The 106,880-nt window shown below is 40.2% G+C and overlaps 4 protein-coding genes across 12 annotated transcripts; 1 reads left to right on the top strand and 3 right to left on the bottom strand.

Annotated features, from left to right (window-relative positions):
- Positions 1–15,695: 15,695 nt before the first annotated feature.
- Positions 15,696–17,911, top strand: LOC118882720 (general transcription factor IIF subunit 2-like). Its single transcript, XM_036828913.1, has 2 exons — positions 15,696–15,786; positions 16,880–17,911. The coding sequence occupies exon 2, from the start codon at positions 16,969–16,971 to the stop codon at positions 17,740–17,742; it is 774 nt and encodes a 257-aa protein (XP_036684808.1). The 5' UTR covers positions 15,696–15,786; positions 16,880–16,968; the 3' UTR covers positions 17,743–17,911.
- Positions 17,912–31,283: 13,372 nt separating this feature from the next.
- LOC118884959 (putative zinc finger protein 56) lies at positions 31,284–50,551 on the bottom strand. 4 transcript variants are annotated; one of them, XR_005017415.1, is made up of 5 exons: positions 50,485–50,546; positions 49,671–49,853; positions 49,402–49,454; positions 39,570–39,696; positions 31,284–31,387 (listed from the first exon to the last, which is right to left on the bottom strand). XR_005017415.1 is itself a non-coding variant. In XM_036833173.1 (5 exons), the coding sequence occupies exons 3-5, from the start codon at positions 49,414–49,416 to the stop codon at positions 36,714–36,716; spliced, it is 498 nt and encodes a 165-aa protein (XP_036689068.1). In that variant the 5' UTR covers positions 49,417–49,454; positions 49,671–49,853; positions 50,485–50,546; the 3' UTR covers positions 35,934–36,713. The 4 variants fall into 4 exon arrangements, 3 of the variants coding, with proteins under 3 accessions (XP_036689068.1, XP_036689078.1, XP_036689085.1); XM_036833173.1 differs by lacking the exon at positions 31,284–31,387 and adding an exon at positions 35,934–37,069; XM_036833183.1 differs by lacking the exon at positions 31,284–31,387 and adding an exon at positions 35,934–37,069 and having other exon boundaries at positions 49,671–49,860; positions 50,485–50,544.
- Positions 50,552–62,039: 11,488 nt separating this feature from the next.
- On the bottom strand, positions 62,040–68,570 carry LOC118903406 (zinc finger protein 684-like). Of its 3 annotated transcripts, none has more exons than XM_036868470.1 (3): positions 68,376–68,570; positions 67,577–67,672; positions 62,040–63,165 (listed from the first exon to the last, which is right to left on the bottom strand). In XM_036868470.1, exons 1-3 carry the CDS (start codon positions 68,518–68,520, stop codon positions 62,240–62,242), a joined length of 1,167 nt encoding a protein of 388 aa, XP_036724365.1. In that variant the 5' UTR covers positions 68,521–68,570; the 3' UTR covers positions 62,040–62,239. The 3 variants fall into 3 exon arrangements, with proteins under 3 accessions (XP_036724365.1, XP_036724386.1, XP_036724375.1); XM_036868491.1 differs by having other exon boundaries at positions 67,577–67,764; positions 68,376–68,395; XM_036868480.1 differs by lacking the exon at positions 67,577–67,672.
- An 11,221-nt stretch (positions 68,571–79,791) lies between these two features.
- Positions 79,792–92,733, bottom strand: ZNF684 (zinc finger protein 684). Of its 4 annotated transcripts, XM_036836532.1 has the most exons (5): positions 92,608–92,733; positions 91,141–91,178; positions 85,923–86,049; positions 85,502–85,597; positions 79,792–81,356 (listed from the first exon to the last, which is right to left on the bottom strand). In XM_036836532.1, exons 2-5 carry the CDS (start codon positions 91,153–91,155, stop codon positions 80,452–80,454), a joined length of 1,143 nt encoding a protein of 380 aa, XP_036692427.1. In that variant the 5' UTR covers positions 91,156–91,178; positions 92,608–92,733; the 3' UTR covers positions 79,792–80,451. The 4 variants fall into 4 exon arrangements, with proteins under 4 accessions (XP_036692427.1, XP_036692435.1, XP_036692455.1 ...); XM_036836540.1 differs by lacking the exon at positions 85,502–85,597; XM_036836560.1 differs by lacking the exon at positions 85,923–86,049.
- Positions 92,734–106,880: the final 14,147 nt, after the last annotated feature.

Raw genomic sequence — 106,880 nt, 5'->3', positions numbered from 1 at the left:
TAACAACGAACCGCAGGGTTAATATAATGATGTCTTTCTCTAGTAGGGGGCCTGGGTTAATTACCTTAGTAGTTTTAGGTGGGGCCGGGTAGAAGACAGCTGAAATCTGTAAGTCCCTTTCTAATCCTGTTCCCCACGGGGCAGCAAACCCAAACCACCAGGGGCTTACCTGCCAGTCCCAGGGCCATTTTATAACGTATTCCCGCACAATGGGTAGATCCTGTGATAAGGGCAAAAGCGAGTTATTGTCAAGGGCAAAAGCGAGTTATTGTCCTGACCAACAGCTGGCAATGGTCCTTCAGTCCTTCGGCGGTCAGCAGTTGAACTCAGATGGTGTTGACCAGTTGCCTCTGGGTTAACATGGCTTGGGCACTGGAATGATTGCTCCTGGGTTGTTAAGTTATCGTTCGTAGGACTTGAGTTAGCCTCCTGGTCCACATGTTGAGAGCGGGGTTCCCGTCTCAATTGTTGCTTTAAGTAGTCAATTAGCCTGGCAGCAGTGGGCTTGTAAGGTAGGTGGAAATGCTAGTGTATGTCATTTTTATCGGCCCATTCCTGAACTTCATGGCCAGGAAAATGAGATCTTTGGTTGCTATCGATGTCCATGGGGAATCCCATATGTCACACACAGCTGTTCTAGACCCGGAACAGGTTTTTTTTTTTTGCATCGTTCAAAGACTTGGGTAGGCTTTTTATAATGTCCTCCACCTGTTGTAACACATTGTGGACTGAACATAGCTGTTGTCCCATCACACTATATGGTTGCTCCGCCCCCTTCCACAGCTGGGACCAGAAGTCCAAGGGTACTCTCGTTATTTTGCCGTTGCCACAGGCCTTTACCAAACCCTTCTGAGTAACTGGCCATGTCCAATTCACAAGCCTGTCCCTGAGTTAATATCCCTAAAGCCTGTGTCTGTAGTTGTTTAGGGGTGGTGGGTCAGGGTTATGCTTGTATTTTGTAGATAATCCAGGTCCTGTGTTTTGTCTGTATTCACCAGCCATCCCTGTGAAGTCAGATGAGTCACAAGCATGGGGCTGCTACTTTTAAACTGGAAAGAGACTCTGAGGTTAACAGAGTATCATCAACATAATGGAAGAAAAAGACATCTCTCATGGTAGTCAGCTGCCACAGGGCCCCACGTGCTAGTGGACGGCCACCAGCATCATCCCCCCAATGTTCCATTCCCCATCCTACTTCCCGACATCCCGGCACTCACGGGTTTCATCAGCTTCCTGACTGGTTCACCAATTGTTGGGCTACGCCCCACAGGCCTGTAAGGCTTGTAATTGTTTAGCCTTGAGATGGAAGAAGAGCCTGGAGACAGCGACAGAGACATCAATAGATTATTGGAGGGGAATCTTACACGTCCGAAGCAAAAAGTCCTGGAGCAACAACCCACTATGGCAGGCACGCAGGCAGGGCATGGCAACAACCTTCGCTACTCAGGAAAGAGGGAGGCTACCATTTACAGGGGGAATTGATGTCAGGTTGGCTCATCAGTTACCAGGGAAACCAGCGGCTGGAGCAAGGGACAAGCAGGTAGGCAGTTACTGATTAAGCCCTACTATTAAGTGGATTGGATAGTCACGTGAACAGGGACTGGTTGAGCAGGGGATGTACAGAGAGCAAGAGAACAGCCATCTTGAGGGAATTCCCTGGCGGTCCAGTGGTTAGGACTCTGTGCTTTCACTGCCAAGGGCACAGGTTCAATCCCCAGTAGGGGAACTAAAATCCCCCAAGCCGTGCAGTGCAGCCAAAAAAAAAAAGAGAGAGAACAGCCATCTTGAGTGGCCTGATCATACACTCTCCTACACCAAGATGCAAAGATAAGCCTTAGATGGTTTATCTTAGACCCAAGATTGAAAGGTAAATATAAAGTTTTTTTTTTTAAGGGATAAGGCATAGTAGTTTTTTGTTTGTTTTTTAATATTTATTTATTTGGTTGCACGGGGTCTTAGTTGCAGCAGGCAGGCTCCTTAGTTGCGGCTCATGGGGTCCTTGGTGGTGGCTTGCGGCTCCTTAGTTGCAGCACGTGGGCTCCACATTTGTGGCATGTGAACTCTTAGTTGCGGCATGCATGTGGAATCTAGTTCCCTGACCAGGGATTGAACCTTGGCCCCCTGCCTTGGAGCACAGAGTCCTATCCACTGCGTCACCAGTGAAGTCCCTAAAATGTAAAGTTAATAAGAGAAAAATGTAGGGACTTCCCTGGCGGTCCAGTGGTTAAGACTCCAAGCTCCCAATGCAGGGGGCATGGGTTCAATCCCTGGTCAGGGAACTAAGATCCTGCATGCTGAGCGGTGCAGCCATAAATAAATAAATAAATAAAAGAAAAATGTAAAAGAAATAGTTTTGTGAACTAAGGACAAGGAAGAACTTTTAATATTTCAAAAGCACAAATCATACATTACAAACTGTGTAATGTGATTACATTAAAAGTAAGGATTTCTATTTAATGAATGGCATTATGGACAGAAGTGAATAACCAGATTACAGAATAGTGATTTACAATGTCAAAAATGGCAAGGAATTAATAGCTAGAATGTAAAAGGAAGTTCTACAAGTCGACAATAAAAAGAAAACAATGGAAAATGGGCAAAGGAAATGAACAGGCAAACTCCAAAAGTTAATAAGTATATGAAAATAGCCCCAGAATCATTATAATCAGAGAAATACAAATTAAAGCCATAATGAGATATTACTTTATACTTATGATTGATGGGCAAAAATTAGAAAACTGGATAATGCCAAGTGATGACAAGGACATGGAGGTACAATAGGTGTAGCCATTTTGGAAGGAAGCTGACATTACCTGGTCTAATTATGTGCAGACCCTATGACCTATACATGTGTATGTCGATCTATTAAAAGGACATGTACAAGGGATATTCATCGTAGCATTATTTGCGGTGAAGGGTGGCAGGCAGAATAATGAAGCCCCTGAAGATGCCCACACCCTAATGCCCAGAACATGTGAATATGTTAATTTACATGGCAAAAGGGACTTTGCAGATATGACTAAATTTAGGGCTTTGAGACAGGGAGATTATCCTGCATTATGTGAGTGGGCCCAATCTAATGATCTTGGTCTTTAAAAGTGGAAAACTTCCCAGCCGTGGTCAAAGGGAGATGTAATGCAGAAGGATGGGCAGAGAGATGCAGTGTGACAGAAATTAAAGACCTGAACATATGGAGAGTTAATCATACCCTGTTCATGGATTGGAGGGCACAATATTGTTAAATTGTCAGTTCTTTCCAAATTTCCCTTTAGACTCAATGCACTTTCAGTAAAAATCCCAGCAGGCTTCTTGAAGAAATTGGCATGCTGATACTAAAATTTATTTGGAAATGCAAAGAACATTGAATAGCTAAAGCAATGTTGAAAAGGAAGAACCAAGTTGAAAGACTTATATTACCTGATTGCAAGACTGACTATAAAGTAACAATGGTATTGGCATAAGGATAGATCAGTGGAACAGAACACTGCAGAAATAATTATTTTGACAAAGGTGCCATGTCATTCATATCTTTTCAACAAGTGGTGCTGCACACTACTGGATATTTCAGTGTGAAAAATAGGAACCCGCGACCCGTACTTCACATCATACACAAAATAACTCAAAATGGATCATAGCCCTAAATAAAAAAAGTTAAATTTAAAACTTCTAACAAAAATATAGGAAAAAATTCTTCGACACATTATGGTAGGCAAGTGATTGCCTAGAAACATACATAAGCACTAGCCTAAAATAAAAATAAAAGATAAATTGGATTTCATCAAAGTTTAAAATTCTTCTTCTCTGAAAGATACCATGACTCATAGATGATGACTTAATAAGACAATTAAAAATGGGCAAAAGACTTAAAACAGATGTGGTCACAGAAGGAAAGACATACAATGGCCAATTTGATGGAAAATATAAAATAGTGTAATCACTTTGGAAAACAGTTTGCAATTTCTTAAAAATTTCTCATACACTACCCCAAGACCCAGCAATTCCACTTCTAGCTGTTTATCAGGAAAAATGAAAGCCTATGTCCACCCAAAGACAAAAATGCTCATGGCAGTTTTATTCATAATAGCCCAAATTGGAAACAATACAAATGTCTAATGCATCTGTCAGGGGTCGATCAAAATATAGAACCACACAGTAATTTGAACAAGGAAATTTTATTTTTTTTACAACGGTGTGTTAGTTTCTGCTTTATAACAAAGTGAATCAGCTATACATATGCATATGTCTCCTCCCTCTTGCGTCTCCCTCCCACCCTCCCTATCCACCCTTCTAGGTGGTGACAAAGCACCGAGCTGATCTCCCTGTGCTATGCAGCTGCTTCCCATTAGCTATCTATTTTACATTTGGTAGTGTATATATGTCCATGCCACTCTCTCACTTCGTCCCAGCTTACCCTTCCCACTCCCTGTGTCCTCAAGTCCATTCTCTACATCTGCGTCTTTATTCCTGTCCTGCCCCTACGTTCTTAAGAACCATCTTTTTTTTAGATTCCATATATATGTGTTAGCATACGGTATTTGTTTTTCTATTTCTGACTTACTTCACTCTGTATGACAGACTCTAGGTCCATCCACCTCACTACAAATAACTCAATTTCATTTCTTTTTATGGCTGAGTAATATTCCATTTTATATATGTACCACATCTTCTTTATCCATACATCTGCCGATGGACACTTAGGTTGCTTCCATGTCCTGGCTATTGTAAATAGAGCTGCAATGAACATTGTGGTACATGACTCTTTTTGAATTATAGTTTTTCTCAGGGTATATGCCCAGTAGTGGGATTGCTGGGTCATATGGTAGTTCTATTTTTAGTTTTTTAAGGACCCTCCATACTGTTCTCCATAGTGGCTGTATCAATTTACATTCCCACCAACAGTGCAAGAGGGTTCCCTTTTCTCCACACCCTCTCCAGCATTTATTGTTTGTAGACTTTTGATGATGGCCATTCTGACTGGTGTGAGGTGATACCTCATTGTAGTTTTGATTTGCATTTCTCTAATGATTAGTGATGTTGAGCGTCCTTTCATGTGTTTGTGTGGCAATCTGTTATATCGTCTTTGAGAAATGTCTGTTAGGTGTTCTGCCCATTTTTGATTGGGTTGTTTGTTTTTTTGATATGGAGCTGCAATGAGCTGCTTGTAAATTTTGGAGATTTAATCCCTTGTCAGTTGCTTCATTGGCAAACGATTTTCTCCCATTCTGAGGGTCGTCTCTTCGTCTTGTTTTATGTTTCCTTTGCTGTGCAAAAGTTTTGAAGTTTCATTAGGTCCCATTTGTTTATTTTTGTTTTTATTTCCATTTCTCTAGAGGTGGGTCAAAAAGGATCTTGCTGTGATTTATGTCATAGAGTGTTCTGCCTATGTTTTCCTTTAATTAAGAGTTTTATAGTGTCTGGCCTTATATTTAGGTCTTTAATCCATTTTGAGTTTATTTTTGTGTATGGTATTAGGGAGTGTTCTAATTTCATTCTTTTACATGTAGCTGTCCAGTGAACAAGGAAATTTTAATGTTAAAAATTATCAACTCTACCACTGTAGAAGGTTTAAAGAGAAATCTACAGAATATTCTAAAGCTGAGGGAGTGTCCAAGGAAAGAACAAATTGGAAGGGGCCCTCTCCTTCAGTCAGGAATTCAAACCTTGTTGAAAAATTTGTAATGCTATGTGAGGTGTGCCGGGAGCCCAAGCCAGGCCTGGTCCATAGCCTCCAGGCAATTAGGAAACATCCCTCTGGGGTACTGGCTGGAAGGGAGCACCTTGGGAGAGTCTGAGTCAGGAACCTACTTGCAGGCTGAGTGATGAAGTCCTAGGATGTGTGTGCCCATGTCTGGAGGGTCACTGGAAACAGCCTTCCAGGGAGCTGGTGGTGGAGGCTGGCAGGTTGGTGCACAGGGAAATCAGAGGCCTGCTCATCAGCAGGATGGTGCCCGAGGTGCACAGAGTCCGCCATGGGAAGCTCCAGCGAGGTGGACACGGGGCTAGGCCTGGAGCTGTGAGCTCATAGCATGTCTGGACACACAGCTGGGACATAACATTAATGGATGCTCCCACGGACATGCCTCTGGCAGCAGTGCACGTAGAGGTAGAGAAGCAAACAGAAGCACACTGGATCCCGGAAAAGTTTCTTCTTCCTGCAGTGTCCCTCCACAGCTCCATCTACTGACACAGCTTAATATTGTACTCACTGCAAAGGAGAAACGCGAAAAGGGAGCTCTCCAACTATCCCAGAGCAGGTATTGACGGGTAGGTTTGGAGTTGACAGGCAGCAAATTGACAACTGTTGCAACAGGTGCAATAGAAAAGTAATTTGTGGAAGATTAGTGTAATGGGATACCACTCAGCACTAAATAGAATGAACTACTGATATAGGCAACAGCACAGACGTATGGCAAAAACGGCACGTTGAACGAAAGAAACCAGACACAAGAGTAAATACTGTCATATGAAATTCTAGACCACATCAGACTCATTTATAGGGAAAAATGTCAATCAGTGTTGCCTGAGGATTTGGGGTGGATGGTATTGACTGCAAAGGATCACAGAGGAATTTGGGGGAGATGATAGAAACATTCTAAATGTATCTGGATTGCGGTAGTGGTTACATAGGTGTATGTATTTATCAAAATGCATCCAAATGTACCCTTAAAATAGATGTTTTGTTCTGATCACCACAGTGAGTTTAATGAGCACTCATCATCTCATATAGATACAAAAATAAAAGAAAAAGAAAAAAATATTCTTTCCCCGTGATGAGAACTCAGGATTTGCTCTTGTAACAACTTTTATATGTAACATACACCAGTGTTGATTATATTAATCATGTTGAGGATGCATTTTATTTTATGTAAATTATACCTCAGTAGTGTCTATTTTTAAAACATCATCTATAAATCAGATACCTGTGCTTGTGTAGGATGTAGAACACCATTGCCTTCCAAACCCTGCTACCTTGTAAATTCCAGGATAAAGGCCTTTTGAGAAAATCACAGCTTTGATCCAAACACTGGAAACCTCCCTCTTCTTGCAGGAGGTGGATTCTCAGAGCGGAAAAGCCTTAGAGGTCATAGAGGATTATTCTGGATTATTCCTGGGAAACAGACGAGATGGTGGGCCTGGAAGGAAGTTGCCCAGGAAAGTCCAATCATGTTCTCTCTGGGGGATAAGCCCCTGCATTCTTCTCTAGCTCAGCCACCACTGGTCCTGCATCTTTCATGGTTTGGTCATAAGCACAGGTGATGTGAGGGGACAATGACAAAGGGAGATGCCCTTCAAGACTGGCCAGCCCACCAGGCAGGGATAAGGGATGCAGGAGGAGCAACTTGCCTAAAGAAAAGGAACTCACTAAAGATCCTGACAGCGTCTGAAAGTGGGAGGCATCATGGATTGACATATAACAGTAACAACTGTGAATGGTAACACTAACAATTATGAGAACAAATTGTAAAGGAGTTGCAGAAGTCTGGCATGCAGCTCCTTTATAAATGAGGCCTAATGATGGGTAGTGACCCAGTAGCTAATGTTTGCTGGTGCTGGTGGTCGAGTGGAGAGCCCACAGTCTTGATTTGTATGTGTGTAGTTGCCTCAAAACTCCACAAATCTGTAAAATATAGGCTGGTTATAAAAGTCTTCACCTCAGCAAAACCAAAAGAAATCTTGTGAGTTTGAGAATTTCAATTCCTAGGTCTCAGGCATATCAATGGCCCAGAGGGGGTTTACTGAACTTGCCTTATGAATATATGTGTACAATGAACTATTTCTCCTCCTAACAAGAACACTTAACGTGAATAATGGAAGATTGACTAGAGCACCTTTTAACTCAGTGCTCCTAGTGCTGGGCACCCATCCCAGTGAGCTCCCACATGGCATCAAAATTGGGCATGACCCCAATGTTCATAGCAGCACTATTCACAAATAGCCAAGACACGGAAACAACCTAAATGTCCATCGACAAATGAATGGATAAAGAAGATGTGGTACATATATACAATGGAATAGTACTCAGCCATAAAAAAGAATGAAATAATGCCACTTGTAGCAACATGGATGGACCTAAAGATTATCATACTAAGTGAAGTAAGAAAGACAAATACCATATGATATCACTTATATGTGGAATTTAAAATATGACACAAATGAACTTATCTATGAGACAGAAACAGACTCACAGACATAGAGAACAGACATGTGGTTGCCAAGGGGGAGGAGAGGTGGGGGAGGGATGGAGTGGGAGTTGGGGGTTAGCAGATGCAAACTAGTATATATAGAATGGATAAATAACAAGGTCCTACTGTATAGCACAGGGAACTATATACAATATCCTGAGATAAACCATAATGGAAAAGAACATAAAAAAGAATGTATATATATGTATAACTGAATCACTTTGCTGTACAGCGGAAATTAACACTACATTGTAAATCAACTATACTTCAATAAAAAAAGAAAGAAAAAAGTGAGCATGTGTAAGGATGGTCGTTTTGGAATTGTCTGCCATGGTGGAGAGTTAGAGGTAATCTAGGTATCCATTTGTCTGGGGAAATGGATGAGTATAACATGGAGGAGACACTCAGCGGGATACAGTGCAGAAGTTAGAAGCACAGATGACATACACACACATAGATAGATCTTAGAAATAGAGTGCTGGGTGAAAAGGCAGTAAACAGAATAAAGTCTAGCATATAATACCATGTATGAAAATTAAAAGTACAGCTCACAGGGACTTCCCTGGCAGTCCAGTGGTTAAGACTTTGCCTTCCAATGCAGGGGGTATGGTTTTGATTCCTAGTTGGGGAGCTAAGATCCTACATGCCTATAGCCAAATACCCAAGACAAAACAGAAGCAATATTGTAACAAATTCAACAAAGACTTTAAAAAATGGTCTGCATCAAAAAAATCTTTAAAGAAAAAGTACAGCTCACAAAATAATACCACATATTTTGCAAGAATACATACACGTCAAAATATTTTGAGAGTTTTTTTTTTTTTAATAAGGGGTGTAGAAGTGAGAAATGGGCATAAAAGGGAGTATCTAAATGAACAAGAAAGGGACCTTGCACAGGCTGATGATAAAAGCATGTTATGAACCGTGGCCAAATGGACCTCAACTGATCGACATGTTATAGAAGCAAACCGAGAGCTCCAAACCAAGAGTTTTGGATTGTATAAAAGGGCCAGGAGAACAGAATGTCTCAGGAGAATTCCACTCACACCATCCTCAGGCCAAAGCTGCCTCGTGCTACCAAGCTGATCTCTGTACAGGGTTATGGCGACTGGGAACTGTTAGCGCAGGACAGTGTGTGTCTGCGTGTGTATCAGTGTCCATGACATCGGTGTTGAGATGAACATGGGTTAGAATTCAGAGTCCACTTGCAGTTTTCCCTAAGATTTACTCCCTGTGGAGTCTCTTATATAAAAATAATACGATCTCCATTTATATTTGATGTAAGGAATGGGAATGGAGACATACGCTAAACTCAGGCAGCAAGATAACCAAGACATGGGAGTAGCTGAGAACTCCATCTTGAGAAAGAGACCCTTACCTGAGGGAGGTGCCCCTCCAGGTTGTATGCCTGCTGGTCATCATCCAGTATCCCCCATGTCCACCAGGTCACCAGGATGCTGCGTACCACATTCCCAGGAGTTCTGGGACGGGCAAGGTGCCCCACTGGTAGGGACACAAGGCCCCATGATGGAGAGTGGGAATCATCAGGCCTGGTGAGGGCTGGTTGGGGCAGATGTCCTAGCAGGAGCAGGGGTGGCTTATCTGGGCCCAAGGCCCATGCAGGTTGGGGAAGAAGCAGGGTGTGGAGGAGGGGCAGGGGTCAAGGGAGGAGTGTGGGAGAAGAGGGGAGCAAGGCGGAAGGGGCGGCGAATGAAAGGGAGAGGGAGAGGAGGAAGGCAGGTGGTAGGAGGAGCAGGGCGACAGGCCAGGGTAGAGGTGACCCAGGCAGGGAGGTGGGAAGGGGCAAAACTGGTAAGAGGAGGGAGACAGTCTGGGCATGTGGTAGGAAGAGGACCAGTTTGGTCTGAGTAGCTGGTGACTGAGGCAGGCACAGGGTGAAGAGACAGGGAAGTCTTAGGGACAAGAGGCAGGACAGGAGGAAGGAAGTGAGCTGAAAGCTGAGCTGGGGCAAGGGGAGAAGGATGATGAAGAGGAGGTTGAACAGGAATGAGACGGGGCAGCTTCTTCTTCATGGCTCTCCGCTGAGAAGTGATGGGCTCAGTGTTCTGCATTCTTTCTTTGCTTGATGCCATTATGACTCAGATTCCATCAACAGAGAGTCCAAAATTCTCTGACATTTTGACTTGGAAGATACCTTTGAGATCCATGAGTACAGCTTTCTCCATCTTATAAATTAAGAAACAAAGGCCCAGAGGGTTGTCCGAAGTCACCCAACAGTTAGTTAGGGGCATAGTTTGGGTAGAATCCAATCCAGAGCTCATAAAAACAATCCCAGGCTGACCAGGGAGTGGGTCAAAGTGCAGGGCTCTCCAGCGTGTGGAGGGGCCCCCCCTGGTCATTAGGGCCCACCCTGGATAGAGGCAATGGAGGTGCCCACTCTCCATCCTTGAAAGGCACCTTCTATCCCTGTCTAGCCGTCGTCAGAACCTGCAAGAAGCCTCTTATCTTCCCACCATTGAAAAGCCCGCTGCATATGCACAGAAAAGGACTGAACGTGAAGGAAACACTAATGCTGACCGGTTCACCAAGCAATAACTGAGCTCAAACGGCACTAGGGTATGGGCACTGGGGGAAGAAGGACCTGGAGCAGGGGGATGGGGACAGGTCAAGGAGAATTTAGAGCCTCCCTCTAGTCATTGCATTAGACGCTCCCACACGTTTCTCACTGTTTGTCTCATTAGACGTTCACCAGACAGGGATGTTACCTCCATTTTAAGGAAGAAGAAACTATGCCCAGAGAGGCAAAGACACTTGCCCAGGGCACACAGCCTTGAGTAACAATACCAAGACCAGAATCCTGGCACCTGGTTCTGTGCTCTTTCCATTAAACGACTACACTGGGAAGTGGGATGGGAGCACAAGGGGACAAGCCCCCGCACCAGAATGAGAATTTGGTTGAGTTTAGAATTTTAGGTTCTACGTTATTTTCTCTCAGAAATTTGAAGCTATTGCTTCACTGTACTTTTAGAATGAGTATTGTAAATTTTCATCTGAACTCTGAAGTCAACATGATGCATACTCCATTGATAGGGAATCTGTTTTCTTTGTGCTTTTAAGATTTTTTTCTTAATCCCTGGTTTCTGAAATTTCATTACAATATCCCTTTTTCAGTTTATTCTGCCAAGTCCTTGGTGAGGTCTTTCCATTTGAGGGTTTCATCAGTTCTGGGAAATCCCTTTGAGAATTGCTTAAGAGGTCTCTCTTCTCCAGTATCATCTTCTCTTCTTCTGGAATTCTCATTTGATGGATGTTGAAACTTCTGGACCTGTCTCTTAACTTTCCTTTAAAACATTTTATGTCTTTGTGTTTGGAGGGTATCTTTTGAAAGAATTCCTCAGCTTAATCTTCCAGCTGACTGATCTCATCTTCACCTGCATCCATGGTGCTATAGGGCCTCTTCTAGTGAATATTTTATTTCAGATTAAGTTTTTGATCTCCAAGCTCTTTAGCTGATTAATGTCTATGATGCTATAACCTCTTTCATCTCTGAGAATACTAATTTTTCTGAAGTCCTATTCTGCTTGCTCTGTTTCCTTGGGCTCTTCTGTCTCTGTTGTGTCTCTCTCGTCTATGATTTTAGAATTCATCAAATGTTTAGGATTCTTGTGCACTCATTTTTGTCACTGACATGTCCTGTTAACTAACCTAGTTATGGTTTTCAGGGATTCCTAACAGTTTCTGGTCCACTGGAAGAAACGTTTGTTGGTTACTAGCATTGTAATAGATTTATTAAAATATTTTTTCTTTCTTTTCTATGATTCAGGGCAGAAGAGGGAGGCTATAGTATTATTAAGCCTCCCACCTGGGACCAGAAGTTCTGCTTTATCAGTGTATTCTGTGCTATTACCTTATGTATGTATGTATATGTCTGTGCATGCACCTTTCCCTGAACTCTTAATAGGCTGTATTAATTAGCATTCTCCAGAGAAACAGAACCAATAGGAGATATAGATAGATATGGATATAGATAGATATAGATTATATAAATTTATGTTAATTATATTATAATAATATATTAGTGATAATATATTATTATAGTATATGTATAGTCATAATATATTATATATTTAGATAACATTTATAACATGTTTAATTAAAATAATATATTAATGTGATACTTACTATATAGGAATTTATTATAAGGAGTTGGTTCATACAATTATGGAGGCTGGCAAATCCAAAAACTGCAGTGTGGGCCCACAGGCTGGAGACCCAGGCGAGCTGATGTTCTAGTTTGAGTCTGGAGGCCATTTGCTGGAGAATTCTCTCTTGCCTGGAGGAGGCCAGTCTTCTGTTCCATTCAGACCTTCAGCTGATAAGTCAAGACCCATTCACACTACGGAGGGCAATCTGCTTTAACAAAAGTCCACCTATTTAAATGCTAACCTCACCCCAAAACACCCTCACAGAATAATGTCCTTGTTGATTGTTAGGACCTTTATATATAATCCAGTTATTAATCCTTTGTCGGTTTTAGATGTTGCACCTATTTCTTTACAGTCTGTCATTTGCCTTTTAGTTTATGGAATCTTCTGTAAAGACATTGTCATTTTTGTGTAGTTAGGCTTGCCTAAGTCTTACTTCATGATTTGTGTTTACCTCAGGAAAACCTGACAACCACTAGGTTACAACAAAAATGTTCTCCTTTGGTTCCCCTAAAATGTTTACATTTAGCTCTTTAAGGCAGTAGAAGTAGAGGTTAAGAACCTGGATGCTGAAAGAGACTGCTTGGGTTGGAATCATGGCTCCCATTATGAGTATGCTGAAATAAAATTAGTTTCATATGAATTTTGCCTATTTAATCAACAAATATCTTTTAAGCACATATTTGATGCCAGACACTGTTTATATAATACAGCAGTAAACAAAACAAAAACCCTTACCATTATGGAACTGACACTCTAGTGGATAACAAGCTAACATTTACTGAGCCCTCACTACGTCACTCACTTTACTAAATCATTTAATCCTCATAACAACCTTATAAGGTAGGTACTACTATTATTCCCATTTTTCCGATGAGGAAGAGGAGGCATGGAGAGGTTGGTTAAGTGACACCTCCCCACCCCCACCCCAAGGCCACACAACCAGTAAGTGGCAGGGTCAGGGTTTGAACTTGGGCGTCCCATCTCCAGAGCATGCGCTTCAAGCCCTCACTACACTATGCTGTCTTCTTCCGTTGTCCAGAGGCGACATCTGTGAGGGTTAGGCTCTAGTTTCATACGGCCAAATGGTTTTCCAAAAAGGCAATGCCAGTTTAGGATTCCATCAATCCTTCACTCATGCTACCACTTTTTATTTAGCAACTCCTACGCTGGCATTCAGTGAGGGACAAGACAGACATGATCTGTTGTCACAAAGTGATTACCATATAATGGGGACACAAATAAACAAAAGGTCCTTAGGAAACATGTGCCCAGTGCTGACAGAGGAGACACTGTCAAGCACTAGGAGCGTACCTGTGTCAGACTTGGTGGTTCACGAAAGAGAGAGCAACCTTCTCAGGTGAGCTTGTAAGAAGGATGGCGTCGCGCGGGTCACGTGGCCGGGGAGGAGCCTATGCGTGAGTAGGGGCTGGGAAGAAGAATTAGCTGCGCCAGTGGGGTGGGGTTATTATGGTAGCAAGGTCGGTGAAAGGAAATAATAACGAAGACCTGGTGGCGAGAGAGAGCAATGGAGGTTTAATTGAGTTTACAAGCTCCTTACAAGCGGAGTTTTAGGGAGTTTCTGCAAGAGATGACGCTGAGCAGCAGTCCCTTCTAGAAAGGCTTGGTAAGCCACCGGAAAGAGAATGGACTTCATTCTATGAAAGGTGGGGAGGCTCCGAAGGCTATTAAGAAAGAGAAAGACATTTCTTTATTTAAAATTTATTTATTTATTTATTTTTGGCTGTGTTGCGTCTTTGTTGCTGCGCGCGGCGAGCGGGGGCTGCTCTTCGTTGCGGAGCGCGGGCTTCTCATTGCAGTGGCTTCTCGTTACAGAGCACGGGCTCCAGGCGTGCGGGCTTCAGTAGTTGTGGCGCACGGGCTTTTAGTTGCTCCGCGGCATGTGGGATCTTCCTGGACCAGGGCTCAGAACCGCTGTCCCCTGCCTTGGCAGGCGGATTGTTAAGCACTGCGCCACCAGGGAAGCCAGAGAAAGACATATTTAGAATCATGTTTTAGGGACTTCCCTGGCGTTCCAGTGGTTAAGAATCCGCCTTCCAAGGCAGGGGACGTGGGTTCGATCCCTGGTCAGGGAACTAAGATCCCACATGCCACAGGGCAACTAAGCCCACGCGCTGCAACTATTGAGCCTGTACGCTCTAGAGCCCACGCGCCACAACTAGAGAGAAGCCTGCACACTGCAACGAAAGATCCCTCATGCGGCAACGAAGATCCCGTGTGCCTCAACTAAGACCCGATGCAACCAAAATAAAATTAAAAAAAAAAAAAACCACCAGAAACATGTTTTAGAAACGCTACTTTGACTCCAGCATGTGGAATACAGTGACCGAGGAAGCAAATTCAGTGAAGAAGCGATTGCACTGAATCAGGAGAGAAAAGTTGTAGAGTGGCCTCAACTGGGCCAGGGCATAGGGATAGTGTGGGCAATTTGAGATGAATTAAGGAGGTAGAATGGGCAGAACTTGCTGGCTCACTGGAGCGAGATATGGGGAGAAGTAAGCTTAACACTCAAGTTTCTGGTTTAGGAAACAGGGTGGATGGGGAATACTGGAAGAGCAGGTTTGTTTCGGGGCAGAAGGCATGAGAAGGTAATGGGTCCTGGTTTTGACCTATTAGGAATCGTGTGCATTGCAGGACATCAGTTGGCATTTGGGTGGTCTGCCAGAAGCTCAGGAGAGAGATCTGAACTATGGTTGCCCTTCTGAGAGGGTTCTGCAGAAATATAATCTTCAAAAGGTGTGTAGAGTGAGAAGGGACAGCACCTGGGACCAAGGAACAGCAGTTATGGCCCAAGACACACTGAGGTGCCCACAGAGGAGACTGGAAATGGCAGTTCGAGAGGCAGGAGGAAACCCAGGAGCAGGGGGCATCATGGAACCCACGGGAAGAGAATTTTTTAAGATGAAGGGAGCAATCAGGAGGGGAAATAAGGGCTTTCTGCATTTAGCCAGAAGATGGTGAGAGCAATTTTAATTCAAAGTGGCTGGTCAGGGACTAGGAATAACTCCTCAGAGTACCTGCATCTCCAGCCTTTCTAAAGATGCTGAAGCAAGCTGCCTTCCCTCGAACCCACCCTACACTGGAGAATTAAGGAAGATGGGTTCAGTGGAGGAAATAATCCATTAAGCTATCCACCCTTCAGTGGAGGAAATAATCCATTAAGCTATCCACCCTCATGGGTATGCTTTAGGAGATTTGGGGAAAAACCCATAAGTGAATCAAGGTGATTGGCTTTCCAGGGTGATTGTAACCCAATCCCATCAAGGAACTCCCTAAAGGTGGCAATAAATAGAGCTGTGTGGAGGGAGTGGGTTCTTCCTTCCAGGGGGAGGCAGCCTGGGGCCTGAGTGAGCCCTGCTCATCAGGGAGCACCCTTCCTTGTAAGCCTTGCTCAGCACAGCTTTCTGCCTGCTCTGGTGAGTCTCAGCCTTGTAGAAGGGGCTTCCTTCCCGGCTTCCTTTTGTAAAATTATGCTCACTCTTTGCTCTCTATGCCTTAGGCATGAGGGCACCCAGAGAGGTTATCTTAAGAAATACAGCCTCTCAGCTCCTGCTGGTTTAAATGGATTTGGATTTGAATTGGAAGGTTTCCCCACTTAGGTCAGAGAGAATATGGCAGAGCAGAGGTTGTTGAAGCTACAGTGGTGGTGTTTGATCCACGGTGGGCTTTAGGAGCTGTGAGGCAGGATTGCTCTGCCTGCAAGTCAGATGCAGATGCCTGCGCTCTGGACCTCAAAATATAGGCCTGGGGAAAAAAAAGAAGAAGAAGAAGAAACAAAATATAGGCCTGGAACCTGCTAAGCTCTGTGGCCTCGATGTCTCTGCCAACAGCTGGTGTCAGGGTCTCTCCCTGTGCTCAGGCCAGGTTGGCAGGGAGGACGTGCCCCCAAGCCAAGGCCCTCCATGCCTCTTATTTTGTGTGGAGGCAGGAGGGCAAAGCAGGATATCTGAATTCTGGGCGGTGGGACCTGGGCGGGGTGCGGGGTGTGGTGTCCACCTCCACTCCATTTTTTCACAACAAACAAACCAATCAAATAAGACCTTTCTTTCCTTCAAAAAAATAAAATAAAATTATTAAATGCCTACAGCACTGAAAGCCACAAACTCTACCCTCATGGCGCTTACAGTCTAGTGGGGAAGAGATACGATAAAATAATAAATATATAAAATATAAATTATCCAGGACATTTCACATTGACTGGTGCTCTGGAGAAAAATAAAGCAGGGGAGGACAGGGGGAAACAGGGTTGTAGGGAAGGCGTTTAGGAGATGGCTGTGTTTTAGAAAACTCTTCACATCAGTAGATAGGAGCTCCTGTAATTTTAATTGCTGAAGTACTTCATTTTCAGGATGTGCCACACTTATTTATCAAACTCCCCACTTTTATGATGGTTTCCCACCTTCCCTTATTATGAATCGTTTGACAATTGTTGTATAGCACTCTTTAGATTCTAAGACTCTATCTTTTAACATTTCTGAAGTCAGCATGTGCTTTATATTTCCTCGCTAGGTTCCTGGATTCCAGCAGCTGGTTTTGGTGTCCTGCTTCCCTCTTCATCCCTAGCTGGCCCACCCTCTGCACCCTCAGCTCAGGTGCACATGGCCTCCAGAGGCAGCAGACCCAAGCCCCAGAGCATTCCACTCAGCTTGGAGGGAATCCAACAGAACCAGCGGGTATGGCTGGTGAAGCTTCCTAAATACCTGTCACAGCAGTGGTCCGAAGCTTCTGGAAGCGGTGAAGTAGGGAAGCTGCAGATTGCCAAAAATCAAGGGAAGTCTGAAATCTCATTTATTTTGAATAAGGAACTTACAGACATTCGAGGTACAGATGGACAACCTGCCCCGGTCATCGCTCCCAGGGAGCATCAGCTTGTCTTGCAGGGGGTCAGAGGGCAGGTCCTCACAGCGCTGATTGAGCGTGCACCGGATCAGCTCTCCCTGGAAGGAACGGTGGTACATCGGGGAGAATGCAGACCTGCTCTGAATGAAAACTACATGAGGCTGAAGAGAAGGCAAATAGAGGAGTCTTCCAAACCTGCCAGAACCGTACAGAAACTGGAGAAGGTAGTCACGACCAATTATAAACCTGTTGCCAATCATCAGTACAACATTGAATATGAGAAGAAAAAGAAAGAAAATGGAAAGAGAGTGAAGGCTGATAAAGATCAAGTTTTAACCTTGCTATTTGCTGCCTTTGAGAAACACCAGTATTATAACATAAAGGACTTGGTTGGCATCACTATGCAACCTGTGGTGTACCTGAAGGAAATCTTGAATGAAATCGGTGTTCGGAATGTAAAAGGGCCCCACAAAAACACATGGGAGCTAAAAGCAGAGTACCGGTATTATCTGGCAGCGGCCAAGAGTGAGTGAGACAGCCCTTTGTCAAGAAGCGCCAATATGAGTGTGACAATCTTCCGACGCTAAAAGTGATGTGAGGCTGTGCTATTATTGCTAAGAGTTAGGGCGGTTAAATATCTTTTTAAGTATTCATATTTAGATTGTAAAACAGGGAAATAAAAAAAGATGTAAACTGAGAAAATGTCTTCTTTGCTGCATCCCCAGAGAGCTCAGCTCCTCTCAGTCTAAAGAGAAGTGTTGGGTTTCCCTGGTGGTGCAGTGGTTGAGAATTTGCCTGCTGATGCAGGGAACACGGGTTCGTGCCGTGGTCTGGGAAGATCCCACATGCCGCAGAGCAACTAGGCCTGTGAGCCACAACTACTGAGCCTGCGCGTCTGGAGCCTGTGCTCCACAACAAGAGAGGCCGCGACAGTGAGAGGCCCGCGCACCGCGATGAAGAGTGGCCCCCGCTCGCCGCAACTAGAGAAAGCCCTCGCACAGAAACAAAGACCCAACACAGCCAAATAAATAAATAAATAGTAATTAAAAGGTGCTAATAATTAAAAAAAAAGAAAAAAAGAGAGAAGTGTCATCAGAAACTGGACAGGGGTGGGGCCAGGGGTGGGCCTGGGGTGGAGGGTAAGGTTGGCTGGGGTAGGGGTGGAGGCAAGCAAATTCTGCATTCTAAAATTACCGAAGAATACAGTTGTTTTTGAAATGTTTAAAACATATGGTCCTTTAATATGCAGAAACATCAATGAAAAAATATTTAGAGTAAGAGAGTGAGATAATTAAAACTGGCAGTTGGCAGGTAGAGGAGGATGGCCTCCGACTGATGGAGTGGAAACAGGCTGTATTACAGATCCTTTCCTTACTTCAAGGGAGTTGTGAGTTGTATCTTAAATTTGGATCCCTGATCGTTGCCTGAAACATCTTTTAAAGAGATTCCACTCTGGCAGCAAGCACTGAAATGAAAATTGACAAGAATAATGGCAACAATGACAATAATAATGGCTAACATTTATGCACTTGGTGTAAGCTAGGTGCTGTGCTTAGGACTTGATGTCATTTTTTAGATAATTTTTCTCTTTCAGCAGCTCCACGAGGGAGATGTGGAGTCTCTCTTCTGCTCTCCCACCCCATCCTTCAAAGGCTGCTGAGGGATGTGGGGTTGAGGAAGGGTTTTTATTTTTTATTTTTATTTATTTTGGCTGTGCTGGGTCTTAGTTAGACGTGGAAGTCTGGAGGCCAGAGGAGGTCTGTTTCACTGCGTTGTTCAGGGTGCTCTGCTGCACGGGGACCAGTCTCATTCCTGGAATGTGCCGCGACAAGGGGTACAAATGTTTCCTCTGGGCCAGGAGCTAGAGAGGGAGTTGGCATGCTGTTATCTAGGGTCCAACAGGGCTGTCTGGAGGGGTGGAGAGACCTTGGTCGATGTAGGCTGAGAAGTGGCATCTGATGCCAGGGTTGCGGAAGGAATCATAAGCAGACACCTAGAGCAGAGGTGCCTTCCTCTGCATCAGGCTTACTGAAGGAGAGCTGTGTCAGTGATGGGAAACCTCCGAATAACCAGCTCAGCACCTGTGAGAGCACTGACCTTCTTCATCTACCAGAGCCAACCAGAGTGCCAGCTTACACCAGAGGGCTTGAAATCAGATCTCAAGAGTACCAGTTCACATACTACTTTCCTTTCTCCTCCATCCTTACACATTGGCGGGTCCCAAACAGTGGTTAGTGAATAGGGGAGGAGACAGCAGGAAGCGAGGAGGGAGCAGAGTGATGAAGCTGTTCCCACGTGGGGAAGGTGAGAGGGCTCCACACTGAGCCATGTCTGGGCGTTCTTATCACTGTATCAAGACCGTTTGGGACCTAAAGTGACTGTAGGGCTATTTATTTCCTAGAGAAGAAAAGGGCGGGTCTGCCAGAGTCTCTTCCAGGGAAGGAGGTTACTCCATAAATGAATATTATAGAGATGGTAAGAAGCAAAAAGAAAATTAGTTTGATTAAGTCTTGAATGTTGCTTATTCAACTGGTAGGGGGAGTAACTCTAGTCAGGGGAGTAACGTGAAGGCAGTCAATGTTGTGTGACTTTATTCCAACAACAATCAGCTGCTGAGTACAGGCCCAGAGTCAGAGTTGGGGTTTTCAAGGGTTGGAGGTTTTCTAGGTTAGTATGATGGGTGGAGGGAGGGGAGAGAGTTGAAGCTGTTTACAAAGATTTATAATGATGGAAAGGTGGAAAGTGGAGACAGGAGGGGAGAGACAGATAGTGGAAAGTAAACGGCATCAAGTCCTGGGAGACCCCAGTGGGGTTGAAGAATTACTGGAGTGTAGGTACCAGAGAACCTGAACTGGAAAGACGGGAGGTGGTGGTCAGTGATGTTAAGTAACTTCTGTGAAGTCATAAAGCCACCAAGAGGGGAAATGGTGGCCTTCCGTCACTTAGACTGGTAGTCCCCAACTCACGCTCATTGTTTCTGTTCTATTACGAACGCTTGGAATAAATCTGACCTTTCCAGCTTCATAACATTCCCTCCTGGAAACTATGGTGTCAGCTTGAATGAATACTATATTTTCTACCACCAATTTTCTCCTTGTTTTCTATAGTTTTTCTAGGAAATAGCTTTTAGGTCCTCCCATACTCTCCCTTCCCATTTATGCTGAGCTAGGTCTCCATCTGTCACATACTTTCTAAATAATGTCTCTGCCTGAAACAACCAGTTTTGTTTATTCCACACCTGGTATAAAACCTTAAGTGATTCCTTATTCACTGCTTCAAGTCATAGATGTCTACCTAATTTTCTAGGCCATCCACACTTTCTCCTGCTATTACTGAGAGCCTTCCATGAATCTGAGTTCCAGTTACTCATAGAAGATGAATAAAGGGAATCATGCTCTATGTGATCTCATCGATGTCCTCAAAAGTAACAATTCTTATTGAAGTTCCAGAATGCTCTGAGTGATACATATAGTGCTGGCCAACCTGGGCTAGCTCCCAGAGAGGACACGCATTTCCAGTCCAACACAGAGGGGCACAAGGAGGAGGAATGAGCAGACCAACCTTTCCCATCAGATCGCCTGGCATAGGACTTGCACTCAATGCATTCTCCTTAAATGAGTGAATGGCTTTCAATGCACAAACATTTACTAAATCTATCCATCCAATTAGACTGCTAAGGACAATTCATGGTTGAATTTAAGTCAATTTGAATAGGTAAGTGAAGTTCTGGAAATTTTAAAAGCAATTGAGGAAAGTGGCTTCAAGGACTTCATGGCTATAGAAGGTTAACAGTATTTGGAATGAAATGAATATCAAGATCATACAAATTCATTTTGAGGATTGCAATTCACTTAACTAGAACAATATGACTAAATTAAGCAAAGCGTGGCTCTGTATCCCAAATGTAGAGAGGCGCTAACAATTATATTCAGAACTGGTAGAGAAGCAATTATACTCCAATAAAGATGTTAAAAAAAAAAAAAAGAAGAAAGAACTGGTAGAGAGGGAGATTGAGAGACAGGGAGAGAGGGCCAGCTACCTGGTACTACCAAAGCTACCTGCTTTGTACTAAATTCCTCTACTTATACCATTAAAAAAAGAACTTATTTTATATATAAAATAGATAAACAACAAGGACCTACTGTGTAGCGCAGGGTAATAACTTAAAATGGAAAAGAATCTGAAAATGAATATATATATTATATAATCATACAAGTAATTATATATATAATCACTTTGCTGTACACCTGAAACTAACAAAACATTGTAAATTAACTGTACTTCAATTTAAGAAAAGAACTTATTCATGCTTATTTATTTTTGTCTCCACTGAGAGTCTTTTAAATAAGTCATAGTCATACTTTTTTTTATTGAGGTATAATTGACATATAACATTATATTAATTTTAGGTATACAACATAATGATTCAATATTTGTATATACTGTAATGTGGTTATCACGATAAGTCTAGTTAACATCTGTCACCATACATAGTTACAAAAATAGTTTTTTCTTGTGATGAGAACTTTTAAGATTTACTGTCTTAGTAACTTTCAAATGTGCAATATAATATTATTAACTATAGTTACCATGCTGTACATTATATCTCCATGACTTATTTACTTTATGACTGGAAGTTGTGCCTTTTGATTCCCTTCACGCATTTCCCCCCCTACCCCTCTGGCAATTACCAATCTGTTCTCTATGGTATGAACCTGTTGTTGTTGTTGTTGTTTTTAATATTCCACACATAAGTGAGACCATAACGTATCTTTCTCTGTCTGACTTATTTCAATTAGCAAAATGCCCTCAAGATCCATCCATATTGTCACAAACAACAAGATTTCCTTCTCTTATGGCTGAATAATATTCCCTTGTGTGTGTGTGTGCACGTGTGCGCATGCATGCATCACATTTTCTTTATCCATTTATCTATGGATGGACATTTAGGTTGTTTCCATATCTTGGTTATTATAAGTAATGCTGCAATAAACATGGGGGTGCAGATATCTTTCTGAGTTAGTGTTTTCCTTTTCCTCAGATAAATACCTAGAAGTGGAATTGCTGGATCATATGATAGTTCTATTTTTAACTTTTTGAGGAAACTCCATACTGTTTTCCACTGTGGCTGTACCAGTTAAGCCATGGTCATCCTTGATGCTTGAGTGAAAGAACTTGCAGTCAGAATTCTGGATGGTGAAGGGACTACACACAAGAAGCCCATCAAGGATTACCAAGAACTACACTCTTTAGAGATTATTTAGCAGCAGGATGGCCCTGGCCTAAGAGATGTTACTCCTTTCCAATTCTGAAGCTCAGCATGAAGGCAAAGGGCAGATGAGAAATAGATCAAAAGTTAAGATGACAGTCGTAGTAACTTGAGGGTAACATTTCCAAGATTTGGGGAATAGGGACAATGGGAGAGGAGAAAAGTAACTCCCTAAGTGAAACCTGATAGCCATTCTAGGACTTAGGCATTAATTTAACAAAGCTTAACACAAACCAAAACTTTAACGAAAATAACTATTTCCTATTTAAGAGGAAATTTTAAGTTGGGAGAAAGGCTTGATAAAGAAGTTGATTTAGCTGCTTATGGGTGAATTTGCCAAGGATGCTTTGGTGTTCCAGATGGCCCAGCTTAGCTGGAGGAACCAGAGGAGGTAAGGGGAATGGTTTGTCTTTATCCTCCATAACCTACCCATGTGGACTGATCATATTAGTTGCTTAATAGTAGATTATTAAAATAAAGGCTTAAGCTGAAAGGCTATATTGTACAGCACATGGAATACAGCCAATATATATATTTTTTAATTTACTTATTTTTTGTTTATTTATTTTTGGCTGCGTTGGGTCTTCATTGTGGCGTGTGGGCTTTCTCTAGTTGCAGGGAGCAGGGGCTACTCTTCGTTGTGATGCGTGGGCTTCTCATGGCGGTGGCTTCTCTTGTTGCGGAGCACGGGCTCGAGGCACGCAGGCTCAGTAGTTGTGGCACACGGGCTCAGTAGTTGTGGCTCGTGGGCTCTAGAGCGCAGGCTCAGTTGTGGCGCACAGGCGTAGTTGCTCCACGGCATATGGGATCTTCCCGGACCAGGGCTCGAACCCGTGTCCCCTGCATTGGCAGGAGGATTCTTAACCACTGCACCACCAGGGAAGCCCGTATATAGCCAATATTTTATAATAACTTTAAATAGAGTATAATCTATAAAAATATCGAATCTATTTTGTACACCTGAAACTAACATAATATTGTAAATCAACTATACTTCAATTAAAAATAATAATAAAGCTAAATAACTCTCCTAAAGGGACTTCCCTGGTGGTCCAGTGGTAAAGAATCCACCTTCCAATGCAGGGAACGCGGGTTCCATCCCTGGTTGGGGAACTAAGATCCCACATGCCATGGGGCAACTAAGCCCGCACGCCACAACTACTGAGCTCATGCACCTCAACTAGAGAGCCTGTGTGCCGCAAACTACAGAGTCCACGCTCCCTGGAGCCCGCACGCCACAACTAGAAAGAATCCCGCACACCACAACGAAGAGCCCCCTCCCTGCAACAAAAGATCCCACATGCCACAAGGAAGATCCCGTGTGTCACAACTAAGACCCGACACAGCCAAAAAACAAAACAAAACAAAACAAAAACCAAAAAACCAAAAAACCCCAAAAGTCTCCTAAAAATAAATTTAAAAAAATAAAATAAAGGCTTATTTGTTAGGGTGCAGTGAACCCTCCAAAACAGTGATTCCCCTCTATCTCTGCCCCCAAATTTCTCACCTTTAGTCCCAGATGAGTGTGCTGGCAAAGCACTTGGTGAGGAGGCTTCTCCTGACCATGGCTTGTCTCCTGAAGGGACCTCATCCTTAGATGTTTGTTGATTTCAGGGAAGCCAAGGTGTTAAGTGTCTTAAAATGTCATCAAAATAGGATGGACAGGGACTTCCCTGGTGGTGCAGTGGTTAAGAATCCGCCTGCCAATGCAGGGGACACGGGTTTGAGCCGTGGTCTGGGAAGATCCTGTATGCCACAGAGCAACTAAGCCCATGTGTCACAACTACTGAGCCTGTGCTCTAGAGCCCAAGAGCCACAACTACTGAGTCCTCAGGCCACAATTACTGAAGCCCGCTCACCTAGAGCCCGTGCTCTGCAACAAGAGAAGCCACTGCAAGGAGAAGCCCACGCACTGCAACGAAGAGTAGCCCCAGCTCGCCACAACTAGAGAAAGCCTGCGCATAGCAATGAAGACCCAACGCAGCCAAAAATAAACAAATAAAATAAATAAATTAAAAATAAAAACAGGATGGACAGCACAGTAGCCCTGCCCTGACAACTGCTCAATCTTTTTTTATCTCTTTGCCCCTCCTCAGCCTGTTTTCAGAAGTAGATACCTGCTCCTTATTTAATGCTATGGAATGTCTCTGAAAAAGTATCAGAGCCCCATCTTAAGGTTTCTGTAGAGAATCTGGGAGTGGGTGCTGGGAGCTTATTGGTTCACTCACTCATATGTACCATGTCAAAAAAGGGGGCTTATTTATTATAGGACCAACAGCTTCTTACTTATAGAGCAAAGTGTTCCAGTACCAGAAACATTTTTCAGTGAGGAATTGCTGATAAGTGCAAATTTATTTTTATACTCTTTAAACAGTACTTGTGGAACATATTCATTGGCCCTAAGGGCGATCAGAGATTGCTTTGACAACTCGAATTGTGAAGCCCTCTTCCTGTGTGGTTCCTTTACTTCCCTTGATCATGACCCCAGTAAACTCTGTCAGCATCACTACTTTAACAGGATGTTCCAGACCCCATCTTAGTTGCCACGACCAAGATTCTGAATCAGCCAGCCTCTAGGAAGGCCAGATTCCATTTAGAAAAGGAGTATAAAGCAGCAGTTCCAAAACCTGGAACTTAGATGCTCAGTCAGGCCTTCTCACAGAAATGCTGAATCTCAGCCTCCTGGGGTGGAACCCAAGATAACTATATTTTTAACAAGCTGCAGTTGATTCTGATGCCCAGGCACATTTGGGAACCACTGATACAGATTCAGATTAGGCTATAAATTGCATATTTATGCCACTCCATATGACTAATTACAGTAAATAGGCTGATGCCAGAGACAGCACAAATTATTTCAGTGACAGACTGAATTTACGCTGATGCGTCTAATTTAATCATCTTTGTGCTAAGGATAATTTAACCGTTATCCTACTTGACTATAGGAATTTCTCAATCTGTTTATTTTTTTATATATAATACACTCATACCAGATTCCCCTTATCAAGTTGTATATTCCCACAGCAAACCATGTTTAACGCTGTTTGAAGCTTTAGAAATAACATCATTTAAAAGCCGAGTTGTGACTGCTTGTCCCCATAAGTTTTCATTTATGGTCATCACCCATCTCATCATGGATGATGTCAGAGAGCCCTTTGTTAATATTTCCGTGGGCAGCCAATGTGCATTTTCAAGTCTCCTGAATTTTACGCCCTACTTCGATCAATTTATTGGTAGAAATTTCTGTATTCAGTAGGTTCAGCACACTAGTAAAATGCCACCTAAGATTTTGTTTCTTTTTTTAACTTTATGCAAACATCCCATAGAGCAGTAATTCTCCAAATTTGGTATACGTAATAATCACCTATAAGGGAAGGAGGAGCCTTTACAAATGCAAATCCTTGGTCCCCACACCTGTAGACTGATTAAGAAGATGTGGTCGAGGCCCAGGAATCTGCATTTTAACAAGTGCCCCCCCCCGCAAGATAATTATGTACACTGAAGTTTTTGTGCACTAAATACTAAGGTATTATTTACACTGTAGTACTCACCTTGAGTAATTCCGATATAGGTGATCTGCAAACCACACTGTGAGAAACAAGGATACTCACATAAGAAATGGGAAAGTGGAAAGTTTCACCTATCTCAAGACAAGATTTTAGACAATGCATAGGACATCATCACCCAGGAAAAGCAGCATTGTGGACCTACTTCCATGATTACTTGCATTCTTGGCAGAATCTTGTACCACTGGACAAGTCATGGTATGAACACAACTCTTCGTGAGGTTTTTTTTCAGTCTCATTATGGGTCCAGGATATTCCATAGATATAATTCTTTTCAACTTTTTTTTATTGCTTCTTCATAAACAGAACCTTAAGGTGATTGCTTCTATATCTTGTAACATTAAAACACTTGACAGATAATATTTTCACTTAAGTTTCACTTAGGCTATTGGTATGGTTTATTTCTTAAGTGCAACGTCATTATGAGTTTTAAAGTTCTAGGTGAACTTTTTTCCCCCCACGATTGTCATATTTGTAATAGGTGTCTCTGCTGCATGTCTGTAACTTACAGTTTTGACCATCCTTATTATCACATCGATTATAGAGGATTTCTCTTCCACGTAGATTCTACTAAAGGTGAATATTTCCTTTCTGACTGAAGTCCGTATCACACTTGTTCATATCAATTTTTCTCTTGTGTGGATTCTCAGATGAATGTGAAGTGTTGAAGCCTGAGAGGAGCCTTACACTCATCACATTTATAGGGTCTCTCTCCCCGTGGGCTCTCTTATGAATGCCAAGTTTCACACTCAGAAAAATTCTTGAGTGTGGTACCACACGTACCACACTGATATATTCCTCTCCCGAATGGGAATGGGGTGTATACTGGAGAAGAGTGGAGCACCTGGTGAAGCCCTTACTGTGCTCTTCATGTGGATCTAGTTTCTCTCCCATGTGGACCCTGATGACCTCTAAGATCAGCAGCTCTGTAATAACTCTCACCACCTTTACCTCCTTTATAGGGTTTCTCTCCTGCATAGATGCTTTCAGGATTGCAGATGTTTTTGTACTGGCTGATACCCTCAACCCACTCAGCACATTTGAAAAGTCCTTCTACTGTGTGAACTCCAAGATTGTTAGAAGTTTTTATTTTAGCTCATCTAAAAAGGGTGTGTGCTGGACTTCCCTGGTGGCACAGTGGTTGAGAACCTGCCTGCCAATGCAGCGGACATGGGTTTGAGCCCTGGTCCGGGAAGATCCCACATGCTGCAGAGCAACTAAGCCCGTGCGCCACAACTATTGAGCCCATGTGCCACAACTACTGAAGCCCGTGCGCCTAGAGCCCATGCTCCACAAGAGAGGCCACTGCAATGAGAAGCCCTCACACCACAACGTAGAGTAGCCCCACTCGCTGCAACTAGAGAAAAGCCCATGTGCAGCAACGAAGACCCAATGCAGCCAAAAATAAATAAACAAATATGAATCTCATGCAAATAAATAAATAAATAAATAAAAAGGGTGTGTGGTAGGAAGCTTCTGATATGGCTCCCATGATATTCATGCCTCTGGGTAATCACAGCCTTGGATAATTCCTTCCTCTTGAGTTCAGGCTGGACCTAACAACTTGCTTCTAACAAATAGAATAAGAAAAACTAACAATATTAATTTCCCTTTCATTTTCTTAAACTGAAATGATATGGTAATGGTGATGGGGATGCTACTTCTGTGATCAGGTTACAAATGACTGTGACTCTGTCTTGCTGGTCATCTCTTTCTTGCTCTTCTTGCATGTTTGCCTTCATGGAGAGAGCTACCTGTCAAGGGACTAAGGGCAGTCTGCAGCCAACAGCCAGTAAGGAACTGAGGCACACAATCCAACAGCCTCAAGTAACTGAGTCCTGCTAATAACCATGCTTGGAAGTGGATCCTTCCCCTGTTGAACCTTCATTTGGGACTGCTGCCCCAGCCAACACCTGACTGAAGCCTTGTGAGAGACTGAAACAGATGACCCAGTGAAGCTCTGCCTGGACCCCTGACCCACAGAAACTGAGATAATAAATGTATGTTGTCTTAAGCCACTAAGTTTTGGGGTAATTTGTTACAGAGCAATAGATAAATAATACAGCGTGTAGTGATATCTCATTGGGGGTTTTATTTATTTATTATTTATTTATTTATTTTTGGCTGTGTCAGGTCGTAGTTGCAGCACACGGGATCTTTCGTTGCAGTGCGTGGGCTTCTCTCTAGTTGTGGCGCTTGGGCTCCAGAGCTTGCAGGCTCAGTAGTTGTTGTGCACAGGCTTAATTGCCCCCCAGCATGTGGGATCTTAGTTCCCTAACCAGGTATTGAACCCACGTCCCCTGAACTGGAAGGCAGATTCTTAACCACTGGACCACCAGGGAAGTCCCTCTCAGTGTGGTTTTAATTTGCATTTCCCTAATGACTAATAATGTCGAGCATCTCTTCAGGTACTTATTTACCATCTGTGTACCTTCTCTGGTGGACTATCCATTCATATATTTTTTTAAAATTGGGTTGTTTGCTTTCTTATTGTTGAATTTTGAGAGATTTTTAAAAGATATATTCTGGCATATTCCTTTGTCATACAAGTGTTTTCTCCTAGTCTGTGGTTTGTCTTTTTATTCCCTTAACAGTGTCCTTCACAGAGCAAAAGTTTTAAATTTCGATGAAATCAATTTTTTTCTTTCATGGATTGTGCTTTTGCTATCTTATCAAAGAACTCTGCTTAACTAGAAGTCATGAACATTTTCTCTTATATTTTCTTCTAAGAGTTTTACAATCTTATGTTTTACATTTAGATCTCTGATCCATTTTTTTGAAAAACAGCTTTATTAAGGTATAATTCACATACCATACAATTCACCCATTTAATGTGTAAATTAAATATTTTTTAGTATATTCAGAGTTGTGCAACCATCACCACACCTAATTTTAGGACATTTTTATCCACCGCCCCCCTAAAACAAAACCCACACCCATTAGCAACAAATCCCCTTTTCCACTTTCTACCTTTAGCCCCAAGCAACCATTAATCTATGTTCCATCTCTTCAATCTCGCTTATTTTAAGCATTTTATATAACTTGAATCATACAATATGTGATATTTTGTGACTTCTTTCACTTAGCATATTTTCAAGGTCCATTCATGTCGTAACATGCATCAGTACTTCATTTCTTATTATAGCTGAATAATAGTCCACTGTATGAATATACTATATTTTATTTACCCATTCACCAGTTGATGGACATTTAACAGTTTCAGCTTTTTGGTTATTATGAACACTGCTGCTATGAACATTTGTGCACACATTTTTGTGTGGACAAATGTTTTCGTTTCTCTTGGGTGTAGGAATAGAACTGCTGGGTCTTTTGGCAACTCTATGTTTAACTTTTTGGGGAATTGCCAAATTGTTTTCCAAAGTGGTTGCACCATTTTACAATTCCACCAGTAATATATGACAGTTCCAACCATCACTGCTTGTTACTGTCTTTTTGATTAGTGACATGCTAGCAAATGTGAAGTGGTATCTCACTGTGGTCTAGCTATGATCCATTTTGAGTTAATTTTTTACAGTGTAAATTGTAGATCAAGGTTCATATTTTTGCATATAGACATCCAGTTCTAGCACCATTCATTGAAGGCTTTCCTTTCTCTACTGAATTGCTATTGCACCTTGGTCAAAAATCAGTTCATCATATTTGTGAGTCTATTTCTGGGATTTCTATTCTGTCTCATTATTCTATGTTATCCTTTTGCCCAGATTACACTGCCTTGACTGCTGTAGATTTATAGTATGTCTTAAAATCAGGTATGAGTCCTCCAGACTTTGTTCTTCTTTTTCAAAATTGTCTTGGCTAGTCTAGTTCCTTTACCTTTCTATATAAATTTTTGTTTGGGATTGCATTAAATCTATAGGTCAATTTGGGCAGAACTGCCATCTTAACTATATTGTGTCTTCTAATCCATATGCCTGATATGTCTCTTCACTTTAGTTCTTTTTTCACCTCTTTCCTTAGCACATAAAACCTCACATAATTTGTTATATTTATACTTAAGCATTTCTTTCTCCTTTGGAACCAATACAAATGGTACTGTTTTTTAAATTTGTGTTTCCAGTTGTTCATTGCTAATATATAGAAATACAATGGATTTTTGTATATTGATCTTGTATCCTGCAACCTTGCTAAACTTTTTAGTTCTAAGAGCTTTTTAATAGATTCTTTGGGATATTTTACATAGACAATCATATCATCTGTGAATAGTTTTACTTCTTCCTTTTCAACTAGAATGCCTTTAGTTTTCTGCAGACTTACTACATTTGCTTAGACTTCCACAGCAATATTCAATAGGAGTAATGACAGTAGACATTCCTGCATTAATTTGGAAAGCATTCCATTTTTCACCATTAAGTATGATGTTAGCTGTAGTTTTATTGCAGATGACCTTTACCAGACTGAAGAAGTTCCCTTCTATTCCTAGTTTGCTGAATTTTAATTATGAATGAATGTTCATTTTTTAAAGTGCTTTTTTTCTGGACCTATTTATATGATCATGTAGTTTTTCTTAAATCTGTTAATGTGGAGAATTACATTGATTTTCAAGTGTTGAAATCAGTCTTGTACTCCTGGAATGAACACCATTTGGTTATCTTTTTTATATATTGCTGAATTTCACTTGCTAATATTTTGTTGACGAATTTTTGCTTCTATGTATGGAGGGCAGAGATATCGGTTTGTAGTTTTCTTGGATCTTTGTCTCGTTTCGATATGAGGTTACTGCTGGCTTTATTAAAATGAGCTAGGAAGTATTACCTCTTTATCTTCTGGAAGAGATTGTGAAAAATTGTTGCTGTTTCTTCCTTAAATGTTTAGTAGAATTCACCAGTGAAATCATCTGGACCTAGAGTTTTCTTTTTTGGAAGCCATGAATTAGATTTCTTTAATAGGTATAGGACTATCCACTTTATTTCTCCTTGAATGAGTTTTGGTAATTTGTGTCTTTCAAGAAATTGGTCCATTTCATTTAAGTTGCTGCATATATGTGCACAGAGTTGTTCATGGTATTTCCTTATTATACTTTTAACATTTGTAGGGAGACTAGTGATGTCCCCTCCTTCATTCTTTATGTCAGGACTTTGTGTCTTCCCTCTTTTTATCTTGGTCAGTCTGGCTAGATATTTATCAACTTTACTGATTTTTTTTTTTTAAGAATCAGCTTTTGGTTCCATTGATTTTCTCTATTTTTCTGTTTTCGATTTTATTAATTTCTGCTCTTATCTTTATTATCCCCTTCTGCTTGCTTCGAGTGTATTTCGCTCTTCTTTTTCTAGGTTATTTAGTGAATTACCCACTTTGGAGGCTCCAGAGCCATAGTAACAAATCCTGATTAAAATAGGCCAAAGAAAAAAAAAAAAAAGAGGAAATCAGACAAATCTATAGATGCAAAAATTACATATAAAACATTTTATTAAGATAATTAATCATAAAATAATAGAGAAACCAATATTATAATATCAATAAATGCCAAAATGACATTGGATCTCATTAAGCATTATTTTAAAAATAGGTAGAATGTTCAAATCAAAACTACATTAAGGGGCTTCCCTGGTTGCGCAGTGGTTAAGAATCCACCTGTCAATGCAGGGAACATGGGTTCAAGCCCTGGTCTGGGAAGATCCCACATGCTGCGGAACAACTAAGCACATGTGCCACAACTACTGAGCCCGCGTGCCACAACTACTGAAGCCTGTGCACCTAGAGCCCATGCTCTGCAACAAGAGAAGCCACTACAATAAGAAGCCTGCGCACCGCAATGGAGAGTAGCCTCCGCTCGTCGCAACTAGAGAAAGCCCACATGCAGCAACGAAGACCCAATGCAGCCAAAAATAAATAAATAAATTAATTAATTAATTTTAAAAAACTACATTAAGAATACGAAAAGAAAAAAAGTACAGGAAATCCTCACTCTCACTCCTGTCCCCCCAGACAATTATTTTATTAGTCCCTTGTTTATCTTTCCAGTGTGACATTATGCAAATATAAGCAAATATGGATATATATTCTCATTCTCCTTCTTACATAAAATTCATTATATATATATATTTCTATAAAATATATATATACACACATACACATTGTTCTTCACCTTGCATTTTTCATTTAATAATATATCTTGGAGGTATTTCCATTTCAACAAGGAAATTTTCCTTACTTTTTATTACAGCTGCATACCATTCCACTGTGTGGATATAGTTTATTAAACCAGTTCTCTGTTGGTGGACATTTGTGTTGTTTTCTATTTTTTACTATTGGAAACAATGCCAAATATTTGCGAAGCATATGTACAAGTGTATCTGTGGGATAGAGTCTCAGAAATAGAATATCTGGATCTAAAGGCAAATGTATCTACAGTGTTGGTAGATATTGTCAAATTCTTCTCCGTAGGAGTTGTTCCATTTTGCAAGCCCCACGGCAATGTATGAAAATGCCTACTTCTGTATGCCTCATTAACAACAGTTGTTTTTTTTTTTAATTTTCAATTTTTTGCTAATCCCATAGGTGAGAAATGGTATCTCAGCATGGTTTTGATGTGTATTTCTCATATTATGAGAAAAGTCTGTCATCCTTCCATTCCATACATTTAAGGGCCATTTGTATTATGTCTGAACAGTCTCTTCACATTTTTTTTGTGTGCTTTTTCTTCTTAATTAATTAATTAAATTTTGGCTGCATTGGGTCTTTGTTGCTGTGTGGGGGCTTTCTCTAGTTGTGGCGAGTGGGGACTACTCTTCGTTAAGGTTCACGGGCTTCTCATTGCAGTGGCTTCTCTTGTGGTGGAGCACGGGCTCTAGGTACATGGGCTTTAGTAGTTGTGGCCCGCAGGCTCTAGAGTGCAGGATCAGTAGTTGTGGCGCACGGGTTTAGTTGCTCTGCAGCATGTGGGATCTTCCTGGACCAGGGCTCAAACCCGTGTCCCCTGCATTGGCAGGCGGATTCTTAACCACTGCACCACCAGGGAAGTCCCTGTGCTTTTTCTTCTTGATTTCTAAGAGCTCTTGATAAATAGGCAGATGAATCTCTTTGTCTGTGATATGGATTGGAAATATTTTCACCAGTTGTTATCTTTTATCCAGTTTGTATTCTTCTTCAGGGAATTGGTGAGGGAAAGCCTTCCTCTTTCCTAAAGCCCTCCCTCAATGTCTCTTTCCCACTCAGTACTCACTCATTCATTCATTCATTCATTCATGAGGATTCAACAGAACATGGATGAAGGCAGAGCCTGGGGGGAAAAAAGAACCATTTCATGATCTTATATACCCCACTGAGTTGACACTCCATGATTAAACCAGTTACACTTACTTTTGTTTCATAATGTTTTCATATTTTACAATAGGCATGTATCATTTTGTAATTAGAAGAGTTAATACTGTTGTCAGTAGGGACTGGGAAGCATTAGAGACTGCTTGCAAAATCCTGAAAAACATAAAATAGAAAATAAAAATCATCCATTGACACTATTAATATATTAGTATATTTCTTTCCAGTTTTTTCCTCTATGTATGTGTCTTTATATCTGCTATATTATGCAAATTTTCCTAAGTCATTAAAAATGATTCAAAAACATCACTTTTCTTGTTGGAGAATAGTGCATCATAGGGATATACTATGATACATTATGACATCCTCTGGATTGTAAAGTAATCCTTTCCTTCTTTTAAAAAATGTAGAAATAACACATGGTAATGTATACCTTTTACACATAATTTATTTGATTATTCCCTTAACACAGATTCTTAGATGTAAAATTTCTCAGTCAATTGGCATAAACATTTTAAAGGCTTTTGATACATACTGCCAAATTGCATCCTGCGAGGGATGCTGCCAAAGTATTCAAGGGAAACTTAATTTCTAATAAATGCACTGAAATGCATTTATTAGAAAACAAGAAAGGCTAAAAATAAATAAACTCTAACCATGTAACTGAAGACGCTAGAAAAAAAAAAGATACACCCAATAGAAGTAGAAGGATATAATAAAGAATGAAAAATTAACAAAAGAGAAAATAGCATGTAAAAGCTATTTTACATGCTACTGTCTTGATTAGGGAAAATATAAGTAAACCCACTCCTATATACATTTAGTAAAATGGCAGAACACGCTTCTGCTTTTCAGGATTTTGCAAATCCTAATTTTAAAACTAACCAGAGAGAAAAGTCAGGCTGTCTCAAAAGAAACAATAATTAGACTAATAACAGACTTTTAATAGCAGCACTAGAGGTTAAGGAATTATTGAGAAAAATTAAATGCCAATTTAGAATTCTATACCCAGCTATGCTATAATTCACAAGGGAGAAATAAAGAATTTACTACTCTCAGACATACTTGCTGAAAAACTACTGAAGGATTCATTTATTTTATTTACATAAGAAATACTTTTATAAGGCTTAGTATGTGCCTGGCACTATTTTAATCATTCTACAAATATTAATTCATTTGATCCTAATAACAATCCCATGAAGTAAATAATACTATCATCTCTCTTTTACAGATGGAGAAATTGAAGCACAAAGAAATTAAGTAAAAAACACATTGCTCTTAGGTGAAGGACTCAGTGGAAATGTTGACCAACTTTCTCTGTTCCCTACCCAGATTTAGAGATGACACTGGGTCACTGACCTTTTCATAACCTCTACTGGTCCAGGTCTTCCCTTTTCATTGCCAGACCCCCAGGCTGTTCTCTAGTTAATTTATGCCTCCTGAAGGAGGTCAAGCTTATTATTGCCTGCATATATGATCCTTCCTTCTATTGGAGGAATAATGGTCCCGCCTGACTTGGGCCACGTGGGGAAATGACGGGGCATAGAGTTGCCTTCCAAGGCCCCTCACAGCAGCTCTTCCACCTCTGGTCCCAATTGGCCCTGATGCCACTGGGGTCCATCTCTACCCACTACAGACCACACTCTGGTCAACATAGATCTCCAAGGAGAGTCCTGTACTGGAGGTCGAGACACTTGCTAGAGACTTAGGAGAAGCCTTGGGGCTTCCCACCCCCATCAACCCCCCAACTACCTCCCAGGCACTGTTTTTTCCTTTTCCCTCTAACCATTCCCTACCCTTTCAGACTTGCTTTCCTCTCCTCTAACTCCCTTCTGTAAACCCTGACTCAGACCCCCTTTTTTTAGCTATCTCTTCTATAGACACTTACCCTGAAGATGCCTCACCTGGGGATTTCTATAATCCATGGTGCGAAGCTCCCAGCAGCCTGATGACATGATGGGCAGGGAGACACTCAATCAGGGCCAGGAGACTTCCAGCCTAGAAGGGCACTTTGCCAGGTAAGGGGCGTCTCTCCCAAAAGGAAGACCTTGTTAATCCTTGGCCCTGGATAACTCATTGGTTATGTCTAACATAAACCTCTTTGAGATGAAATATAAAACAAAAGAAGAGCTACTGCTACCAGATTCTGGCGGAGTCCACCTTATGCGGAGGTGGTCAGTCCAGAGCCTGACACATAACTTCATTAGGGTACACACAGGATTTTTTTTTTCCTGAATAGATACACATTTTAATGTATGAGTTTTGACTAAAGTATTTTTACAACTGATACAGTTTTGGGGGCATGGATTCTGAAGACATGTATTTTTAAATTTACTGCACCAATTTAATAATTTGATCATTTATCTATAAGTCCATTAGTATAATCATCAGGTTCACAGGATTTCTCTCCTGCAGGGATTAACTCATGACAAAACCCATGATCTGGGCTTCCCTGGTGGCGCAGTGGTTGAGAATCTGCCTGCCAATGCAGGAGACACGGGTTCGGGCCCTGGTCTGGGAAGATCCCACATGCCACGGAGCAACTAAGCCCGTGAGCCACTATTACTGATAAATAAATTAAAAAAAAAACAAAAAAAAAACCCATGATCTGACTGTGAACACACTTTCTAAAAAAGGCTTCAACATGTTGACCTTGAAGTCCTTACCCCACTATCACACAAATAGGGGTTCTCTCCCACATGGATTCTCATTCAACAAATATTTACTAGGTGGCTACTCCTGCCAGGCACTGTGCCAGGAGCTGGGGACACAATGGCGAGCAAAGCACACGCAGCTGCCCTCTCTTGGAGCTGCCAGAATCGTGGTAGAAACAGGCTCTCTGGGGAAGGGGGAGATATGCACACACCTACACCTGCAGGGTTTTCTCTCACGTGGAGTCAGATGGATGTGAAGGCCTGACTTGCTTCTCACGCGCACAGGGTCTCTATCCCGCATGGACTCTGATGTGCATGAAGGTTTGTGCTGTAACGGAAGCCCCAACCACAGACACTGAAATCAATGGTTTCTCCCCTGCATAGACGCTCTGCAGAGAAGCTCTGTGTTCCAAAGAAACCCTTTACCACACTTGCACATTTGTAACATTGCTCTCCTGTGGGGAATTATGGAACTCAAGGTTAGCGCTCTTTCCAAAGCCCTTACTACACTTAGCACATATAAATGGGTTTTCTCCTGTATTAATTCTTAGATAAACTCGAAGATCTAAGCTCTAACTGAAGAAACCCTTATCACACACCCATCACATTTGCAGTTTCATTTTCTGGAGAACGTGAAGATTCACTGTGATCGAAATCCTTCCCACACTCCTCACACCTACAGGTTTCTCTCCTGTGTGGACTTTCTGATGAGCACAGAAGCTTGTGCTTTAAGGGTTTCACATTGAAACGGTTTCTCTTGTGTGGACCCTCTGATGCTCTTGGAGGTCTACATTCTGTCTGAAGCTCTCACAACACTTCTCACATTTGTACGGTTTTGCTCCAGTGTGGACTCTCCAGTGGATGCGAAGGTTGGGGCTCTGATGGAAGCCCTTGCCACACTCCTCACACTTACAAGGTTTCTCTCCTGTGTGGACCCTCTGATGCACGCGAAGATTCGTGTTATAACTAAAGCCTTTGCCGCATGTATCGCACATGGAAGGTTTCTCTCTCGTGCGGACTCTCTGGTGGATGTGAAGGTCTGTGCTCTGACTGAAGCTCTTGCCAGACTCGGCACAGTCATAAAGTTTCTTTCCTGTGTGGGAAAGGGAATGCTTTAAGAATGAGAAAATGTTTACAACGACGAAAAAATATGACTGTCAAGTTAAAAGACCTCAATGGAGGTTGTAAGCAATAGAGTATCAGACTGGAGAATGAGAAATATGTTAGTGGATTAAAAGATCAACTTGAAGAGGAGACTTCCTGGTGGCACAGTGGTTAAGAGTCCACCTGCCAATGCAGGGGACACGGGTTCGAGCCCTAGTCTGGGAAGATCTCACATGCCATGGAGCAACTAAGCCCGTGCGCCACAACTACTGAGCCTGCACTCTAGAGCCCGCAAGCCACAACTACTGAGCCCGCGCACTGCAACTACTGAGCCTGCATGCTGCAACTACTGAAGCCCACGAGCCTAGAGTCCGTGCTCTGCAACAAGAGAAGCCACTGCAATGAGAAGCCCACACTGCAACGAAGAGTAGTCCCCGCTCGCCACAACTAGAGAAAGCCTGTGTGCAGCAACAAAGATCCAATGCAGCCAAAAATAAATAAAATTTTTAAAAATAAATAAATACAAGTTCTTTAAAAAGAAAAATGATCAACTTGAAGAGTTCTACTAGGACTCAGAGGAAAGGATTTTAAAAATGGAATTATGATCTCGAAGCTTTTATATATTATATGTATAAGAGATTCAGAAGGAGAGAAGAAAGAATATGAAATAATAATAATAGTAAATAATGAGAATGTACTTAGCTTGAAAGAGAACTTGATTCTCTTAAATTGAAACTATTTTCCCAGGACCACTTAGGAGAGCTAAAAAAAAAAAAAAAAGACAAACTAACATATACACCACCAGGATGAAATTTATGAATTTCAAGGATCAAGAAAACATAAGCATATAAAACATTAAAAAAGAAAAACAAGTTACTCCCTTGAAAAGAGACTAAGACTGACCAAAGAGAGTAGTACAATATTTTCAGAGTCTTGAGGGAAAAAAGACTATCATCAAGCAAGCTAAACCTAAACCAATGATTCCCCTACAAGGACAAAAGGAAGGAAAAAAAGGGGGGGACAAAGATGTCCAAAATTTGTCAAAATAAAAACTCGTGAAAAGGGAAGACATGAAATATAAAAAGTAGAAATGAATAAATTAAAGCTTTTCCTCTTTTTCCCTCAACAAAACCTCATGAAATATCAAGGGAAAACTCCCATGAGCTGAAGGCTTCAGAGATGAACGGGCTCAATGACAGGCAAATATAATTACTTGCGGGGGGGGGGGGGGGGGAAGGGGTGGGGAGGAATGCCTAGCTAGGCACATCCTGGTAAAGCTCCTAAAATCCAAAGAAGGGAGGGATGAGAAAAACAGGCTAAACAAACAAAAATAAGATAAAATAAAACAGAGAAAATTACTAAACGAATGAATCAGATCAGAATCAGCAATATCTGAGGCTTAAAAACAAAGATACAATGGCTAGAACATTCTCAGGGAAAATGATTTTGAATCTAAAGGTCTCTACTCAGTCAAACTACTATGCAAGGGACTTCCCTGGTGGCAGAGTGGTTAAGAATCTGCCTGCCAACGCAGGGGACACAGGTTCAAGCCCTGGTCCGGGAAGATCCCACATGCCAAGGAGCAACTAAGCCCGTGCGCCACAACTACTGAGCCTGCGCTCTAGAGCCCGCGTGCCACGACGACTGAAGCCCACGTGCCTAGAGCCTGTGCTCTGCAACAAGAAGCCACCGCAATGAGAAGCCCGTGCACTGCAACAAAGAGTAGCCCCTGCTCACTAGAGAAAGCCCATGTGCAGCAACAAAGACCCAACTCAGCCAAAACTAAATAAATTAATTAAAAGAAAATTAATTTCAGTATATCAATACATCATACAATGGAATATGATATAGCCAGTTAAAAGATTGAGATAGGTCTAAATATTTTGACATGTAAAGATATCTAACATATGTTACTAACTAAAAGGAAAGTTGCAGAACTAATTTTTATAACATAAACAGATAAATACACAAATAGAAACAAAGCAAATATGTATCTGTGAGCTTATGTATTTTCTGTCTGCTTATATGTAATATAAATAGAAAATAGTCTGAAAGATACTTTTTACTTTATATGCAGTATACTTTGTTTTAATACCTTTCTAATTAAAAAAGTAGTTACAGGGAGGGGGTCATGGGGAGTGACTGCTTAATGGGTATGGGGTTTTCTTTTAGGGTGATGAAAATGTTCTGGAACTTGATAGAGGAGGTAGCTACACAACATTGTGATGTACTAAATGCCACTGAATTGTACACTTCCAAATGGTTAATTTTATGTTATGTGAATTTTACGTCAAAAAAAAAAAAAAGAAATATAAATGGTGGAGGGGGAACTCAAGTTTTTACTTAGTAGCAACATTTTTCTTTCTTCAATAGTGATTTGAACACTCTGATATTTGAATCTCAAGCCCTCACCTAGTTAAACACTTTAAGAGCTCACAGCTTTCAACAACCAAGGGAACAAAAATTCTCCAAAGAGCAGTTGTCCTCACCCACTAAGACCAGGTTGCCATAGATCTCCAGCATCACCTCTTTGTACAGGGCCCTTTGTGCAGGGTCCAGCTGCCCCCACTCCTCCTCGGTGAAGTCCACGGCCACATCCTTGAATGTAACAGGTTCCTAAGACACCAATGAACAGTAATTCCTCTTCAGTGAGCAAACATCTACACCAGCTTCCGTGGTACAAAGGGTATAAACTTGGCAACACTGAGAAAGGTAGACAGTATAAAGGGGACTTCAGAATTTTGTCCTAAGCCGTAAGAATAATTTAAAGAACAATAAAAAAATTTTAAAGATATGTGTATCTTTTCCAGAGGCTCACCAACCCTAATAATATGAGGAGCTCTTAAAAATCAATTAAAATGCTCCCGTTAAAAATGGACAAATGATAAATAATCTGAATGAGTAATTTCAAGAAGAAAAAAAAATTACCAATAAGCCCATGAAAAGACATGCTGCCTCACAAATTATCAAAGAAATGGATATTCAGAGAACGAGGCATTATTTTCCCCTATCCTTGGGGCAAAGATTAAGACTTATAATACCCAGTACCAGTGACAGTATGAGAACACACATACCCCCATATACTGTTGGAAGGAGTATAAATTGGTATAAACTTTTTTGGAGAACAATTTGGCAGTATTTATCAAACATATCTTTTGATCCAGCATTTCCAATTCTAGAAATTCATCCTCATAAGATAACTACTGACTTCCTTGCTGATAAACCCAATGGAAAGTTTTCAATCCTTTTTATGCTTGACTCCTTGGCATTATTTGGCCCTGTTGACCACATGGTCTTCCTCAAAACTCCTCCAAGAGTCTGGATATCATAGTATCCTAACTCTCCTAAGTCTCTGGTCAATCTTTCTCAATCTCCTTCTCTACTGGTCAATGTGCGGGTTTCCTGGGTTGGATCCTAGGCCTTCTTCTCACTCTCCCTATGTGATCTCATCTATTCTGATAGCTTCAAATGCCAGCTGAATGCTGACAACTCTCAAATGTACTTTGGCAGCCAAGACCTCAAGCTATACCTAGAGTTCCAGACCCAAATATCTCCTTGGTGAACATCCAGCGTGAAGCATAGTGCCTGATCTACAGTAGGTAATCAATAAATTTCTACCAAGTGAAAGAAATAACTATTTGGATGCCTCAAAGACATCTAAATCAACATGCTCAGTTCTGACTTTATCTTCCTTTCCAAAACTGCTTCTCTCCCAATGCTCTCTAACTCAGGAAACGCCACCTCCAACCACCCAGATGTTTAGGTCAGAAAAAAAGGAGTCATCCTTGACTTCCTCTCTCCCATCCCTCACATGATCCGTCACTAAATCTTTTAAAATATCTCTTTTACCTCCACTGCCCCCACTTTATTCTGAGCCGCCATGATCTCACCTCTGCCTCCTAATTGGTCTATACCATCCTGCCTTCCTGCAACATAATCTCTACTCTGGCTCCTCTTTTTGTGCCCATTCCTTAAATATTAATATTTGTGTTCCTCAAGATTCTTCTCTGGTTATATTCATTTTCTTCTCTTCTCACATATCAGCTGGATGATCTCAACCAAGCCCATGACTTTAACGACCATATACATGGTGACAACTCATAAATTTGTATCTTTCACCTGGATCTGTCTCAGACCTTGATATCTATCTACCTTCTAGACTTCTTTAATTGGATGTCCCACAGGTGCTTCAAACTGTCTTCTAACTCCCCTCTGCACACACAAACACACACAGAAACACAGAGGCTCCATCTCCTCTGTTCCTTATCTCAGTGAAGACTATCACCTTTCACCCAGTTGCCTAAAACTTGCATTTCAGCCTTAACTACTCCCGTTCCCTCACTCTCCACCACTATATACAGACCCACAGTGTTATATGTTTTAGATACATACTTGGAAATGTCCATATTCTTTATATACTTATTTATCTACAAAGCCAAGTTCTATTCCATTTCATTTCAAAGTTATATTTCAACATAAAGTTCATTTGATGCTGGCTAATTAGCCAGGCTAACTGATACCTTTATTATTAAACAAATCCAAGGATTCTTTGATCTATCATTCTTTTTGGAAGCCCAGCACCTTTAAACATTTAATTAGGAAGATATCATTTCTATTTTCAAGCAAGCTTGTAGATTCTTAGACTATCTTAAAGACTAACCACCAAGTGTAAATATAGCTGCATCCATACCTGAACAGAGTGGCTAGGTATTAAAATGCCCTTGGTAAGAATTGGCAGTTTTGGGAATAGATAGGAAGGTGTCCTATGAACTGAAAATGATTTTATGAGATTACTTAAAAGCTAGTGCTTTCCTTTCCAATCACTGCACTGTAAAGAAGTCTAATATGGGTACAGCCACTGTGGAAAACAGTGGTTCCTCAAAAAACTAAAAATAAAACTACCATATGATCCAGCAATCCCACTCCTGGGTATACATCCAAAGAAAAGGAAAACACGAATTTGAAAAGATACATGCTCCCCAATGTTTATAGCAGCACTATTTACAATAGCCAAGATACGGAAGCAACCCAAGTGTCCATCAACAGATGAATGGCTAAAGAAGATGTTACTTACACACACACACACACACACACAATGGAATACTACTCGGCCATAAAAAAGAATGAAATTTTGCCATTTGCAACAACATGGATGGACCTAGAGGGTATTATGCTTAGTGAAATAAGTCAGAGAAAGACAAGTACTGTATGTTACCACTTATATGTGGAATCTAAAAAAAAAAAACCACACAAACAAAAGCAAATGAATGAATATAACAAAACAGAAACAGACTCACAGATATAGAGAATCAACTAGTGGTTACCAGCGGGGAGAGGGAAGGGAGTAGGAGCAAAATAGGGGTAGGGGAGTAAGAGGCACAAACTACTATGAATAAAATAAATAAGCTACAAGGATATATTGTACAGCACAAGAATATACCCAATATTTTGTAACTTTAAATGGAATATAATCTATAAAAATTTTGAATCACTGTGTCGTACGCCTAAAACTAACACAATATTGTAATTCAACTATACCTCAACTTAAAAAGAAGTCTAATATGAATGGGGATGTGATAGATCTTTTAGTGTGGTTATTTGTATTTATTATGGTTCTAAGAAGAAAGATTAAGTTGTATTGTGGGAAGGCTCTAAGAATGAAATTCAATGTCTTTTATAAAGCTTTGAAATAGTTTACTAGTGATCTGTCAGTCTTGAAATTCAAGCATCAACATCATTAATGCTTAGACTACAATAATTGTAACTCATTTTCTAAGACTATATATTATGTGACTCAAAGGCACGCTTAAGACTTCTGTTCTGGATATCTATCCACTGTCTTAATTCTGTTTCTCAATCATCACAAACTTATTTCCTATAGAGAGCATTCACTGCAATGCAGTGAAGTAACAGAGAATTTCTAAGTCTAGAAATACAGCAACTTTAGAAACAAAGTTGATGAAATTAAATTCCCAGTAACTAGGCATGTTCACATTGCAGTACTAATTTTCAATTCTTAATTATGAGAAGCTTTTAGGAACTGGCTGTAAAGGTGAAAATATTCAAGTTGGTCTTGAATAAAGGGACACTGCTAATGTTTTGTTTATTTGACCCTAAGAATTTAGACTGATAACAGCTGGCATTAGAAAATCTATTAACATATATAATCATAACAAGTAAAAAAGGAAAATCCATATGACCATCTCACAGGATGGCAAAACAGCATTTAATAAAATAAATCAAATTCTAATTTAAAAACACTTTACTTTTTTTGGCTGCACCGTGCGGCATGCGGGATCTCAGTTCTCCAGCCAGGGATTGAACCTGCACCCCCTGCACTGGAAGCATGGATTCTTTCTTTTTCTTTTTTTTTTTTTTTAATTTATTTATTTATTTATTTATTTTTGGCTGTGTTGGGTCTTCGTTTCTGTGCAAGGGCTTTCTCTAGTTGCTGCAAGCAGGGGCCACTCTTCATCGCGGTGCGTGGGCCTCTCACTGTCGCGGCCTCTCCAGTTGCGGAGCACAGGCTCCAGATGCGCAGGCTCAGTAGTTGTGGCTCACGGGCCTAGTGGAAGCATGGATTCTTAATCACTGGACCACCAGGGAAGTCCCTAAAAACACTTTTAAAGGACATTGGTCTAGTGAAATAAACAGACAAAACATAAACCCAAATGAGAATAACAGATTATCAATATGCAATGATAATATTTTGACTTGGTCTTGAATATCGGGAGATTGAAAATATTTGTAAAGGAGTCTGTTTTACAATTTTAACCAGATATGAATAATGAATGATCACATCAATTAAATTCTGTCATTTTCTAAAATTTATTCTTAAATATAGTAGGAATGTGTCATTATAAATGCCTAAAACCACAGTTTTCAATGCCCAACCCTAGGTTTTATTTCAGCTATTAAAGAAGCAACATCAAGTGTATTTAAGGCTGTATCACTACAGATTGTGCTGAGAAATCACTTGCAGTGTTGCAATGTCTCACATCTATAATGATCCTACACACGGTGAGTAAGCAGTACAGGCACACATAAATTAGCTGCTAATATAAATGAAACCTCTAAGCCTATGATCTATTTGATCTCATGTAAAGAAATACATTTTTTGGTTCTTCTTCATATTCCTTGTTTGTAAAATGTCTGTGCAATACGGCTGTACTATTTATTCACTTGGCTGAGGATTTTTTCTAAACAGTGCATATTCTTTTTATATAATATAAAAAATGCAGTGGCAACTTTGAGTCTCTAATCTAGCCCACTAGTTTGACGAAGTGCTGGCTTGTATGTCTAGGCTAGACACTTAAATTATAACTTTTTCCTAGGGTATGTACTGACATAATTAACATTCATCTATGGAAAGAAAACTTGATGATAAAACAACACACATTTCAAATAACCCCCTCCCTCCCACTCTTGCAATGAGAATCACATTTCATTTGCTATTTTTTTCTGATAACAAAAGTGCTATTATGGAAGATAAGAGAAAACTACAAAAAAAAAAAAACAAAATATATAATCACATTGCCCCCAAATAACTACTATTTACATTTTGGCATATACATGTAAGTTTTAAAACTTGGGGATATTCTTTACAACTTTTTAAAACATTTTTCAATTAAAATATCATGAACATTTTCCCCTATTAGTAAATATTCTTCTACACCTTGTTAATGGCTGTATAGTGGCTCTTCTCATGGTTATATCATAATTTATTTAACAATCTCCCAGGACTTCCCTGGTGGTCCAGTGGTAAAGAATCTGCCTCCCAATGCAGGGGATGCGGGTTCGATCCCTAGTCAGGGAAGCAACTAAGCCCACGTGTCACAACTACTGAGCTCGTGGGCCTCAACTATAGAGCCACAACTAAAGGGAAAACCCGCATGCCACAACTAGAGAGGAGCCCGCGTGTCACAGCAAAGAGTCCACGCATCGCAACGAAAGATCCCGTGTGCCACAACTAAGATCCAACACAGCCAAATAAATAAATAAATAAATATTAAAAACAAAACAACAACAACAACAAAATCTCCCTATATTGGACACTAAAGTTACTTACCATTTTTCATTACCATAATGATACTGCAAGTTATATCATTGTATTTAAATTACATGCACTTATCAACTCTTTTTCTCAGGGTAAATTCCTAAAAGTAGAATTGTTAGCTCAAAGACTTTTGTTAGGTTTGTTAGGTAAAGACTTCTGACACGTATTTCCAAAGTCCTCCAAAAAGTTTGTAGCAAAATGACATTTAGTTTAAAAGTATTTGAGTGTCCTGGTTTTACCAGTAGGTATTTTTAAAAAACACATCTCTGCCAATTTGATAGGTGGCAAAAATACCATTTCATTATATTATAACATTTCTTGAATTACTAGTTAAGTTGAAAAATAGTAAACCAGACGCTACAAATATTTATAAGATTTACAGGTCAATAATATCATGTCACAAAAATAAGGAATTTCACCTAACTGGAAATAAAGAAAAAGGACTACTCCTTTCCCCACAACTGAAAAGGAAAAGTAAGACAAAACAACCCAGTGAGCTGAGGGCAGAGTGGCAGGCAGCTGGAAAGGACGAGTTGCCCTGCAGAGATGCCAATAGCAGTGCTGCTGTGGTATACGGAACCTTATGCCAGCTGCAGGGTGGGAAGCTTAGCCTGACCTGGGACCTCTGAGGAACTGGGACCATCCCATGTTAGTACCATCCTCTAAGTTACTGGCAGAAACAGAAGCATATTTCCCCTGGAGAAAAATTTCCCATAGGACTAATATATATAAAGATCAATCAATGAGCTCACAATTAAAGTCATCAAAGGGGAGAGTGAGCAGAAAACAGATTTACACTACCAACAACTATAGATATTTAAACTATCAGATACAGAACCAGAACAACAATACATGAATTATTTGAAAAAATAAAAGATGCAATTATAAGATGATAAAGCAAAGAAATTATCTGAAAATAACATGCAGTTGTGAAAAAAAATAACAAATGGAATGTCTAAAGATGCATTAAAAAGGAACTTCTAGGAAGAATGTATTTCAGGAAAAAGAAAAGTGATCCCAGAAGGAAAGGCTGAGACAGAAGAAAGAATGGCATGCAAATAAATGATAAACATATATGTAAATCCAAACAAACATTGTCTGTATAAAATAATAATTCTAATAATATCTAATTTATTAAGAGGACAGAATTAAAATGCAAAAAACAGGGACTTCCCTGGCGGTTCAGTAGTTAGGGCTCTGCACTTCTACTGCAGGGGGCACAGGTTCGATCCCTGGTCGTGGAACTAAGATCCTGCAAGCTGCTCGGCAAGTCCAAAAAAATAAAAAATAAATAAAATGCAGAAAACAATAGCTTTTAAGTCAATGGGGGATGTGATCAGTAGTAAAGAGTTCCTAAGTCCTTGCATTATTCTGAAAGAGGTTAACATATTGTTTAAACCTAGGCTTGCAAGTATGCATGATAAAACTTCAAGGGTAACCACCAAACGAATGGATATACGTTATAAATTTCAAACATGTAAAGAGGAAAAGAAAAAAGAAAAAAACCCTCTCCACTTAAAAAACAAACAAAAGAAAGGAGGGGAAAATACAGGAAAAATGGACAAATAAAATTAAAGTGCAAGACAGTACAAACACATCAAATATATCAATAACTACACTAAATGCAAACAGACTAAACTTGCTAGTTAAAAAGGTGCTGATTATCAGATTGAGGGGGGGAGGAGACAGAATTCAGCTATAAGCAGTTAATGAGAGATATACCTAAAGCATAAGGCCCTGAAAAGGTTGAAATAATGGAAAAAGATAAACCAGGTAAATAATAAACAAAAGAAAGCAGGAAGAGCTATACTAATATCGAACAAAATAGATTTCTAGACACAAAGCATCACTAGTGATATAAAAGGTCACTACACAGGGATAAAAACTTTAATTCTCCATGAAGATATAACAACTCAACTTGTATGTACCTCATAAAACATCCTCAAAGTAATATATTTTTTAAAATGGAAGTACTACAGAGAGAAATTGACATATCTACTACTCAAAGAGATTCCACACACTTTTTTTCTCAATTCTCGATGGGTCAAGCAAACAAAAATAAATCAATAAAGATACAAAAATTTTAAACAAGTCAGATCTTACAGACACCTATAGACAGCTTTAAAAATTGTATAGAAGTATTAAAAATTAGAGGAAAATACTGTAAGTAACTTCCAATTAGCATTATTATCTATGACCTAGGCTGCTTAGCACCAGATTTCTGTTGGTAACAAGAAAGTTGAGATGCTCCTTTACCATGCTGACGAAAAGCCCTCAGACCCTCTCTGGTAGAAGAGAAAGAACGCCCATAGCCCAGCCCAAGGGTCATCCTTGGATTTTAAAGAACACAAACCCTGTTCAATGAATAAATACACTCACTTTATTTGGGAGAATCCTGCGGCTTCAAGATATTTCTGAAGATAAGTGTTCCGTTATGGAAAGAGCACTAGATATGAGGAGTAATAGAAGGGGGTTTAAGTTTTGTTTTTTCCAAAAGTAACCATCTGACATTGGATGAAGGTAAGGAGGATGATAAGGATGATAAAGATTTATTCAATAGATATTTATTGTGTACCTACAATGCATCAGATATTGTTCCTGACTCTGGGGATACATTAGTGAATAAAACAGATAAACACTGCCCCGGTGGAACTAGCTTACATTCTATCAGTATGTGACAGGGAAGAAACATAATACATAAGTATACTATATAGTAGGTTAGAGGGTGATATGAAGGTTAATTTTATATGTCAACTTGGCTGGGCCACATTGCCTAGATATTTGGTCAAACATTACTCTGGATGTTCCTGTGAGGGTTTTTTAGATGAGATGAACATTTAAATGGGTGGACTTTGAGTAAAGTAGATTGCCCTCCTTAATGTGGGTTGTCCACATCCAATAAATTGAAGGTCTTAATGGAATAAAGACTGACCTCCCTAAAATGAGAATGAATTGTGCCAGCAGAAGGTCTAAAAAAAAAAAAGTTGGTACCTAGCCACTTACCTTTAGAGAATATACATTCTACTCAAGCACACATGAAACACTGTAAAAATTGATCATAAACTAGGCCATAAGGCAATTATAAACAACAAGAAACAGTAAAGACTTGAAAGAGGTATGGAAGTTCATATACAGGTATCCTTGCTATCTACCACTTTGCGTTCATGAAAGACCTACATTAAGACCTACATTAGCACCTGTTTTCGCTAACAGAAAGAAATCTGAAAAGCATTTTCACTTTTATGAAGAAAAACAAAAATCAAAAAAAACATTCAGCATTTGTTTTGCAAAGAGTCATTACAGAGGCAGCACATACCCAGGGCTGCTAGAGTGGCACTGCCAAACTTCTTCCCCAGGAACTTCACTCAGCAGCAAGCGTCCATAGCTTTGAACTGTGTCTGTGAGCATCTGTGCTTTATCTCGATTTATTTTGTGCGTCCATTAGCAAGATGTGTCCTAAAGTAATTGCTTCTTTCCACCATTTCGGCTTCGGAAAGGTTTCATAGGAACACCCCACTTTTAGATAGCGGGGGAAACCTGTAGTACTCAAATTTTCTCTAGCTCACCTCCTTTAGTCTTCCTCAATCACCCCAGTGCACACTGATTCTTTCCCCTCCTCTAGCACTGTTATCACTGAGTGCAGTCTTCAAACTGACACTTAAGAGTGGCTTCTTTTCATATTACTCATTGTATATGTGAGTAGTAATCACTATTTTATACATGTACATATTAATCTCCCCCAAAGAAACCACACACTTTGAAGTAAGAATTGTATCTAAGTCAATTTGTTTTGCTCTTACAAATAAATGAGCACAGAGCAGCCATGACGAAGTAGACAAATGAATGAGCAACACGCTAGGGAGAGAAGAGACCTAACCTAAAGGAGGGCACCAGGCAAGAAAGTGCATTCCTTTCGGAGTCCTTCATTTCACAGACTAGGCCCAGCCCTCAAGATGTGCACAATTTAGGCTCAGTCCCTGGATGAGAAGACTTGTCCACTGACAACATGTACAGCATAGGCAATGGGCCTAAAGACAAATCTGGCTCCACCATTTAATAGCTTGGTGAACTTGACAGGTCTCTAAACCTCACTGAGCCAGTTGCTACATCTGTAAAATGGAAATAATGTCCACTTCTCACAACTGTTGTGAGTATCAAAAGAAAAGTCAATGTTGAGTATATCCAGCACATCCATAAATGTGTTTCCTTCTTCTTTTCTTCAAGAGTATATATACCGGGACCGAGAAAGGAAACCTGCATCTCACCTGGGAATTGGTCATCTCTTCCTCAGCAAGGTCAAGGAGTTAAGGAGGCAAAGCTGGAAAAGAAAGGAGCCATGAGACAAGCCTGCCTTGCAGCTCCCAGAGTGGCCAGCTGGGACACCTGTCCAGCCTCGCCCGAACCATTCCCTCAACCAGCCTGCCCTACGTTGCCTTCTCTTCTCCACACTACAGACTGTTCACCATCTCAGGTAAGAGATGGGGAACAGTCTATTCTAAGTCCAGGGTCTCTCCCTGTTCTCTGAAGGTGTCACCTGCCCCAAGCCTTGCTGAGGAACGTCCACAGCCCCAGCAGCTCCAGAACCACTTCCTCCTCCAGGCCCCGGTCTCGGCTAGTAGTTTTGGCAGGAAGCCTCAGGTCACAGGTGTATCCTCTCAAGATGGGGTCCAGCTGCCTGAGGAGATGCGGTCTTCTTTCCTACTAGCATGGCTTGTTCCTGTGGGCTCAAGAACAGCAAGAGTGCCACAGTCGGAAATCCAGCCGGGCTCAAAGTTACACTAAGCGTCTCCCAGGATACATACGGAGGAACTCCGGCTAGGGAACTCTGGACACCGGGACTGCAAAGCCGGCGGCCAAACACTTGAAGGAGAAACCCGAGACATCAGAGGGTGGAAGCGCCCGCACACACTGCTCTGGGGGAGATACGCGGCTGACCCGCCCCGCCGATATGTTGAGATCGCAGCCCCGACCTGGGGGCGCCCACAGCCGGGAGCAGTGGGGCATAGGGCGCTGAGCCAAGGCTGGAGTCTGAAGGAGAAGGGGATCCTGGAGCCACGGGCGGGGGGGGGGCGGGTTCCATGAACGCTCCTGTCTGCGGTGAGCAGAGCCGGTGACTGTGACTGCTTTAGAGAACCTGGTAGGATCTGACCCTCCACAGCCAAATCCCGGGTGACACACTCTTTCGGGGACCATCGCTCCCGGGGCCCCAGACTTGGGGCTTCAAGTCCCTCAATCCCACCCCTACTCTGGCCCTCTGATATCCATCTTCCCTTTGACCCAGAGTGCCCCTCTGAACCCCAGTCTTGCCGGAAGTAGCTCCTGCCGCTGCCAAGAGCCGCCAGACTCACCTGGCTCAAGCCGGGTCTCGGGTCTCTGGTCTCCCAGCGCGGGGCCAAGCCCGCTGGGGCTGTACTGCGCCTGCGCGGAGAGAGCCCGGCGTCTCCCACAAGACCCCGCGGCGCGCCGCTTCGGTCCCTCCCGCCGCTGTCACTATCGCCTGTGCCCCTAGCTGTGGCGTGTGGAGGGTTCTCCTTCAGCCTTGCCAAGGGCTAGAAACGCCACTTTTTAGTTTCAGTTCCTGGGATCCTACAGTGGCAGTGCCATGTAGAAGCTTGCGACCTACTACGGAGCTTTGAGTGGGGAGGGGAGGGTGTGCAGGCTGGGTGAGTCTGCGCACTGGGACTTCTCCCCCTCACGCTTGGGAGCCTGGCTTTGTTGTCAAACCCAAGTTCATGTGCCTAATCAATGCCCAGTGATACCAGGGTTTGGAGCCAAGAAAAGTCTGTTGCAGGGCTGAGCAAGGAGAACAGGGCAACAGAGTGGCTCATAATCAAAAGACCTGCAATCCCTGATGACTTGGAGGAAGAGTGTTTATACGCAAAATTTGGGGGGGTGGGTTTGCAGAGTGTGTGACCTTCCTCTGATTGGTTGGTGGGAGGTGTTCCAGGAATCTCAGTCATCAGCCTTCTGGTTCCAACCAGTTTGGGGTCTATGTGCTTATGCTTAGCATAAAGTTACCATCCTCTACCTGGGTGGAGACCTTAGTTCCTGTAGAACTAAGAGATACAAGCTGCATTGTTTCTGTATTCCCTCACTCCCCTTATTAGTCACTGTTTGAATCTGCCCTTTGGAACTCAGGGAAGGTCTAAGAGGCTGCAACCTTTTTCCTACAAACAAAAAATGGGGGAGACAGAAAAGCTTTCGTGCTTGGGAGGGCCCCACGGGGTCCTGCTCAGTTTCAATCCCCCCTTTTCTTTGCTACTCCTCAATCATGAGGGGAACAGGTGTTGGACAAAAAAGGGAATAACATTTTGGATAGAGAGATTAATCATAAACTCAGCAGAGGAACGTGGTTTTAGGGGCACTCGGTTTCAGCTTCTTGGGGTTGGGGGCTGAGAAGGGGAAAGGGACTGGCATCTCTCATTTGGCCAGTGGTCCTTTCCAGAATGTCACCTCATATGCACCTCTGGGCAGGCAGGTGTTGTAAGGCAGGGTGGCGAGGTACCCCTCAGTGCGGCTCGCCCTCCCGCACCGTTCTCGGATGGGGAGGCCTGGCCCTGTGTGACATCTTCCTATCCTCTGCATCCGTCCCCTGCCCCCAGCTAATGTACTCAATATGGTGTCCTCTTGGTGGCCCCTCTGCCCTGCTGTTTCTATACAGGCTTCACTCCTTGCAAGCAGCCCCAATCTACATGGGGGAATCTCTTGCAACCCTCTTCATGGTACCAACTCGGGTCCTTGGGCTCTTTAATTAATAGAAATGGATAAGAGGCCAGATGAGAAAATCAGGCAAGGCTTTACTGAGACTTGTGCTGCAGCATGAGGGAGGGAAAACAAGTAGAATATTCCCTTGCTCGCTACCAGAGGAAGGGGGTGAGCTGGTACCTTATATAGGGTGAGGCTAGGGGCAGATGGGTGGGTCGGCTGGAGGGGTGGCTGAGGTGATCTGCCCACCCCCTTGGTGGTGCCGAGTGCAGGGATAATGCGCAGTACCCTGCTTTTGCTCCCGGCACCTCAGAAGTGGCAGTTGGTTTTTGGCCTTTTTGTATCTTACTGTTCATAATTTGCCCCAACTGTGCATGCATGCAGTTATTTTTAGTCCCTTACAGTTTCTTTGTATTTTGTTGCTCAAGGAGACGTTTGTCCAGGTGCAAGCACTCCAGTAAAGTGTCCTGGGTCCCAGGTCCCAGGTCCCAGCCTATCTCACTCACTTGATTTTTGTAGAGAAATGCCAGGGCAGTCTCCGTCACGGCTGACTCATGACTCTGCTGACTCCCATCCTCACCCTCCGACCAATCTTCTGGTTATATGAGGTTGTAGGGGTTATAGGGCAGGTCTGAGAAGATGGTTGAGGATGGAAAAGTCGGTTTGGTCACCCTTTAACAAGTCCTGGAAGCAGAGAAGTTGTCTGACCCCCAATTATTTGTGCCTCTTTTTACAATGTGGGGTACTTGATGCCTCACCTGTAAATCCTAGTTTCTATCCTAGGCTAAAGGACAAATCCCACTTAACATCTGTTAGAGTTACATAACATCCTGCACATGGATGTATCAAAATTTTAAACTATTCTCCCATTGTTGAACCTGTAGCTGTGGTAGTCAGCCCTATTCACAAATATTCTGGGTTCCCTCTTCTTTCCAGTACATGGTAGGATTGCAGTTTCCCATCCCTTGGAAGTTAGTGGTGACAATGCAACTTGTTTGGCTGCAAAATATGAGTAGAAGTAATGTGTGCCACCTCCAAAAGGAATCTCTTAAGAGCCAATGCACAAATTGTCATGTTTCTTTTCCCTCTGCCCCAGAAATTGTAACGTTCATTGTGGCAAGCAGCCTCTAAAATGGCCCCCAATGATCCCCTTCTCCTGGTATTCAAGCCCTCGTAATCCCCTCTCCTTGAATGTGCACTGAACCTGGTGACTTGCTTCTAATGAATAGAATATGACAAAAATGATGGGATATCAATTCCAAGATTAGGTTACAAAAAGACTCTGGCTTCCATCACGCTTGGCCTCTTTACCCTCCGCTGCTCCCTTAATCACTTTAAGAGCAGCCAGCTGCTTTGCTGTGGGATGTCCATGTGGTGCCTGGAGAGGGCTGTGTGGTAAAGAGCTGATGTATCCTGCCTGGTAGGACCTGAGGCCTGCCAGCGGCCACATGAGTTAAGTTTGGAAATAGATTTTCTGAGGCCTGCCAATCATCACATAAGTGAACTTGGAAGCACGTCCTTCCCCCTGTTGAGGCTTGAGATGACTGTAGCCCCAGCAGACACCTTGATTGCAGTCTTTTTTTTTTTTTAATAAAGTTTATTTATTTATCTAGGCCATGCAGCATGGCTTACAGGATTTTAGTTCCCCAACCAGAGATTGAACCCGAGCCCTCGGTGGTGAAAGTGTAGAGTCCTAACCACTGCACCGCCAGGGAATTCCCGATTGCAGCCTTAAACGCCAGAGGATCCAGTGAAGCTATGCCCAGATTCCTGACCCACAGAAATTGCGACAAAATAAATTATTGTTGTTTTAAGCCACTAAGTTCTGGAGTAATTTGCTATGCAGCAGCAGATAACAAATACATTCAAGATGGTTCCAGAGTGGGGCAACATGGAGCTGAGGCCCCAGCCTGTCCAGCCTGGGCAGGTATCATGGGTGAGAAACAAATCTTTGTACTTACAAGGCACTAAGTAGATTGGGGGGTTGGTTTGCTACTACACTAACCTTTGCAAGTGTAAATAACACAATGATAAACATCTTTGTACTGAAGTCATTTACTAAATTTCTAATTATTTCCTTAGGACAGATTCATAGAAATGGAATTGCTCATTTAAATGGTATGACGGGGACTTCGCTGGTGGCGCAGTGGTTAAAAATCTGCTTGCCAATGCAGGGGACATGGGATCGGTTCCTGGTCCGGGAAGATCTCACATGCCGAGGAGCAACTAAGCCTGTGCGCCACAACTACTGAGCCTGCATGCCACAACTACTGAAGCCTCCGCACCTAGAGCCCGTGCTCCGCAACAAGAGAAGCCACCGCAATGAGAAGCCCGTGCACCACAACGAAGAGTAGCCCCCACTCGCCACAACTAGAGAAAGCCCGCATGCAGCAACAAAGACCCAAGGCAGCCAAAAATAATAAATAAATAAATAAATAAATAAATAAATAAATAAATAAATTTATTAAGTAAATAAATAAGTAAATGGTATGACATTTTAAGACTTTTAATGCACATTACGGAATAATGGTCCAAAAAGTTATGTTGATTTACATTTCCACCACTGAGGGGTACTTTGATTCTCCAAGCCCTGACCAGTTTATTTACCTTTCAGTCATAACTTATGTGTTGACAAAAAAAACCTGTTCATTACCTCCTCCAAATTATCTTTTAAATATAATAGTTTCTATCTCCCGGTACCACAGTCTTGGTTCAGGCCTTCTTCATTCCTTATGTGGCCTACTGCAGTATTCTACTCAATGGCCTTGCTTTCTGCAATCAATGTGCCACTCAGCTTGCCTAAGTTATCCTTCAAAAAATAGTAACCTGGTCTAAACTACTTCAATGCCAACCGGTGTATTAGTTATAATAGACTAAACTGCTGTAACAAATAGATCTTACAATGCACTGGCTCAGGAAAATAGAAGTCTATCTCTTCCTCATTTCACAGTCCGGGTAGGTGGTCCATGTTGGTGGGTAGCTCTTTTCTGTGTGGTCAATCAGCGACTGTCTTAGTCCATTCCGGCTGCTATAAAAAAATACCACAGACTGCGAGGCTTATAAACAAGAGAAATTTATTTCTCACAGTTCTGGGGGCTGGAAGTCTGAGATCAGGGTGCCAGCACGGTCGGGTGAGGGCCCTCTTCAGGGTGGCAGACTCCTTCTTACATGGTGGAAGGGGCTAGGAAGCTCTGTGGGGCCTCTTTTTTTTTTAAGGAAACATAAATAAATGCATTGACATACCATATTCACAATGGAAAGTACCAATATTATAAAGATGGCAGCTGTGCCCACATTAACTCCTAAATTCAGTTCCAATCAATAACTGAACAATGAAAACATTTTTCATCACAGATATTTTCAAACTTCACAAAAAAGAATAGCGTAATGAACTCCATGTACCCATCAACCAGCTTTGACAGTTATCAACATTTTGGCAATCTTGTTTCAATTACAGGGATTTAAGGGGAAGTGTGTGTTATTTTCCTGGAGAATTTTAAATCAGGACCAGAAATCATCATGTCATTTTGCCTGTAATTACTATAGTTTGCGTCACTAAGTACTTATTTTTTAAAGCCATAATTACTATTCTATTATCATACCTACACAAATGAATAGTTATTCCTTAATATCATCTAACTATCCATCCACATTCAGATTTCTCAGGTTGTATCCAAAGATGGCTTTTTACAGTTGGTGTATTTGAATCAGGATGTAAACAGTCCTTACATTGCATTTGCTTTTGTCCTTTAAGCCTCTTTGGCTGTGTAACAGCTTCCCTTCTTTTTATTTCCTGCAGTCTATTTGTTGTGTGTGCATGTGAAGGAAGGGATGTGGGTGGGTGCGTGTTCCAGTGGTATGTGTGTGGGGCCTCTTTTATAAAGGCATTAATCCCAGTCATGAGGGCTCTGCCCTTATGACCTAATCTCTTCCCAAAGGCCACACCTCCTACTACTATCACCTTGGTTATTAGGTTTTCAACGTATGAATTTGGGGGCGGTGGGACACAAACGTTCAGACCATAGCAGTGACCCAGACTGACAGTGGCTCTGCCCTTTTCAACACACTGCTTCCAAAGTTGACACATTCCAGCCCCTAGAAGAGCACCTCCACTACTAAAACACCATGCTCTGTGGTCTGGACTCCAAGGCAATTGCCTCTTAACTGGTCTCCCTATTTGCCCTCTTGCCATCCCTACTATCCATTTCCCACACACAGTCAGAGAGAACTTTCCAAAAATAAACCAGACTATACCACTCCTCCGCTAAAATTCTTCAAAATCTTCAAAACCTTCCCATCACATTTAGAAGGAAATCTCACATAATCTGGCACCTGTCTAATGCACAAAACTCACCTTCACTTCTCTGCTCCAGCCACACTGGACTTCTTGCTGATTCTCCACAGGCCAGGCTCACTCTTGCCTCCGGACCCTTGCACAATCTTTCCAAGGCTCCCTCCTTCGCTTCATTCAGGTCTCTATTTAAAAGTCTCCCCTTCTCAGAGGTCTTCCTTGGCCACTCCACCTTAATTTCCTATGAATTCAATCACCTGACAGGTTTTTTTTTTTTCTTAATGTTTTACTTATCAATACCTGGGGTTATTATATATTTGTTTGATTATTGTTTTTTGAGTTGAGTGCTGGCATCATGCCTTTTTTTGCTCACTGCTATATAATTAGTATACAGTCAGAACAGGGGTCAGCTCTGGTTTGCTGCCTGTTTTTCTTATTTCTTTTTTTTGGCCGCACTACACAGCATGAGGAATCTTATTTCCCTTGCAGTGGAAGCTTGACCACTGGACCGCCAGGGAAGTCCCCTGCTCACTGTTTTTGTAAATAGTTTTATTAGAACACAACCACACTCGTTCGTTTACGTGTCTATGGCTCCTTTCATGCTATAGCAGAGTAGTTGTAACAGAGACTGTATTGCCCACAAAAGCCTAAAATATTTAATATCTAGCCCTTTACAGAAAAAGTTTGCCAACTCCTGATCTATAGCAATTAATAAGGATGTATCAGCTTTCTATTATTTGCTCAGTGGATCTTGTTCCATTCCTTTATTTTCCATCCTTTCTGTATGATTTTGCTTCAGTCTTCTTGTATGCAGTTTATACCTGGATTTTAAAAAACAATCTGGTAGTCTCTGAAAAAGTATGGATTTTTAAGGCCTTTCTGGTTAAAAGAAGGAGGAATAAAGAGTATCTCTCTTACCATCTTGATTAAAATATAATGAAGACAGAGAACCCTGATGCAAGAGAAACAGCTGCTCTGATCTTAAAGATACTTTCTACTGCTGCTGTGCTATATGAAACATCTTGCTCAAAAATCAGACTAAATTCCATCTCTGTCCAAAAGAAAGCAGTAACTGTTATACTAATTAAACACGTTTACTACCTTCCTAGCTATAGTTAATTTCTAGACTTGAAAAAATTATTTGAAGAAAACATTTTTTATAAGAGATAGTATTAGTTCATGAAATAATTTGACAATATCACCAATTTATCTTCTTTCTTCCTTCCTTTCTCCAGAAAGGCACCAGCTCTTTTGATTTGGGGTTAGGGAGAGCACCTGATTATCTACCTTTTGCAATGTAAGTTATAAGGTGCTTCTGACATATTTATTTTAAAAAAAATAGAACGTTATTATTCTGTAGGAAAGGTGATTTAATCCATTTGCATTTATTGTGATTAGTGATATACTTTGACACATTCCTGCTGTTTTATTTTTGCTTTCTATTTACCATGCCTTTCCTTCATTGCTTTGGTTTTTCTTTCCTGTTTTCTATTGGATTTACAGCTCTCTTTATCCTCTTTTTTCTCTCTAGTGATTTGCGACCTAGTCTATTTATTTCAGTGGTTAACCTTCAATTTTTAACATGCATATTCAACAAGGTATAAAGTTAGTATCTCTATTCTTTCCCAGATCAAGGATTTTATAACACTTTAGCCCTGATTCCTCCTACTTTTCCAACTTTATTCTCTAGAATATTCATTTTACCTTATTTCTAGCCCTCTCCCAAAGCAGTCATCATTTAAATTACTTACACCCAACATAAACTCAGCTTTACCAACTTGTTTACAACTTGTTTGTTCATCGATACTTCTTGCATCCTGCTCTTCTCGGGTGGCTGATGTTAATGCTGGTTTCTCAGGAAAATGAGATTTCAGGTGATATTTTCATCGAGATATTTTTGGCCTTCTATATATATATATATATATATATTTTTTTTTAATAAGCAGGTATCATAAAAGCATTCAAAAATAAACCTATCTTCAAACTGGAAAAAAATCAACTTAATGTCCATGTATAAACACTTAAACAGAGAAAAAATAGCATATTTGAGTGTTCCTGTTAAAAGGAAAAAAGTTAAAGTAAAAATATCTCAAAGTGTAACATTCTTGAGGGAAGGTGGGTGTGAAAAAGGATAATCTGCTTGCATTATGCATGACTATTTCAAACATTTTGGACAACTAGACAAAGGCACAGACTTCCAATGAAGAAAAATGGGCTTCTGGGGATATAAGATCATATTTGACCTGAGTGTAAATAACATTTTGGTTTTCTTCCTGCCAAAATCATGTTCTGGGGTTGAGGTCATACAGGAAAAGAATGAAGTCAATGGTAGAAAGCGCCCCACGTAGCAATTTTTATGTGTCCAGTACTAGAGTCCAGGTGTCAAAGAAGTCTGGAAATGTGAGAAAATAACTTTTTATTGTTCTTTTTTCAGATAAATGGTCATATCTCTAGCTTTAAATATAGAAGTACTTTGCCCACAAACATGTCTGAAGTTGAAAGAAAACATGTTAAACATATTATTTGAAAATATAACTAGTTATTGTTTGACATTTTTTCTTGCAGCATTATTTATGATAGCCAAGACATGGAAGTAACCTAAGTGTCAATTGATGGATGAATGGATAAAGAAAATGTGGTATATACACAATGGAATATTACTCAGCCATAAAAAGAAGGAAATCCTGCCATTTGCAACTACATGGATAGACCTGGAGGGCATTTTGCTAAGTGAAATAAGTCAGACAGAGAAAGACAAATACCATATAATCTCACTTATATGTAAAATAAACAAAACAAAACCCAAACCCACAGATTACAGAGAAGACATTGGTGGCTGCCAAGGGCTGGGAGTGGGGGCTGCGCAAAGTGGGAGAAGGGGGTCAAAAGGTACAAACTTTAAACTTCCAGTTATAAAATATCTAATAGGGATGTAATGCACAGCATGGTTAATAGTTAGTAATACTGTGTTGCATATTAGAAAGTTGCTGAGACTAGATCTTAAAAGTTCTCATCACAAGAAAAAAATTTTAGTAACTGTGTGTGGTGATCGATTTAACTAGACTTGTGGAGAACGTTTTGCAATGTATACAAATATTGACTCATTATGTTGTACACCTGAGACAAACATGATGTTACATGTCAGTTATATCTCAACTTTTTTAAAAAGATAGGGAATCCCCTGGTGGTCCAGTGGTAAGGACTCTGCACTTTCACTTCTGAGGGCGTGGGTTCGATCCTTGGTCGAGGAACTAAGATCCCGCAAGCCACACCCAAAAAAAAAAAAAGAAAAAGAAAAGAAAGATAAATTGAGCAATATATTAAATATGTTCAAGAAAGTAAAACACTACAATAACATGTGATCACAACAATCACCAACAACAGGGTTTTGGCAGATATAAGAGTCTTCCAAATATATGTAAATGTCTAGTACCCCTTATCCTATTTTATTCAATAAAAATGTATATGTTTTATTAAAAGAACTTCAAATTCACTTGACTTTACTTAAAAATAATTTGTATATTTGATTATTATTAGACATGATTTTCTGTATATCTCACAAATGTGAGCTCTAGACCCATGAAGTGCATTAGAATTAGTGAGATTCATGATTTTGTTTTATTGCCTGACAATGACTTGGTTTAAATAGAAAAAAAATTTTTTTCTTTGTTTCAACTTTTTAAACACCTATTTAATTTTGTTTCATTATGGTTCATACTTAGCTAATTATTTTACTCTGTTAATTAAGAAAGGGAACAAATGGTTTAATTCAGAGCTCAGATCATAATACCAAATACTCATTCTAGCAGCAATGAGACAGTCCCCACCCTCCAAGGGTGTCTGTCTTCTTGCTGTCTTAAACTTTATATTTGCTCAGATACTAATATTACTGCTAAAGTCAGGAGCTGAGAAAGAGCTAGGAGGGGAAGAGAAAATGTTAAATAAGGCAAAAGAACAGCTTTAAAGGGAAGTGAGAGAAAAGGCAGTCAAAATTGAAAAAAGATCCCTGAGTTTATAATTAATTTACATATATACTTCTGTGGTTTGCCAAGTGATTTGGTGTGACTACCTAAGTTTAATTAGCATACAGTCTCAGAATGAAAACTCTGTAAGACAAGGCTTCACTTAGATTTGATGGATATTCAGAAAATCACTCTCATTCACGTCTGTCATCATCACCCTGCAAAAATGTTAATGAGGGAAAACAATTCCAAGTTCACACATATAATCCCAAAACTTATGTTTGCAAGAGAAAACCTGATTTTGTGAATATAGGTTCAAGCTCAATGCAGTACCTAAGCTTCAACCAAGTCTGAAGAAAGGGCTTAAAGACTCATATTAGCAAGCAACACTTAAAGTGGAATACAGCATTTTCACTTAAATCATTGTGAGTTCATGTGTCTTTAAAGGCAATACACAGAATTTATGTAATGTCAAATTATAAAAGAGTTGCTAAGAAGTTCAAGGAAGCAGAAACACTTTTCAATATAGCTTGATATGATACCTATGGTAGTCACCTGGAAATTTCCAAACAAGCCTGAGATATCTCTGAATCGATTTCCTAAACAAAAAGGTAATAATTGATTTTAATAATAATATAGACAATTTAATTTTATTTTAATCAATAATATTGATTTTAATAATTTCCTTCCAGAAGTCTCACAAAGTATTGTGACACCTAATTTTTCTAAACTAAGTACCCCAGTTATATACTGCTTTAGGTTCACTCCTACTTATGTAGCCCCTCCAGTAAAATAGGATGGCTTTTATTTATGACTATTTATCTGGAGAAATGCCTCTTTCCCTGTACTAAGTGCTTAGAGTAATAAAGAACACAGCTGTTTTCTTTCTTCAGTGTCCGGTTAATCAGGATTAAATACACACACGCACATACACACACATGCACACACACACGTTTTGCACAGAGAAGAAAACATATTACACAACGTCCTCAGCTGAGCAGAGCAGAAGACTTCATAACTGTCCCTGATTATTATTTAAGAGGAGGCTCAAGAAGGCTCAGTAACAACTGCCGTAACTACTCATAAGTGCCACGAAATGGTTAGAGATCAAGTTTATAGCACTGACCTTCATCCTACATAATAAACCATATTATTTCATTTATATTTGGCAATTCTGGATATGGCGATTTTAGGCTTTGAAGAGACAATGATGGTGTTTACCAGAGATCTTAATAGCTATAATTTTAGAAGGGGTTTAAGTTTTATTTATACATTTTTTATTGTAGTAAAATATACAGAACATAAAATGTACTATCTAAACCATTTTTAAGTGTACAATTCACTGGCATTAAGTACGTTCACAATGTTGTGCAACCATCATTATAACAGATATAATTTTGTATAATGTGCATAGCATATATTTCAAACCCACGGTTATACAAATTTCTTAAGCAGTGCAGACATTTGTATAAATTGTGTAAAAATCATAAATCAGGGGCAGTGTACACATGCAATTATAGTCAGTCTGATGCCTTAATTATTCAATTTTTTCACAACTTCCTCAGTTTTACTGTAAAGTTGTCTGTAGCTCAAAATTTTCTGTAATCTTTTCAATAAAATTAGTAATATCGGGCTTCCCTGGTGGCGCAGTGGTTGAGAATCTGCCTGCCAATGCAGGGGACACGGGTTCGAGCCCTGGTCTGGGAAGATCCCACATGCCGCGGAGCAGCTGGGCCCGTGAGCCACAATTACTGAGCCTGCGTGTCTGGAGCCTGTGCTCCGCAACAAGAGAGGCCGCGATAGTGAGAGGCCCGCGCACTGCGATGAAGAGTGGTCCCCAATTGCCACAACTAGAGAAAGCCCTCGCACAGAAACGAAGACCCAACACAGCCATAAATAAATAAATAAATAAATAAATATTTAAAAAAAAAATTAGTAATATCACTTATAGACCAGGAATTTCAGAACATGCCTTTCCACATTTATTCAACTGATAGGGTTTTTCTCATGATGAATTCTTTGCTGCTTCAGTAAAAGGCTAATTTTAAGTTTTCCCACATTTACAAAGCTCCCTTGTTTTTATGACTTCTTTGATGGAGAATGAGATGTGTCTTCCAGTTAAAAGATTTCCCACATGTGTTGCATTTATTTTGTTGCTCTGCTGTGAGTTGAGTAATGTTTAAGGAGATGTGATCTCTTGATGAAGGCTTTGCCACATTCAGTGCACCCGTGGGGTTTCTCGCCTGTATGAATTCTCTGATGCATGACCAACACTGATGAGTCTGCAAAGGCTTTGCCACATTCTCTGCATCGGTATGGTTTCTCGCCTGTATGGATTCTGGAGTGTTTATAAAGGGATGAACTGTACTTGAAGCTTTTCCCACACTCCTTACATTCAAATGAGTTCTCGGGTGTGTGCGATTTCACATGCTGAGTAAAGGAGGAGTTCCAGGTGAATGATTTCCCACATTGACCACATTCATAAGGCTTCTCTCCAGTGTGGAGTCTCTGATGGACCACGAGCTGTGCTTTATGCGTAAAAGCTTTTCCACAATCACTGCACACAAAGGGTCTCTCTCCACTATGAATTTTTTGATGAGCTGCAAGGTGTCCCTTACTGTTAAAGGCTTTCCCACAGTCACTGCATTCAAAGGTGTTTTTTTTCCTTGTATGCTTTTTTTCATGTCTAATGAGACGAGACTTCTTTTGGAAGCCTTTCCCACATTCACTGCACCCAAAGGTTTTTTTCCTTCTGTGCTTTTTTTCATGTCTAATAAGACACAACTTGTTTTTGAAGGCTTTTCCACATTCCTTGTATTCATAAGAGTTTTCTCTGATATAACTTTTATTATAACTAAGAAAGTATAAGTTAGGTTGCAAACACTTTCCATTTGATTCACATTTATGTTGTTTTTGTCTTGAAGAAATAAAATTTATACTCAGATTACAATTTTGGACTGTCTCGTTGGTCAGTGTTTTCTTGAAGGTGAACATACCTTGGTTCAAAAAATTGTCTTTGCTTCCTTCTCCTTCCTGTCCCTCTAGCTCATCATCAAGTAAGCAGATAACTTCTAAAAAGGAGTAAAATGAAATATTCTCAGTTCTCAGTTACTCCTTCCAATATCATGTAATAGAAAGAAAATTTTAAAGTCTACGTTTTTGGGCAAGGATGCCTATTCTGACCACTTCTAGTCAACATAGGACTAAAGTCCTAGCTAGACCAATTAGGTAAGAAAAAGAAACAAAAAACATCCAAACGGGGAAGGAAGAAGTAAAAGAATCTCTGTTCATTGATGACATGATCTTGTATTCAGAAAACCCTAAAGATTCCATGAAAAAACTGTTAGAACTAATAAATTCACCAAAGTTGTAGGATACAAAATCAACATACAAAAGTCAGTTATCTTTCTATACCCTAAAAGCAAACAATCTGAAAAGGAAATTAAGAAAACAATCAATTTACAATAGCATCAAAAAGAATAAAATAAACTTAACCAAGGAGATGAAAGACCTGTACACTGACAACTACAAAACACTTCTGAAAGAGATTAAAGAAAACACAAATAAATGGAAAGACATTTTCCATTTTCTGTGTTCATGGACTATTGTTAAAATGTCCCAAATGTACCCAAATGTATCTACAGATTCAGTGCAATCCCAGTGGAATTTTTTGCAGAATTTGAAAAAGCAATTCTAGGGACCTTCCCTGGTGGTGCAGTGGTTAAGAATCCTCCTGCCGGGACTTCCCTGGTGGCACAATGGTTAAGAATCCGCCTGCCAATGCAGGGGAAATGGGTTCAAGCCCTGGTCTGGGAAGATCCCACATGCTGCAGAGCAACTAAGCCCGTGCACCACAAGTACTGAGCCTGCACTCTGGAGCCCGCGAGCCACAACTATTGAGCCTGCATGCCACAACTACTGAAGCCCATGTGCCTAGAGCCCATGCTCTGCAACAAGAGGAGACACCACAATACAAAGCCCGTGCACCACAACGAAGAGTAGCCCCCGCTCACCGCAACTAGCGAAAGCCCGTGCACAGCAATGAAGACCCAACGCAGCCAAAAATCAATAAATAAAATAAATAAATTTATATATATATAAAAAAGAATCCACCTGCCAATGCAGGGGACAAGGGTTCGAGCCCTTGTCTGGGAAGATCCCACATGCTGCAGAGCAACTAAGCCTGTGTGCCACAATTACTAAACCTGCACTCTAGAGCCCGCAAGCCACAACTACTGAGCCCGTGCGCCACAACTACTGAAGCCCACACGCCTGGAGCCCGTGCTCTGCAACAAGAGAAGCCACCCCAATGAGAAGCCTGTGCACCGCAACAAAGAGTAGGCCCCACTCGCCGCAAATAGAGAAAAGCCCACACACAGCAACGAAGACCCAATGCAGCCGAAAATAAATTTAAAAATAAATTAATTAACTAAAAAAAAAAAAAAGAAAAAGCAATTCTAAAATTCGTATGGAACCACGAAGGACTCCCAAGAGCCAAAACAATCTTGAGAAAGAACAAAGCAGCAGGCCTCACATTTCCTGTCTTGAAACCACATCACAAAGTTACAGTAATCAAAACTGTACTTTATGGTACTGACATAAAGACAGACATATAGACCAATGGAAAAGAATAGAGAGCCCAGAAATAAGCCCACGCATATATGGTCTTCAAGAAGTGTGCCAAGACAACACAATGGGGAAAGAATAGTTTCTTCAACAAATAGTGCTGGGAAAACCAGATACCCACATGTAAAAGAGTGAAATTGGACCCCAATCTTACACCACACACAAAAATCAACTCAAAATATATTAAAGACTTAAACATAAGATCTGAAACTATAAAACTCCTAGAAGAAAAGATAGGGGAAAACTTCAGAATATTGGTGCTCACAATGATTTCTTGGATAGGGAACCAAAAGCACTGACAACAAGAGCAAAAACGGACAAGTGGTACTACAGCAAACTAAAAACTTTCTGTTAAGAAAAGGAAACAATTAATAGAGTGAAAAGGCAACCTACAGAATGGGAAAAAATATTTTAAAAACATATATTGGATAAGTCGTTAATATCCAAAATATATAAGGAACACTTACAACTCAATAGCAAAAAACGGGCAAAGAACTTTAATGGACATTTCTCCAAAGGAGACATACAAATGGTCAACAGGTATATGAAAAGATGCTCAACATCACTAATCATCAGGGAAATGCAAATCAAAACCAAAATAAGATATCATCTCACACCTGTTAGGATGTCCATTATTAAAAAACAAAAAAACAAAATAACAAGTGTTGGCAAGACTGTGGAGAAATTAGAACCCTGGTGCACTGTTGGTGTGCATATAAAATGGTACAGCCACTATGGAAAACGGTATGGAGTTTCCTCAAAGTATCAAAAATTGAACCACCATATGATCCAGCAATCCCACTTCTGGGTATTTACCAAAAAAATTGAAAACAGGATTTCCTAGAGATATTAGCACTCCTGTGCTCACTGCAGCATTATTCACAATAGCCAAGAGTTGGAACAATCTAAATGTCCACTGACAGATGAATGGATAAAGGAAATATGGTATATAAATACTTTAAAAAAGAAGGAAATCCTTCATATGCTACAACATGGATGAACCTCAAGGACATTAGGCTAAGTGAAATCAGCCAGTCACAGAAGGACAAAAACTGCATAATAGCACTTACATAAGGTATTTAAAATAGTCAAACCTATATAAGCAGAAAGTAGAGAAGTGGTTGCCAGGGGCAGGGAGGAGTGGGAAATGGCAAGTTGTTCAATGGGTTTAGGGTTTCAGTCCTGCAAGATGAGGAAGTTCTAGAGATCCCCTGTACACCAATGTGTATACAGTTAACAATATTGTACTATACACTTAAAAGTTTGCCAATGAGGGTAAGTTTCATATTATGCATTTTTTTTTTTTTTACCACACACATGCCAAAAGTCTCTGGTTTCAGGTCTAGTCTCCCATTCTGGACTACAAAACAAAAAAGAAATCTGTATTTGTCCTGCTCTGGGCATTAAGAAGAAACTGCTGAAATGGAGGCTTCCGGAAAACAATAATGAGAACAAGTAGCTTTTTCTATTTATAAATATGACTTTCCATTCTGTGAAAGACGGTAAAATAGGCACAAAGTAATGTTATAACAATGACAAAGAAAGTTAAAAAGGGCTCTTAACAAGGATGCAGAGTAGCTCTGAGAATGGGGAGAGCCATTTCAGAGGAATGAATGAGGAGGGTAACCAGGGGAACAAGGAGATAAAGGCATTCTGAGAAATGAGAAGAGCTAGATTGGGTTGGGGAAATTTGACCAGAGTCAAAATCTACAACATCTAAGAATTAAGTTATCCTGTTAGGATGCTCCCGAGTCTCTTTCACACATTTCTCCTTCTCCTTCCTCATCCTGCACACAACCACCAAAGAACTGTCAAGCCATTAACTCCCTTTTACCTATAGGCACTTTCCTATATCCTCTCTAGCCACCCAAGCCACAGTTGAGGCCTATTTGTAGAAAGTTCTCCAACTCCACTTCTAGCTAGGATTCATTCTCCAACGTCTACACATACCCAGGAACACAGAGGCTCAGCAGAACGTTGAAAAGAGACCAGATGTCAATTCTTTTGCTTCTATCATCAGTTATTTCTACTACTTGATAAGAATTTTTCCTGATAAATAATCCTATTTTTTTATAACCTCTTTCAACCTTCCAGATGTACTAGCCTCCAAAACTCTGCTTTGCCCCTGACACCACACTCTTTAACTCAAATTTCACATTTTGGTTTCCACACATACAGATCCCATTATTTCTGGGGATCTGAACCATAAGACTCCTAGGCTTTACCAACTTTTGCCTTTATATACTGTGTGGTTAAGAAAGTTAACTCTGACTACTGTTACTATGGTGCCACACCATGTCCAAAACAACACCATCACTGTTCAAAACTAATGCTAAGTCCACTGATATAATAATGTTAGGGAAAATGGAGGAGAAGGCAATTCTTCACTGTTTCTGAGATTGCCTTCCATCAAGGGAGAATCTTATTAATGTAACAATTTGGACTCTTACCTCATTCCTTATGTCTCAAATAAACACAATCTGATTACATTATTAGAAATTGATGTAGGGAAATATCAGCCATCATGTTGAGGGGGGAAGAAGAATGAGGATTCTAGGAACTGAGAGAACCAACAAGCACTTCGACAGAACAGGCAGCGTGAGGAGCCAGAGCAGAGAGGAAGGACATCCTCCCACACAAGAGCTGAGAAACAGAAAGAGCAGCCACGTGGAAGAGTGGAAGTGAAGGTGCCATCTGGGGATCTGAGGATGTTGTGTCAGGTGTACCCAGTCACTTTCAAAGGTGTGTGGTTTTAAGAGGTGCTTCCTGCAAAGTATTTCAGAGGTGCCTGTCCCTCACTCACCAACTGGGATCTCAGTTCCAGAGACTCCCATCTACCTGCTTTCTCTGACTCACCTGGAGAGCGCCAACGTGGGTTCTCTCCCTCCACCATCCATGGCTCTTGTCCTTGCTCCACCTTGAAGATCACTTTTGTTTTGGTGACTGGACACCCTGTTCATGGGAAACAACACAGAACTGGGGACAAAGTGCTAGGAACAAACGACTACCTCACAATTCGGGTTTGCCTCCTGGAGTCTTAGGGCCTGTGAAGATAACAAACAAGCTTTAGAACAGAAAAGACCCTTCTTCATTTGGGAGGCAGAAGCATTAAACATACTACCTGATCCCCAAAGGGGATTATGAATCTTTGACCAGACTAAGCTGGTGGCGCAGTGGTTAAGAATCCGCCTGCCAATGCAGGGGACATGGGTTCGAGCCCTGGTCCGGGAAGATCCCACATGCCGAGGAGCAACGAGGCCCGTGCGCCACAACTACTGAGCCTGCTCTCTAGAGCTCGCAGCCATAACTACTGAGCCCATGGGCCACAACTACTGAAGCCCACGCGCCTAGAGCCCGTGCTCCGCAACAAGAGAAGCCACTGCAATGAGAAGCCCATGCACCTCAACGAAGAGTAGCCCCCGCTCGCCACAACTAGAGAAAGCAAAAGCCCACACACAGCAAAGAAGACCCAACACGGCCATAAACAAACAAACAAACAAACAAACAGAAATAGCAAAAAAAAAGAAAAAGATTCTTTGACCACTAAAATTCAGGGTCAAACTTACTAATGCTTCAGAATGTTCACAGGTTTCTCAAGTCTTAAAGGAAGGGTACTATTAGTATATCCTGAGTTACACAGGGAAGTTGTCCTTACCCACTGAGATGAGGTTTCTAAAGTTCTCCAGCATCACATCCCAATACAGCTTCCTCTGAGCACATCCCAGCAGCTGCCACTCCTCCAGGGTGAAGTCCACGGCCACATCCTGGAATGTCACTGATCCCTGTAATAGTACATTCATCTTCGACCTGAAGTGAGCACCACTGGGGTAGGTGGAGGGGATTCAGAGCAATTCCTCTAATTATGTTCATATGTTCAGAGTTTGCAGTAAGTTACCTAGAATAACTAAAAACTACGTACTTGATTTAGAATTAAAATTTGTGATAGAAGAAAACCATATTAAAACTGTCCCACTATATACATATACACACATACGTATATATACATACGTATACGTACATATATATGGAGAGAGGGAGAGGAAGAGAAGGAATAAGATAATACTAAGTTCACTGAGCATTGTTTTGGCCTCATGTATTCTGCTTATACAAAGGGACACTGAAAAACAGTCATATGAAGACGGCTACTCATTTATGACAAATCATCAAATTTTTTTCTTTCACGATAAGTGCCAGGAAAATCTTTATCTATGGAATTGTTATACCTTATTCTCTAGGACATGGCCAATAACTTCACTGATTGGGTATCCTGTTTTTATGACTGCCAAGATTAAGCATAAATTTGCATCTCAACATTACAAAGTATGTGCAGACCTTACGGCCTCCATATCAATTTTCTAATTTTTCTTCAATTTAAATTTCAATCTATATTTTTCCCATTTATATTCTTACCTATTAATACTTTTCCACTTTAATATATGGAGTCTTACAAGTCACTTCAAATTCACCAGAAAGCAAAGTGGAATTTGAATGAATAAATGGATGGATAGACGTATGGATGGATGGATATCTTGCCTGGAAGTTGGTCGCTTTCTGCGGCTCATGAGAAAGGACACCTATCTATGAAAACAAGACAGGGGGAGTCCCCTGCCTTTCCAGCCTAGAAATAAGTACCCGTATGCCAGCTACAAAAAAGGCTACTGGGGAAAGAATGACTTTTCAAACAAGCAGGGAAGTCCATGTTATAGAAAGACCAACTTGTCCACTTTTAATCCTGATATGATCACAGGAAACTTGGATAAGGATGGTCTCTCTTGGGTAGATGTATACATTTCTGCCCATTGATCTACTACAATTTATTGTTAATTTCTGATCTAGTGATTTCTTTTCTCCCAGAAACTTATCCCAAAGAAATAAAAATTGATGGATATGAAGATTAAAAGCCTGAGTCCTGGAGCCAGGCAACCGAGTTCAAATTCAGCTACTCCACTTACTAGCAGCAATGACCCTGAGAAAGTTACTTAACTACTCTATACCTCAGTTTTCTTATCTGCAAAACGCTGGTGATAATAGTACACACATCATAGGATTTTTACGAGGATTAAATAAGTGAATACATGGAAACCACTCAGAACAATATGTGGTAAGCACTCAATAAGACTGTGACTATTTTTAAAAATAAAAACGGGGAGAAAGGGAGAGATGAAAAATAATGTTTTTATATCATTGCTTATAATATGAAAACACAGACAATAGCTTAAATGTCCATTAATAGAGTGTTGATTTTTAAAAAAAGATGATAGCTTAAATGTCCATTAACAGTGTTGATTTAAAAAAAAAGATGCTGTAGAAAGATACTGCTTTGGAAAGAGGTTCCATTTATATTTGTAGGTGAAAAAAGTACGTTAAAATATATAACATGATCCTCCCCTCCCCTTTTAAAAGAATATGCACGCAGATACAGAGACACACAAGCTTGGTGGTCTCTGCAAATAAATAATAGCTATTTACCAAAATGTAAATAACTGTTATTTAGGGTTGTAAAGACAGCAGAATCATATGTAACTTCTATTTTATTTTTTTACATATTTGTACTTTTTAAATATTTATAATGTATTATTTTTTCAAATATATACATATACACATACATGTAAATATATACAGTTTAAAAATATACATATAAAATTTAAACAAAGGTCTGTAACGCCCTACAACATCTTGGTTCCACCTCTTCTAACCTCATCTACTTCAATCCTTCAAGCACCCTCCTATAGTCACTCTGATCAGACATTCAGCTTTCTTGCTCTTCCTCCAAAATACCAAGGATGATTACTCAGGATCTCTGCACATCTCTTCTGCCTGGGCTGTTCTCCCCCAGGGAAAAATCGAGATACTGCACAGCTCACTCTCTAAATTCCTTCAGGTCTCTGCTTACAGGTCACTTAGCAGCGAGGCTTTTCTTGACAACCTCAGATAAAAGAGCTTCCTCCCTCACAGTCACCACCACTCTGTACACCCTTACTCTGTCTTTTTCTCCATTGCACCTACTATCAAATGACAGATTGTGTATCTGTTTATTCGGTTTTTGTTTCTCTACCTCCATGAAAAACATAGATTCTGTTTTGCTCACTGTGGTACACCAAGTACCAGAATGGTGTTTGGTCCACAACAGACACTCAGCAAATATTTGCTGAATCAATCAAACTCCTTGTTACATGTTTTCAAAAGAAACTTATTAAGCAACTTTGGCCCAACTGAACTGTGATGCAGAGGACTTCCCTGGCAGGCCAGTGGTTAAGACTCTGCGCGTCCACTGCAGGGGGCACCGGTTCAATCCCTGGGCAGGGAACTAAGATCGTGCATGCCGCTGCGGTGCGGCAAAACTTTTTTATATTTTTATTTGTTTAATTTTTGGCTGCGCTAGGTCTTCGTTGCTGCCTGTGGGCTTTCTCTAGTTGTGGCGAGTGGGGGCTACTCTTCATTGCAGTGCGCGGGCTTCTCATTGTGGTGGCTTCTCTTGTTGCAGAGCACGGGCTCTAGGCGCACAAGCTTCAGTAGTTGTGGCACAGGGGCTCAGTAGTTGTGGCGCACGGGCTTAGTTGCTCCGCAGCATGTGGGATCTTCCCGGACCAGGGCTCGAACCCGTGTCCCCTGTATTGGCAGGCGGATTCTTAACCACTGCGCCACCAGGTAAGTCCCATGGCAAAACTTTTGAACTGTGATGCAGGAAAAAGAACAGTCTGGGAATTGAAGACTGGATCTCAGCCAGTAACAAGCTGTGGGACTCTAGCACTCAATTGCCATCTCCTTAAAATTAAGAAGCAGAACCAGAAGACTCCTAAAAGTCCTTCTAGCACCATGAGGCTGTGATTACTCTGTAAACTAGTTCCGCATTTAAGTAAGGGGACAAAGGGAATCAGCATAACCCCAAAGGGCAAATATGACAACTAAAATAGTAAGGAGCCAGCTTAATTGTGAAGGAAGCAATGAGGAAGGGAACGCACTGGTGTGAATGTGTGTTTGTGAGAGCCTGAGAGACAGAGAAATAGCAAAGGGGAATGAATAAATGTGTTTAGGAAAGAAGCAGAATTTCTTCTGTAGTAGCTCTTGATTCTTCTTTCCCTTGACCATACCCTCATTCTCCTCCTGTGAGTTTCATTTTCCTGTGGAGCCTGACCCATAAACCCAAACTCATTTTCTGTAATTCTCACCTCTCTCCTCAAACATTTGGGGCAACACCTCCATAAACACAGTCCTTGATGGTACTTACATGTAATGCCATGAGTCAAGCCCTACTCTCACTAGATAGTAGAGACAGAAGTTGATTCTTGTCTCAACTGAAATGGGGTAAAAAAGTCACAGGTCAGGAGAGCCTCTTCCCGGGGTTAATCTGATGGAGAAGCAACACTCCTTCAACGGGAACCTTCACGTTGGGCCACGATTCTTTAAACTCACCATCCTGTGGCCCTAGGTTGGCTTTTTGTAGATTTTAACCAGGGCCGCTGGAAACTGAAACAGGCAGGAATACGCAAGAGGGACCCTCAGGTTCAATTACACAGTCTTCCTGCAGAGACACCAAGAGTTCTCTCAGTAACAATGATCACAAGTTGAAGTTCATTTAGCATTCACTCCTCAAGAAGAATACAAACTAACTCTTTGTTTTAGGCAAAGTACTATGTTGCAAAAATAATGAAATTTTGGTAAAATGGCACTGAGTTTGAATACTCGCTCCTCCACTAACTAGCTGTGTGATTTGAAGCAGCTTCATACCTCCCTGTAAAACGATGAGTACACTTACGAAATCATCGTGATAAACAAATGCCAATACTTTAAAATAATGTGCTTAACTGTGTCTGGCACTGGCTGTATTGGTTCTCTTCCCCGCCGCTTTGAGGGGGTTTACTGCCTTCCGCGAGTCAAAAATCTTGTGGAATGAGATGAGTTACGGTTCAACGCACAGGCGGGGGTTCCCTACGCGGTCCACACTACCTACAACACAGCAACGCAGACTGGCCCGCCACGCCCCTGCCAGACCTGGGCAGAAAGGAGCCCAGCCCCTACTCGGCTTCCTCTGAGCCAAATGCCCCCCGCGCATAGGAGTTACCTACAATTTTGCTTTCTTCACATGAACTGAGAAGCCGGTCTCTGCTCTCCACCTGTCCCTCAAGCCCTTCTGGCTCACCCGCCGCTCAGTACTGAAACACGTGGAAGAACGCAAACACTTCATGTCCCCACTGCGCGTGTGCGGAAGTAGCGAAGCACCCAGACCCTCCCCCCAGGGTTCTCTGGGGAAATCCACCAGAGACTACATTTCCCATACGGCTCCTGGAGCTTATGTCCGGAAGGCCTCAGGGATTTCCTCTTCATCTAGCGGAGATTTCTAGTCTGTGACATATAGAAAACATATGCCATATAGACGTGGTAAATAGAAAACAGTAATTTATTTAAAGGAAGAGTTTCTTCTTTCATTTTATTTTTAAAAAGAATTAAACTTAGTAACACTGTGATAACATATCATCTGTAAATAGTTTTAAAATCTAAACTATGTAAATTAATGTATTAGATCCCTGTTAAAAAGGTTTTTAGTTTCAGACAGCTTAGTTATGAGTATGTTTCAAAGCTTTATTACAATCTAGCTGTAAGGGAACAGCAAGAGGGCAATTTCAAGTTTCACTCAGGGAAAAGTTTATATAGGAAAGGAGAAGGGTTACATAATCGTTGGCGAGCTATAAAAATGAGAGTGTATCTAACAGGCATCAGATTGGGTGGATACTAGTTTCTATAACAAGTCTTATTCCATTAAAGTCATTTAGAAATTGGCTTATCAGGAATGATCATTTTTTCCCAGAAGGAAGTCATGAATTAATAGTATGCAAAAAAAAACCCTTTACCCAGATGAGGTTTGGGACAATTTCTCTTCTATAGGTTTCTTCAGACCTTTCTCCTCCACCCCTCAGCCCCAGCTCTCTCTCTTTTTTTTTTTAAACAAATTATTTATTATTTATTAATTTATTTATGGCTGCATAGGGTCTTAGTTGCAGCACATGGGATCTTTCATTGCGGCATTCGGGCTTCTCTCTAGTTGTGGCCCACAGGCTCAGTAGTTGTGGTGCATGGGCTTAGTTGCCCCGTGGCATGTGGGATCTTAGTTCCCCGACCAGGGATCGAACCCACGTCCCCTGCATTGGAAGGGCAGATTCTTAACCACTGGACCGCCAGAGAAGTCCCTTTTTTTTCTTTTTTTTTTTTAATGTGTGTATACTGTCAGGCCTTATCGTAAGCATATATCTAATATTCATTCAACAAAAACATGTTGCCTGAGTTCCTGTTATATACCAGACATTGATTTGGGTATGGAGTAGTGAGCAAAACAGACAAAAATGCCTGCCTCGTGGAGCTAATGTTCTATTTTATTAGATATTGATAAATGCTATGGAGAAAAATAGTGCAACGAAAGGGGATAGGCAGTAGTGGAGGGCTGCAGTTTTAAACAGAGTAGTCCAGGAAGGCCTCTCTTAGGAGATATTTGAGCAAAGACCTGAAGGAAATGAAGTTGCAAACTCATGCCAGATGAAAAAGGGTTTTAGGTAGAGGAAACAGCAAGAGCAAAGACCTGAAGCAGAAAGTGCCAAACACATTTAAAGAACAGCAAGGAGGGCCATGTACCTGGAGAAGGGAGAATAATAAAGAGGTAAGGAGGGGTGAGGGCCCAGACTGTGGAGGGACTTGTAATCAATGTAAGGACTTCAGCTTTTCCTCTGAGTGAAAATAGAGGCTTCTGGAGAATTTTGAGCAGAGGAGTGGCATGGTCTGACTCAAGTTTTAATATGATCACTCTGGCTGCTGTGTGGAGAATAAACTGGAGGAAAGCCAGGGTACAACCAGTTAGGAGGTCATTAGAATAATCAAGAAGTGAGATGATGGTAGCTCAGACCAAGTAGTAGCAGAAGAGCTAGTGAGAAGTAGTTGCATTCAAGGTCTAGTTTGAAGGCAGACTCGATATTGATTTACTGTAGATCATATGTAAGGTATGAGAGAAAAAGGAGACTCAAGGATGATTCCCAAGTTCCAGGTGTGAGCAAGTGAAAGGATGGAATTGCCATCAGATGAGATGGAGAAGGCTGCAAGAGGAGCACATCTAGGGAGAAGGAGAGAGAGCAGGACCTGTTTTGAACGTGTTGAGTTTGAGATGCCGATTAGAGACAACCACGTGGTGAAGTTGGGCAAATATGCTTGAGTTCAGGAGAGATGTCTACAAGAAATACATTTGGGAGATATCATTATATAGATAGACTTTAAAACCATCAGACAAATGGGGCTACCAATGAAGAGCGTATAGAGAGAGAAGAGAAGAGGTCTGAGGATAGAGCCCTGGGATATTCCCAAGTTGAGAGTTTGTAGAGATGAGAAGGACTCAGCAGGGAGACTGAGAAGGAAAAATCAGTGAAGCAGGAGGAGAACCAGGAGAATGTGGCTGCTGTAAGCAAAGTGGAAATAAATACTTCACAGAGAACTGAGGGCTACATTGCGTCCTAAGCTGTTAATAATTAAGGCCGACGACTTGGTCATTGGATACAGTACGTAGAATTTTGTCGGTGACCTTTACCAGAACAGTTTCAGCGGAGTGGTGTAGGGGAAAGCCTGTTTGGAATGAGTTTAAGAGAACATGACCTGAAAAGTCTAGATTGGGGGAATTTCAGTGAGACAAAGAGATGGTTTCTGTGGAAAAAAAAAAATTCAAGAAGGAAAAAAGACGGAAGGGGAACGGGTAGATTAACGGTGCTAAAACTAGCACTTTAGTGAAAGTCTGATGAGGAACAGGATATTATTTCCCCTGAAAATTACTTAATTACCATTTTCCCCTTTGTAATTAAGTAATTAATTAATTAAGGGAAAAATGGTAATTTTACAATGTAGAAATGTGGTGGATGCCACCCTAACCAAGTAATTAAAGTTAAAGTGACCAGTAATGGGACTTCCCTGGTGGCGCAGTCGTTAAGAATCCGCCTGCCAATGCAGGGGACACGGGTTTGAGCCCTGGTCCGGGAAGATCCCATATGCTGCGAAGCAACTAAGCCCATGCGCCACAACTACTGAGCCTGTGCTCTAGAGCCCGTGAGCCACATCTACTGAGCCCGCATGCCACAACTACTGAAGCCTGCGCACCTAGAGCCTGTGCTCCACAACAAGAGAAGCCACCACGATGAGAGGCCTGCGCACTGCAACGAAGAGTAGCCCCTGCTCGCCACAACTAGAGAAAGCCCGTGTGCAGCAATGAAGACCCACCTCAGCCAAATAAGTAAATAAATAAATAAATAAAATTTAAAAATAAAATTAAAAAAAGTAAGATCACCAGTAATAAGACAAGTTTGACATTGTGCCTCCTTACATGAAATGCTAAGAATATCACTTACATGATATACTTGCCCAAATGCATAACCTGAATCTAATCATGAGGAATCATCAGACCAACCAAAACTGAGGGGCACTCTACAAAATAGCTGGCCTGTACTCTCCAAAAATATCAATGTCATGAAAGATGTTGAAAGGCTGAGGAATTGTTCCAGATTAAAGGAGTCTGAAGAAATATGACAGCTAAATACAATGGGTAATCCTGGTTTGGATCCTGGACCAGAAAAAAAAAAATTGTTAAGAAAAACATTATTGGTTTAAATGCAATGTGGTATCTTGGATTGGATCCTAGATCAGAAAAAGGACATTTATTGAAAAACTAGTGAAATATGAATAAAATCTGGAATTTAGTTAATTGTGATAAACCGGTGTTGGCTTCTTAGTTGTGCTCTGGTAATAAAAGATGTTAACTTTATGGGCAATAGGTGAAGGATATATGGGAACTCTCTGTACTAGCTTTGAAACTTTTCTGTAAACCTAAAATTATTCCAAAATTAAAAATTTCTTTAGAAAAGAACAGTATTGAGACAACTGGGGAATTTTATGGATGATAGATTAGAGAATAGTATTATACCAGTGGTAAATTTTTTAAAATTTTGATCATTGAACTGTGGTCATATAACAGAATGTCCATGTTCAAAGGGGTGAAATGTTATTGAACATCTTCTCAGCCTCACTTCTTCCTTTTTTTTTTTTTTTTCTGCCCACAGCATGCAGCTTGCAGGATCTCAGTTCCCCAACCAGGGATTGAACCCAGGCCACTGCAGTGAAAGCCCAGAATCCTAGCCACTAGGCCACCAGGGAACTTCCTCTTCTTCTTCTTTTGGTAACAGACCCTATTTTTCTTTTGGGGGACTACTCTGCTCCTATTACATGAGATCTTGGTGGTAATGTAAATCAAGGTTTTCTGTGGTATGCACTAGCTCACTGGAAATAATATGCTTTTAGTTTTGCAAAGGAAATTACTAAAAGACTAAAGTGCTTCTAAAAAAATAAGAGACCATTGTTTCTTCCTCATCATAGGTGAGTTTAACACATTTGCAATTAATATTATTATTGATATACTTTTATTTATTTCTACTTTTTTTGGCTTTCTATTTATTATATCGTTTTCTGCAACTTTCACCTTTCCTGCTCTGTTGGATTTATGAAGTTTTCATTATTGCTCTCTTCAGATTTTTAAGTTACACATTATATTTCTATGCTTTTCTAGTTACCCTTACTTTTTTTAACACCTTTATAAAGCCTAAACTCTCTTTTTTCAGAACTCAAGGACTCCTAAACTTAGATCTGCCTTTTCCACTTTCTCTGTTTTCTTCTTTTCATTATACTTTTTGTATTTGATTCTTAAAAATTAGCATATATGATATAATCAGAAAAAAATGAAGTTTCACTGGGGAGAAAACGCCCTATCTGCCATCTGTGTATAAATAAAAGAGAAAGAAGGTATTTTTCAGTGATCTTTTTATAAAGTAAAAAATGAAAGAAAATCTCAAGGTATGACAAACTCTTAGAGGTGGGAAAAATCGAGGAAGTTCTCATTTAGATTGTGTATGGCTGTTTCAGCCACAGAATACAAATAGACTAGGGAGTTCTGGGAATCTGAGATGTTTGGATGGAACTAAGCATAGTTTTGGTTTTCTTTTTGCCAAAATCTCGTATGGCCTAAGCCAATGAGCTCAGTGACAGAAACTCTCAAGGTGGCAGTTTATATTTGTCCAGTAAGGAAGTATATATATATATTTAAAAAATTTTTTTTTAATTTTTGGCTGCATTGGGTCTTTGTTCCTGAGCGTGGGCTTTCTCTAGTTGCAGCAAGCGGAGGTTATCCTTCGTTGCGAACGGGCTTCTCATTGCGGTGGCTTCTCTTGTTGCAGAGCACAGGCTCTAGGCGCGCGGGCTTCAGTAGTTGTGGCACATGGGCTCAGTAGTTGTGGCTCGCGGGCTCTAGAGCGCAGGTTCAGCAGTTATGGCGCACGGGCTTAGTTGCTACACGGCATGTGGGATCTTCCTGGACCAGGGCTTGAACCCGTGTCCCCTGCATTGGCAGGCGGATTCTTAACCACTGCGCCACCAGGGAAGCCCAAGGAAGTATATTTTAACTTGCTCTACTGTATTCCTTCTTCCACTTAAGGGAGTGAATTAATTTATGGAACCTAGATAACATGCTTCCTGACATATTACAATTAAAATTCCCTTGTTTTATTCGCAGACCATCGCACACCTCTTGCCACCTCGACCTACACAGCTGCTCTTCCAAGGGGACCTCACATCATGCCGACAACAGTAGAGCTCCCTACTGCCTCCTAATATGTGTCCTCTTCCTGTAGCCTTACATAGTTTGGAGTTTCTCAGATGAGAAGCATGGGCATGGGAAGGGGAGATAGGATGGGAATGGAAAGCACTGAGTAGGGTAAAACAAGGATTTCATGTAGGAAATGAGAGAAGACTGTTGAGTTGATAAAAAAAGGCAAGTCCCGTGACTATACATACCTAAAGAATTCCCTGTGTGGCTGACAAATGGATTCTGAAGACAATTCCAAAAGAAAGAAGGTAACAGAAAATTCTGAAACTGCAAGAGTGTAACCAGTATGCCGCCTCCTAAAACAACTGGGGAAGTGTTAAAGAAAAAAGGTATTCAGTGACATTTGTTAAAGATGACAAATGACAAGACAGACTTTATTGAGGACCAGTGTGATAGGTATAGGGACCACTGCCATGGGATTTTAGTTGGGGAGAGATTGCGCTCAACTCTGAATACACCATGCACAAGTAGGAATTTATAGCTAAGGAGCAGGGTAGGGGTCAGTGGGTGGAAAATTACTAAGAGAAAACATCACGGGTAAGGAGGGTTCTGGCTGAACCTGCCTTATAGGATTCCTGCTGAAGACAGGCTAGGGTGATCAGACATCACCTGAAGGATGATGGAGGATGAGGAACCTGATCAGATATTGAGGGTGCAGGGTTCTGGTTAAAATGACTTAGCAGGGTTCTTGCTAAAACTAGATTTTACAAGTAAGTGTGCAAGTGGGCCTCGGAAATGTTCAGGAGCCTGACTAAAGTTTGGTCAAGCAAAAAAGTCAGTAAATAATTTAGATCCTTAAGTGCTAGTGTGCTTGTTCAAAAAAAAGCACTATCATTCATTTATAATCATTACTCAGCATTACTCTTCAAAAAATGGCCAATGAGAGAAAAACAATGTAATATAGTTGTAACTGAGCTTAAACTTGAAAAGGCTTGATTTCTGAATTTAGGTTCAAGCTGTTTTGTCACAACTCAAGAAAAGGCATAAAAGTTTTTTGACATTATCAAAGAATATTGTGAACAGCAGTAAAAACTGTAGCTTAAGTAATGGTTGGTTCATCCTTTTAAGGGAACATGTGGAACTTACAAAATGTCACGTTCCAAAGTGAAGTTGCTAAGCAAAAAAAAAATGTGCTCTTTTCAACTCGATTAATGCTGCCTGTGCTGTCACATGGTAAATTCCAGGCACCCCTAGGAGCTAAACCTGTATCAATTTCTTACAAGAAAACAAAAAATAGACCCCAAAGCTCACTCTCTGAAAGTTGCAAAGTATCATGATACTCTAGTTTATTAAAATGAAATGTAGATGATACCCTAGTTAACTACTACTTGAGCTATGCTTACACCTTAGGTAAATACATCAATGAAAAAGAACAGGAATATTTGAAGGGCAAATGTTTTATTTACACACTTATTTAAATACTTCTTTTCCTCAACTGAGTACTTACTGTAATACAGAATACAACTGCTTTCCCCCTCTCAACTGGTATCTTGTTAAATTATACATATGTGTAATTCTATACATCTTTATAACAAGTTTGAGAATGAGATTCAGTAACACTGCCATACCCCTTAAAAGTGCCAGCAAATGGGTGAATATATTACTGAAATTCATACTACATATTAAACCACATGTTTTCACTTGCATGTTACTGTTAGGGTTGGAAGAAAAAAATGGTGAAATTTACTGCAGAAACTCTTAATAGATATAATTTAATATAATATATAATATAAACATTTTATACTCACACTTGCATAATTGTATAATTTGTTATAAAAATTAAAAATCAGAGATGGTAAATGTAGTTTTCACTGATTCCTTGATTGTTTAATTTATGCTTACTTTCCAAGCTCTATGTGCATTTATAAATTAACTTTTTCTGTGATCTTTTCTCTAAAAACTTTATTATCACTTGAGAACATGATTGGCATTGGTTTTTTTAATGGGAATTTATTCTTCCAGTTCATTCAGATTGGTGGATTTCTCCTCATCATAAATTCTCTACTTAATAAGGTTTATCAAATATTTAAAGTTTTCTCAGATTCATAAGTGAATATTACATATGAATTTTCTGATGTACAATAAGATTTGACTTCTGGGAAAATGCTTTCCCACATTTGCTACATTCATAGGGCTTTTCTCCTGTATGAATTATCTGATGTCTGAGGAGATGAGACTTCTTGATGAAGGCTTTGCCACATTCAATACATCCATAAGGTTTCTCTCCTGTGTGAATTCTTTGATGCGTAACAAGCACAGAAGTGTTGCCAAAGGCTTTGCCGCATACGATGCATCGATAGGGTTTCTCTCCTGTATGAAATCTAGAGTGTTTATAAAGGGATGAACTATACCTGAAGGTTTTCCCACATTCCTTACATTCAAATGAGTTCTCAAGTGTATGTGATTTCACGTGTTGAGTAAAGGAGGAGTTCCAGGTGAATGATTTCCCGCATTGACCGCATTCATAAGGCTTCTCTCCAGTGTGGAGTCTCTGATGGACCACGAGTTGTGCTTTATGCGTAAACGCTTTCCCACAATCACTGCACACAAAGGGTCTCTCTCCATTATGTATTTTCTGATGAGTTGCAAGGTGAGCCTTCCTGCTATAGGCTTTCCCACAGTCGTTGCATTCAAAGGGTTTTTTTCTTGTATGATTTTTTTCATGTCTAATAAAATGAAACTTCTTTTTGAAGGCTTTCCCACATTCACTGCATTCATAACAGTTTTCTCCAGTATAACATCTATTACAATTAAGTAAGTCTGAAGTAGGTTGCAAACTCTTCCTATATGACTTACATTTATATGATTTTTTTCTTGTAGGATTAAGACTTGTGCTCATATTATAACCATGAAGTCTCTTCACAGTCAGAATTTTATTGAACATGAACAAAACTGAATTCAAAAAATTGTCTTTGCTTTCCTGGTTCTTGTCTGATTCATCAATAAGTGGGCAGTCAGCTTCTAAAAAGGAGTACAGTGAAACATTCCTAGTTAATTTTTGCCATCGACAGTTATAGAAACATATATGATTTCAAATCTAGTCTCTCGTTCTGAAACAAATCTGTATTTGCCTTGCTCCTGAGCTTTACGAATAAAACTGCTAAAGAGGAAATGGGAGCACAGAATGACAATGAGAATAGATGGCTTAACTTGTGACCTGAGGAAAGATAGTAAAATAGCAAAAGGTACAGTAAGGAGGGTACAAAGGAAATCAAAAAGTTGCTCAATTTCTCAACAAGGGCATATGGTTAGCTCACAGAATGAAGAGAGCCCACTGTGGAGATGTGATCAATGGACTGGGTAGCTAGGGGAACGAGACAAGGGAGTTAAGGGAAAATATCAGAGGGAAAACTAGATTTGGAGATGGGAGATCAGAATCAGGGTCCTTACTACCTAATCCCTAGATTACCCAGGTAGAATAGCTCCTTATTTCCCTCATTCATATCTCTTTTTCCTCTTGATCATCTGGCACAATGTCACTTCCCTTCAGGAACATTTTTCTATCTCCAATCCTCTAACCTCATCCAAACCACGGCTGAGACATATCTGTAGACAGGGCTCCAACTCTACTACAGCTGGGATTCATTCTTACACGTACTTGTAAGCCCAAGAACACAAAGGTCTAGCAGGTCATTTGAGGGTGTGCTATTCTTAGCCCAAGCACAGTTTCTATCTGCTTGTTACCATTTTTATTCAGGCTGAGTTTTGATATATGACAAGTACTGCTTTTACATCCTCTTTCAATCTTCCTAACAAACTAGTCCCCAAAAAGCCTCTTTGCTCCTGAAGTCACATTTTTAGACTCCTAGTCTCAAAACCCTATAAATCCCAAATTCACTGTTCCATTAAAAACAAAAAAAAAATTAGGGAGGGGGTTATAATTCCCCACTCCTGAATTTCCTTCCATGTGGAGTTACTACAATACCCCTAGCCTTTTGCTTCATGCCTTATCCTCTATGGAGCTGGCTGAGTAGTGGGCTATAGCCATTAATACACATTTCTTTATTGAGTGGTTCTAAATGTGGGGACTGGGTTTCTGTCTTCTTTCCTCTCTACTTCAACCAATGAGAAGCAGCATCCTGTGTTACCTTGGCCAACAATAACCAACTGAAAAATCCAGGGTAATCAGCCTGGTGAACAAAAATATGCAATACAATGAATTCACTCATGGTATCTAAGCATGCTCTGCTCTAGCCCTCAACAAATACCTACTTCTGTTCCAAGGATTCTAGATTCTAAATAGCTACAATCATTTGCTCATGTTCCTTCCCCACCTTAACTTGCCCTCCTTCATCCTCTCTCATCCTATGTAGTATTTAGATATCCTTTAGGGAGGAGCCATTGTTCCATGATCTTAAAAGAAAGGCTCCTCCAGTCTTTGCCTACTTTAAACTTTAGGCTCCATTTTCTCTGAACTTCTAAGACAGTCATCACTGCTGCCTAAACCATTTATTTTGACAACTAACTAGATTAAAACCGCAATGTTACTGTGCATTGAACAAATGTTCCACATTCATCAAATTTTAAAATATATGGCTATGTTTTGCCTTTTCAACTACAATTTACACACCTGGAAAAACAATTTTTTTTTCTTTATTTGAATCCTTCTCAGGAAACATTAAAAAGCCTTGTTGAATGAAAGGATAAGAAACATCCCCACAATCCCTGACTTTACAAAAATGAATTAATTAAATATTCATTGAATGTCCATGATGTGCTCAGCAATGGTGTAAAGAAAAAAAAATGATACTGGACTTTCTCTTCAGGGAGTAATCATAAGAAAACATGCCTTAAAGCCACAGGTGTTTTTTAAAAAAAGTCTTAAAAGCCACAGGATTAAAAAAAATCTAAGATAGTATATGTCAAGTTTTTGTGACAGAGCCATAGTAGAGTTGGGATGGGAATTCAAAGAAGGCAGAGATCAATGTAGGCTAAAGTTACCATGAAAGAGGAGAAAACTGAATTCAGACTTCATAGCATGCTGGTTTTGAAACCGAGTGGGGCCTTGAGAGGCTCCCAGGCACTGAAACCGTGAGGCCTGGGCACTGAGGCCTCCTTTTGTCCACCATTTCTTCCAGGCAAGACTCAAGCCTCCATGACCTTCCCTGAGTTCCAAAGGGTGGATTTGAACAGTTGCTAATCAAGGGAGGAGCAGCTAAGAAACCACCTGAGGCAGGATTAAAGGGACCAGAGAAGCTCATCAAGATTAAGAGAAGACCACCTGAGACTGAGGGAGTGCAAGCCCTGCTCACACCCTAATCTTGTCAGGACCCCACCTTTGAACCCCTGTTATAAAGCCCTTAATCAAATCCTCTGGGGGAGAGACACATAGTTTTTCAAGGCAGAAGCCCAGTGTGTCTCCCTTTGCCTGGCAAAGCAATAAAGCTATCCTCTTCTACTTCACCCAAAACTGTGATTTGATCCAGCATCGCTGTACAGAGAGGCCGAGCTTTCGGTAACAGCTTTAGTTAGATGGAGCACATCAGAATCAAAAGGACTGATGCGGAAAAGAAAACTGTGTACAGAGGATGCTAAAGAGTCTAATTGCATGGAATAGGGAAAAGACGGACAATTCTGGATAAACAAAATGGGATCACATACAGAGGGATAAGCCATTTAAATACCATAATACAGGTTATACAGGAATAACATGTTTGTCAGAAGAGTGACAAGCAAAATGAAATAATTCAGATAAATCTTGCAAGAACATCTAAGATAAACCAGAAAATAGGCTGGAATTGGCAATATAAGTATTTACATAAACAGCCGAGATACCATATCAGGAGTTAAATTCATTGGTTTATGCCAGTAGTAATTAGGGTTCCAGGGAATCTAAACACATTTAATTGGTATCTTAATCATTTGAAACATACTTCTTTATTGACTCTGTGCAAAGGGAAGATTTTATTTTGAGTCAGTCTTGGATAAACTAATAGTTGAAATTATAGTAATAGTCACAATAGTATTTAAGGAGAAATCTTAAGAGAAAAAGCCATTGCTTACCACAGTGATTTTATGACTACAGAGCAGCAGGCCAGTCATTACCTTTTATTGTAAGGATAAAGGTAAAGTGTTGAAGAATATTCAAAATTGGTTACTATGAACCAAACGACACAATAAGGCCAGGTAGGGTAAAATTATGGGAATGGAAGCTGTGAGGCAAAGATGCTGGAGATGGCACAAAATAAATAACTGTAGTCTTTAAAGTGATGAAGTTTCTGAGGGAGTTACTGTGGACAGAATTTCAGAAGATGGAAGAGAAGTCAAAAAGCAAACGGTGAATAAGCTGTGAGAAAGGGTGAGGGCAGATTAGTGAGGAACTAATTCAAATAAAGTTGGAGGACAATTTCCAAAAGATATCAATATTATCAAGTGAAGCAGAAAGATGCACTAGAAGGTAGATACCCCAAGTTAGCCGTAAGATTAAAGATAAGCAAGGTAGGGTACACAGGGGGAGTATATGCTGCAAGAAAAGGAACGAGTTTTTTTAAAAAAGGAAAAAAATTAGGAAGAACATGTGTTATAAAAGTTTTGAAATAAAAACAACTAACATATGCTGAACACTTACTGTCTGCCACTATATGAAGGGGTTTGCTTGTATTAACTCACATAATCTTTACAAAAACCTGAGGTAAAAAGTAATATTATCCCTATTTTATAAATAAAGTTGTGCTACAAAATAATTAGGTTAGACAGAGGTTGGTGGAATAAGACTTCAAATCCACATAATTTGATTACATTATTAGAAATTGATGTATGGAAATATCGGCCATCATGTTGAGGAGGGAAGAAGAATGAGGATTCTAGGAACTGGGAGAACCAACAAGCACTTCGATGGGACAGGCAGCGTGAGGAGCCAGAGCAGAGAGGAAGGACATCCTCCCACACAAGAGCTGAGAAACAGAAAGAGCAGCCACGTGGAAGAGTGGAAGTGAAGGTGCCATCTGGGGATCTGAGGATGTTGTGTCAGGTGTACCCAGTCACTTTCAAAGGTGTGTGGTTTTAAGAGGTGCTTCCTGCAAAGTATTTCAGAGGTGGCTGTCCCTCACTCACCAACTGAGATCTCAGTTCCAGAGACTCCCATCTACCTGTTTTCTCTGACTCACCTGGAGAGCGCCAACATGGGTTCTCTCCCTCCACCATCCATGGCTCTTGTCCTTGCTCCACCTTGAAGATCACTTTTGTTTTGGTGACTGGACACCCTGTTCATGGGAAACAACACAGAACTGGGGACAAAGTGCTAGGAACAAACGACTACCTCACAATTCGGGTTTGCCTCCTGGAGTCTTAGGGCCTGTGAAGATGACAGACAAGCTTTAGAACAGAAAAGACCCTTCTTCATTTGGGAGGCAGAAGCATTAAACAAATTATCTGATCCCCAAAGGGGATTAAGAATCTTTGACCACTAAAATTCAGGGACAAACTTACTAATGCTTCAGAATGTTCACAGCTTTCACAGGTCTTAAAGGAAGGGCACTATTAAAACATAATGAGTTACACTGAAAAGTTACCACCCACTGTCCTTACCCATTGAGATGAGGTTTCTAAAGTTCTCCAACATCACATCCCAATACAAGGTTCTCTGATCACAGTCAAGCAGCTGCCATTCCTCTGGGGTGAATTCCACAGCCACATCCTGGAGTGTCACTGATCCCTGTAATAGTACATGGATCTTCAAACTAAAGTGTGCATCATTTGGGGACTTGTAAGAGAATCATGGCAGCCTCTTAGGATCATATCATGTTCATTGTTGAGTTTTCAGAAAGTAATGTATGATAACTACTGTACACCTGATTCAGAAATATACTTTGTGATAGAAACAAAAATTATATTAAAAATATTCAACTAGTACCAGGATAATTCAATGGGGGAAAGAATGGTCTTTTAAACAAATGGTGTTGGAACAACTGGATCTCCACATGCAAAAAAATGAAGTTGGACTCCCTCAACACACACCTCACATCATATATAAAAATGAACTGAAAATGGATCAGAGACCTATGTGTAAGAGTTAAAACTAGAGGTGACCCTTGAACAACTTGGGGGTTAGGGGTGCCAACCTCCCCACAGTTAAAAATCCACATAATAACTTTACAGCCCTCCATATCCGTGGTTCCACAATCACAAATTCAACGAACCACAGGTCATGTAGTACTGTAGTATGTATGTATTGAAAAAAATCTGCATATAAGTGGACCCACACGGTTCAAACCCGTGTTGCTCAAGGGTCAACTGTATATAATTCTTAGATGAAAACAAGGGAGTAAATCTTTATGACCTGGGATTAGGCAATGGTTTCTTACACATGACAGAAAAAGTGTAAGTGACAAAAGAAAAAAAATAGATAAATTGGTATTCATCAAAATTAAACATTTTTAAGCTTCAAAGCACACCATGAAGAAAGTGAAAAAGACAATTCACAAAATAGGAGGAAATATTTGTAAATCATATATCTAAAAAGAAATTTGTATCTAAATTATAAAAAGAATTCTTACAACACAACAATAAAAAGAAAACCCAATTTAAAAATGGGCAAAGGATTTGAACAGACATTTTTCCAAAAACAGATTATGGTCCATAAGCACATGAAAAGATGTTCAACATCATTAGTAAATACAAATTAAAACCACAATGAGGTATCACTTTATACCCACTAGGATGGCTAAAATCAAAGGCAGACAATGACAAGTGTTAATAAGGATAGGGAGAAACTGGAACTCTCATACATTGATGGTAGAACTGTAAAATGGTGCAGCAACTATGGAAAACAGTTCAGGAGCTCCTCAAAATGTCAAACATAGAGTCACCATATGACCCAGCAATTTTTCCTAGGTATATACGCAAAAGAATTGAAATCATACATCCCCCCCCCCAAAAAAAAACCATACACAAATGCCCATAGCAGAATTATTCATAATAGGCAAAAGTGGCAACAGTATGAGTATCCATCAGCTAATAAATAGATAAACAAAATGAGGTACATCCATATGATCCAATATTATTCAGCAATAAAAAGGACTCTACAACATAGATGATCCTTGAAAATTTTGTGCTGGCTGAGAGAAGCCAGTCACAAGAGATCACATATTGTATGGTTCCATTTGTATGAAATGTTCAGAATAGGCAAATACATATAAACATAAAGTAATTCAGGGCTGGGGGAAGGAAGGAATGGGGAGTGACTGCTAATGGATATGGGGTTTCTTTTGAGAGTAATGAAAATGTTCTGAGATTAGTGGTGATGGGTTCACAATTATGATAATATACTAAAAAACCCCACTAAATTGTATATATTTTAAAGGGGTCAATTTGTAATATATGAATTATGTCTCAATAAAATTATTTTAAAATATTACTTATATGTTCTTCATTCATTCACTCATACAATATTCAATGAGGACATACCAAGTACAGTACTAGAGATAAAAAAAAGAATAAAATTATTACTGCCCTCAGAGATCTTACAATCTATTAGACACTGCAAAACAAACATGTAAAGGTAATAAGATATTAGAGGGGCTATAAGGTTAATAGGCCAGACACACATAAGCATAATAAAATAGAAAAATACAGATTTTTTAATATGATAAAATATATCCTCTCAACCATAAAGTCAAAATCACGTTTAACTTAAACTGAAATTAAAAAGGCATGTGGCAACATGCCTACTGCAAAGAGGTAGTTAAGACCATATAAAGCAGGTATCAGCAAACTACAACCCACAGGCTGACCGCCTGTGTTTGTAAATAAAATGTAACTGGAACATAGTTATGTCCATTTGTTTACTTCAACTACAAGAGCAGAGTTGAGTAGTTGCCACAGAGGTTATATGGCCTTCAAGCCTAAAATATTTACTATCTGTCCCTTTAAAAAGTTAAGAGAGGGACTTCCCTGGTGGTCCAGTGGTTAAGACTCCTCACTCCCAAAGCAGGGGGCCTGGGTTCAGTCCCTGGTTAGGGAACTAGATTCACATGCCGCAACTAAAAAAGCCTGCATGCCACAACTAAAGATCCCGCACACGGCAACAAAGATCCCACATGCCACAACTAAGACCCGGTGCAGCCAAATAAATAAATAAATAAATATTAGAAAAAAAAAAAAAAGTTAAGAGACTAGGCAGGGTTTACCCCAGGAATGCACAGATAGTTCAATATTGGGAAATGTATTAGAAATTCTTTAAACTGTTATATTAAAGAAAAAATATATTACTTTATTGACAGGTATAAAAAAAATGATATGAGGAAAAAAGTTCCCAATTTATGAAAACAATCTTAACAAGCTAAAAATCCTTAACTTGATTTAAAAAACAAAACAAAACAAAAAAACAACTACCAGATTACAAGAGGAAACAGTAAGACACTGGAAGCATTCCCACTAAAACTGGAACAAAAAAGATTTTGGCTAGAAATTACATTCAAAATTATAGTTACTAGAAGTCCTGTCCATTGACATAAGACAAGAAAAAAAAATGGAGCCTACATATTAGGCAATAAGGAACAAAACTCCATTTGAAGAGTATATGATGGTCTATCTAGAAAATCTAAGAATCAACTAAAAAACTCTTGGACTTAGTAAGAGTTCTGTAAGTTGACATAAAGTCAAATAGATAAATCCATACTTTCCTCTACACCAGAATAGCCAAATAGAAAATATAATGAAAAAAGATCCATTCCATTCTCAATAGCAACTTAAACCATATATAAGAATAAACATCATAAGAAATGTAAAAGAATTACCATAATAAACCTATAAAACTGTAATGAAGGACCAAAAAACACTGAATAAAATGAAGAACTCACAAATAACAAATGCTGGAGAGGGTGTGGAGAAAAGGGAACCCTCCTACACTGTTGGTGGGAATGTAAGTTGGTACAGTCACTATGGAGAACAGTATGGCGGTCCCTCAGAAAACTAAAAATAGAATTACCATATGATCCAGCAATCCCACTCCTGGGAATGTACCTGGACAAAACTATAATTCAAAAAGATACATGCACCCCTATGTTCACAGTAGCACTATTCACAACAGCCAAAACATGGAAACAACCTAAATGTCCATTGACAGATGAATGGATAAAGAAGATGTGGTACATATATACAATGGAATATTACTCAGCCATAAAAAAGAATGAAATAATGCCATTGGCAGCAACATGGATGCAACTAGAGATTATCATACTAAATGAAGTAAGTCAGAAAGAGAAAGACTAATACCATATGATATCACTTATATGTGGAATCTAAAATATGGCACAAATGAACCTATCTACAAATCAGAAACTGACTCACAGACATAGAGAACAGACATGTGGTTGCCAACGGGGAGGAGGGGAGGGAGAGGGATGGCCTGGTAGTTTGTGGTTGATAGATGCAAGCTATTACATTTAGAATGGATAAACAACAAGGTCCTAACATATAGCACAGGGAACTATATTCAATATCCTGTGATAAACCAAAATGGAAAAGAATATGAAAAAACCATGTCTCTATGTGTATAACTGAGTCACTCTGCTGTACAGCGGACATTGGCACAACATTGTAAATCAACTCTACTTCAATTTAAAAAAATGGAGAACTCATTATTGAAAAGTTATGAATTCTCTCCAAATTAATCTAAAAGTGTAATGCAATCACAATAAAAATACCTAACACACCCCCTTATGGACCTTGACAAGCTGATTTTTAAATTCACATGGAAGAGAAAATGCTCAAGAATTGCTGAAGACTCTGGAAAAGGAGCAAGGTTTACTTATGGATCCAGGTGAATATTAAAAAGGACATGTACCTGGACTTACAAATTGAGTTCATATAGCACTTCTTGGCACTATGTTCTCTGCTTATTCTAGGGAACACTCTAAGAAAGTCACAGGAGGGACTTCCCTGGTGGCACACTGGTTAGGACTCCACGCTTCCAGTGCAGGGGGCCTGGATTCAATCCCCAGTCAGGGAAATAGATCCCAAATGCATGCCTCAACTAAGAGTTTGCATGCTACAACTAAGGAGCAGGTGAGCCACAACTAAGGAGCCCCCCTGCTGCAACTAAGACCTGGTGCAACCAAATAAATAAATAAATAAATAAATAAAAATAAATTAAAAAAAAGAAAGTCATAGGAAAACTGATGTTATATTTATCACAGGATTGTTACTATCAATATTGTTTCTAACACTATCTCTATGAAAACCCATTGTGGGAATCCCCTGGTGGGCCGGTGGTTAGGACTCAGCACTCTCACTGCTGGGTCGCGGGTTCAATCCCTGGTTGGGGAAGTAAGATTCCACAAGCCTCGGGGTGCGGCAAAAAAAAAAAAAGAAAACCCATTGTAAGATATTTTCTTTGGAGAATTGTGCCAGGAAAAAATTTACTTATCCGGGGAATTGTTCTGCTTTATTCTCAAGGACAAAGCCAGTACTTTAAAAGGTTGGCTATCCATTTTCTATGATCACCAGAAAGACTGGGTATACTTATGCAGCTCCAACTAAGTGCAGATCCTATAATCTGGATATCAACTTAGCACTTTTGGAACTGATCTATTCAAGTTACGTTTTCCCTGACTATACATTTCCTTTTTATTATGTGGATTGTTTTTTTTTTTTGGCTGCGCCGCACGGCATGCAGGATCTTAGTTCCTCGATGGAACCCGCGCCCCCTGCAGTGGAAGCACGGAGTCTTAACCACTGGACCGCCAGGGAAGTCTCTATATGGATTTTTAAAGAGATTTAAAATAGCAATAAATGGATGCCTTACCTCTAAGTTGATCATTTCTGCAGCTCTTACACAGAGATCTATGAAAGTAGAAATGGGGAAGAGAGTAAAGACATGAGAAACACCAGGACTGCAATGTAGAACCCTGCTCTATGAAAACAGAAGCACACACACCGCAGTCTCAGAAAATGTCACCCAGTGGGAGAACGACATTTCTAGCAAGTCAGAAAAGTCTACATTTTATAAGCAATGATCTCTGTATGTGTTATTAATATATGGAGCTTAGATAAGTATCTTGTACATTTCTGTCCTACAAACCTAACAGCAAGTCGTTAACCTTTAAACCAGTGACTTTTTTTTTCTCCCAGAAATGTATCCTAAGTAAATACAAATACTTGTATCCTAAGTAAATAATGAATGAGTTAAAAGGATAACTAAAAGCCTGACCTCCGAAGCTCAGTATCTTTAGAAGTCATTCCTTCCTGTGATTCTCTGGTCTCTGTTCTGTAGCTGGAGTAAGAGATCTCAAATAGGTTTCTTGAGAAGGCTGGATCCAGGGACCCGGCGGGGAGGGGGCGGGGCGGATTTTTTTTAAGCTGGAGTCTTCAGTTTAGACTCTAAATCTGTTTCTCCCTCTCCCTTCCCCTCCCCCTCCCCCTCGGAATTCACTATCTCCTATGAGCCCAGTCTAGGCTTTTTGAAATTCCAACCAGCGCTGCTAGGGCCCTAGAAAGGCTAAAACGTGCAAGATGGACTCCCAGCTTTATTTCGTCTTCACTGGAAAATCTGAAGATTCACCAAGAGATCCTTAAAAAAAAAAAAAAAAAAAAAAAAGACACACCGAATTTTACTCAGCATACATTACTCAAATATTTCAAAAGGAAAATATGTCCAACGCTTTGTTTTGCAGGTTTTTTTCATCTTGAGAAAAAAATGAAATTTGAAGAAAACTCATCTGGATTTGAATCTCAGATCTTCTACTATACTAAACTGTTTGAGTCTAGGCAAGTTAACTTCACCTCTCTCAGCTTCAGTTAATTCATATGCAAAATGGAGAATATTTACTTCGGATGATTGTTGTAAGAATACCCTAAGAGTGCATCGAAGTTTCTCTAGAAACACTTTATTCCTAGATCCCTTCACATGGTTTAATTTTAAACGACTGTAAATGGTTTTAAATGGTTCTGGTAGGGCCAACTGTGCTCCTGTAATCAGGGAAGGTGTAGTTTGATGCACAGACTTCTACACAGTGTCCTTTACTTGCAAGGGCAGGAATGCAAACTGAGCTTGCTCTAGCCCCACCCGGGATCTAGGAACCCTCTGAGTGGCGGTCGGGCCCTTCTCTTGCTTTCTCTGAACTACTCCAGAATTGAACAGGACCCACACACCCAAACACGAAGTCACCGCACGTGAGAGTTTTAAGGTTTTATTTTCAGTTCGGTAAGCCAATAAACCGGTCCCTTTCTTCCCGCCCTTCCCTTATGTCCCCCAAGTTCTGCAGAGTCATACCTGCCAGTCTTTCACTGCCACACTCCCAGCTCCGACTCTAAGCTGGAGATCAGGTTACGGAGATCTCCCAGATCTGGGAGAAACCCCCACTCTCACTTCATACAGTGCTGGTTGGAAAATTACAGACTACAGGCTACTGCTCCACTGCGCGTGTGCGGAAGTAACTGCCCACCCAGAGATTCCCAGGCTCCCCCGCGGTGCAGGCTATTCATCGGGCACTACATTTCCCATAAGGCCCAGGGAGCTCGTTTCCGGAATGCGTCACATGCTTCTGCCTCTTTTCGGGGAGATTCCTGGGTTAGTATCTATGGGGCCGCTTGGAGAGCCAGGGTCATTTATAAAAGGGAGATGTATATACCCTTTTTGTTTAAAATGATAGACATCAGAATTTTTTTTGGAAATTTTATTTTTTTATACAGTAGGTTCTTATTACTTATCTATTTTATATATATTAGTGTATATATGTCAATCCCAATCTCCCAGTTCATCCCACCACCACTCCCCACCTCCCGCTTTCCCCTTTGGTGTCCATACGTTTGTTCTCTACATCTCTGTCTCTATTTCTGCCCTGCAAACTGGTTCATCTGTACCATTTTTCTAGGTTCCACATATATGTGTTAATACACGATATTTGTTCTTCTTTCTGACTTACTTCACTCTGTATGACAGTCTCTAGATCCATCCACGTCTCTACAAATGACCCAATTTCATTCCTTTTTTATGGCTGAGTAATATTCCATTGTATGTATGTACCACATCTTCTTTATCTATTCATCTGTCGATGGGCATTTAGGTTGCTTCCATGACCTGGCTACTGTAAACAGAGCTGCAATGAACATTGGGGTGCATGTGTCTTTTTGAATTATGGTTTTCTCGGGGTATATGCCCAGTAGTGGGATTGCTGGGTCATATGGTAATTCTATTTTTAGTTTTTTAAGGAACCTCCATACTGTTCTCCATAGTGGCGGTATCAATTTACATTCCCACCAACAGTGCAAGAGGGTTCCCTTTTCTCCACACCCTCTCCAGCATTTGTTGTTTTTAGGTTTTCTGATGATGCCCATTCTAACCAGTGTGAGGTGATACCTCATTGTAGTTTTGATTTGTATTTCTCTAATAATTAGTGATGTTGAGCAGCTTTTCATGTACCTCTTGGCCATCTGTATAGACACCAGAATTTTTAAATACTGGAAAATCTAAATCAGTAGTATGCTAAAGAGAATAATTTACCCTTAGTTCAGTTTCTTCTACCCATACACTAGCTTAGGTCAGGGAGATGAAAAGGACCCAACAAAGAAGACTGAGATGGAATAATCCGTGAGGCAGGTGGAAAAGAAGGAGGGTTTGAATCTGCAAAATCAAGGGAAGAAAATGTTCCAAGAAGGAAGGAATGATCCACTGCATTAAATGCTGCTGATAGGTCAGGTAGGATGAGAACTAATAATTGACTACTGGATTGAGCAGTGTGGGAGTTGTTGAAACATGCCCTTTTGGTGTAGTGATGGAAGTTTGATAAAGTCTGATAAGAGTTAGGTAAGGGTGGGACGAAGCAATGGGAGAAAGCAAGTACATATAGACAACTTCTTCAGTTTTGCTTTTTTAAGATGAGTAGAAAAATAAAGCTGTCCTCTGCATATGGAATTGGGGTCCAGAATTTTTTTTTAAGATGGAAGAAATTAGTGTTTGTATCCTAATTAAAATGATACAGTGGAGAGGGGAAATGGACAATACAGGAAAAACGACGGTTGCAGGAGGAAAGTCCTTGAGGAAAGAAGGGATGTAATTCAGTACATAATCGGGGGGATCAGTTCTAAGCAAGAGTATGGACAATTTATTCATTGAAATAAAAGGGGAGGCATACAGGGAGGGGGAAGAGTAAGCTGGGACAAAGTGAGAGAGTGGCATGGACATATATACACTACCAAATGTAAAACAGATAGCTAGTGGGAAGCAGCAGCATAGCACAGGGAGATCAGCTTGGTGCTTTGTGACCACCTAGAGGGGTGGGATAGGGAGGGTGGGAGGGAGACGCAAGAGGGAGGAGATATGGGGATATATGTATACATATAGCTGATTCACTTTGTTATACAGCAGAAACTAACACAGCATTGTAAAGCAATTATACTCCAATAAAGATGTTAAAAAGGGGGGGGGGGAGGCAGAGTCGATAGGTACAGATGCAGACAGGTGGACAGATTTGGTGGTGGGAGAATGAGGATGTCCTCACCTGAGTTCTTCTATTTTCTCAGTGAAATAGGAAGCTCAAAGTGAAGATAGGGAGAAGGTATTAAAGGTTTGAGGAAAGAAAATACTGTATTACATTGATTCTAATACTTTTTCATATTTCAACATCTGTGAAATTGCTGTCTTACAAATGATGGCATGCCATAGTTTAATTGGCAGCATTTTTTTCTTTCTTAGTAATATGTAAAATAATGATGTATCTTATAATCAATGGCATCTGAGATCCTAATGTTATTTAGGAATGGGGAGAGTGAATGGATTACAGAAATGTAGTACAATTGCCTGGCAGCATTAAGAGCCCACTTGATATTAGTAGCCCTTAACTTTATTGGCATTTTCAGTGTCATAAAGACATGTTTTTATGTCTCATCTTTAAAAAGTCCTTTCTTGACATGTAGCTCTCTTGAGCAATTGCTCTATTTCCTAGCTTTCTTTCATAGAATAATTTTCTCTAAAGAGTTGCTTCTTGTTGCTGCCTACATTTTCTCACTTCCAACTGTCTCCTCAGTCCATTCTAATTGGCTTCTTGACCATAACTACACTCCGAAAACTGCTCTTGTCAAGTTACCAATGAAATTCCAGTTGAAAAATTAAATGGACTTTCTTAGTCCTCATATTTGACCTCAACGGCATTTAGAAAATTGAAATACTTCCTTATTTTGGCTTCTAGAACATCTCACAAAAGATCATTTCTCCCACCTCACTAACACTACTTCTCTATTTTCTTTACTGAATACTCTCCCTCTGTCCTGCCTCCAAATGTTGGAATATTCAAGGGTTTGGCCTTGGGGCTTTTCTTTCTGAAGTTTTTCTTAAATGGTCTCATTCAGTCTCATGGCTTTAAATACCATTTATTTGACGTTGACTGAGAAATCTATATCTCCAGCCCTCATCTCGCCCCTGAATTTCTGACCCCTAATTCCTTATGCCTACTTGAAATCTCCCCTTCAAGAGGCTTAAAAGCCACCTCCAACTTCACATGTTCAAATCAAATATTTAGGAGCCATCCTTGATTTCTCTTCTTCCTTTTTCCTGTCTTTCTCTCATAGTATATATGTTCTATGAGGGCATATATTTTATTCGTTTTTGTGATATTGTGATTTATAATAAGAGATATGTATTTGGCCTTCATCCCCAATTCTGGCTCAGAGCTCCTAAAACTCTTGGAATTCCCTAAGTGATGAGAATGAGCATGGTGTCTTTTGTTATGTTAATTAGGTGACTTTTGGACTGCACCTAAGGATGGGGGCTGATTGCCAGGAAAACCAAACCATGTGATTAGAGGGTTGGAACTTTCAGTCCCATGCTTCCTAACCTCTGGGGAGGCGAGAGAGGCTGGAGGTTGAATCAATAGCCAATGGCCAGTGATTTAATCAATCATGGCTATGTAATGAATGATTTAATCAATCATGGCTATGTAATAAAAACCCAAAAAGATGGGATTCAGAGAGCTTCTGGGTTGGTGAACACGTGGAGGTGTGGGGAGAGTGATGTGCCCAGAGAGGGCATGGAAGATCTGCGCCCTTTTTCCATACTTTGCCTTATGCATCTCTTCCATATGGCTGTTCTTGAGTTATATCCTTTAATAATAAACTGGTAGTCTAGTAAGTAAAATGCTTCTCTGAGTTCTGTGAGCCAGTTCTAGTAAACTAAACAAACCCAAGGAGGGGGTTGTTGGAACCTCCAATCTATAGCTGGTAGGTCAGAAGCACAGGTAGATAACCAGGACTTGCAATTGGCATCTGAAGTGGGGCGAGACAGGCAGTCTTAGAGGACTGAACCCTTAACGTGTGAGACCTGACATTATTTGTTGAGATAGTGGCAGAATTGAGTTGAACTATACAACACTCAGCTGATGTCTGAGAATTGCTTGGTGATGGGGAAAAAAGCCCACACGTTGGACTTGGTGTGAGTAGAATTTTAGTTTTGTCTATGACTATATCTCCAGAGCCTGACACATAATAGGTGCTAAATAAAGATTTATGAATACTGAATAAATGTGAAACTGTCTATAGTTTCATGTCCATAAGTGCAACCTGTCTGGCTAGGGTCTTGAATCTATAGATCAATTTGGGGAAAACTGACATCTTAACAATATTGAGTTTTCCAATCCATGAGCATGGTATATCTCATCATTTATTTAAGTCTACTTTAATTTCTCTCAGCAGTGTTTTCTAGTTTTCAGTGTACAATTCTTGCATATTTTTTGGTCAGATTTATCCCTAAATATTTCATAATTTTGATATTATAAATTGTATTTTTGAATTTCCATTAACAATTGTTTGTTGTGACTATGTAGAAATACAATTTATTTGTGAATGTTGATCTGTTAGCTTTTTCAAAGTTTCCATGGGATTTCTTACATAGATAATCATGTTATCTGCAAATAAAAAGTTTTATTTCTTCCCCCTCAATCTGGATGCCTTTTATCAATTTTCCTTAACTTATTGCACTGGAAATAAGTTATCCACCACTACAATGATGACTAGAAATGGTGACAGATGACATAACTGCCTTTTTTCTGAACTAAGGGGAAAAACATTGTCTTTCACCATTAAGTATAATGTTAACTGTAGGTTTCTTGTAGATGCCCTTCATGAGATTGAGGAAGTTCCCTTTTAGTTTTAGTTTTCCAAGAGTTTTTCTGAAGAACAGATGCTGTATTTTCTCAAAAAATTTTTTTGTATCTATTGAGATTATCATGTTTTTTCATTTTTAGTATATTAATATGGTGAATTACATTGATTTTTTAATGTTAAACCAATCTTGCATTCCTGGCATAAACCTCATTTGGTCATGTCCTTTTTCTGTATTGTTGGATTCTGTTTGCTAAAATTTTGTTTAAAATCTTTGCATTTATGTTCATAGGGTATACTGGTCTACCAGTAATATGTGGTCTGGGTATCAGAGTAATGCTGGCATCATTGAATGAGTAGGGAAGTTTCCCTCCCCTTCCATTTTCTGGAAGTTTGTGTAGACTTTAGTATTATTTCTTCTTTAAATATTGGGTAGAATTCAGCAGTAAAGTCATCTGGACCTGGAGTTTTCTTTGTGGGAAGGTTTTAAACTACAAAGTCAATCTCTTTATTAGATATAGGGTTATTCGGGTTACAAATTTTCTTCTTGAGAGAGCTTTGGTAGTTTGTGTCTTTCAAGGAATTTTTCTGTATCATCTAAGCTGTCAAATGTATTGGCATAAAGTTGTTCATCATATTCTCTTATTATTTTTAAAAATATTTATTTATTTTTTGCCTGCGTCAGGTCTTAGTTGCATCACGTGGGATCTTTCGTTCTGGTGCATGGGCTCTTCGTTGTGGTGTGCGGGCTTCTCTCTAGTTGTGGCGCAGAGGCTCATTAGTTGCAGTGTGCGGGCTCTCTAGTTGTGGTGCGTAGGCTCCAGAGCACATGAGCTCTGTAGTTGTGGCACGCAGGCTCATCTCGTTTGTGTCGCAACAGGGCTCAGTAGTTGCGGCGCGCAGGCTTAGTTGCCACGTGGCATGTGGGATCTTAGTTCCCCAACCAGGGGTTGAACCAGTGTCCCTTGCATTGCAAGACTGATTCTTAACCACTGGACCACCAGGGAAGTCTCATCTTATTATTCTTTTAATATCTATACTATTTGTAGTACTATCACCTCATTCCTGATATTGGTCATGTGTCTTCCCTCTTTTTTTTTTTTTTTTTCCTGATTGCTCTGGTTAGAACTTATCAATTTTATTGATCTCAGAACCAGCTTTTGATTTTTCTCTATTATCTGTTTTCTATTTCATTGATTTCAGCTCCAAAGTTTATTTCATTTTTATGCTTTCTTTGAATTTCATTTTCTCTCCTTTTGTTGGTTTAAGGTGGACACTGAGGTCAGTGATTTGAGATCTTTCTTCTTTTCCAGTTAGTGGCATTAGTGGTATCAATTTCCCTGTAATATACTGCATCCCACACATTTTTGTATATTGTTTTCATTTTCAGTCAAATCTAAATAATTTCTGGGACTTCCCTGGCAGTCCAGTGGTTAAGATGCCACACTTCCACTGCAGGGGGCGTGGGTTTGAACCTGGATTGGGGAACTAAGATCCCACATGCCGCATGTGGCACGGCCAAAAAAAAAAAATCTACTAATTTCTCTTTTTGTGATTTTTTTTTTTTTTTTTGGCCACATTGTGCAGCTTGAGATCTTAGTTCCCCAGTCAGGGATTGAACCCAGGCCCTTGGCAGTGAAAGCATGGAGTCCTAACCACTGGACCACCAAGGAATTCCCTGTGATTTCTTTATTGACTCGTAGGTTACTTAAGTGTGTTATTTAGTTTGCACATTTTTTTTTATTGTTCAGATATTCAGATACCTGTCATCAAGCTCTAACTTAATTCCATTGTCATCAGAGAGCATACTTTGTATGACTTTCATCCACATAAATTTATTCAGACTTGTTTTATGGTCCAGAAGTTTATCTTGATAAACATTCTATGTCCACTTGAAAAAAATGTGTATTCTGCTTTTTTTTTTTTAATAAGAATTTTCTTTTTTTTTTTAAATTTACTTATTTATGGCTGTGTTGGGTCTTCGTTTCTGTGCGAGGGCTTTCTCCAGTTGCGGCGAGCGGGGACCACTCTTCATCGCGGTGCGCGGGCCTCTCACTATCGCGGCCTCTCTTGTTGCGGAGCACAGGCTCCAGACGCGCAGGCTCAGTAATTGTGGCTCACGGGCCTAGTTGCTCCGCAGCATGTGGGATCTTCCCAGACCAGGGCTCGAACCCGTGTCCCCTGCATTAGCAGGCAGATTCTCAACCACTGCGCCACCAGGGAAGCCCTGTATTCTGCTTTTGTTGGGAGGAGTGTTGTATAAGTGGTAATTAGGTCAAATGGTTGATAGTGTTAACTCTTCTATATTTCTACTAGTTTTGTCCTCGTCATTTATAGAGAGGAGTATTGGAATCTCACACTTTAATTGTGGGCTTGTCTAGTCTATTTCTCCTTGTATTTCTATCAGTTTTTGCCTCATGTATTTTGATATTCTGTTTTAGATACCTAAACACTTAGGACTGCTATGATCTCCTAATGAATTGACCCTTTTATTGTTAAGTGCCCCTCTTTATCCCTGGTGTATTATTAGGGTTCAATCCAGAGACAGAAACCACAAAGTATTTTGAACAAGGAACATTTAATATAAAGAATTATTAATAGGGAATTGGTGTAACTGGGAATTGGCTAAGTGGGGAATAAAAAGCACTCTAAAGAATACCCTGGAGCTGGGGAGGGTATCCCCAAAAGAAATAAACTTGGAGGGGGAGACTCTTCCCCAAGGCTGGGATTCAGGTGAGGATATGTTTGAAACCCATCAAATGACCAAGTTTCCTGGGTTGTTACAGGCCACAGCTGGTGTGCAACTGACAACCCAAGATTGTTGAGTAAAGGATCACTGGCTAGAATGCTGATGAAATTTGCTAGGAAACTGCCTGCAGGGTTATGGTTGACATGCTGGAAAGCCAGCTGAAACATGGACTGGACTAACAGGAACGCCTCCCAGAAGCTGCCTGAGAAGAGGGTGGTGGTTGTTGACTCACTGGAAAGCTGTCACTAGTAAAAAGCTGGGAAGTGAGTTGGGGCACATGTGGAACTCATTAGCTGCCCTTGGGAATGCTGCTGAACCTGTGGGATGAAGCCATTCACAGGGAGGTGCTGCTTGCCTCTTAAAAATGCTTGAGATGGGGTGTGTGCATGAAGTTGTCCATGAGGAGGTAAGACCAGATGCTTTTGGAAACTTCTGGAAGGGGTTGGAGGTGGGGAAACTAGGGAGGTACCACTTGCTGCTGCCTGCCAGGGAACTACCAAAAAACAAACAAAACTCTTCAAGAGCCCAACCAGATAAACACATTGGAACTAGGAAAGAAAACCTCTTCTGTATTAGGATTCTCCAGAGAAACAGAACCAATGGGGGATACACACCACACACACACACACACACACACACACACACACACACAGCTGACCATTGAACAATTAGGGGGTTAGGGGCAACAACCCTTCGAGAAGTAAAAAATTTGCATGTAACTTTACACCAGCCCTCTTTATCCCGGGTTCTGCATCCTTGAATTCAACCAACCAAGATTGTGTAGTATGTATTGAAAAAAATCCAGGTATAAGTGGACCCATGTGGTTTAAACCGATGTATATATATGAGAGAGAGAGAGAGAGAGAGATGAACTATAGGAATTGGTTCAAGTGGTTATGGAGGCTAAGAAGTTCCCCAGTCTGCAAGCTGGAGAACCAGTAAAGTCAGTGGGAATAATTCAGTCTCAGTTTGAATGCCCATGAACCAAGGGAGCCAATCAATGGTGTAACACCTAGTCTGAGGCCAAAGGCCTGAGAACTAGAGTAGAGTGGGTGCACTAGTGTAAGTCCTGGAGTACCAGGTGCTCCAGTGTCTGAGGGCAGAGGATGGATGCCCCGGTACAAGAAGAGAGAGCAAGAAATTGCCCTTTCTTTACCTTTTTTTGTTCTGTTCTGACCCTCAACAGATAATAGCTGCCATTGGTGAGGGCAGATCTTCCTTACTAGTCAGCACCCTGAATCATATGCTAATCTCTTCTGGAAACACTCTCACAGACATATCCATAAATAATATTTTTTTTCCAGCTATCTGGGCATCCCTTAGCCTACTCAAGTGGACACAGAAAATTAACCATCACATCTTCCTCCTCCAGTGCACCTCCAGCACCTTCTACTGACAAAGTTTCTTTTGAGTAGTGTTAACATGGTATCGTTTTCCATTCTTTGAGTTTTAACCTTTTACTGTCTTTATATTTAAAGTAAGTTTCTTTTAGGAAGCTTATATTTGGGTCTTTCTTTTTTATACAAGCTGACAATCACTGCCTTTTAATTGAGGTCCTCAGAACATTTACATTTAATATGATTGATATGACTGGTTTAAACCTTCCATCTTATTAAGTGTGTGTTTTTTTTTAACTAAGTGTTTTTTTATTTCTCCATCTGTTCTTTATTCCTTTTCCCCCACCTTCCATTGGATTAAAATTTTTAATGATTTCATTTTAATCTACTGTGTTGGCTTATTAGCTATATATCTTTATTTTGTCTCTTTAGTGGTTGCTTTAAGGTTTATAGTATACATTTTTAACTTATCACACACTACTTTTCAAGGTATATTATACCACTTCACTTACCAGAATATAAGAACTCTATAACATATAATGTTATATGTCAATTATATCTCAATTTTTAAAATGGCTTTAAAAAAAAGGAACTTTACAACAGTAAACTTTCATTTCTCTCTTCCTGGTTTTTGTGCTATTTTCATACTTCTAAGTAGATTATAAATCCCAGAAAACACTCTATTATCATTACTTTAAAAAGGCAAGTTACCTTTTAAAGAGATTTAAATAATTTTTAAAGTGTTTTATATTTTCTCATGTAGTTACCATTTCCTGTGGGCTTCTTTCCTTTGTGTATATCCAGATCCTTTACATCCAGATTTCCAGCTGGTATCATTTTCCTTCTGCTTGAAGGACTTCCTATAACATTACTTCTACATAGGCCTGCTTGTGATGAATTCTTTCAACTTCTGTATGTCAGTAAGTCTTTATTTCACTTTCATTTTTGAAAAATATTTTCACAGCACAAAGAATTCTAGGTTGTGGTTTTTATTTTCAGGATTTTAAAGATATTACTCCACTCCTTTTTGTGGCTTCTATCATTTCCAACAAGCAATCTGCTATCATCTTTATTTTTTTCTCCTCTGGCTGCTTTTAAGATTTTCTCATTATCACTGGCTTTAAGCAATTTGATTACTATGTGCCTTGGTTTAATTTTCTCCATGTTTCTTGGGCATAGAGGTCATTGAGCTTCTCGGATCTGTGGGTTTAGAGTTTTCATTAAATCTGGAAAAGGTTTCATCATTATGTCTTCAAATACTTTTTCTGTCCTTCCTCCCTTCCCTTCCTTTGTGGACTACAATTACATATATATTAGACTATCACTTAAAGTTTTCCCATAGCTAATTGATGTTCTGTTTTTTCCATTTCAGTACTTTTTTTCTCTCTGTTTCATTTTGGATGTTTTCTATTGCTACATCTGCAAGTCCGCTAATCGTTTCTTTTACAATGTCAAATCTGTCATTTATCCCATCCACTATATTTTTCATCTCAGACATTGCATTTTTCATCTCTAGAAGTTCAATTTGGGTATTTTTTAAAAATCTTAAGTCAATTATCATCAAGGTCTATTAAAATAGAGGATCCATGTCATTAATGACTACTCTAGACTTCTGAGAATTATGACTTCCAGTTTCAAAGGCTAATATGTCTAAAATTAAACAAAAAAGAGGTTAAGAAGTGGTCCAGAAGACACTGATCTTGATCACTCAATGTAACATTTTCAAGATTTAGAAAACTGAGACAGTGACAGATGAAACAATTACATCCCTAAGTAGGAGTCCAGAGAGTATGTTAGGAGAGAATTTACATTATTATGTTCATAATGCAGCTAATGAACCATGAGATTAAAAGATAAAAAGCACTTCTATTAGTTTTTTTTGAACATGAGTCTAAAAAAGAAATACACCCATAGCTACTGAGTGACTTGCATGTTAAACATCCTTGACCCGTTTTTCCACGAATACCAGTTTTACATATTTCACTCTACTCACGGTACTAATGAGATTACTTTCCTAGATATTGTCTCTTTTATGGAGTTAGAAACATTCATTAAAATGTTCTCCCCAAATTTCACATTTAAGAGTTTCTCTGTATTTCAGTGTATAAAAACAGAGGAGAATGGTGGTTACCTGGGTCTGGGGCTGGGGCTGGGGCTGGGGATAGGGGTAGTTAACTAGATAACCAGTTCAAAGAATTCTTAGAATGTAAAGATAAAAAATAAAAAGAGTGAAATACGAGAGAAAGATAAGAGATATAGAAGGCAGGTCAAGGAAATTTAGTGTACATATCAAAGCAGTTCAGAAGGAGACAAGAGAATAGAGAGATAATACTCAAAGAAGTATTTTCTAAGTTGAAGAAGTTGAAGACCAGAACAAACAATTTTCTCAGTATTAAGAGAAAATGACAAAGAGAATAAAACAATAGGAAAAAATTAGGAATACAGAAAGTATATATAATAGAAATACACATAAAAGTATTCCATAAAGAGAAAATAAGACAGAGAAGCAATAACCAAAGAAATAATAGTTGAAAAAATTTAAAGAGAGTACTTTCTTCCTTACATTTTAATGTATTTTTTTGGATTTTAAAATAATGAACATGTATTATTTAATCAGAAAAATCCACCATAAAGGAAATTTAAAGACATGCAATAAACTGGATTTTAAGAATCATTTAAAAAGACTAAAATCTCCATTAAAAATGGGCAGTTAAAAAAAAAAAAAAGGGCAGTAGACTTCCCTTGCAGTCCAGTGGTTAGGACTCTGCGCTTCCACTGCAGGAGGCACGGGTTCCATACCTGGTTGGGGAACTAAGATCCCGCATGCCACACAGGGTGGCCAAAAAAAAAAAGAAAGAAAGAAAATGGGCAGTGAATATGAGCAATTCATAAAAGAAGTACAAATTATCAACAAATAAAGGACAGATACTCATCTTCCTAGATTATCTGAGTAGTGCAAATTAAAATATTAAGGCTGGACTTCCCTGGTGGCGCAGTGGTTAAGAATCCGCCTGCCAATGCAGGGGACACGGGTTCGAGCCCTGGTCTGATCCCACATGCCGCGGAGCAACTAAGCCTGTGCACCACAACTACTGAAGCCTGCAAGCCTAGAGCCCATGCTCCTCAACAAGAGAAGCCACCGCAGTGAGAAGCCCATGTACTGCAACCAAGAGTGGCCCCTGTTCGCCACAACTAGAGAAAGCCCGGGCACAGCAACGAAGACCCAATGCAGCCAAAAATAAATAAATAAATAAGTAAATAAATAAATAAATAAAATATTAAGGCTAAGATATCAATTATCTCAGATTGGCATCATTTTTTTTTTTTTGTTAAAATTTTATTTATTTATTTATTTTTGGCTGTGTTGGGTCTTCGTTTCTGTGCGAGGGCTTTCTCCATTTGCGGCAAGTGGGGGCCACTCTTCATCGCGGTGCGCGGGCCTCTCACCATCGCGGCCTCTCTTGTTGCGGAGCACAGGCTCCAGACGCGCAGGCTCAGTAATTGTGGCTCATGGGCCTAGTTGCTCCGCGGCATGTGGGATCTTCCCAGACCAGGGCTCGAACCCCTGTCCCCTGCATTGGCAGGTGGATTCTCAACCACTGCGCCACCAGGGAAGCCCAGATTGGCATCATTTAAAAAGAATTATAATACTAGTGTTAGGGTGTGGAAGAATATACACTTTTATGTACTTCTTTCTCACAAATAATTTGAGTTATTATATTATGTCATATGATGATAATATAATGATACATAAAAAAGAGCCTTGCTTTGGGGAATCCTGGAGTCTAAACGGTATAATATTTCTGCAGGGCAATGTGGATCTTATGTATTTATTTATTTATCTTAAATTGAAGTATAGTTGATTTACAGTGTTGTCCAGATGTATTTTAATTGTGCAGCCTTATATCCCAAAATTTCTAGGCCTTGGAATAAGGAGGAAAATCAGAAAAATATTTACAATATCAATGTTTATATATAGGCTGTGCATTTATGTGTCTATATCCCTGTATGTGCCCACTGGGAAGGGATAATTAAGTGATGAATGATATTACACCTATCCAGTGAAATACTATATTATCCAGATATGACACTATCCATGAATTATCCAGATATGACACTATCCATGATAAAACTTGACTGAAACAAGCATGTTGCAGAGGATTTTTTGTGTCTAATCACATACACCCCAATACACACATACTTGTTTTATATTTAAATATATGTTGATACATCCATAAAAATATCTTGAAGAACCTTATCAACTTCCTATCGATGGTTATTTTGGGATTCAGGATTAATAGGTGTATATGTGAGAGCAACGTTTACTTTCTACTTTATATATTATTATAGTGTTTGTAGTAGGAAAAGATAGGAAATAGCCTAAGTGGATGTAAATAGAGGCCTGATTAGATAAACAGTAGTATTATATCTTTACAACAGAATCCTTTGTGGCTGCTGAAGGGAAGGAGATAAACTATAAATACTAATATGAAACAACTCCAAAATAAATTGATAAGTAAAAGAAGCAAGGTGTGTTAAAGTAGGAAAATATATCTTAAATGAGATACAAAAAGCACTAATGAAACACTGAAACTGGTCTTCAGTAAAATTTTGCTCATCAAAAGACACCATGACTGAATAGAAAGGTAAGCCACAGACTGGAAGAAGATGCTCTCAATAAAGATATCCAATGAATGTTGTGGTTATTGGAGACATTACTGAAGGACAGCAGAAGTGAAGTTCAGTGGAACTGGAGAAACCGAGGCTAGGATAACAATTCTTAGCTTACTTGTGGTCCGCAGGCACAGATTCTGCTTATGGGGCCTAACCAATATTCCTAGGATACTGACCTGGAATTCAATACCGCTCATTTTTCACTTCATCCAGACCTCCAGGACTTGGAGCCTCTTCTTTCTCCCATGCCAACAGGACCACTCTGCATTTTTTGCTTCCATATTTGAGGATCTGATGCAACCTGGTGGATCATGACACCACTACAATAGTTCCAATTTCAGATCCACCTGAGATAAATCATTCTGCAACACATTAACTTTTACCAAGTCAGCTCCTCCTCTGGAATACTACTTTGCTCCCACTTACTTTTAAAAGATATTGACACAATAGAATATTACTCAGTCTTAAAAAGGAAGGAAATTCTGACACAGGCTATAACATGGATGCAACTTGAAAATGTTAAGCTAAGTGAAATAAACCAGTCACAAAAGGACAAATACTGTATGATTCCACTTATATGAGGTACCTAGAGTGGTCAGACTCATAGAGACAGAAAGTATTATGGTGACTGCCAGGAGCTGAAGGGAGGGAGGAATGGGGAGTTCATGTTTAACAGATAGGGAGTAATTTCAG

The sequence above is a fragment of the Balaenoptera musculus genome, chromosome 1 (assembly GCF_009873245.2).
Source record: "Balaenoptera musculus isolate JJ_BM4_2016_0621 chromosome 1, mBalMus1.pri.v3, whole genome shotgun sequence".
Taxonomy (NCBI): domain Eukaryota; kingdom Metazoa; phylum Chordata; class Mammalia; order Artiodactyla; family Balaenopteridae; genus Balaenoptera; species Balaenoptera musculus.
The sequence above is the reverse complement of the archived record's forward strand: the minus strand, read 5'-3'. Positions and strand labels throughout refer to the sequence as shown.

Coding starts and splice junctions, on each gene's coding strand:
- ZNF684 (XM_036836532.1), bottom strand. Junction 85,598..85,922: donor TAGAAACCTCATCTCAATGG/GTAAGGACAGTG, acceptor TCCCATGAACAG/GGTGTCCAGTCACCAAAACA. Junction 81,357..85,501: donor CCCATGTTGGCGCTCTCCAG/GTGAGTCAGAGA, acceptor ACTCCTTTTTAG/AAGCTGACTGCCCACTTATT.
- LOC118884959 (XM_036833190.1), bottom strand. Junction 37,070..39,569: donor TGGCAACCTGGTCTTAGTGG/GTGAGGACAACT, acceptor TTTCCCACACAG/GAAAGAAACTTTATGACTGT.
- LOC118882720 (XM_036828913.1), top strand. CDS start 16,969: ATGGCCTCCAGAGGCAGCAGACCCAAGCCCCAGAGCATTCCACTCAGC.
- LOC118903406 (XM_036868470.1), bottom strand. CDS start 68,520: ATGAATGTACTATTACAGGGATCAGTGACATTCCAGGATGTGGCCGTG. Junction 67,673..68,375: donor TAGAAACCTCATCTCAGTGG/GTAAGGACAACT, acceptor TCCCATGAACAG/GGTGTCCAGTCACCAAAACA. Junction 63,166..67,576: donor CCCACGTTGGCGCTCTCCAG/GTGAGTCAGAGA, acceptor ACTCCTTTTTAG/AAGTTATCTGCTTACTTGAT.